Here is a 126,857-nt window from a genome sequence, read left to right on the forward strand (position 1 = left end):
CCGCAACGGCGGCGGAACTCTCGTAGACCCTGTACCGAATACGCGTAGCCTCGACAATGGGACGACCAAAGAAAACCCGGACACCCGAAGAAGAAGCCGCTCATCTTGTAGCGCGTCGTGCGGCAAAGCGAGAATTTGCGCGCTAACGCTTGAATAAGCTAGGTCCATTGCAAGCTCCGCAGTTTGAGCCAGCCTTGCACCACTAGTGCAAGCTGCGCTCATTTTTTTTCTTTCACGTTCAAATGAAATATATTTGTGTTTCTTGTTGTGTTTGGTTAGCAGCATTTTACCAAATGTAGTTCAAATATAATATGTCATAAAAGGTATTTTCACAGTGGAAGCATCATTTCTGTGCAACGTTTAACGTTATTTTTTTTTTCTTTATGAAAGCTATCAGCTTTGGAATAAAGCTTTGGACATCTTTGAGCATTAATTTGCCACTTGAGCTTGACCTACTGCTTGCATTGTTCGCCTTCACTGTTACTTTAGCTGAAACCAATTGCAACTAATTGGTCGGCTAAGTTTGGCTAAGAACCAGCCAAGCCAAACCAAGTTAAGCAAATGAAAGCAAAGACAAAGCTAAGAACCAGCCACGCCAAACCAAGTTAAGCAAAGTTAGAGCTAAGCAAAAAAGAGACCAAGTTAAAGCTATAGAGAAAGGCCACCAAATCCTCTGTTTGCCCAGTCTTCGCACTATTTAGTGTGAAGCTGACCCTAAATGTTTCTCATTCTAGCATTTTGCAGCGAAGCTGTTGCCCTCTAGTTGGTCGGGATTTTTCGTCGGCTCGTGCTCATCGAAAAACAGTACCGCCACCTAGCGGCCAGCGCCACTCGGACGTCAAATGACAGCTGGAAAAGGGCCTTGTCTTTCGTGTCTCCGAGTAACAGAGTTAGGTTTTCTCGTACATTCGATTTACAATCCGAAGTTGCCTTTCCCGCAGCTTGTGTACAAGTCGTACTTAAGGAATTTTCTGACGTAAATCACTTTGAAAATTTCAATTAGTTCAATAAGGCACTTGGGCTTGGCGGAGGGCCCAGAAGAATGAGAGTGTATGCTGCACTTCCGCGCACCTGCGTGCACGCGTGACGTACAGTGCTCAGCGATTGAAACGCGATACTCGGACAGCGCGGCGGCCAGCGATTTTTGCGCCACCGATGATCGCTGGGTCATCGCTGAGGGGACCGAATGCACTTACGCTGCATCAAGAAGATTCTCGCTTTAAGGTGACAAAAATGTGTCATCATAGTTGCGTCACCAACGCCCATCGGTGGCGCAAGAAAGTGCCGGCCGTCATGTTGTCCGAGTATCGCATTTCAATCGCTGAGCACTGTACATGTGCGCACAATGTATCTGTCCTTAATGCGTGAGCGCTCTGCCCGTTGCATCTGTCGCACAGCATACGCTGTGACCGTAATTGACATTATGGCGAACACTGTCCAAAAACGCCACCGCCACTTAGCAGCCGCGGCGCCACTCAGATAGACCTCAAACGGCAGTTGGAAAAGGTGGCGTATGGGCTTGCGCCACGAGACAGAGCGCCACTGCAGTTGGCGGCATGTGGATTGACGTCAATCGGCGCAACCCAATGGCAGATGGCGAGAGTTTTTTCAAGTAGCCTAGCAACGAATTTCAGTGTGGTTGCGGCAGCGCGATATGTAGGCCACGTATACGTAGGTCTGCCGAAGAGCAGCGTGAGCACGAACAGCGGGAGAGGCTAAAGGAAAAGGCAATACATCAGCAGTTTGTGATTGTGTAACGTCGCTTGTGGTGGAGGCGCTTGTCTAACGTCAGTTAGGTTGCTGGTACTTGTCTAACGTCGGCAACAGCTCCACTATACATCTACTCTCACAGGATGTAATGGAGGCGGAATTAAAAAAAATTATGGGGTTTTACGTGCCAATACCACGATCTGATTATGAGGCACGCCGTAGTGGGGACTTATATCTGCACCACCTGGGGTTCTTTTAACGTGCACCTAAATCTAAGTACACGGGTGTTTTCGCATTTCGCCCCCATCGAAATCGGCCGCCGTAGCCGGGATTCGATCCCGCGACCTCGTGCTTAGCAGATCAACACCATACCTACAAAGCAACCATGGCGGGTGGAAATTATTTTTTTTTTTCATGGCCGCGTGTTCACACAAAAATGTGGACCAATCCCGGAGACATTGCAAAAAAGCGGGAAGCGCAGAGAGGGCTCCTTGTCCAAGAGGCATCAGATGACGTCATCAGGTGATATCATCTCTTGATGATGACGTCATCGCGTGACCTCTAGTGTGGCGTCATGACGTCATCATCGTCACGTCAGCATCGTGACTATGCCGTTATCCCGTAAGGTAACCTTGACGTGATATTGTGGCCACACGACCTTTGGTGTGATGACGTCATTGCGTGACAATTGGTGTGATGACGTGTTCGCCTGACGCTTGACGTAATGACGCAATCACGTTACGTTATCATGCCAAACGTAACTTCCCCACTTGGTCACATGGGTTGTGGTACCAACGCATGTTAACGCAGGATTTTTCGCTTCATGGGCCATATAATGCATTCGCATTTATAAAGAATACCCCCCTCAGCAATTGTAGCGGCGGTTTTCCATAGCTTCGCTGGGCATCCACATGCGCAGGGCCGGCATCGTGAGTCAACTTTTTTGTACACATCTCCTTAGTCCTTTTTCTCTTCCTCAAAACTTCTCCATCTACCTTGTATACCGCTACCTATGTCTGTAACGGATCCGGTCTTATCAGTCTCTTCCCTGCTTTTTCTCTACCAATACTCTAAATGTCTCCTGTTTATCTCCACTTCTGGCCAGTTGATGCTTCCATCTACTTTAAATCCAAGCGTTTCTGGAAGGTGCACGTTACTTACGGGCCTCACTGGAGGAATCCCTTCGCATTTCATAGGATGTGCTGAATGGTCTCCGGATTTTTCTGCAGCATGCACATCCTTCATCTTGTTGCGAATATTTGCTCCGTTATGTTTTTATCCTTAGGCAACCCGCTCGAGCCTCAAAAAGCAAGGCGCTGCTCTTTCTGTTATCGTGTAGATTTTCCCTTCCAATCTTTTTCTTCTCCTTCTTGAAAATGTCCATGGTCTTTCTCGTTTCCATTCCTTGCATCCAATGCACTGTCTGTTTCTCTCACTTTCTTTTTGATGACTCGTGGTTGTCTATTTGCACTTTCAATTACCCTGTGCTTCACTGCCAACTTTATTGACCGCTTCCTCCATTCTGCGTCCATGCTTTTCAGGCACATATAGTGCTTGCTGACCTTAGCCGCCCATTTACTTTGATCAATGTTACTGAATCTTTCTTCAAAACTAATTTTCCTCTGCGCTTCTCTGATTTCATAACTATGGGTATGGGTATGACTTGCTGTTGAATTGACACCACGTAATTCATTGTCTCTTCATTAAAGTTCATAATTCCCGATTTCTCTGTGCTAAACTTAAGGCCTATAGATTTGTCGCTACATTGCCACACATATTCGCGAGCGCCTGTAAATCTCTTCCATTGTCTTGGCTTGCTGTGCGCACCCCTGGCATCCGAGCAGAGGCAGGTGCTACAGTAGAAAAGTAGCAAAGGGGAAGGCAACAGATCACGACCTAATGATAGCATTCAAATCTATGTCGCAAGTATGCAAAGCAACAGATGGCCTAGCGGGGCCCGAACTGTCTAAAAAAAGAAACTTGTTGAATTTCGCGTGCCGCCCCCTAGTATTTGCACCTAGGAAGTACTCTAGTATCGGACAACGCCGGGGCACAGCCGTATGCTTAATGCAGAGCTTTAAGGTAGTAAAGTGCCTTATAGGTGAGCACCCTACCGTTATTGCGCTCCGCAGGGCGTACTTTGAGCTAGATATCGTACGATTTGCAAGCAAACAAAAAAATGAACAAAAAAAGACGGCAACCACCACTGATCGCATGATGCACGTAACTTTCTTAATTGCCCGCGATAATAATCGCCGCCGTCTTTGTCGGCTCTCCGGTAGATGCTGAGAAACGACTGCAGATCACCTCAGGGCCACGTCATTGGCGCCCACAGTCAATCCGGAATAGTCTCTCCCACCCATGCCATCAGTGAAATATCACTTTTAGCTACTAGTCACCGAAAATATTCGTATTGACTACATCAGAAAAACTAGTAAAAAAATGTGCGGCTACGAATAAGCGCAGTTCACTTTTCTATATTACCGTCTTTTAAGCAGAAAGCTGTCTGAAAGTTCATATTTTTCCCCTGTGGTTATAACAAATCCTGTAGACTTTCTGCATTGTGCAATTATTGTTTGGTTGACGTGAACGCGTTCATGTTTCGACCGCTAGCGAAAAAAGTTCAAGACGTGCAATATCGATGAGTAAAGGAGTGAAACGACATTTCAGAAGTTTAACACTTGTATTATGACTTACCAGTTTCTTGCGGTTCAGGAATGGTTGCTTGACTGTATATAATCCCGCCCATGAATGCTAGGAAGTGGGCACTCTTGAATGCAGAGAATAGTGAATAATGGTTAACGCCAGAGTTTGTTACATGCACGCTGAAAAAAAAACTCTTGTAAACCTTGTTATCACGAGCGAAAGGTATGTTTAGTTTGGTTTTGCAAAGACTACGCACACAGTGTTTCATTAATGCTCGCTTCCGCGCTTGGTAAGCTTCTCTACAACGTGCTAATCTGGCCTCCGTTTGCTCCGGTGTTTAAGCCGCCAACTTTGCCTTTGCTTGAGATTTCGGAGCATGCCGTCTAGCTATATCTACCAGATGATTGGATTCAGCCTGTCGCTTGCGCTGAAGCGCACGCACAGACGGCCCAGCCGACGCGCCATCCCTGGCGTGACTGAACGACCAAGCACCGATGACGCAGCCGTTAAGGTCACTTTGTAGTCCGAAGCAGCGTACGCGGCAGCCAGCGTAAATTGAAGTTGGCGACGCCAGGTTCGTCACGTTACGGTGGCGCGAATACAGAGCCCTCTATAGTGCAACGTCTGCGCCCAGCCAGGCCTCCTGAACGCACGCCATTTTATACGAAACTCGCAGTTTCATGACGATACGAAACTGCGAGCTCGCTGCCCTTGCCGCCACCAGCCCATCTTGCTCGATGAGACGTAGACTCGGTGCATTCTGGGTGACGAGGCCGGCGCGAAATGCAGCATGTCGCATCTCGGCGCTGGCTGCAGCCTGGGCACGCCGACGAACGCCGGATACGTCGGCCGCGCCTCGCGGCGGACTGTAAAATGCTGCACTTTCGCTGGCGTGGCGTCGCCGTGCCCGGCGCGCTCGCACGTCAACGCTACGTCGGACTATAAAGTGGCCTTAAAAAACCCTCGCCTAACCAAGTGGTACCGCAGTGGCGAGGCTCCGAGCGAGTGCAGCTGTGACGCCTTTCCGTAGCGGATCACGTGGCTGACGTCACACCTGCCGCACTTGCGCTACGGCGGCTCAAGGTCATTGCGACGTGATGAATGACCTTGCGAGGCATGGCGTAGTAGAGCTTTCACTCTAATATTTCCAGCAGAAAACACTGACACTGTGTCGTGTGTCTTCTTTTCTGGTGTCTTCTGCTGGAAATCCTTTTGCAACGTCCCAGTGAACCACAAATATCCATTGGATGTACCACAAAAGACCAAATATCCAAGATATTTAACGACGTCCAGTTTACATCTATCGTACGTTCGACTGGTACGTGGCAGTCAAAGGTCATCCAGAGGACGTCGAATGTCCTTATGATTTGGACATCTCTTGCACATTCAAAGCTCTCGTGCATTGATCGTACATAGTGCGTTATGAGTAGATGCACGCACTATGCCGCAGAAATACAAGCAAATTGTCTCTAATGCATAACAATGGGAAGCTAGGAGAGCAAAATCATTTAATTAATTATTTTGAAATTTAGCACGACCTTTGCTCGCACTGTTGGAGGTCTAGTAACGTTGCTGCCGGACACCGCGCGCAAAAGCCAATACTTTCGTCATTTTTTCGCTATGCTTTCGGTCTCGGTTACGTCATTTTCTTTCTCATACAAAGATGCTTTATTTTCAGTTATATCTATTAGTACACTGTTGAAAATACGTAACCTTTAACTTGCTGATGAAATACGACAATTTATAAAGAAAAAAAGAAGCTTGAACCAGCTTGAACTCGCAGTAGCTCTGACTTCGCATCGCCACTGATATCAATTCAGCAACACTCTACCTCGATGCAAGTGCGCAGCAATGTTTCGGGCGTGAGCAGCGTGTGCTTTATTTGTGTCTTTTCGATTTTTGTGCGGTTGACCATGGCCCAAGTACGTGTATACTAGGCAGAACTGTACAGTTGCGTGCTGAAATTTCGAGCTGTGCTTCTGACTGCTATTTGTGGTACGTTTGTTCGCCTTGCGGAGCGCTTACGGGAATACTCGCGAGGCAATGTTTTGATGGTTAATTTTCGCACATGTTTGTATCGCTTGGTTTCCTGCGTTCCTCTTCAAGTGTCAAGGATATTTCTCCTTTGCAATGCCTATCTCTAAGTCTCTGGCAGCATTATGTTATTGGCACTTTTGTGATCTGAGAAGCTGCCTGACTAAGTTGCCTATCAAGATGAACATTCCATCTCTGGATTCTGCTTGCGTGGAATTTATTTCACCATATATTTTTCAATGCAGCTAGAAAGTACTGGCTTTCTATCTTGAATCCGGTGGCCCCAGAAGCAAGTGCTGGCAAGCATGCCATGCGCTTTTGGTCATTAATTAGTATGTTATACTACCTCTTACTAATCAGTTTCATTCTTTTTAATTATAATTGTGGCACTGTGCCTACTAGTCAGTTTGTGCCTACTCGTTACTTGTATTTTAATGAAGTTTAATTTTCAAGAATCTGTTTTTGATTACCTTTTTTTTTTCTTTTTTTTTTTTTTTTTTTTTTTTTAGATCCGCGTTTAACCTGTTTGTATACAGCGAGAACATGTAATGAATAATTCCATACATGTGCGTGGCTGGGGGCCGATCATTTTTGTAATAAAGCTTTATGAGTTGTATAAATAAAAAAGTAACATTGGTATGACATTGTGAGTTTCACTGGTGTGCTTTACCTAGTGCTTACTGAACTCACTATTTTTCATTTATCCATTGCAGGATTTGTAATGATGCATAATGATCAAAATGCGGATTTACGGTTTTGTTAGCACAGTTTTCGCATTTTGATGAGCGCTAGAACTATATATAAAAGTTGACAGTCACTTTAGCGAACACTGAAGAGGACGAAGGCAGAAGCCTGCGCACTCACGAAGCATTAATTAAATTATTTGTCATTCTCATTCGCATGCGTTGTTACTTCTATTGTTTTCTTCTACCAAAGTTGTGGGCTCGAGTGCCTTAATTAACTTCGTCATAATTAACACCAATGGTTGCGGGCTCTACTCCCACCAAAGGTCGAGGGTTTGAGTGCCTTAATTGTATATTAATTAACTTTGCCTTAATTAACACCAAAAGTCGTGGGTTTGACTTCCACCAAAGGTCGAGTGTTCGAGTGCCTTAACTCTGCCCTAATTAACTTGCCTTAAGTAACTTCGCTCTAATGAGCACCCAAGGTAGTGGGTTCGACTCTACCTTCACCATGTCAATTGGAATCCAACTTGCAGATAATTTGGAGATTTGGCCGATTCGCCCATCTCTCCAAGTGGTTTTGACTACCAACAAAGGCCGTGGGTTAGAGTGCCTCAATTAACTCTATCTTAATGAACTATGTCTTAATTTGCTGACCTAATTAACACCAAAGGTCGAAGGTTCAATCCCCAATTTTGGTGCCATTAAATTTTGGTGCTGCAGCGCTGGACATCGGATTTTTCGACCATTCAGCCATCTAAGGATTTCACCTTAATAAGTGTTGCAATTTATATTTTCACATTCACACGTTTACACGTTAACAAAACATTTCAAGCAAAGTCACCAGCTACATGCCGACAATGGGGGTAACTGTGCCATTAGTGTGCCTCAGCAGATGTACCATCGAGGACAAATTAAATGCGAACAGCGGAGTGTGTGGCCGAAGCATAACTAAAGGTATACTGTGCATGTCGTCGGCTAGTCGTTGTGCACGTGCGTGGGGATGTAGTTCTTGAGGAAGAGTGCAGCGCTGCTCGCCCTATTGCGATAAACGTCACCCGTATTTTGTCCGAAAGTTGTTTTCTCATCTCTCCTCGACAGTGCCATACCCACCTGGCAGTACAGTGTTATGGTGACTAGCACCATCGCTACATCTGTAGTGTGATATAGCTGGCATGCTACCCAGCTTGCTAACGTGCATTGCTTTGCTTTTGTTACCACCATCAAAGCTGACAGTGTCTAATCGTAATTTGAATAGCACGAAAAATGTATTGCATTGGATGCGCAACAACAGTGCTAGCCACCTTAAAAGTAATCACAGATAGGAATTGCACTGCAATAGTGGGGTGAGAATACAAGCTTCAAACAAAATACAGGTGACGTAATACGCACTAGGACAAGCAGCCCCGCACTCCGCATCGAAACCACATGCATGTACATGTGGTACATGTGGTTGTACATGTAACCACATGCGTGTAAAATGATCGCTGGCCGACGCTGCAGACTGTGCTTTTAGTTACGTTTTGGCCACACACTCTGCTGTTCCCATTTCATTTGTATTCAATAGTACATCTGCTGTGGCACTCGCAGGTATGCAGCTCAGTATAGCGTCAGCAGGAAATATCCACTAGATGTTCTATGGACCTCCTGCATCCCCAAAAAGAACATCTATTAGAGGTTACTTATGTCCAGCTGCGACATCCTTTCAACGTTAGAGCAACGTGATCTGGATGGGACTTAGATTATCCATGGTACGTATTTGTAATGTTGTTTGGATAAATATAGATATCTATAGGATGTGTGCAATGTCTCAAACATGATGTTCTATGGACATCTATGGTACATTAATGGTTCACTGGGGTAGCGCAAAGATGAGTCATAGATACAAACTGCAAGAGCCATAGCCCCTTAAATACAGAAGTTTATTCACAGTTCAAGCAAATCAGGCTAGTAAAGCGACAGGATACCGCAAGGTCGATTCACATAGGTCGCGAAGCTTCGGGCGAAAAGCGGTTCAGAACGAATGGTCACCGACATCAGCAAGAGTGGTTGTGGGAGCAGCGATTGAAGCGCGACTATGTTTGGAGGGAATAAACACTGGGAAAGAAAAGAAAGCGTTCTTTAATTAAAGCGGGACGCAGTTAGATTCATTCAACTAAAATAAAATTCCTAAAAGAGCGCTTGAATGTAGGCTCCCTAGCGGCGGTCGTTGACGCCGCTATCACTTGCAATGCAATGCAGCTCTTGGGAGTGCGTGGAAAGGCGCGCTCGCAAAGTTCCCCTGTTACACTACGCCCCCCTCACATGTTGTGTTGTTTTCCATGTCGACGTTTGTCTAAATTAGATGACGCGGGTAGTTTTATTGTTTCTTAACCTGTGCAGTCAAAAGTAGTGAGTTGCGACCGTCAGGTACTTGTTTACTTTAGTTGTTTTCGTGCGACAGCGCTGACCGACGGGCTTGGCGTCCGACGAAAGGCCGAGCACTCAACGCAATCTACGCCCAAAGCGTTCGTTTGCCTCCAAAGAATGTTGTTCTGTGTAAAGTCCCTAAATATTTTTTTTTTTTTTTGCTTTCAAAAAGAGCAGAAAATCTATGGACTTTAGTTCTGTGCAGCGATGCGATTTTGACACCCGTAAGGCTGACCTTTTCCTGCATCACTTTCCGCGCTGAAAGCTCGGAACGCCCATCAAGTCGAATGGCGGGTCATTTGATTATACAGCACTATGGCAGGCATAGAGTTTCACACTATAAAACCTAGAGGGAAATGTGGCGCTGCTGTGCCGTGGTATGCAAGGGAATGCCGGTATATTGTGGATTCGGATTGGCATCCTTCTTGGAGAGCCAGAACGCCTTGAAGACGCGCCTGGCTAGCACCGTTCCGTCTGTCACAATGATTAATTTCCTGCTAAAACAGGACGGAAAAAACTGCTTTAGCTTTATTATTACACAAAAACATGTTTTGTTTAATTTTGAGGACATACTATTGGATGAACAATTCTATGAAACGTAAAAAGTATCAGCTGGCTGCTAAAGTTGGAGGGCATACGACAAGATTCTCGCTCGCTTTGGAACAACTTGTCGTCTGTTCTTGCTTTTCTTCGCTTGATGCTGCATTGTAGGTGAGTAAACTTTATTGAGAGATGTAATATGGGTAAATGAAAGCCTTTTATGTAGATTTTATTTTAAGAACGCGTTATTTGTGTAGCCATATCTACGTTTTAGACGAAGCCTCGTACAACACCAGCCAACACAAGCCTCGCAGACACATATCCCGTCATTCCCATGAGGGCACGGCAGCCCTTTAAGAAACTCGCATAGACGGTGGCGCCAGTTTACCCTCTAGGTGTTATAGTGAGAAACTCTATGATGGCAGGCCTCCGAAAACATATTTCGCGCCTATGAAAACAAAATGACGTCACTACTGTTTTTAATGAATATGACGTCAAATTATTTTCCTTCCGCCGGAAATGTTCCCTCCTCACACAGATGGCGCTAAGCCCCATGAACCGCCTAACCGCCATGTTTTGAACGTATGGGTTTCTATGAAAGCTTCGCTACCAGGTGTATTTACCTTGGATACCGTCTGCAGTCTGCGCCTATATTGTCAGTCGAGAAATTACAAGAGAGCTGTCCTAGAAGATTAAGCATATTAACCCGATAGCGTTTAGGTCCCCGTGTCGCAGGAAATCCGGCATCGGCGTCAGCATTGCCGCCCGCGGCCGCGAAGATCATTCCCAACCACGGAGGCCCTCCAAATATATTTTACCACTTAAGTTGCTCACACTTTGTCTTGCATTCTTTACAAAGTTATTCCTCGGAATTTTGAGAGTGACAGCCCACAAACAATTGTCATGAAACGAAACACCGACAGCGCATGCCTTTTATGCTAAAAATTTAAAAATTAAAATTAAATTATGGGGTTTTACGTGCCAAAACCACGATCTGATTATGAGGCATGCCGTAGTGGGGAACTCCGGAAATTTGGACCACCTGGCGTTCTTTAACGTGCACGTCGAGCCTTTTATGCGAAATCTTCTCAGGCTGAAATATTAAAAGTGCAAACAATAAAAGAAGGCCGGCCCATGAAAGAGGCCGCGTTTCTACCAGAAAGCGCGCCTTCGTGCATAGCGTTCACCGCCAGCGTTTCTCGGTAAACATTACGGTTACATAAGTTGCAGTTGCCGGGAAGTGTGAGAAACAGTCAAGGATCTTTGCATACTATCGCGTTCCACTCTTGCAGGCGATGCTTAAGCGTCCTCCAAATGTTCTTTATCGCGGGGTCTTGTTCACTGTCTTGGTGAGCGCTGCAGTACCACGGAAGGTGTCTTTCAAATAGTAGCAACATAAGCTAGAATCAAGCTAATATATAGATGAGATAAATTAAGAAAACGTATTGCCACGCCCCAATGTGCAAAGCCAGTGAAAGTGTCAACACAGCACAATCTGCTGGTGATAGTACTGCTCTCATGTGTGTAACACAATCTGCGCGTTACAACAAAATTCCCGTTCAGTGTGCCCTTAGACGATTTACGCATGATCAAGCCTTACATGTTTAAGCAAGAAATACGCGCTAAGTATTTCTTGCTTTAAACATGCAAGTCTTGATCATAAGTCCCAGCGTCCGCGGCGCAATATAAGGCTCATCCTTGCGGCTGTTTTCATGCCAGAGAAATGCAAGCTTACCGCATAAATAATTAGAACGGAGTCCACGCGCAACATCTTGTTCGATCAACAACCGTTCTGAAGAAGATGATGATGATGGCCTCGCACTATGGCTCGTACCCACACTGAGGGATTGGCCAAAAATTGTGACTGCCTGAACGTTAATGTTTTGAAGTTTTACATATTTGATTTTTAAAAAGGGGGAGGGGGAATTGAAAAAGAAGAAACGAAAAAAAATTGGCCGCCATCCCGCCCTGAGAAAGTCAATGTCCAGCGAAGCTGTATCAAACACCACACATGGTCGAGCATTGTACTCAGGCTGGTCTTCTGGTGTCTTACTTGGTCTACCCATGGCAGCCTAGAATGAACTGAAGGAGTTGCTAGACGGGTCTCCCTTATATATATATGAAATTATAATGACGCGTCACTAAATATATATATATATATATATATATATATATATATATATTGTGAGCATTATTCATACGCTTCATATTCTCATCTGTACATTCTCATCATCACCGTTTTGGGGCCTGGTAGTGGGGCTCTCGCTCGAGAGAATAAATGAAAGTCTGACTGCCTAAACCTCGTCGCATACTATATATATATATATATATATATATATATATATATGCCTGATTGCAAGGGAAGATATGCCGTTTGCCTTCAATTGGTAACCTGGCGTTTTGCTTTTACGCCATGAAACCATCCGACCAACGAGAGGTATACAGCTTCGCAGTAAAAAATGTCGCAGTTTCACCCGAAAGGCGAAGCATCAATCCGCCTTTTGCATGTCCCGAGTGCACATGCGCTGTACCCTAGCGGCGAGCGCCGAAAACGTACGGCGTCGGTGGTTCGTGCAGCTGACGACGCACGCGTATGCAGCATAGCCGTCGAGCACGCGAACTCTTTATTGTCGGCGGTGTGCCGGTCGACGACGCGGTATTTGCGCTGTGTATCGGTGGAAACTTCAGCTGTTCACCCCGACATTCGGTTAACGTCCGGTACATCACAATATATGCCGACACGACACCGATGTCGGTCAGAAGTCGACCTCACGCCGGCGCCAACACTCGGCCGGCTGTAGTTGGCATACTGTGCCAGTGGGAGACCTATATTGTCATACAAGTATGACGAAGAAGCGACCGACGACGCGACCGACGACAGCGAGTGATCGTAGTGTGATAAGCTTTCGTGCCGACGACGCCGACAAAAGCAGTGTGCTGATCGCCGTGCGAGCGGCCGCCGAGTGAGAATATCGCACCGACGACGTGAATATCGCCGCAAATGCGCTCGTGTATGTATTTATTGAGGCTCAAATTGAGTCGAAACGTGATTCCGGCGCTGATATGCACGATTTCCAGCCCTTTGCAGCCCTCCACATCAAGTTTGAGGCGCTGTTTGAGGCAGTAGCTTCAGTAGGCATAACGCAGCCTACGAGTTCGTCCGCTACCGGCGGGCCTGAAATATAGGATAAGCAAGTACGACGATGGAAGCTGCTTATATAGTTCGGTACTGACCTTACCGTCTTGAAGTGAACCACTCTTAGCATAGTACGATGCACACACAGAGTGGGAAGCGGCGACACGGCGCAGTGTTAATACCGCGATACAGGCACTTTTCTTGAAACGAAGGCTGTCACCGGTCGCAGTCGCCGGCGCTTCCACGAACGAAGTGCAACTACGGAGAGTGCATTTTTAGGCTGCCAGATTTAGTAGTTACCGAAAACACAGTTTTCCTCTTATGCTAAACAGGCAACAAGTGATGGCCCTTTCGATACTGCATCGTAAGCAACAACACCGCTCGTTGCCACGCGAGTACAGCAGGCATCGGCCTTTTCGCGTGCCAGTGCGGCTAGTTGGTCGTTGTCGCCGTTTTCGATGTGCCCGGGACGTTCATGCCTTCTCGTCTCAGTGTGATCGCTTCTGATATGTGCATGAGAAGTGTTCATGTATGCTTTAAACATTTCCTCGTCCATTATTTCGTGTGAGCGGCGTTTCTACTGTACGTACTTGAAGCGAACAGCGAGCGGTGGCCGTACACTTGCCGATGTAAACAAATGCGCCGTTCTTGCGCTGCATAAACACTTTGGGCGCAGTGTCGCCCCTTCTAAGAGCTATGGCCACTGTGGTCAAGACTCAGCTATAAAAGCACTTTTTTATCATCCAATTAGCGTGCGTTCAGTGCAGGTCTAACATTGACAAATGCATGAACTCGGCTGCTATATACGATACGGCTAACCTCCGCTGAGCGGAATCGACCACAGCTTAAACTTGATCTGGGCGGCTGGCGAATGCTCACGTTCGTGCATTAGAACTTCTGAAGCATGTTTGGACTTATATTCATGTTTGGACTTATATTCGGTACGAATAAATATGAGTGACAGGAATACAAGCGTAGACGCTGTGTCAATCGCGTTGTGGTGCGATGTATTTGCGTTGCGGCGCGATGAGGCCCATCACACGGTGACTGGTTTTGTCGGCGTCTATAGCTGCACGAAATCCCGTCATCATATTTCGACGACTTGTGGTTGTAAGTCGCACCAGAGTCATTGCCGGCCTAGGCATCCTGTCCAACAAGCGACCACTCACACAAACAAAAATTACGACGACTGACAAATGCAGAAGCCCACTTCAGCTCGCTTCTTGCAGCGTGCCTCTGCGTCCCGCGGGACGCCGACGCCGTACATATTGTTTCTCGCGGAGCCGCTAAGGTGGAGCCACAGCGCAATGCAAAAAGCGGATTGCGATAGCAACTTAGTAGAGAACTATACGGAGTAAGGATGGTAGTTTTATCAGCTGTATAAACTTGAACATGCAGCAGCACCAGCAGCAACGCGCAGAACTGTTGTCGACGCCGTCGCCGTTTTGCCTGCGTTCGCACCGAACGCGCGCGGCGTTGGTGACTGTTGCCAGGCAGTGCAGGGTGACATGGGTTGGGCCTCTTTTGAAGTCAGAGAAGCACAGAGCAAAATTAGTTTTGAAGAAAGGCTCAGGAACATGGATGAAAATAAATGGGCGGCTAAAGTGCACAAGTATCTCTACATGAAAAGCGTAGACACAGAATGGAGGAAGAGGTCAAGGAAGTTGGCAACCAAGTACAGGATAATCGAAACTGCAAATAGACAACCAGGAGTCATCAGAAAGAAAGTGAGAGAAATAGAGACCGTGAATTGGATGCAAAGAATGGAAACAAAAGGACAATGGAGATTTACAAGAATGAGAAGAAAGAAATTAGAAGGGAAAATCTGTACGATAACACAAAGGGCAGTGCCTTGCTATTTGAGGCTCGAGCCGGTTGCCTAAGGACGAAAACATATCGGAACAAATATTCGGAACTAGATGAGACATGTGCATGCTGCAGTAAAGATTCAGAAAACACTCAGCACATCCTGATGGAATGCGACGGGACCCACCCAGCGAGAACCGTAGGTAACGTGCAACTCCCAGAAGCGCTTGGTTTCAAAGTGGAAGGAAACATAAACAGGTCAGCTGTAGAGATCAGCAAGAGACGATTGGAGTACTGGTGGAAAAAAAGCAGGGAAAAGATGGATACGACCTGATCTCTTAAAATCATAGGCAGCGGCACAAGGTAATTTTTTGAAAAAGAAAAATAATAATGAGAGGTATACAAAAATGCTAGATAAAGAACATGTATAGTATGCCTGATTAAATCAAGCAGGCTAGGTGACTATTTGTCGCCGCCCCGTTTTAAAGGGGATGACAATAAATCATCATCATCAGGCCCTCTGGGGGCGGCTCGGAGGTTTTCGAAGAGATCAGAACGGGAAACTAGTCGAGCAGCATCGGAAGTCTTTACCACCTTCTCGCCTCGCAACGTTTTTATATAAATACGCATTTGGTGCCGCAGCTAAACGTCGCCTCCCCTCCCTCCTCCCCCCCCCCCCCCCGCCCATGGCCTTTCGCGCGATGGAAGAAGTAGCGTTTGCTCTATATATATGATTATTGTAAAGGAGGAAAGAGACGCTTAATTCTGCAGCCCTTCAGTTAGCACGGCGCAGAACGCCCGTTTGTTCTCTGCCGTGCGTTCGCTCCCCCGTGAAGGCACGCGTCCCTCCTGCCCTACAGCGTCCGGCGCGCGGCGACGATTACATCGCCGTTGACGTCATACGGAACCTCACGGCGACGGCAGAAATCCGCTTTGAGTGTCCATATATATCGCAATAAAATTATGCCTGGCTCTGCTACCGCAAACACCAGTGAGCATCGGAGCTGGGGAAAGCCTAGTAAAGTAGTGGCAAACCACACACTTGGTTTCCTGGCGCTCAGAATTTCTTCGCGATGTTCCGGGTAGTATCGCTATGAATTCAACCGGCCACGTTCACAAGCCTCCGCCTCCGTGTCGTCTCGTTTCGGTTGCGATGCGTGTACGATACTTATCCCATGTGCGCTGGGAACCATTGAATTCTGCTTTGAAATTCTATCTCCCACTGGACATGGCGATTGCTCAGGACTCGGGCCGCTGTCCGTGAGATCCATCCTTTGGCGAAGTTTCTGACCGCTTGTCGTGAGTCGCAGAGAACCGTCGTGCACGTCTGATCCGCGAGGGCGAGTGCCACCGACGCTTCCTCCGCTTCTTCTGCGCGCGCGCACGCTACACTTGCCGATATGGGCGTTGTGCCTTTCGAATCAACGACCGCCACCGCGAATCGCGAGCCTTCTGCGTATTCCGCGGCGTCAACGAATCGTGTCCCCGGTTCGTCTCTGTGGGTGTGGAGGAGAGCCCTGCCACCCTTCTGCCCCGGTTGTGTTCCGGGTGGACGTATAGTGGAATCGGGTCGACTCTGAGCGTTTGTCTTATCGCGTCCGGAACGGCAACTTTCTGTCCCTGTTGTGTGTGGTAACTGATGCCGAGACTTTCCATGATCTGGCATCCCGCTCTCGTGCCCGTTAATCTTTCTAGTTGTGAAGTGCGCTGCGCCTCGGAGATTTCACTCAGCGTGTTGTGAAGCCCGAGCTGGAGCAAGCGGTGCGCGCTGGTGGACTGGGGTATAGACCCAGTGCTATCTTGTACACCCTGCGGATGAGGACGTTGATCTTGGCTTCTTCTCCCTTATATCAGTTGTGGAATGTCGCGACGTACGCAATGTGGCACACGACGAAAGAGTGGATGAGCCGTGTGAGACTCGCCTCCCTCATTCCGTTTTTTCTGCTAGTTACCCTCTTGAGGTGTCTCATGCTGCTGGTTGTCTTGTGCTTGAGTTTAGTCATCGTTTCGCCATTGACGCCGTTGGCCTCGATTATCATGCCCAGGACCCTTATTTTCTGGACTATTGGGATGGTTGCTCCGTTGCTCGTGCGTAGTCTCATCTCTTCGTATTCTCGCCTGATCGTCGCCGCATTCGCACCACCCCCGGGTGGGTTGCCCTTTACGTGGGGCTGTAGAGTACGAGTTCCGACTTTTTTTTTATTTCACAATACTGCAGGCCATGACAGGCCCAAGCAGGAGTGGGAAATCAAAACATAATTAGTATAAATCGGGATTACAAATGAATAACGTAATTAACAATCAAACAAGGTTACATCGCTACACATATAATACGTGCTTAGTAACCAGCAAAAAAAAAACTAAAACAACAATTTTTCCAATGCCGTTTGAAAATCAGGCTCCTCAAAAATGGTTTTAGGCATAGCATTCCAGTCAGAAATTGTCTGGGGAAAGAAACTGTGTTTAAATGCATTGGTTTTAGCAAATATTGGTTTCAGTGCGTGGTCATGATTGTGTCGAGTCTTTCTGGTGTCTAAGGGTTTTACATATGAAGGTATGGACATGTCAAATTTACCTTTCAACATGTTATGCAAGAACACTATCCGAGCATATTTTCGACGCACCTGTAATGTTGTAATCCCGTGTTCTTGCATAAGCTTAGTAGGGGAGTCACACCTTTTATATTTACCAAAGATAAATCTGATTGCCTTTCTTTGCAACATCTCAAGTTTATATATATCCTGCTTAGTTTCGGGATCCCAAATTACGGAAGCATATTCTAATTTCGACCTTATGTAAGTATTGTACGCTAATAACTTTAGCTTTGCTGGAGCTTTGTTTAGTTTCCTTCTTAGGAAACACAACTTCTTAAATGCTGATGCACATATATCTGAAACGTGACCTGACCAGGATAATTTAGAAGTAATTGTAACGCCTAAATACTTATAGCTTGTAACCTTTGCTATAGCTTGGTTACAAAGAGTATAGGAATAAGAACTAGGCTGTAATTTACGTGTAACTGTTAATAAGACTGTTTTTTGCACGTTAATTTCCATATCCCAAGTTCGACACCACTGTTCAATCTGGAACAATTGTTCTTGCAATACAACATGATCACTCTCACACAATATCTCCTTGTATATGGTACAGTCATCAGCAAAAAGTTTTATACACACTGTATCAGACAAAAATTCAATGAGATCATTCACATAAACTAAGAAAAGCAAGGGTCCGAGTACACTGCCCTGGGGCACACCAGAAAAAACAGGGAGCAGATCAGACGCACACTCATCCACTACAACAAATTGTTTTCTGCTATGCAAGTATGCTTCAACCCATTTCACTAAGTAGCAGGGAAGGCCGGTTAATTTCAGCTTATGTATTAGTTTCGTATGCGGCACCTTGTCAAACGCCTTGCTAAAATCTATAAATAATGCATCTATTTGCCCCGAGTGGTCCAATGTCATCATAAAGTCATGCACAGTGGTGAGTAACTGAGTCGTAGTAGATCTTCCCTTGGTAAATCCGTGTTGATAAGGCGACAAAATTTTATTATTAGACAAGAAAGACCTTATATATCCAGCTATGACGTGTTCCATAAGTTTCTAACAAGTAGATATAATCGACACGGGCCTATAATTTGTTATGTTAAGCTTGTCGCCTTTTTTTAAAAATCGGCACAACGCGTGCTATCTTCCAGTCATCAGGAAGCTCACTAGTGGTTAAAGAGAGCTCAAAAATATTTGCCAAGTAGTCTGCAATCTGCTCTGCAAAGCGTTTCAAGAACGCAGTAGGGATGCCATCCTTACACGCGCTTTTTTTCTCGTTCAATTTACGTAGCATCGATAGAACCCCCTCGCTTGTTATCACTGGTATATATGTCTTCGAAAGTTCCTTGTGTATGATGTAGTTGCCATTAGAGGAAAAAACACTGTGAAAATATACATTAAATGCGTGAGCTATATCAGCTGCCTTATCGACAAGGTGATTATTTACTGAAATTTTTCGAACACTCATTTGTCTTTCCGAGGTAACGCCAAAATTTTGATGGATCAGTTCTAAGAAATTCCGGAAGAGAAAAAGTGAATTATGCTTTGCTTGTTGCACCTTAATTGCCAATTTGTTCCTCAGTTCCATGAGGGTCTTCTTGCACATATTTTGTTTCTTTCTTAATCGTTTTAGTTTACGTTTAATGTGGATGATTTCACGACTAACCCACGGATTTTTGCGATTTTTAGTAGCACTTCTCATAGGTACAAAGTTTTTAGTACAGAATGACACTACTTGTTTAAGATGACACCATAGGTCATGAACATTCCCAAAATGAGTACCAATAACCAATGTTTTCTCTAAATAATCAATAATTGAGATATCATCACTTCGTTCAAAATATCTATGATATGTCGCACTAGGCCGACTGCATGTTGCGTCCCTGGGACACGACCAGGTGAAAAACAACAATTTATGGTCTGAAATACCCGGCTCAACAGCAATAGTACATTTAGAAAAAGATTCACTGACAAAAAAAAAGGTCGAGAAGTGCTTGCTCTCTAGTAAAATCACATACAATTTGTTCAACATTCAAAGCAAGCGTTAATTATATCAAGAATAGCATCCGCGTATTAGCGCATTCACCGTATGCCAAATGTTTCCAGTTTATAGATGGCAAATTGAAGTCTCCTGTTATTATGATATTTCGTTTGCAAAACTTAACCAATTGATCACACAGTCTAGGAAGAAAAGACACATCAGCATCAGGTGCCCTGTAAACCGCACAGAGTACAAATGACAACTCATTTGTTGTGATGTTTAGAAACAAGCTCTCATGATCTTCGATTTGTTGCATCACATGAACATCTATACCAGACTTAGCAATCACTGCAATTCCCCCACCGCGTGAACCACGATCGCGTCGATATATGCTAAAACACGGCGAACATCGTAACCCCGTACCCATGAGGTGTTCCTCTATTGTGTCAATTGCTAGTTGCAGCGCCGTTTCGATGTGACCGTCACTGTCTTTGTGCACCCGGATGGTGATGTCGTCGGCGCATATGGTGTGCCGGACGTCTTCGAGTTCCTGCAGTTTTTCCGCTAGCCCAATCATGACCAGCTTGAATAACGTGGGCGAGATGACCGAGCCCTGCGGGGTGCCAGTGCTTCCAAGCGTTTGCTCTTCTAGGTGGAGGCCGCCGGCCACTAAAACAGCTCGTCTGTTCGTCAAGAAATCGTTCACGTAGTTGTATACGTGCGTAAGCCGAGGTTGCGGCGCGATATCTGGCATAATATCGCTCAGTGCGCGATTCTATCGAACGCGCTCTCGAGGTCGAGGCCTAGAATGGCTCTGGTGCCTCTCGTCTTGCCGTCGAACACCTGGTGTTTCAGTTGTATCATTGCGTCTTGCGTGGACAGGTGTGGGCGGAATCCTATGATGGATGGTGAGTATGCCCCTTTCTGCTCTAAGTGGGCTTGCCAGCGGTTAAGTAGTGCGTGCTCCATGGTCTTGCCGACGCATGACGTTAGCGATATGGGGCGAAGGTTGTCGAGGCTCGGTGCTTTTCCGGGTTTTGGGATGAGGATCGTTGTCGCTGTTTTCCACTGTTGTGGGAGGCTGCCACGTTGCCAGCAGTCGTTTATGTATGCCGTCAACTGTTCCACAGATCGGTCATCTAGATTCTTCAGGGTGCGATTTGACACCCGGTCGGGGCCCGGCGCCGATCTGCTGTGGAGGTTGTGCAGTGGCGTCCTGATCTCTTCTGGGCTAAAGTCCTTATCCAATTCTTCGTTCGGATCCCCCTCATACGGGCCGTGTTGTACGGTCGAAGTGTGCGGCAGGTACTTTGCTCGTAACCGGGTGGTCACTGCATCTTCACTGTGCTTCTCGAGCTCCTTGTGCAACAGACGTGCGAGACAGTCCCTCCACCATGGTGGGACTTGGTCTTCGTTTCGTCCAACAGGTACCTGAGCAGGTTCCACGATTTCCCGTTGTGTAGTTGGCCGTCCACTGCATTGCATAACTCGTCCCATTGCTGGCGGTTGAGCGTGCGGCAGTGTTCCTCGATGTTGCGGTTGATCTCCGCTATTTTCTTTCTGAGTCTTACGGAGTGCTTGGGCGGTGTTTTTTTTTATGGTTTATGACAGTGTAACTCAGCTAAATGTTACTTTGATGTAGAAGAGAAATCTGATCTATAAAAAGATCTATAAAGGTAGCCTGCTTCAATATATATGAAATGTGTATGAAAAGCTTTGACATATTTTAGGAACAAGAATAAGACCAAGTTATTTCACAATGATTATTGTTAAATGTCAATGTAGGGCACTCACACGAGGCACATAAATAAACCTTTCCATGCCTTGTTTGCATTCTGGCTTTCATTACAATATAAAACTCCTGAGCATGCAACAAATTTGAATTAAATAAGCAGTCGCATGAAATTAATTCGATTTATCTTACATCCAGAGAAAAGGCTGCGAACTAGATCCGTGGAGAAAACACGAACAACTTAAGCATTTTATGGGTAAAGTGACCAGGAATTTATGGCTTTTTATTATCATTTCCCTGGAGGCTAAGGTAACCACTAAAAACTAAAAATTCGACAGCATATTCAAGTCTCTCGCAAAAGTCACACTTTGCCACATTGAAAGTCATATCACCATGTTGTCTGGATGCTTCAGGTCACAAGTACTAGCGACTATAATGCTTCCATCTAAAGGTGAACCTGTATGGCTTAAAGTGTGTTTTCTCTGCACCGAGAAACAAATGCAAACAGGCTCATAAATCATACCTGCCTCCCAGCACAGCATCACAATGCTCTATCTATTAGCCCACTCTCGCACGCATGCTTCTCTCGTGCCAAAGTCGCTCATTGAAACATCTGGCGCAAGCATCACATGCCAATTTCTTGCATTCTTCCCTCGTGACAGCTAGCGCATTGTTGTGTTGTGAACATCAATATTTACGTTATCGTTTCACAGTATGCCATTGATGCAGTTTTCCGGGTATAAAAAATGCAGCTTCCTTGCCGACATATTAGACCAGAGGGATGAAAGTCATTTCAAGTGGAAAGCTGCAAACAGTATGTGGCATAAGGCCTCACGTGGGCTGCACTTCAGTGACTTTGGGGGACAGAAGCAAATGGATAAGCATCATTAGTCAGAGGGCAAGCTGTAAATGAACATGTAGACTGAAGGCTTTCTGGTGACAGTATGCTCCTCCACATCCCAAGTTAAGCAGCCAACAAGCCAGGGACTGACGCCGCCTTCAAATGAACACATACCCGCACATATCGAGATTGCACGCAATCTTTCCGGAGGTATACACAACCAGGGTATGCCCCTGGTGCAACGACCCCACAGCCACACTGACACGCATTACTTAGCAGTGTACGGAGCGCCCAGCCCAGGTAGTATCCAGGCTAGTGAGCTCATCACAGACACTCACAACGTGGTCTTGGGAGGCATGGCTTTCCGAGCTGGCACTGGGAAGCCAACTGGGGACCCTGGACCAGGCCCGGCGAGCCGCCGCGGCCGGTGGGGCTCTACAAGAGCGCTCCACCCGAGATTAGCCACACCGAGTCTCTTCGTACAATAAATTTTATTCATCATCATCGCATCGTATGGTTCCCCGCCCACGTCAACACGGGCGACCAGGCACCCCCGAACCTCAACGAGGTAGCCCACCGCAGAGCGCGAGAGCTGACGGACCGCGCCCAGCCGGCCTCTCGGGAAGACCCTCGAACCGAACGAGACAGACTGACCACATACAATGCCATTACAGAGATGTACCAACAAGCCAGAAGAGCATTCCCACCACCACACAAAGACCTAAACAGGGCCCAAGCAGTGGCCCTACGTTAACTGCAAACAAACACCTTCCTGAACCCGTTTCACCTCAAACGGATATTCCCCACAGTACACAAAGAAGGCACATGCAAGATATGCAAACAGGAAACAGCTACACCCAAACACATCCTATGGGAATGTAACGCCCAACACAAAAATGTCACAGTTTCGCCCTAAGGGCGAAGCAATGAATGCGATAGCAACACAGCAATGTCATACGAAGTAAGGTGAGCGGCTTTGGTAGCAATATGAATTGTAGTAAACATGAGCTGATTATGTAAGCAGGTGTGCTGCGGCGTAAGTAGACCGACATGAAGAGAGACTCGATGACCACGAGAAGGCGGGTGTGAAACGGTGGTGTTGATGAGAAGCGCTTCCCGTGGGCAGCGCGTGCGAAGGGACACACCTGTAGCGCTGCACTGCCGATCCGGGCAGCATTACATGTGTAGCGTGCGTTGGAAAATGTGGCCGGACTATTACTAACTGAATGAACAAGCGTGGTGTGAGCGCGCAAAAACAAACATGAACAGATCACACTGAATGATTGCAGACAACGACTGTCAAAACGCTGGCAGCAAGCCCATACGCTGCAGCGGGCGAAGGTACGTGCGGTCTATCGCTTCAACAGAAACTGAGCGGCGAATGCACAGTGCATAAAGGTCAGAGCCGTGTGGAGATAAGAGACGGTGCGGTCAAGCGACGAGCGCGGTTGTTGGCAGAGTAGAAGTGCCCCCCCCCCCCCCGCTCCCTCCGGCGCTGGCTTCCCGCTTCCTTGCTTGCCCGTGGGAGAGATAAGAGACTGTGCGGGCGAGCGACGAGCGCGGTTGTTGGCAGAGTAATTGTGCCCCCCCCCCCCCCCCCCGCTCCCTCCGGCGCTGACTTTCCGCTTCCTTGCTTGCGCGTGGGCGATTGAGTGCGTTCGCTCTTCGTGATAGCGCGCGTCCCCGCACGCTTCCGCTCGGGCATACGGCGCGCGGCGAAGATTTTATCTATACGGAACCTCACGGCGACGGCGACGCCGACGGCAGAAATCCGGTTGAAGTGTCCATATAATTGCTATCGCAATAAAACGAATTAAACTCCGAGACCCTATCGCTGAGATGGGCCGCCGCTCTGCGCAGCTGCGACCTCGGCGACCAACTCTGGGCTGTCCAGCAGGCCGGCGAGGCGGCGATGAGACAAGATCTCGACGTCCCGTCGTGGGAGACCTGAGCCCGTGTCGTCAAAACTGCAGGAAAACTCGCTAAAGTTATTACCATCCATCTATCCGTCATCATCATCTGGTGACAGTATAGTTTGCAGCATTTGGCAAATTTATTGTGAAGCTCCTGTGGTATGAAATTTAGTCACGAACATACGAGAGACAAAAGAACTGTCAGCCCTTCCAATGGGGTGGAGATGGAAGACCAGCAAAGCTGTACTATGGTGGGAATTATGTATTTCCAATTAAGACTATTAAGATGTGATGGTGTAATTATTTAAACTATTAAAGAATGCGGAATATGTATGATCCGGTGGTTTTCATTTATTTAGTGACTACAGGGACCATGGCCTTTTGGTCGCTACGGTACACCGCCATAGGGTGTACGGCAAAGATTGGCACATTCTTCATAAACATATCACCAACGACGCGCGCGTTCGGTGCGAACGCGGGCAAAACGTCGCCGCCGTCGACAAACGTTGTGCGCGTTGTTTGTGTGACCGCAAACAACCACTGTCAAAACGCTGGCTACGTGACGGAACGGCTAAACGCCATTGTCGACACTGTTAAGGCCCGTTTATATTCCGACGTTATCGGCGCGCGGGCCGGCGTCGTTCGCAGCCGGTCACGCTGCGCCGGTTGCGCTGCGCCAGCCGAAACGCTAGGCTCCGTACAGTGAACAGAGGGCGCAACAACCGAATACGGCAAAACGCTGTGCAGCGCCAATGGTGGTAGGAATGTGAAACACTGAGACGGCCGCTCCGAGCCCCGCGGCAGCGACTGAACGTGTTTCAACGCACGCGTGACGTTCAAAATGTCACGTGTGTTGTTTTGCGGCTTTAAGGCGATAAGCTGTATTGAAAAATTACTTTCGTGCGCCTATACTCGACAAAGGAGACAAGCTGTATGTGGCGGGTCACGTTTACGACATGAAGGAGACCGACGGCGCCGACTTGAGGGCGCCGTCGGTCACTCTCAGCAAGGGAAACAAGTGTACGACGTTTCCCTGCAGGTAGGGAGAACATGCATGCATTTTTATATCAGCAAGTGGTTTTGACGCATACGCGGAAGCGCACACGCTACCACGACTTATTGGAGGAAAATCTGTGGTGCAAGTTGAACGAACACGAAGAACACACAAACAGGACGGGAGCTTGCGGCACATTGCAACTAGCTCAAACCAAGATTATGCTACCGCGACGTTTCTTGAATGAGAACAGTCCCAAATCGACATTCGGTGATTACACGTCGTTTTTGCTACGTTGCCGGTGCGCGGTCACAGAAATGTCCAACTTCAGCTCTGCTATTTACAGTATTTCGTTCATTTCGTGGCCGGCGTGCGCAGAAACGCATTTTTGCAAATCTATAAATGAAGCGTTTCTAGGTGTTGATTTTAACACGAAAGTGTTTTATGCCGGGGTCCACCAAGACTTCACTGACGTATTTCCGTCACGGAAATACGTCATAGAACATAATACAAAGAAAGAAACCAGAAGAAAATGTTCCACAAACATGCAAAATTTGGGAATCGAACCCACGACCTCTCGGTCCGCGACGATAGATCGCCGAGCGTTTAACCCATTGCGCCACAAACGCATTTGCAGAGAGCTACACAGACGCGCCTTATATATCTAACACTCCTCCGTGTACCCGCGCTCTTGTTCGGGGCGGTGCCGCCGCCTACGAGCAGAAAAGAGAAGTACTGCATTATGACACTAACGCGCACCGACAGTGAACGCTTCGGTGGTCTCACCACTACGACGCCTCGATGCCAGCATTCGAAGGGACGCTGGCATCAAGAAGCACTACCAACGCCACCTAGGTGGCGTTGGTAGTGGCGTTCACCGTACTCAGCACAGCGGAGCGGCCTCCGCAATTAGCTCTGAAAATGTTTCTGAAGTTGATCGCGGAGGCTGCAATTACGACGCGCTGTACGCGCTGATTTGACTCGGTGACGATTCAGTTACGTGCTTTGTCTTGCGCGTTGTATTAGTGTGTCAGTTACGTGCTTCGTCTTTCGCGTTGTGCTAGCGTGTGCAGCGTAGTGCAGCTTCCATATGCACGACGGTTGCTCATGGTCATCGACGTTGGTAGTCGTGATGGAGGAGACGTGCCACCAGGCGTCAGCGTGGGTGCATCAACGCCTAAGGGCGCTTTAGCCACAAAACACCAATAGACATTATATATCAATGTGCAATAAACATTACACTACTTCTGTGAAGACACGTTTCACTTTCGTGTTCTATACCGATTCCTATATAAGAGGGATCAACCACATTTTTTCCTTTATTGGCTACTCCGCCGTTCACGAATTGTTTGGAGCAGATCCTGCTCGTCTGCTTCGGCATCCACGGCGAGCCGTCATTCTCGCCGAAGAAAAGAAAATGAGCATGATTGCGAATACTACGCAGTTCATACTGACGACACAGTGCCCTATGCATGCGGCCGCAAGCAAGAGCGCACATGCAGTAACCGAATGACTTCTTCACGAGACGGTAAAAGAGGCAAACACGCCACAAAGCGCTGACGAGAGAGAGCAGCCTCACGGCGGGCGCCACTTGGTGAAGGCATTTGAAGTTTAGATGTTACACGCATCATCACTACCCCCAAAATCAACGCAAACCGAGTTTACTTTCTTCGCTGAAAGTATCTCAGAAAAACGCAATTTAACAGTTAATTACCGGACTGCAAGCATGCAAGCAAATCAACAAAGATTTGCGTGCACCCTACAAGAGCATTTGAGGCGTAAATTCGCGCGTATAAGATTTCGCGCTACGCAAGCTTGCTGTGCAAAACGTGCTCCATACACTTCCAACCGCGCTAAACACACAAATACAGTTGCAGAACCTCAAGCACCTAGACCTGGCTAGACCTTAAAGCATATAGTTACATTGACACTAGGAAAACGCTGTTTTCACAATTACTTAACTCTTCGAACAGCAACAATTCATCTTTTTCGTCATTCTTGCTCCCACGGGCGACCAGGAAATCGGTACAATTTCACGCCAGGCTGGCCTTCGTGGCTGTGGCAGTTTTTTAAGCAGCAGTACCGGCGCTTGTTCCTCTTCCTTTTCCGTACGCTTTCAGTCGATGGATTCGAATTAGTCGAGCTGAAGGATGACATTGTCTCAACGCCAGAAAAGACCGAACAGCACCATCGACGCCGCTAGAAGCAAGCGGAGCGTCGAAGTGAGCGGACGCACTCGCATCGGCTCCGTCTTTTCCGAATGTTTCCGCGGGTATTTGTTCATATTGCGGCGCAGATTTAACATCATAGGATCTGTGAAGACGAGAGGATTCGGCGGATACCTGATTTCAAGGTGGGCCACCCATTTTTTGGACTTTGTTGGAACTTTTGTGCTCACGCCACGCTGGCCGAGAGCTAGCGTCTGGTAGACCTAGCGCGGCGGGACGCGCGCGTCCGGCATGGCAGCAACGCAAGTCGAAGGGGAAACGCTCCTGGCGGAGGACTTTACTGAAGACCTGGGATGGCGGACAGTGTCCAGCCGAAAATCTAGAGCTACCACGAAGCCTGGATTGGGTGATGGTGGTGCACGAAGCGAGATGCCTGAACGAAGGGGCGCAGGTGAATGGCGCAAAGGCTTGGTAATCAAGAATCGCATTGTGAAGGCATCGCGCATGCCACGGATGCCAGAAGAGCACATCAAAATAGTCATTCGCCCACGGGGTGGATTGAATTTGGAGAAAGTTAGCATTCCAACGGCGGGCAGGGCTATGGTAGAGGCAGCAGGCCTCAGTACTGAGCAGACTAAGGAAGATGTTATCTGCCCTAACTTTATGCAAAATATCTTGGTGGCTAGTACGCCAGAAAGGAGCAACGCTGAACGATATGTGAGCCTCAGGTCAATCAGAGTGGCAGACAAGGATTTTGAAGTGAGTGCGTACGAGACGGCCCCACGCACTACGTGTAAAGGAGTCATTCGCAATGTGGACATTATGGATGGCCCTGCGGCACTTGAGCGGAACATTGTTAACGATCGCAATCCGCTGGCTATGGCGGTCAAAAGAATCAAGAATACAGGATCTGTTATCATTGTTTTCGACGGGTTAAGAGTGCCCAATTTTGTCAGATATGGTCCAACCCTGGTCCGGTGTTACCTGTATCGAAAGCAGGTGGATGTATGCTATGTGTGTGGCAAGCTTGGACATCGGGCGGATGTCTGTCCTGCGCCCGATTGTCTTCAGTGCCGAGGATGTGGGGCTCGGAACCCCGAAGAGGATCATAACTGTGTGCCTTGTTGCAAGCTTTGTGGCGGCCGACACCTGACGGCGGATAAACAATGCAGACAACGGTACCAGCTTCCCTACGTGGTGCGTGTTCGACGACAGGAAAGAGCCAGGGCGGAGCTAGCGACGGCGGCAGCCGAGTCATCGCAGCTGGCGAGCGCCCCCCAAGGAAGCCCCAGGAGGCGCTCGCGCTCTCGGAGCCGTTCAAGGTCGAAGCAGCGGCCCTCGTCTGGGACTCCAGCCACCGGGAGTCGCTCCGTGTCTAGGGAGGCGCGGGTGCGCTTTCCTGTAGCTTGTGGAGGCGGCGGCGCAGCCGGAGGACAGATCACCTGGACTGACAAGGCTAAGGGCGGCATCAGCACCGGCCGAGCGCGTAAGCAGTCTCAGGAGCATGTGTGTGGTAATAGGGATAAGGATAGGATTGCGCAATTGGACAGAGAGAATCGTAGCTTAAAAGCAGCCGTTGACGGGCTTGTAAAAGAGATAGCTGAACTTAGGAGGGGCTTACCGTCCGGTGACAGCGGTAGCTTAGGACAGGCTAGCAAACATGATGACCGGGTTGAGGTAGTAAGTGGTTCGTGGGGAAAGGGAAAGGTTGACGCTATCTTCTGCAGCCCTTGAGGGAGCACGGCTCAGCGCCACGGTTGAGGTACCGACGTCTGTGGAAGCTGCAGAAGGGAACATGGATGACGAGGAGACGCCAGCTCCGAAAAAGAGGGCCCTCTCCACGATGGTGCAGCCTCAGGGCAAGGTGCGTTTCGAGCTTAAAGAAATGATGGTGACATTGCAAGAAAGTGTAAATCAGGTCGTTAGTAGACTGGAGCGGATAGAAGAGAAGGAAAATATCACGGATCAAAGATTACGCAAAATTGAAGTATACCTAAACGAGACGGTGGTCCCTGTTATGGAGCGGGAGAGCTCTCGGACGCTGGCCCAGCAGGGTAAGTCGTCGAGTGCAATGAAGCTCAAATTAAGTGAACCGACCTTACATAGCCAAGATGGCTCTGTTAAATAGTCAATTTTGTATTTGGCAGTGGAATTGTAGGCGGTTCAATCATAAGAAGGCGTCCCTGCAGCAGTTTGTTAGAAGCCATGGTGTGAAACCTCAGGTTATCATGTTACAGGAAACTCTGACGTATAGCGTGACCTCAACGGGTTTCAAAGCAAAGGTTAAGGGGGCAGAGGACTCGTAACTCTCATTAATAGGAGGTTGGCGTATGTTAGGCATGATCTTCACATGGCGGACTGCAGGATTGAATATATTATGGTGGAGGTAATCTTAGGTCGGCAATGGGCATGTCAGAGGAGCGTTTACCTGCTTAACCTGTACAGTATCCCCGGGGACACGAAGCAGAGTTTCAAATCTCTCTTGACCAAGGCAGCCAATCTGGCTAAGGATGCGCCGTTGCTTATTGGAGGAGACTTTAATGCACCCTATCATGTGTGGAAGTATGTTTATAGCACTACTAAAGGAGAGAGACTATGGCAGCAGGCACTAGACTTGAATTTATCTCTGATTACAGACCCTGCGTATCCCACTAGATGCGGCACGTCGACATGTAGAGATTCGACGCCAGATCTCACTTTTGTTCGGGGGGTGGTGGATTCGTCCTGGTCTTATTCTAACATAGATTTTGGTAGCGATCATTACATTCTTATGATTACTTCGGCAGTGGCTAATAAAAATGAGCGCACATTCAGGGTAGTTGACTGGGATGCATTTAGGAAACGAAGAATGGAGCGAATCGAAGATAACAGGAGTGAGTTGACCTTGGAACAGTGGACTAGTCAGCTTAAAAGTGACGTTGAGGCGACCACTAAGGAGGTGAAGACCGATATTGACACAGAGCGAATGGATAGTCGCCTAGCGCATTTTTTGGAAGCGAAGCAGTCAATGTTAGTGAGATGGAAGGGTCAGAGGTTGAATAGAAGGCTCAGAAAGCGCATAGCAATGATTAATCGAGAAATTGAAGACCATTGTCGGGTACTGTGCAAGCAGCAATGGGATGAAGTATGTAATTCTATTGATGGTCGCATTAAAAGGGGAGGTGGCTGGAGTTTGCTCAGGCATTTACTAGATGAGACAAACACTAAATCTAATCAGAGGACGGTGATAGGTAAGCTGGTTCATCAGGCGTGTCGGGACTCCACGGAGGAGGAGTTGCTGAAGGTACTAGCTGACAGATACCTTCCGTTGGAGACCTGGCACGATACACCTGACGTGGTTTTGGAATATCGTGGGGATGAGAATAGCGATATGGATGAGGAATTTACTGAAAGTGATATGAGGGTGGCGCTGCAGGATCTCTATGGTCGATCGGCATCAGGGCCGGATGGCATCACGAATAAAATGTTACGCAATTTAGATGAGGGGTCCATTGAGTTGCTAACACGGGAGTTAAACAGCCGATGGAAGGAAGGCTCTTTCCCGGAAGAGTGGAAGCTTGCAACTACTGTTCTGATACCCAAACCGGGGAAAGTTATAGGGCTTGAAAATCTCAGACCCATTTCCCTGACATCGTGTTTGGGGAAAGTCGCTGAGCATGTCATTTTAAATAGGCTAACGCGCTATGTTGAGGGCAATGGGGTATTTCCGCACTCGATGATAGGATTTCGGCCCGGCATCTCGACTCAGGATGCTATGATCAGGATTAAGCATCAGCTACTTGATCGGCGGACAAGGGATACTAAGGTACTACTTGGACTTGATGTAGAAAAAGCTTTCGATAATATCCGACATTCTTTCATTCTACGGGTGCTATCGGACTTGAATCTGGGGCAGCGGCTTTTCCATTTTGTCAAGGCTTTCCTTAAGGGTAGAAGGACATGTCTTAGGTTAGGGAATATCAAGTCGGAAGTCTTTAAATTGGGTTGCCGTGGTACGCCGCAGGGATCCGTACTATCGCCTATGTTATTCAATCTTGCGATGTCAAAGTTGGCTAATATGCTGGACACTGTCCAGGGTATTGGCTATACTATCTACGCGGATGACGTTACTATATGGAGTGTCGGTGGTATTGACGGAGAGCTTGAGGCTAGGTTGCAGGAGGTGGTAACACTTACGGAAGAGTATTTAGGTCTTATGGGGCTCAAGTGCTCCACTAAAAAGTCGGAGTTGTTGATCTTAAAATCTAAGAAGCTGGGTCGTAGGCCGAAGGATTGGGTACCGGAAGTTGAGGCTATCAGGGTTCTGGGTTTGGTAGTTGAAGCGAATGGATCGAATAACAGAACCATTCAGCGTATTACCAAGAAGACGGAGGCGGCCATAAGACTCATCCGAAGGATCTCTAATAGGCATAGGGGTTTAGGCGAAGAGGGCGCGATGCGGCTAGTTCACGCGTTTATTCTGTGTCATTTCTCGTATGTGGCAGCTATGCTAAATTGGAATAGGGGGGAGAAAGATAAGTTGGAAGCTTTAATTAGAGAAGCCGTTAAAGCGGCGCTGGGTCTGCCTGTGAGTACGTCAAACGATATGTTGCGCCTGGGTTTGCATAATACTTTGGATGAAATTGCCGAGGCTCAGCGTACGGCACAGAGAGAGCGGTTGCTAGGTACACCAGCGGGTAGGCATATCTTAGAGTCAATCGGAGAATCGGTGGCTGTGTCGCGCGATGGGGCACGGCTACACGAGTTGAACGTTAACCTTCGGACCAATATCATGGTACGTCCGTTTCCACGGAATGTGCACCCTGTGCACAATGTAGGGAGGCGGATGGCAAGAGCTAGGGCTTTGTTGCGAGAAGCAAAAGATCAGGAGGAGGAGTCTACCTTCGTTGACGCGGCATGGATTAATGGGAAAGATGGTTATTCGGTGGTGGTGGTAGACGGAAAAGGGAGCGTTCGAAATGCCGCTTCCATTTATACAAAGGATCCGGGGGTTGCTGAGCAGGTGGCTATTGCTTTAGCGCTACTTGATTCAGGAAGAGTTTCGGTGTTTAGTGACTCGCGATCGGCGATTTAAGCCTTCTCGAGGGGACTTGTTGCGGAACCGGCTTACAGACTGCTGCAGGGTAGGGATATCACTCCGCATACAGTTACTTGGTTTCCGGCGCACATGGAGTCAGTGGAGAGAGCCCCGCGTAACCTCAACGAGGTGGCGCACAGGGAGGCACGTGGATTAGTGTGCCGTGCCCTCCTTGATGGGGCTGTATCTCCCGCTCCTGAGTTCAGGGACCAGATGTTAGCCTACAACGAGATCACCAAGCACTATTACTTAAAGCGCAGGGCATTCCCCCTGCCACATTCTAAATTAAATAGGCCACAGGCGGTTACATTGAGGCTTCTGCAGACACGGACCTACCCTAACCCGGTAGTCATGAATAAAATTAATCCGGACTGTGGGGTTTCAGTCTATTGCAGTAAGTGTGGGGGTTTGGTCGATTTAGAACACATGCTCTGGCGCTGCTCGGCGTTGGCCGGTGATGGTTCTCAAGGTGAACGGTGGTGGCAGCGCATGCTGCACAGTGAAGCGCTGGCGGACCAACTCGGGGCTGTCCACAGGGCCCGTTTGGCGGCAGAGGGGCTCGGCCTCACTGTCCCGACGTGGGAGCGGCCCGCATCAGTCCCAGACTGATTCCTCAGGACCAAAATAAAGTTCTTCATACCATACCATATACCATCGACGCCGCGCCTACGAATACCGAACTTCAATACCCCCGCGCGCTATGGCCGTCTCATTATTGTAGGCGGCGCTGCGACAGATGGCGCAGCAGTCGCAGCAAACTTCACTTGTTTCCATTGTGCGTATATAGTGCGCATATATATTCAAGTTTGCGCCCATTACCCTATTCTTGATACGTCGGCGATAGAGTGGACGTAAGTTTTTCTACTATATTACGAGAAAACGATCGCCAGAAGGCGCTGCTGCGCCTCCTGACAGCGCCCCCAATGTGGGAATTTCAAACAGCGCGGTCGCGCCGTGGTGCAGTCTCCGCTTTGTTTACATTGTTTCGCCCGCGCTTTCCTTCGCTGCTCGTGCTCACAGTGCTCCGTTTTCGACGGCGGCAGATCGCCTGGTTGCTGAACAGCGATGCGAAGACTGCAGTGCGGTTTCAAGACGGTTGCCGACGCCAACAGCTTTTTTTCGTGGCGGTAAACTCAAGAAAGGGGAGCGTCTGCTTCCACACGTGTGTGGTGTTGAACAAATTGTGGGCAGTGAGGTGACAGTGGAAGCCAAGTGCGTGTCGGAGGTGTCCAAGAAGATTGTATACGACACCGAGTTAGAGGTACACACCGAGTTCAGTAATTTAGTTACTTTTATTTCTCTATGATGCAGTCACAGAGCGGTCATGCATCCTTGCAGAGATGTGCAGAGACGGTGACGATTGCCCTTGGTTTCGTTGGCAGCTGGGCGCGCACGCACGGTTGCTCTCATTTTGGCTCCCAGGGAGTGGCATCAGCACTGTCAGCACAGAAAGACACATGCATTAGGCAAGAATAAGCCAATAAAATTAATTAACGATGTAAGTACTACATATGCGCATAATGCCTTATACCATGCTGTATAAATATTTAATGTATATCATGCCTTATTCAATGCAGATGTTAGAGTCATGGCAACTCATTGCATTATTGAGCGAGGTATCTTTTCACTGGTCATGAGAAATCACTCGTACAAACTGCTCCGCGAAGTGAACCCAGATCACGGTAACCAGCGATTACCTTGCGACTAGCAGCACGAGCGCAAGAATTAGCGATACATGCCTCATCAAAACAAATCTAGTTTCTCGTCGGGCAAATGCCCCGCCGCAGCTAAAGTAAGCTCACACCGATGGGCGGCTACTACACGAAACGAAGATTCTTGGCAGAAAGTGTGAAGCAGGAAGAATGTGCAAGGTGGCAATTACTTTAAAGCATGCTTGGATGTTGTGAACCTAGAAAGCTTGGCCAAGCAACAAACATAACGCGCGCGTCTCGGGCAGCTGCTTTGCGATCTGCCGCTTACCGCCGCATGCGATGACCGCAGCTTGCATTAAATACGGATTGCCACCACACAAAAGACAAGTAACGTGCGGCCCCTTTTGTTGCCAGCACAACTAGGAATTTATATTGCCGCGTTTGGGAAAAGGATATAATTATCTTGAGCTCGTCTTTGCCGATCGCGAGTGAACGAACAGTACAATCAATTAAATTCGTGGGTTTTACGTGCCAAAAGCACGATATCATTATGAGGCACGCTGTAATGGAGGGTCTCAGGAATAAATTTGACCACCGGGGATTCTTTAACGTGCACAAAAATCAAAGTACATGGTAAGAACTGTATTCTTGCATTTCGCCCCCATCGAAATGCGGCCGCCGTGGCTGGGAATCGAGCTCGCGTCGTCGAGCTTAGCGGCGTTACACGTATGCATTTACCGCTAAGCTAACACGGCGGATGTCACTGTACGATTCAACTACGCGACACGTCTAACAAACGGCCATGCGCTAAATACAGGCACATTACTATTGCGTTCTTATCGAGCGGCCGTGATATTGCTCGCTAATGCGAAAGTACGTCACTTACTTGACTCGGCGCACCGCAGTTGTCCACGCTTGTCGTCTGTCCTTCTCGTACCACCTCCCCGGAATTCTGTAGGACTTCACGGCCTAAATACAATGATTGCAGGGCCTGAAAAAAATTTGCGGGAAGTATACGGGTGTTATTGCAGGTAACTGAGCGCCAGCAAGTCCACATTTTAAGGCGAGACCCTTAGTTGGATATGCTTTAAGGTGAGCGTTTGAGGTACAGAAAGTAACGTGACCTAATGACGGCCAGATGCGAGCCAAATCATGTCCAGCCGTGTATAATAGATTATATTGATTAGCAAAGTAAATTCATGATTGATTAATGACTGGATTAAGGTGGCTTAAGGTAGATTAATGTGGATTAACGTTAAATAAGGAGGGCTAGGGTCGATTAAGGAGGATTAAGTTGGATTAGGGTGGATCAAGATGTAATAATGAGGATTAGGGTGGATTAACGTCGATTAACGTGCATGAAGGAGGTTAAAGATGGATTAAGGTCGATTAAAGTGTATTAAGGAGGATTAGGGTGCATTGAGGTGGATTAAGGTCTGTTAAGGTGTATTAAGGAGGATTAGAGTGGAATAAGGTCGAATAAGGTGTATTAAGGAGGATTAGGGTGCATTGAGGTGGATTAAGGTCTGTTAAGGTGTATTAAGGAGGATTAGAGTGGAATAAGGTCGAATAAGGTGCGTGAAGGTGGATTAGTGTGGATTGAGGTGAATTTCAGTAGATTTTACAAGACTCACATTCGCGTCTCTTAGGCGATAGCTAAGGACACCTGGTAATCTTTTTCAGTTCTTGAATTTTCTTTGAACTGGGCTGCCATGCACGCGTGAGTGGGTGACGGTTATTATTTGGTTTTCTCAGGGATACAGGCAATGTGCAGGAGGCGATCGTGCACCCTTGCTGTTGACTTCTAGGCAGAGGCCGGGAATCTTCGGTTTACTAGCGAATGCGTTACAATCACCTTTCTTCGATGTTGTTCTGTGGGTAAACCTTTTCGATCCATGTAACACGAGCCGATGTCATTGTATCAATGCGCTTTGATTACGAAGGTTCAGCAATAAATAATGATTAGGGTTATGATGTAGCAATGCAGGGAATATTATGTAGGCAATAATGTTTAGCACTGCAACGTATTAGCCACTTGTACTTGTATAAATTATGTTTTATTCATCCGACCTAAGTGATTAACTCGTCGATAAATGTTCTAGCAACATTTCACTGAAGACCAATTTGAGCCGCGCATATTACAAGAACTTGGGAGAAAAAAAGCTGAAGCCCAACGCAGTTCCAACAATTTTCTCCCACCGACCTGTCGTGAAGCCCAGGAAGCCCCCTCGACAGCAGCATGAAACTCGAACTGACAGTAGTAAGTGATTGCTGCTGCTTGCGCCGTGTCCCGCCTCTAATGATTTCAGCAATAATGATCTCGGTCGCTTAACGACGCAGCCAACCACACTATGATCCTTTATGCAGAGCTTGTCGCCACCGCATGCTTGCCCGCAATCTACAATGCGTTGGCAATAGGGCCCCCCGCTAATCAAAATCACAATTTTAACTATCGTACGACATAATTTAACGGTATGTCGGTGTGAACTATTAAAATAACTTACCCAGAGGCGCTTCTTTTGCCGAAAAATATAGAATGCCTTGTCCCATAGGTATACCAAGTATTTGTTGGGCTTCATTGACACCGACGCCTAAAGAATAATCTGTAAAATGTAAATACCTTTCCTCAGCTTCTGTTATTGTGGGCGATGAGTGGTTGCCGGCACCGCTTCATCGCACTGAAATTACGCAACCGTCCTATTCAATGCAGAAACCAGAGCGCACAAGCTACTTTGACATTGAGACAAACACATGGACGGACGATGCACTCGCAACTAATTCATTATAAGAAGGCACGCTGAACATAATACCTGCGGTGCACATGCGCGCACAGGCAAGAAAAAACTGCCAAGCACAGAGCGATTTGCCACAAGCAATACAAGTTCAGATGCACAAAGTAAAGCAGCGTATCATGTGGCAGAAAAAATAACTGGAGTATAGAACTCGCCTCAAAGCTCCTTTTACATCAGTGTGTGTCATTCATACGGCTTTAAGATGAAACCAACCTCCTCATAAACGTTGCCTTCAGCATTATCCATGCTATTATTTTTTGAAATTTTCTACGCCACTGGGGCGTGCAACTGGCCCAAAATCATGCGCCTCCATCGGCCCGTCCGCGGGAGCCCAGGCGCAATAGCGTGCCGTGCGCAGCGCGCGCAGCCGGCGGGCGAGGAGAATTGAGGAGGAAAGCGCGGCGGGGAGGAGAGTGTCGCTACTACAGTGTACTATTCTAGTACACTGTAGTCGCTACTTTCAAATTATCAAGGGGTTTTAATGGCGCGCCGCCGTGAGCGCCATCTCGTTTCTCTAAAACAAACTGCTCCGCAAAAAGGGTCAATATTCGTTCAAGGACTACGTCAACATTTCCATTTTGCCCGGTTGTATGAAACTCCCAGCTTTCATTCGTCCCAGCATTCTCATGGTGGCCAAAAACTGGCACACAACTTTTACTCTGTGCATCGCATGCAGCGTTGACAACAGACAAAAAGTCGATTCATAGAAGAGTTTTTGTTTTATTGTTACTTCTGTGCCACGACAACACAAGAGCAGAACAAAACGTCTCTCGAAGCGAAGAAAAATATTGTGGTGGAAGGAAGGAGGACAGGAGCATTGTGTAAAGACGAGGGAAGTTCCAAGCACTTGACAGAAGAAAAGTGACACAGCAGAACGCAAATCCGGAGAGCACAGAACGAGAAACAAAAACAAAAGCCTTTTAAAAGACGTCCTCACAATAACGTGAGGCTGGAAACTGTACAAGGCTTCTTTGTTTTGACTAAAAGCCCGCCTTCCTATATACACCATCCTAGAAAGAAAAAAAAATTTGTGTTGCCAAAAAAATACAAAACAAGAAGCCTATATATGTATAAAACAAGGGAAGCTACAAAGAGAACGGGGAACAACAGTCATATGTCCAACCAAAAATTTACAATATGTACACACGGCACAGAACAGGGGGAAAAAAAAAGCTTACGGTGCAATAGACAAGGAAAGGAAACAGTAAAATGCTACGTTTAGCACTTTGTTTCTTTGTCGAGGGGTTGGCAGGGCAGGGTTCGAGCAGGAGGCCTGTTTTCGACACGATCCATGCTTACACTTTCTCTGGACATCCATCGCAGCACTCTGCTCAACGATGTAGGAAACAGTGTTATCACCTTTACCCCAGTGCATAAATTGGCAAAACAGCATTTTTCACACGGGAATTTAGCACAGGAAACAAAACAATCTCCATTTACACCACACTCAGAAGCATCAAGTACTCTGTCAATTATACAGGCAGCGACATTCACCATTCTAACATTGCAAATTATTCGCAAACTTGCATCAACCGTTTCAGTACAAAAAGTGTGCTTATGTCTGAACATAGCAAAAAAATGTGTCTGCTTAAATGCGAATGAGATATGCACAGAGCAGTTATCTCATCCCCCGATGCACCAGAACAAAATCTGCTTCGGTGGTTTTGATTTTTACATACTACGAGGTCTAAAGTGGCGCAAGGACCATTATTCATGGGATGATGTTCGGTGCGTCACCAATTTGATGTGCCTCACAGCAACAGAAAAAAAGGAATGAATGGAGAATATTTTCATGAAAGCGAATGACATGGTCTGGGCATGACTAAACATTGCATTGAAGTCATTAGGACATTTACATATAAAATGCACTTGGTTCAGCGTGCAGCACAAGTAATTCTGTACAGTAGCGTAGCCCGGGGAGGTGTCCCAGTGTCAGAACATCCCCCTACCTCTCGAATTTTATCCCTATGAAAACAGCCTTTTGGAAAGAGAGAAAGCTTGCACTAGAAATAATCCCCTCACCCTAACCCCCACAGACGCCATGAAAATTCAGCATCACCGCACAGTTCGAACAATTCACACTCACTGGCACGCTGACCACACAAAGCTGCAGATTACAAGCTAATTTAACAAGGTATTTATAGAACTAAGTGCAGCGGCGTGATGCGCAAGCCAACGCCTGAATGAGTATCCACAAGTGGTTGTTCTGTAGAAACAAACAGAATTATCAGACAACATTGTCAAGGCACTCTGTGTCATACTGGCAGCAACACACCGGAGAGATTGGATAGCCCCAACTTTGTGCTAAAAGACACATAGAGGACCCCCCTCTAAAAGGTGAAAAAGTGAAGGCACCAAAGCATGTCGCTACTGTAGAGTCAAGAGAAAAGGAACACCCATACTTGTAGAGTTCACATATTCTTCACTGTTTAGTACAATACCAAATTTACAATGTCAAGAAAACATCGTGCTCAGCAACCAGATTATCAAATTGTTTTTAAGTCAAGCCAAATCAATCCTTGTCCTCCTCATGCCAATGTGCAAATATGAGAAAGAGGAGACAGCCCCACAATAGGAAACACATACATGATGGCAAAATGGCAGCAAGGTACCACCGGACACTGCTAAAGATATGTGTTTAAATAGACAGATGCACACAACTGTTCAGTGTTCCCAAACGAATCTACTGTTAACGTCAAATCGGGCAAAGAGTGATTGCAGAGTGTCATAGAATAAAAAAAAAAAAAAACTGTAGAACGATTTGCAAGTACAGTGATCACGGATGGATGTTCAGGCCTGAGTAAGGGCCTTTAATCAAGTTACAGTCACAGCAATTTATTATATTCTTACCTCCCCAATCCATCCCAATCCCTCTCCCTACAGCTATCAAAAAGGTTCTATTGTTTCGCAGATTATAGGGATCACCATCAGTTAAGAAGTGCTTTCCTTTTATCTATTGACATTTAAAAGCACTACGTCCAACAAGATATTTCTTTATCTCTTCCTTTCTTCAGCAGCATCAATGGGTTACATGTAAAAGACAAAAGACGAAAACAAGGAAAGACCTAGCAGCATGCATGAACACAATCTTCGAAGAGACAGAGAAAAAGCGTATGCATTATCCTGTTTGCCGAGTTCATGTGCACCTCTCCATTATGCTTACTTTTCTGCAATCCATGAAAGTAACTATGCCAACAGCAAATTGTATTCTGTTTTTACTTTTTTGTTTGAAACATCTAGCCCTAGAGTGATACAGCTTACAACATGAACCCTGCTTGAAAGAAATGGTCCGAACAGTTGTCTATATCCAGCCCTTGAATTATTTTTTAAACGATGCTTCGGGAAAAGCGGTTAGCAATGAGGTCTAAACTGGCTTTTTTCCTAATGAAGGCACTCAATAACTGTGCGATTGGAGCATACGGCAGACAGCGGGGTTCAGCAAAACACCGAGTCAAGTGCTGCCATTTCAAAATACTGTCATCAGATTTCCGCCCATAACATATTGTGCCCCGAAGCCGGGCCGACAGAATCTCAAGTCCATGTGTCATGCTGCACACCTCAGCTTTTGGACCAGAAAACCTTTCCAAGAAAATTTTGGAAAAATAAAAACAAATTGAAGTGGTCGTCATTCAGCTCTCACTCACCGGCACCTTATATACACCATTTCACACACAGCAGGCAACAGTGTGGAATCTATACAATGTTTTCTGGCTATGAAGGTCAAAGGTACGGAAACAAAGTACGTACATGACACTGCTGCTGAAAATAGTCCCTCAACTTTGCCAACATTTTCTATCGGGATAAACAGAAAACAGTTAAATTAAACTAAATTATGGGGTTTTACGGTGCCAAAACCATTATCTGATTATGAGGCACGCCATAGTGGGGGACTCCGGAAATTTGGACCACCTGGGGATTTTTAACGTGCACCTAAATCCAAGTACACGGGTGTTTTCGCATTTCGCCCCCATCGAAATGCGGCCGCCGTGGTTACAGCTTTACATACAGCATAATTTGAAAAGACATAATAGTCAGTACGAACATTTCCATTTTTCGTCTGTATGCTTGCTTCACCGAGTTTTTACATAAGTATAGAAAAGCAAAAGCAAAACGGTCACAGTTCGTCATGTGCCGACTTGCCACTCAGCTTGCCTCCAGAGACTTGACGAACTTCAAGATGCGTCCTTTAACAAACTTTTAAATGCGTCTGCCACGGCTGATAATCAACCTGTGACCTCAGGCTCGGCAACAGACCGCCATGGCCACTGCGGCAACTCGTCTGCCTTTTGCCTGCACTATGTCCCTTTGTTTACAAACATGCAGGTCATCTACGGGTGCATATTCCTTCACCCATTCTTCCACAAGTCATAGAGTGCAATGACTGATGACAGGCTACCACTCAATCCCTGTTTGGCACGTATGCACACTCACAGTAACGCACACAGGCCTGAAAGCACATGCAGTCGCTTTCATGAGTCGTGATCAGCCTCCGCTCTCCTATCAGTATGTCCACCTGCTTAACGCAGCTTTGCATACTGATGGAGTTGAAAATGCTGTGCAAGTTTTATCAGTACAAAGATAGCAGCAATAGGTTGGCAGCCTACAAACGGTTGCATAAAGATAAATGCTGATGGAATTTATCAAATTAGGCAGTGTTCCATTGCAGCCGCAATGAAATGTGGCCAACGTGACTGTGAATCGAATGCATGACCCAATGCTGAGCAAGCAGACCGCCATAGCCACGAAGCCATCGCACCGCGCAAATTACATCTGTCATGTTATGACTGGCATTGTAGGAGCTGCAGTTTGAGCACAAATAGAAGGACGGAAATTTGGCAGTCTCTCTTCCTATCAAACAAATGGGAAAAAAGGGCTCCGAAATACTCTACCAGTTCAAAGCTATTTGCTGTTCCACTTATTGCCCACTAAGTTTAAAGCTATGCTTGTCGTCACATAAATCAAGGAAGGTCACATAAATCAAGGAAGTCACATAAATCAAGGAAGGTGAGAGGCAAATGATTACGTTGTACTCTTTTTCTTCAAACACTGCACAAAGTTGGATTCAACAAGTCCTAGCAAGGCTTAGGACTTGCAGCAGCTTGCTTTACGACTTTGCGTGCTTTATTCTGCACGTTTGTTTTGCTCGTAAAAGTCTCAACGGCGTCAGCTAACAATGCAGCAAATGGTGGTGCAACGAAAAGACATGTTGCATAGAAGCTCATCCGAGGTGTTTGCAGTCGAGTTGAAATTGCACGACAAAAAAGAGCCTCTCGCTCCAGTGGCAACAGATCAACAGTGGAAACTACAGTGGATTATGCATCTCTGTTAAATGACAATTACTTTAACACAGCCTGTATAGATTGCCTTGAAACAGCAGAAAACCTGCACACAGACTTTTTCTCCCTTCATTTAAAACTTTTGCCAATGCTCAGCCTTCTTCAGTTTTCATATTGAACCTCGTCTGATGTCAACTATACTTTGTTTCTGACATTCTCCGCCTGCAAGAGCCAAAAATCATAGTTTCAGTCAAGCGAATTCATGCAATTACAGTAGGACCTCATTATAGTCAATCTGCATGCATGAACATACGAATAAAGTGAAGAACGGAATATAGCAAAGAAAAGCACTTTTCTACTATTCTGCAAGCACGTGACTGACTGTACTAATGAAAAAAAAAAAAACTGTGAATGAAAAAGGTGGTAGGGGCCCTATTATTCATTTCAGGGGCCATTCTGGACAATTTCCATTCTTTTTGTCCTGCGTCATTGGATGGCATCATGGCATCTCTTTGCCGCCGCCACGATTGGGAAATGAACCCACGACCCAGTGATTTGAGCAAGCACGGCAACATAGCCACTAAGTCATTGCACAGGGTAACTTTAATCTGCCATGTTGACGAGTGTCGCCTGCTTAATGCAAGTCAGATGTAGCAAGTGGCCAGTACTGGCCATTCACTACGACGGACGATACGAAATGAATAGAATCAAAGGAAAGGAATCCTTGCACAATATGACTCCAGGCATGGCAAAGGCAAGACTTTTGAGGAACTGGCATAATGAGACAGTGCAGCTGCAACTGGGATGCTGTCAGATGATGACAGAAGTGGCAAAACCGTTACCGCTGTGACCGAAGATGAACTTGGTCAACGACATGCCTGTAGCCACAAATAAAGCCCAGGTCACCTCAGTTCGTGATGTGATTAGAGAAACACTAAATGCATGGGAAACTGGGACAAATCATTGCATGCTGCGTGCCTGCCGCCAAGTGGTTCTGGCAAGACATGAACAAAAATACAAAATTAACTTCAGTGCTCACGATCGTAATTTAGAAGTTAAGCAACAGCAACCTTGCACTTCTCGGAATAGGAATTCATTGACGGCGTTTAGACGGATTTAACTGAACCCCAATTGGGTGAAATGCTGAACTACTCCTAAATAGAAGATACTGACACAGTGTTGATTTCTTCGGGTCCCAACGAGTTCTCAACAAAAAGGTTGTACTGTACGGACACAGAGATTACAGCAGGCTAAATATATCAATTGAAGAAGCTGCCATTCATCGATTTTTCACACAGCAAAATAAACCACGCCTAGCAACTGTCATACCGGCACCGACGCATGCCCTTACTACATTGTGCATATCAGCTCAACATTTCATAAAAACCCCCAACCAATACACAAGCACAGCTGCCCCACAAAAATTTATCGCCACTAGCAAGATAATGTTCGGCACTCTGTGTGCATCTGTGACGAGTTCCACAAGCTGCCTCTAATGCTGGCCTCATTTTGTCAAGTGATAATGGCAAATGAATAGACCAATTTCACCATGTTCAGAGGGCATATGCAGCGACATTGTCAGCGCCACGATGACAGCAGTTCTCGCCACTTTCCCGCTGTACTTGGATTTAAAGCAACATTGAAGAGAATGCCAAGGACAACGCCACTGCAGATTTTTTTCAGAAAATTTTAAGCAGAAGGCCTTCTCCTACCGAATCCTTTCATTCTCATGTCTTCGCTTCTTGATCTCAAATTCTAAGCGGCTTATCGTTGTACCAACACAACATGTTTCGTACCATAGTTGCCCTTTAAACCCACTAAGAACTACTACAACCAACATTCTTTGCAGCAGTGGTGAAGTGGAACCCATAGTGGAATCAATCTATTTAGTCAACCTGTAAGACTAGGACTCCCACAAATGCTAGAACGCTGAACTGACCACAGTGCTCGAAGCCTTGCTATGATAACGAGTGAGCGCGCAGGCCATGCACTGTAATTATGTATCTCCCATAAGGCACACGATAAAGCTGGATTTTGAAAGAGAGTTTGATTCAGGCTAGAACGCCGTGTAAATAAGGCACAATAGACTATAGTGAATGCCGATTTCTGAGAAGGCACTTTGCTCGCAGAATGTGTTGCTCAAAATGCTGCTTTCTGTGTTTAACGATGGACACAGATGTACTGACGGGCGACAGAAAAAGCACAAGAAGTTGATGTCTGCCACGAAATTTTCTGTCCGGGTGGCATTCTCAAGACTGCATTTTACTGCTGCACCGCTTCCCTCCCCTTCAAAGAAACAAGGAGCTGTGGGTCGTCACACACCAAGACCAAACGCACCTTGAAAGATATTTAAAAAGGGAATAAAAGAAACAGAGAGAAGGAAAAATCGCACAGAAGACACGGGAGAGCAAACCGACAGAGAGAGATATAAAGGACAGGCACTCACAGACTTCTCCAAAAAATCCTTGCAGATCAAATAAATAACACAGAGGGCTTGGACTCCTCAAGAGGAGAGGTAGCTGGTGGAAGCTATTATACAAGAGGTAATAATTATAATAATTAATAATAATAGCGTTATAGAACAACAAGCAACAATGGCGCCTAAGGACGCCAGCTGGCGCCCTTCTGTTGTCCCCCCAACCGCCGCGACGTGCACTGGGAAAGAAAAAAACACATTGTCCAGCCACACCACACACGCAGCAGATGACAGTGTCCTTCGCGAGAACCACCTCGGTACGTATCACAGTCCAGCGCGTCTCCGTAGCGACAAGAAACAAGCCGCCCCCGTTGAAACAGGTCGGACGGGGGGCGCGACGGCGGGGAGTGTGTACACCTTTTCTTTTTTTTTTCGCGAAATTGAAACAGAGTCTATTCTTCTCCTAGTAAAGTACCGGGACTTGGCTTTGCTTTGCTCCCAAAGCAAAAAAGGAAAACCTAAAACAAAGAATACAGTAACAGCACAGCAACAGTCGCCACAACTAGAGTTCTTGAAAATTCCGGACAGATGCTTCGATGCAATGCAGCGGTGGAACTCTTGCAGTGGCGCTTTGTCAAAAGCCTTTGTTTTCATTTTGTTCGTTTTTGGCGCAGACGGGCGAGGCACCTGTCGCCGGATCCCTTTTACGAGTGCTCATATGGTCACAGCCGGTGAAAAGACGTCGCCTCATTGCAATGGTTGTGGGTGGCAGGGCCATCGGATCACTTTGAACACATCACTTGGATTTGGCAGATTCAATGAGCATATCATCTTGACAGCTGGTCTGCAGCAAGGCGATGAACTAGCCGGAGGTCCAAGCAGGTCAGCTGATAACACTGGTGTCAAGTAAGAGTTTCTTCCGGCTGGACATTCGGAGACATGTGAAGATTTTTCTTTGCGACAAGCGCCACTGGTGTCCTCCGCCGTAAGGCATCTCTGCCGCATGTTGCGATGACCAGCATCATTTTGACAGGGTTGCTCCCCATGCATGGGCCGACGTTCCTAGCACACCCCTAGAATCAGGATCCCTAGAACCTCATCCGCTGCACCTTCGCAGGGACTGTATACCGGCACCCAGATCTCGGCAGATGGAATTGCAGACACCGATCAACCAGAGATGGTTGCAAACTCAGACGCTCACAGCAGCCACAGCAATGGCAAAGCGGCTCACCACAAGCACTTGTGCAAACACCGGGCTCTAAGTTGAACAAGAGCTATCTTCGGGCATGACCTCAAACGCTGCACTGCCTTTCTGACTGCCAACATTAGCTGCACAGACAACAGCCAGGTCACTGCATTTCGATGCGCATCGTAACTTCTAAACACCGTCTGCCCCTCAAGTTTAGCATTAAGACCACGAAGGGCAGGGCCTTGGTCACACGTAAACTGGAGACCCCTGTCCGTCCAAACCGTCCTCGTTGCTTTGTGACCCCGTGACCCCCAGGGCAGCCCCCGTCCCCGCTCGGACAGGGTACGCCTGGCCGCCGTCGTCGAAGAACCGTCGGAAGGTGAACTCGAAGAAGGCATGCTCGGGATGCCGCCCATTGGGCTCTGGCGCTGAGGCTGGGGGCTTGTCGAGAACCATGTCGTCCACAGCGTCGAAGTTGGATGTGTCGGCCGGGTAGCGGATGTTGGGAATGTAGGGGGCCGGCTTGTTGCGCAGGCCTCCCTCGAAGTCTATGGAGGCGAAGAACGGGTGTGCCTTGATCTCGTCGGCTCCGTTCCGGCCGAGCCGTTGCTCTGCACCGCAGCAGAGCCGCAGGATTAGGTCTGTGCTTTCCGGGGACAGTAGGGCAACCTTGGGGATCTGCAGCGTTGTCTCCCAGTTGAGCACCTGCACGACAGCACACGATTACAGACATATTACAAAATGCCACAAAAGTTACTTCTCACTTCAACACTACAACATCTTCGCATCCTTTACTTCTTTTTTTGTGCTTTCAACAACATGCATTTTTCTGTCCATCATCATACAACACTACACTTCCTTTGGTTCTCAAACCTTTCACTTCAATAGCGGGACTTTGTGTGATGCCTGCATTCCTTTTTTGTTTGTGTTCTCCATAGTTTCCCAGGTGGCTTGTTCCCAGGTGGCTTCTTCATATAAATGTATCCTACTCATACGTTTAAAGATGAATTAAATATCCTTTTGCTTAAGAATTATTGGAGACAAATTTGGGGCTCCTATTTCAAACAAGTACAGTCAACACCCAATTTTTCAGACTCCCTAGGAGCCACGATTTGGTGATTTTGACTACCACAATTTGGACTAACCATTTTTTGGGGGCAGTCCAAAAAAAAAATGAATGCATGCCTTTTACTGGCCCCAAGTTGTACTGAGGCAAAGTTAACTTTTGGGCACCAACATCACTCAACAACGTCGTTGAATAATGCATCGTTCAACGCATCGTTGAAGAAGCCTGGTAGCGAACTAGCTGCTTCGGTGTTCGCTACCAGGCTTTTTGCTGTACAGTGCCGTTTTTTTCATTGAAAGAATTCGCCACTGTCAGCGTATGGTGCTGACTCCGCCTTTGTCATCCTCATCAATAGCTTCAAAGGTTGGAAAGCACGACACATTGAATACTGTTGGTTCCCATAAGTCAGCAGATCAGAGTGCCTGTTCGAGGTGGCGAGATAATCGAAATGGCAGCGGTGGTGGCTTCGATAACACCGTTTCGGACCCGTGGTGATGGCAAAAAGTCTGAAAAATCGGACAGCGAAGGGTTTCTGCATCCAAAATTTCCGACATTCATATACATTGATCCCATTGGCGGTGTACGCGAATTATTGGGCATGTTGAAAAAACCAGGCGTGCGGAAAACCGGTCGTTGACTGTATTTCCAAACTACAAGCTTCCTGTGTACAGCACTCAGGTTGCTGTACTAAGAGGCCACATACGTTGTGGCTTCTATGTCAGTGCGGACACTGCAGCTCCCAAGCACTGGCACTAAGCACCGCCGTTAAAGTACCACTTTCTTCGTTTCGCCACACACTACTCAAGCACTCTGGACAGAAATGTGCAACTCCATCATCATCACCATCATGCAATTCTTTACAGCAGCATTGAGGAATCGTAAAACTGACAGTCCCACAAACACAGCCCCAAGCAGTGAAAAATCGCTGCGTACCTTGTACTGCGTCTCACCAGGTGTGTTGGCTAAGAAAGGTGGCTGGCCAACCAGCATTTCGTACAGGATGACCCCAACGCTCCACCAGTCACACGACTGTCCGTAACCTGCAAGCAAAGGGGCGCGCACTATGTCAGGCACATGCAGTGGTCATCCTTCACAGAATTTTAGTCATACTTGAGAGGTTTAAACAGAAAAAAGAACATTACTGTAGGTTGCACTGGAGGTGCAATGCTAAAGAGACAGGGGAGCTGATGGGTACCTGGCTAGTCCTGGCTTTTGGGCTAGGCTAACCAAGTAATCCCAAGCATTTTTCAGAATTTATTGATTATTAATCAATTATCGATTAGCTATTGATTGGCTATCACAAGGTAGTGGCCACATATTTGGGCTAGGCTAAGCACTGCCAAGTCACCCCCAACATTTTCTGGAATTTTCCAGATTGGCTATTGATTAGCTATCGATTGGCTATCGATGACTGACTAAGCTTAAATAGTTCCAACCATGCTTAGCTAGACTTATCCAGGCTCAGCTTCTAGTTCACAGAGGTATGTGCCATTGCACTTGGACCTTTCGTGCGTTACCGCCAGGATCGGCCAACATTTTTTGTGGACGACTAACGGACTAACGGCCGGCTTAAACAGCTCCGCTATTAACAAACATACAGAGACAGCGAAGCACATACATACTGGTGTGCTCATCTTTTTCTGTGGCTTTCCTTGTTCGCCTTTCACAAGTACGACTTGAATACGCCATAATATATACCGTATTTACTCGCATAATGAACGTACCACACTTCCAATCAAAAAGTGTGGTTTTTCTTTTCCTCACATAATGATCGCATCTCGAACAGCCATGAAGTAAAAGACACGCGGTGTGATTCGGCATCCAATACGGCATCCGACGCACCGGAACGGCAGCCGGATCCAAGGCGTTTTGCCATGCCATAATGCCGGATCGGACGCCTGTGCATGCCGCTCTGGCTCTACGGCACAACAAAATGCCTCGGATCCAGTTGCCGTCCCGGCATGTCAGACGCCATATTGGACGCTGAATCGTACCCAGTGTCTCCTACTTTTTATAGCTGGCCGTGGAAACCTTGCGCAAATTTTCAGGAGTAAAAGTGCTATTATTATGCAAGTAAATATGGTACAACCCTCCTTACCGACATCCCCGAATATAAAAATTTCACCGGCACACATGCATAAAAACAGGTCAAATGTGAAGCGTAACTTGAGGCTTCACTACTGACAGACTAATGAAAGCATTTACGAAAGCAAATGTTTCTCAAACTACAGACCCAGAGGGGTCCTTGGGAGAAAGATCCAAGGGGACCTCTGGGGACCATTCTAAAGATGAGTTATTAATGAGCGCATTCACATACCGTAACAGCCCAAGTCATTGCCATCCCCACCTCTGCACCAAATGAAATTTGATCAGCTAAAGGGGGACAAGCGCCATCTCATTTGTAAAAGCAGGAAAAGCTTTTAAGAAAATGTTCAGAAGTCAAGCACAAAGAGGTAGCAAGAATCACCAATAGCTGCTTCTGTATGAAGGGTGTTGGAATGCTCATCAAGGTAGCCCCACACGTGACACACATTACTGTATGGTCTGCATTCTGCCTGTCACAGAGAGTCAGCGCAGGCTGGGGAGCCCCTCAAGCTACCCTGGGACCGAGTGTCAGTGCAAGAGAAGTAAGCTGCTCTCAAACCAAGCGAAAGAGTTGCCCGAGCAAATGAAATGCAGATCCTCTAGGACAGTCTAGGGCAGTGGCGTAGCCAAGGGGGGGGTTGGGGGGGTTCAAACCCCCCCCGAAATTTTTTCCTCAACCCCCCCCCCCCCCCTACTTACCCGCCCTTTGTTTTCGTCGCTTCGCGCTGACATAATTCATGAAACCGGTGCTACTATCACAATTTCATTCCTGGGCGCTTCCGTTTGGTTGGTAATTTATAGCGAATCATGTCTGCATATGGAAAAAACTGTCACGCTGTTTGTCAAGGCTTTGACACTCTGTGAAGTTTTGGGCGAGAATGTTGCGGCCGCATTCTGAAGCAACAAATGTGCAACAAATGAAGCAACAAATGCGGCAGCCGCATTTTAGATGATGGCGAGAACGCTCGAGGCCCGTTTACTTAGATTTAGGTGCACGTTAAAGACCCCAGGTGGTCGAAATCTCCGGTATACATTTCCGCCGCTTCCCTTCAGGTGCTGGTTAGGCCGCGCTCGCGCAGGATCTTAGGCTACGTTTACACTTGGTCTCGAAGCTGTAGGAAGCGGCAAAATCTTGCAAAAATCCGCCCGCCTAGGTGGCAAAACAGGCAGAAAAACAGGCTGCGAGCCAAATCAGTCTCGGGCCGATTTTTTCGCCATGGCGAAGCGGAAACGCGGCGGAAAGTCGTTCTGCTTCACTGCAAGCTACACTAGCATGTAAACAACTGGTCGTAAAATTGAACATGGCACCAGAAGTGTAGGCTGTAATGCTGATCGACGCGATCAAGAACCAGCCCTTGCTCTACGACAAGAGTGGCACTAAAACGTACTGTCAGCAATACTCGCGATAGTATTCAATGTCGCGCGACCGGAGGTGCGGCAACGAAGCCTTGGCGTGAGCCACTTCTCGCGCTTTTGCAAAGCCAGGCGAACCCACCACTGCCGTTTCCGAGGTGTCCGCGTCTTCCGTTTATTGATTGTCTATTTCTAGAAAACAAGTAGGTAGAAGTATAAGAGCCATTTCTTCTTCCACTTCCACGGCAGACAATATTTAGGCAGATTCCTCGTTGGCGCTCCATAATTCTCCTCGCACTAGTACGGTATGTTGCAGAAGTCGCGGGGTGCTTTTCTCGTAGCGACGATAGATTGGGAGCGTATAGGTCTCACGTAGGACGCGCAGGCTTTGGCGAGCCCCAACACAAGGGCCAGCTCGGGTTTCAGCTGTGGTGTTCCCGTTGCCCCTTTGGTGTCCTGGAGGCGCCGACAATACCAAATGATGAAATGTTATTACAACTTGTAAATAAAAGCTATTAAAGAAATATTCTCACGCCTAGGCACCAACCTGTGACTCAGCGCTACCGCGCCCGTGTGCGGAGAATTACGGAACGCCAACGAGGAATTTACCGAAGGTCACAGATGACACGCGAAGTTGCGTAAAATGATCACTTTTGATGACGGTACGTGGGTCAAAGAATGAACATACCGCTAGACATAATGCGATAATGAGCGCCACCACACCCACAAACGTACACAGACGAGATGGATCTGGACGAAAACGGCAGCGGCGGCCGCGGCGGTAGCAAAACAAATGTGAACTTGGACAGGCGCGGAAAAAATTTTCCGGCCGCTTTGGCCTTTCCGCCCGCTTGCCGCTTCCCAAGTGTGAACGTAGGCTTAGTCTGCGCGAGAAACGTCTCTTGTTTGCGATTGCGCCCCTACGGAAGGCTGGTAATTACTGTTGTGTTGTTGAATCACAAACCAGCAATTACGGAAGGCTGGTAGTTGCGGTTTAAGTTGTGGAATCCCAAACCAGCAATGTACACACGTAGGGGTTGATGACAGCAGTGAAATTCCACCGACTCGCAATAGAATGCACGAAACAGACAGCCGACAAGCCTGAATTACTGCTGTGCGCAGTACAGCGTATAAGTAAACTCTTATTGCAGGCGCTGACAGTTCTCGTCGGAGTTCACGCGTCCTGAGAAATTGATTATGTGCACTATGTACTGAACAATACCGGAGTTCATTCCTGCATCACTAGTGCACCAATCAGTCGAGATTCTGTGAGGTACAAAGCCGCTTCCTGTTTGCACCGGCGTAAGTGAAGCAGAAATGAGTTGCACGCACTACTTAAAATGCGTACACATGCCATATCTATGCTGTGCGGTGAAATATTCTGCACAATTCTGAATCTGTTGACGTAAAGGCAAATGACGGCTGCACGCTCGCACACAGCGGAAGACACAGCGGCCCATGCACTTGCCGCAGGAAATGCAACCCTCTCGTATGAGGGAGCAGGGCGACGAAAGCTTCGAAAAAAAAAAAGCCTTACGCGTTTTTGCGCGTATTTAAGTTTTCTAGCGCAAAGACGCAGCTAACAAGCTATTGCTATGGGAGTAGGTATAGCCTGGTCACACGTGCATTTTCACGCATATAGCCGTCCTTGACTTGTGAAACGCACTTCGCCCCGACGAGGACGAGGCCATCTACGCTTAACGGAAATTAACAATTAATGATGTCTTCTCCGATCGCACGGGTCGTCTCAATGATGCGTTTTCGAAGACTGGTCTATTCAGTGGCGCGATGAGAGACCGTTGCTCCAAACGCCCACTGTACCTGTCGTACTTACTGTATTTACTGAGCTTACTTTACGTTTTACTTAATTTCTTCACAAGCACACGCGAGGAGGGGGGGTCCCATGTCTTTGATATACATGTAGAGTGTGTGCTTAAACTACCGACATTTATCACGTGACGTAGAGGAAAGCAGAAGCTTGCCCCCCCCCCCCGGTCGGGCCGGTGAACCCCCCCCCGAAAAAAATTTCTGGCTACGCCCCTGGTCTAGGGTAACACGTCGAGGTGACCTGATGACAGACAGTCAGGCCTGACAGCATCGCAATTCATCGTTCCTTTCATCGCACGCACATGATTGGGTGCACTGCTCTTACAGGGCCAGCTGGTGAGAAAGTTTGCATGTCATCTTCACGGATGGCAACTACAGGGTGTTCCTTCACCTTCATAAGCGCCCTCCTGTGGTTACTACTAAATTACGCTCAACAGGCTGTAGGCCGGGGTAAACGTTACACCAGCTTCCACCTGTGCTTGGAACTGGGCTCACTTGCTGTAGAATGCAATATGTCCAAACTGTATCCTTCCACCTGCCACTGTATATTGAATTGTCCCGCCCGACAACCAAAAGACTCCCATCTTCTGCAAGCTGGCCTCCGCTACAGCGCCATGTCTAGCTAGACTCGCTGAGTGCACAGCAACAGATACCCCAAGACACTCCTTTAGTTCACACACAACACAACCCTTACAGCCCACGACACATACCAAACATTATGCCTCACGGCGTGTCTTCACTGAAATAAACGAACAAAAAGCCACAGGGTGACTCTACCCTTTAACCACACTGTACATCGACATTGCTCAATCAAGCTTCGTGAAACTCACCATGCCTCGCTAGCACCTCGGGCGCGATGTAGTTGGGTGTGCCCACCAGGGACTGTGCCAAGCACCGCTGGTGTTCTCTCCTCCGCCGCCGCTCCAATGGCTTGCTCCGGGAGCACTGGCAATCATCCGACCAGTTCTTGTCTGGCTCCATGGAGTCCTGGCGCGCATGCTCACCTGCGAAAGGAACGTCCAGTGAGCCTCGATCACCTTCACAAAAATTAACACAATGCATCGTGCATCATGGAAGAAGCTCTGCTGATACCAAACTTCAGTGCAATGACATGATGAGCTGGCAGGCATTGCTCCACAATTTTCAGCGTAGCAGGAGCAGCAACAAAAAGGAAGGAGAGGTCTCAACAATGGGACTGTGACAACATTTTAACTCGTTGCAATTCAATTATTCACTTTGGCATCACATATGTATGTGGCAGTCGAGGAAATGTATACAACCGTAACTACTCACAGTAGGTAGATTCAATATCTTGTTAGAAAATATATGTAATATGGCACTCTATAATACCAGATGCCTTCCACACCTTAGAAAAGGCTGCTCCTTTAAAGATATGCTCAACAGAAACTGACAGTTAATCTAGATTACTGCACTGAAATAATGCAGATGTAAACTAGACGACACAAAATTGAAGGACAGCTGGTGACGCCACCCTAAAAAAAAAGTTTCAAGCTATTCTAGCACAAAAAGAAAGAGCAATCTAGAGAAATATGCTTCGACATCAGTGCCGTCACACTGACAACCCAGCACAGTGATTCAGGCATGAAATTCAAGAATGGGAAATATCTCGCTTCTGTTTCCTCCACTATATTCTACACTAAATGAAAAATACAATTTTGAAACCGTGCTTTACCAGCCTAAACTGTTCTAGCCTTCTTCATCAACAAGTGTGCACTCAGGTTCTGTTCCAAATGCACTGCCGTCCCTTGCCTCCATGCCGACCCGATTCCAGCAAGCCCCATACTGCTCACCGTTCTTCTGGTAGTACTTGGAGTTGTGCGTCCACCGGAAGCCCGTACAGAGGCCGAAGTCAGTGAGCTTGATGTGTCCGTCGCGGTCGATGAGCACATTGTCCGGCTTGATGTCGCGGTGGATGAATCCCAGCTTGTGGACACTCTCCAGGGCCAGCACCAACTCGGCAATGTAGAAGCGTGCCAGGTGCTCCTCAAAGACGCCCAGCCGGATGAGCAGGGACATGAGGTCCCCGCCCGGGATGTAGTCCATCACAAAGTAGAGGTTGCGCTCGTCCTGGAACGAGTAGTAGAGCTTGACGACCCACTCGTTGTCCGCCTCGGCCAGGATGTCCCGCTCGGCCTTGACGTGCGCCACCTGGTTGCGCTTGAGCACGTCCTCCTTGCTCAGGGTCTTCATGGCGTACAGCTGGTTCGTGTCCTGTAGCAGAGCATGATTTGCTGCACAACTGCTTTCTTTTTGTGACATTATGGCAAGGTGAGAGTGATCACACGGATTGATATATGCAAAAAGATTAGTAAGGACTGCCGTGCAAACAACTTAATTCTTCGCTGAATCATGAAGTTGCTTCACCACTAAAGCACAGCCAATGATGATGGTATGCAAAGCATTATCTCACTGTGCATCTACTGTGGTTCTACAGAGGAGCATCACATGCGCACTAGACCTAACACATCATGTACCACAGTAACATATTGCATATCAGGCAATGCTAAAATGCTGCAATAGTGACATGTGAGCATATAGCAAACAGTGCCATTAACCCTCTCAGTGGATAACCTCCGGTGCTAGTCTTTACGATAAATCCATCATCCTAAAGGCACAAGTGGCAGCTTTCGTACATGACGGCAGTCCCACGCTTGCTAGCACCATCTGCTTGTATTAGTAGCATCTGCATGCAGATGTCAGTGCACTTGGTTTCACTTCAGTATAACCTTGTGCCTAAGTGTTACACATTATTCAATGCATTAAAGCGGTGAATGCCCAGGCAAAATTACAGATAGACAGATGCAACATGCATGACCCACCCCCCTGTCTCTCTCTCCTTACGTGTTTGCGGACGAGGGCCACCTCGCCAAAGGCCCCGACTCCAATGCGCTTGATGTGCTTGAACATGGACTTGTCCATCTTGGCACGACTGCGGCGGATGTAGTTGGACTCCTTTTGATAGAGCATGTGCCGGATCTGGCGCTGGGCCTCTTCTGACAGCCCGACCTTGGCCATCTCGGCCTCCAGCTGCTGCCGCCTGTGCTGCCTCTGCTCATGGCTCTTCATGATGTTCTCCATGTGCTGTTCCATGAAGAACTTGTACGCCTCCGGAGAGTAGTTCCGTACCTACATGGGGGGCGGCCGCAAAAGGAGCATGAGCAGGTGTTGCCAGGGTGGTCTCACTGCAGCAGCTTTAAAGGGCCCTACAACACCTCTTATAGAAGGTGTGGTATGTGTCTGGTATTAAAGGGCACAAATTGTTTTTCTAAAAAAAAAAAAAGGCTGCATTCACCTAGTTAACGCAGTGTCTCCATTGCATACATCACAACCCTCAGAGTAACACAAGGCAACCCCAGAGCAATGGAAACTAATCTCACATTCTTTTGTGTACTGCAGGTGCCTGAAAATTCTGCATCATGGGCACCAAGCGTTGGGCAATAATATGCTAGATGCAGTGTTACTGTTATAATCAAATATACTAACGACCACAACCAATCCCTTCCCAACAGGTCTTGAGTCTGTCCAATGTGCCATCCAACAAACTAGTGTTTTGACACATGCCGGCCTCAGCTTGAAGGGACACTAAAGGCAGATACTAAGTCCAATGTGGAATTTTTAAATACCATTCCAGAAACTTCACTACGCTTATTTCGTGCCACGAAAAGACTTAGTTTATGAGAAAATTGCATCTGAAGGGTCCAAATACCTTTATTGCAATTCAAGTTTCCCACCACTCAACCGGGGAGTGGTGACATTGCATATGCCATAACTGCCCTTTGCTGCCGTTGGTAAGTAAAACAGCAGCCCACAGATGGCAGCACGGTTTTTTGCAGACAATACAAATGCGTGGCCATGAAAACACCGAGCCAAGAGAGAGCAAAGGATTTGCCGCTGCAGCTGCTTTTAGTCAAAAGCCTGGACCATTCTGGCATCCCGTGATATCACATGGAAGAGGTATTTTCCGCTGCTCGCAGTTTGTGCAAGTTTCACGAGCCAGCAAAACCAGCGCAGCACTACGTGATAACGAAACTACTGAAATGCAAAAGCGCAGGCAGCACAGAGCTGTGAGAAAGCGAAACCTTTCGTGCGCCCGCGTCGTCGTCAAGGGTAATGTCAACGAGCTCTTTTTCTAAAAATTAAATAGAACTGGACAAGTAGCATTTTCTTTCCTCTTTTAATTCAATACAATGATGTTTTTCTAACGAGTTGTTGAGTATTAGTGACGGAAATTAAATAGGGAGTGCCTTTGCCATCGGGCAAGTACTTGAATGTCTGGGGGGAGCCTTTAATAGTGCCCTACATTCAGCTCAATTTCTCGATTACTAAGCCTCTGTTTACGATAACCTAAGCCTCTGTTTGCGATAATATTGATGCCTCCGAGATTCTCGAGCACTAATCTATCACTTAAGCTCGACTTATTATTTGCCTTCATTGTCCCTTTAACAGCCACACACGTACATACCTTGGAGGCACGTCTCTCCTCCTCCTTCTCGTGGGGCCAGTTCCGTCGGACAGGAATGGGCGACTGATGGGTCGTCTTGCCCCGACCCGAGTCGTGGGTCGAGTCTGACTGGGTGGATGGCGACGAGGCCGACGTCACCGACACGAACGACACGGGCGACTCGGAGCGCGACGCCGAACTCGCCGTGTCCGTCGCCACGGGCGACGCCTTGCGCGGCGCCACCCCGCTGCTGGGCGCTCCCAACGCCGCGCCCCCTTGCAGGGCCGATACCTGCGACGAGCAGATGCTGGCTACCGTGGTCACCAGGTCCGAGGACGCCGTCGTGGTGGCCACCGACGTCGTCCGCCCACCCAGCAACGCCGAGGAGTTCTTGGAGGAGCTGTACGCGGCCGCCGCGGCGGCCCTCTGCGCAGCCAACGCCACCACGGACGACGCGTAGCTCGGCGGCTCCGTGGTGGGCACGGTGGCGGGCGGGGGCGGCGGCGGGTCCTGCCGGTGCAGCGCATAGGGGGGCGGCGGCGCGCCATTGTGCGCCGCGTACGGTGGTGGCTGGGGCTGCGGCGGCTGGACGGCCGTGACGGAGGCGACGCCGCCTCCCCCGCCGGCTACCTGGCTCGGGTACGGCGGCGGTTCGTGGATCCGCGAAGAGGCGACGGACAGGGAAGGCGGCGGGGGCCCCGACGTCGACGACGAGGCGGCGTAGTTGTACGGCGTGAGCGGCGCCGTGGGCGCGATGGCCGTCTGGAGGACGGGCTTCTGGACCTGCGTGCTTTTCACCGATTGCATGATGACCGGCGACTGGGACTTGGCCTGTCGCGCCGACCACGCCTGCAGGGGTCGAGGCGGTGGCGGCGGCCCGGAGACCCCGGCACCGGGCGACGGCGCGGCCGGCGGCGGCGTGTACGCGGGCGGAGGCGGCAGGGCGCGCGACTTGGAGCTCCCGGAGGCCACCGAGTACTCGCTGCAGCTGCTGCTCACGGTCGTGTTGGCGGGGCTCTGGCGGCCCGAGCTCGACGAGGCGGCGTACGACGGCGCCGACGACAGGCTGCCGCCGCTACACGGGTAAGGGGGCGGCGGCGCGGCGCCGCTCGGGTACAGGAGGCGGCCGCCGCCGCCCATCAGGGGCACAGGGCTGGGACCCTTGAGGAGGGGCCCCGCGGAGCCCGACGAGGTGCTGCTGTAGCCGCCCACCGAGGACGGCGCCCGCGGGGGCTGCTTGAGCAGCGAGTGGTGGTGGTGGACGCCGGCCACGGGGTTGCCGGACGTCGGCCCGACGACGACCCCGCGCGGGGGAGGCGGCGGCGGTGGCGGTTCGCTGGGCGGAAAGTCCGGGGGAGGCGGCGGTGGCGGTTGTCGCTGCTGCACGCCGACCGGACTGTCCGAGCGCGTCGCCTCGAGCATGGAGCGCTCCCAGAGCGGCACGCCCGAGTCGGCCTGCAGGCTCGCCTTGCGCAGGGCCTTCATGCCGCCCACCTTGCCTGCGAGCCACACACACAGTCCGCACGCTTAGCTAGAGTCGCGGCGACCTCGGCTTCGCAGCCGGAGCAAGCAAGTCACGCAGCTCGGGCGCCCACCGTGTGCTGGATACGTCGCACACAACGACACACAGCGGGGCCACAGAAACGGCTCTTCCGCGCACGTGCACCATTCGCTTCTCGGCACACAAGCACACCCTTCGAGATGTCCAGTGCCACCACCTCCTCCTCTACGGCAACGGACAGCGGTACTCGACGACCCCGGATTCGCGAGGCGGAACGACGAGCGCTCGCGGCAACGGCTTCTATTTGGCGCACACCACACCGGGACCAGCCGCTGGGGCGCCCTGGCGCAGAGGGAGACGGAGCGGTGCCACGAGCAGTCGGCCGACCGCGACCTGATCGACGAGCGCCGCCGCGACTGACGCGAGCAGCGATTCCTTGCGCGCGACGTCCCGTGACGAGCCAGCACTGACCGCGGGCGGCCGGGAACCGCGGGCCCGCGCGCGTTATAAATAGCGCCGCGCCGGGGCCCCGAACCTTCCGCGACGGCGCTCCGCCAGACCGGGGAACGGTCTGCGTGCGTCAGGCGCCGAGGGCCCCAAACAAACGCGCAACGAGAACCCCTGGCGCGCAGCCCCGTGTCTGGCCCCACTTCCTCGCGGCGTCTCGCACCGCATGCAGGCGGATTCCTGCTGGTGCGCTCGCGGTTTTGTCTCTAGGCGTGACTCAGGCGCTGGCAGAGGCGCATTTGACTATACGGCACCTCTTGCACAGACCAGCCGCTTCGCACTTTTCATCACTAAACACGCCCGTGACGCAAACGGACGCCGCCGAGTGCCCCCACCCTGGTCCCATAGAGGGTCTCGATCTGTCGCGCCGCGTTCAGAGACGACGCCAGAGCACAACTGACGCCTGCGTGCTCGGCATTCCGTGCCAGGACTAGAACGCGGGTGGCGAAACTGCCCGAATTTCGGCGCCGCCCACATGACCCGCGGCATGCTTCTCTCGCCACGTTAGCTGACGCGTCACCACGGGCAGCCATGGTCCCGGCAGCTTTGACGCCGAAGGACGCTACTTAACGTTAAGTAGACCACGCTTTTATGCACCGAGCTTTAAAAAAACAATACGGATCATCGTACAACGCAATTACGACCAAGCGCATGTTGTTTTGGAGTCCAGTTAAGAAATCGCCAGTAATTTTTTTTTATTCCCAGACATCCGATTACTCCATTCAAAGTAATTGCGTAACATTTATTACCTAAAAGTATAAGGTGACTACGCGCACAGGATAGCGACATAGAGATGATAGCGGCGCCATCAGACAGCGCAACCTGTTCGTATCTCTTCCTGGGTCGAGCGGCGCCGATAACAGTGCGCGCGTTTTTTGACGCGCAACAGATCACGGCGATCATTGTGCAAACACTGACATCGCGGAAACACGCCTCGGATTCCCCACAGGGACAGACTGATGGCGATCCCGTGCGAGCGCGTCTAGTCACGCGACACGTTTTGTAATAGTTCGCGGGCTTTCTCTATTTGCCGGAAATATAATAAACAAGCGACGTTTATCTAGTAGGAAACATCTCACTTTTGCTTGTCTTCCGATTCTTTACAACTGCCTTCGTGACAATTAGACAATGAAAAACATTGGATGTCACGAAACGACAAACATTACTGGCGGTTTCTAAGCTGCACTCCGAACAACATGAACTTGGTCTCGTTCGCGTATCATGATCCGTCTTTTTCTGTTGATCTCGGTGCATGATAGCTGGGACAGTCTTGCGAGAACAGTGATACGGAGGACAGGCTCAAATGATCGGTAATCTCCGTTGTCTTGCGTGGCCCCGGACGCGCTACACGTCACCCTAATGCGATACCAATTACCCAACCAATCTGTTATTTTGATTATTTCCGAGTTGTTGAAATGTTGTCGAGGGCGTTTTCGAGACAGGCTCCATAGGTTTCCGCGAAGCATGCTTCTCTTACAGCGTCACCGCACGTGGGTGGATAACTTCCTTTGCCGACTGATTGGAGTGAATCAACAAACGGAAGAGGCCGAGGTGACCCTAAAAGTCCGTCACTTCAACGGAACACGCGTCTCGGAATCAAACAGTGACGACGATAGTTAGAACCCTATACTACGCCGGAGACAAGGGGCTGTTTCTTTCTTTGTTTCATATACAGTCGACCCCGCGGATATATCGAACTCGAAAGAGATCGCGAAATAGTTCGATATATATATATATATATATATATATATATATATATATGAACTAAAGATTTATACAACAAGATCAGGCTGATTTAACAGCTGTTCGTTATAGACAATAATTCGTTATATCCGGGTTCGATATATCCGACTGCAGATCCGTATCTCCTATACCTGTGGACGCGACGGGCAGCGAGTTATCCGTCATAATGCCTCGTGATCGCAATCTAGTTGTACCGGTACCCGGGGCATGTCGTCTCCGAGCAGCGGTCAGCGGCGACGCACCCGAGTCCGCGTGACGCAGTGCTGACGCTCGAGAGAGATCGCTGCGCGCACGTGGCTATCCGCGAGTGCATCGGGTGTGATACGACTACGCGCGCAGGTATATATGCCGAGAGAGGCGGCGCACGATGCCGTCTTGGCAGCGCGCCCCCGATGAGTCAGTGACGAGCAACGTCGCAGACACTGCGCCGGGCATTCCGCCACGCTCGCTTCCTCGTTCGCAGCTCTCCGCGGTATACGCGCTCGAAGCACCGGCGCCTCAATGGGCAAATTATGCCGACGGCCAGCTCTCAACGTGCGCGTTCGGAGGGGACAGACGCGAACGTCTTCAAGAAAAGTTTCCAGAAGCGGGAGACTTCGCGAACTATATACGCTTAGGAACGTGAACAAATAGAATGAAAACGATGCTCAAGAGGCAAGTTACACATTTAAGGGTGCTGCGTACACTATTGCGTACGATAAGATTAGTGCATCAACAGCCACAGCACCGATGAAAGTAATCATATTTAAAACGCGTCGCATACATCTCGAAACACTTCTGATTGGAGTTGCTCTGCGAGTTTGAATAGCGTGCACAAAATGTTTTCGTAAAACGAGCGCGAAAGTAGACGGCCGGCGCTGCTCTTGTTCAACGTGGGTATGTATGCAGCGGGTTCACTTCTTTCATTGTTTTTCACACTGAGTTGCGCCAAACATAACTTTCAAGCCCGCTGGACATAAAATGGTTGATACCCTCGCATCTGATGTTCCTGCAGCGAGTTCTCGCATGCCGTCGTCCACAATCTGTAAACTCGACAAAACTCACTAATAGAATGTAGAATTCTTAATCTGTTCTACGACTGTACGCGTTCTATAATTCAGAAGGTGCAACACATGCGGTGAAAGTAAGATTTTAATCAACAGAATTAATTGGCGCCTGTAAATCGGCGCCCACGCGGGTCTATATATATACCGCACACATGTAGTATAGCAGCACATAATGCTGGGCGCGTACCTGGCGCGCTCCTGGACAGCCCGTTGACCATGGCGGGAGGCGGAGGCGGCGGTTCCTTCTCCTGGCCGAACTCGATGCCCTTGGAGGAACTCCACTTGGAGCTGCGAGAACTCGTGTCCTGCGATACACAAAAGTAGACGGTCGCTTTAGCATATGCGCCAAAGCACTCGCGAGACGCGCATTAAATTGCTCGACATTCTCATTCGAATGCGTTGTAACTTCCTATTACTTGTTTCCTCCCAACAAGGGTCGTGCGGTCGGCGCCCACTCATGGCCGTGGGTTTTAGTGCCTTCATTAACTCGATCTTAATGAACTCGATTAACTCACAGCCTTAAGTAACGCCGAAGGTAGTGGGTTCGACTCCCACCAAAGGTCGTGGGTTCTACCATCAATGGTGGGGCACCATCCATTTTGGTGCCGTTGAATTTTTCGAACGGTCAAATTTTCGACCCACAAGCCATATAAGGCTTTCGCCTTAAAACAGGAGCACATCACCACAGTGAGTGGTAAGAGTCGCCTCGCGCGAGAGCGAAGCACGCTTCTTGCAAACAAGGGCAACTCGCGCAAAGAGCACGTGGATTAACTTGCCCAGATTAAGGTAAGTTGCCGCACTGCAAGTTGTCGAGTGATAAAAAAAACAAACTCATGAGACATTCGACTCTGTGAAGGTGGATGACCAGTAAGCTGTTTAGCACACGACACAGAGGTGACGCAGAAGTTGAGCAAAGGTACGAACACATTTATTGTCATGATCGGTGGCCATCGCGACGATAGGTACGCACACAGATTCCCGTATCACCTCTGTTATTAAATGCGTCCGTCACGTATAAGACAACGAATGGCTGATACCTCCGTACATAATTTTTTTTTTAATTTCACGCGGGCTCCCCGTTACGACGACAGAAGAGAAGTGAAATTCTATGCTGGAATGATGAGCGGCAACGGAGCCAGCTGTGGAAGACGACGACGCTCGAGCCATTGCTGATGATGATAGTTTTTGTTGACGGGCACGAAAAATGCGTGGAACCTTAGCCGTAAACAGATTCGCTGTAAAAGTTACGAAGCCTCTCAACGTGGGTTCACAACACCTAGTGCAAGCCGCCCCGTGCACTAGCCGTTTGAAAAGTCCACTCAATTTCAGCAAAAAGATCTTATCAGTAATTGTCCCGCTGTCCTATTCACGAAACAGTCAAATTGACCATTTGCAAGAACAAGAACGCTGCTGTGCATGCGCGAGAAATGTGTTTTCAAACCAAAATACTTTCAAGACGACAGAGTAATAGTGGAACAAAGTATTTTTCCTATTCGACAGCTTCGCCTTTACCGTGGCAGAACCCTGTACGACAGTCTTAAATTCTGCAAGATGATCCACCACGGTCCCCAGAATTTAATGAATTTAGGCGAGCCGCACGCAAAGCGCCCCACTGGCCTCCTCCGTCGGAGCCCGCGCGAGAAAACGTCGGCCCTGAAATAGCCGCCGCCGCCGCCGAACAGATGCGCCGGCCGACCCCGACGAACCACGGGGCCGAGCTCGGACACCGGTACAGGGCTGCTACTGCTGCGAGCGCTGGAGAGGAGCCAAGCTTGCCGGCACGCACGCTGCTTGCAACGATGCCCGCTCAGACCGCGGGCGAAACTCCCCCTCTACCACCGCCCATCGAGCAAGTGCGTCGCTGACGCTCCCCGCTTGCGTGATCCGCGCCTTCGGAGGGCGCACGGAGAATGGTCACGGCGGCACGAAGCCAACGCACAAAGTTCAACGGCGCCTGCACAGATCCTGCGAAGTGGCGCACCGCGACTGGCGCGTGCTCTGCGACGCACCAATCCACCGCGCGCACCAAGGAGATCGAGCGCCTTCTCGACGTCGTGGAGGGGCGAAGAATGCGCTGGATCAGCGGCATCGCTCGTTTCGACCACGTGTACGAAACGCGGACCTTCGCCGGCGTTGCCCCGATCACCGACATATAATACGCGCAGCCCGACTCCCTCCGATGATATACGTGGCACTCGAGTCGCTCGCGCATACAGAGTGCCCGGAATGTGTCCCAGAAAATATAAAGCGAAATTTCACTTTTCTCAAATTGGCGCCTCTAAATCGAAACGCCGGTATACGTCTCTGTGTGACGTCACCGTATCTTTTCCAAATATTTTCTCGTATTTGCGCCGTTCTGAGCCCAGTCTTCAAAACATGATATAGGTTGCGTCCTTGGTTCGGTTAGTATATGCAGCGTAATCAATCATCCCTTACCGACAAGCAATTAAACGCAAGCTTAGACGCTGCCAAAATCTGTGACGCAATGGCGACATGGCATGGGGATCTCCAGGGCGGCGGCGCCACCAGTGTTTAACATTACCATCTTTCCCGGCTTACCAACCCTGGTAACAGTGGACGGTTCGCTACTGCAGGAGCGTAATTTACAGAGAACGAGAAGTCGCGATCGGTAGTCAGCCTCTACAGAATGTCCGCCAAGGGCACGTTTATCTACAGCTGAATTATTCACAGGGGATAGAGACAATGAGGAGCCAATTTACAGAAGAATACTCGCACAAGTGGGTTGTGGCGCATACTGCATGGTATTGCCAAATCATGACCGGTAGCGTACCGCTATACTTGAAAAAGAAAAGCGTTTAATCAGGGGCAGAAACTATAGAGGTTACCAAAGAAACCGATAGAGGACCGTGCAACGAGCGACGGAACGAGATATGTTAGGCGTGACGTTAAAGAGACGCGAAGAAAAGCGCTGTGGCAATTGGAGAGTAAATGGGGGTAGGCGATATCGCACCGATAGAGGAAACAAAATTTAGTTACACAGGACATTCAGTGCGTAGGGCGGGTAAGCGGTGGTCCATTAGAGTTACATTAGGAAAGAGCAGTCGAGGACGGCAGAGAATTCGGTGGTGCGATGAAGCTGGGAAATTTGCAGGCAAGGAACGGGATCAGCTGGCGCAAGACAGGGGCAACTGGAGATCGCAGGGAGAGGCCTTAGTCCTGCATGCAGTGGTCACAAAATAGGACGACGATTTGGCGCCGCCATATCGGACTGCTACATGAACGCTCTCAGAGTGACGTCACTGTCATGAGACATCGAACGCATCCGTGCGACCATTTTCACGCACGCGAATCGTCTTGGTTACAGATCGAAAACAGCAGCGTTAACAGCCCAAGCCTGTGGCACCCAAACGCTTCCGTAATACCGTCGAACCCGGATATAACGAATTATCGTGTATAACGAACAGCGGTGAAATATTTTATATATCGAATTATTGATATATCGAACTATTTCGCAATCCCCTTCGAGGTTCGATATATTCGGGTTCGACTGTACAATAGTGTACACTCATCTTCGGTTTCGGGACTCTACTCAATCCGAGTAAGTGGCTGTCGTGCCTCCCTGCAGCGCCGATCACATCGGACGATCCCGCCCAATGCCCCCTCTGGTGTTGCCGGTGAGCGCGCATTGAGCAGACACTGAGCGGCAGGTGCCGGAACGATGCGTCTCCTTCTCTGTATTGGGCTGCCGTTTGCGCAACTTTCCCCCTTTGCGCCATCTCGCGCAGCGAAATAGAGAGAGAGAGAAACATGGCGATACTCACCGCCGCGTGCTTGCCACGATTACACGCAGCCGATCGCCCGCAGCCCGTCGTGTCGTGACGCCCCGTTTCCCAATCGCGTGAAGCTCACGCCGAACATTCCGCATACCTCCGCGATGACGTCCATCACACTCGTTATGCAATCCCCGTTCGCCAATTCAAAACTAGACGTAATGTGCATCGTGGATGGCGTTGCGCGACATGGCCGCAGAAAACCGCCGCGGCGGTTCCGTCGCCGAGCAAGGGGTCGGGAGTTTTGACTCCAGGGGTTTGAATCCTCCCACTACGGGCAGTTTACTTATATTTTTACAGCTTTGTTGGCCATGGCTGCTACTGCCTGCTGTCGTACCGAATAGTTTACATAACAAATAAAACATTTACCCGTCCGATGGTGGTGAAAATAACATGCGACGTCTGCGGTGCACAAACGTAAACCCTACGTGGGATTACGTCACATATGATGACAATAATTAAAGACTGTGTACGCATCGCATTTTATAGCATGCAATTTATCACTTCCCGTGAGCATAATTTCAGATTCGAACGTGTGCGCTGCACTTGCAATCTTTTTTTTTTTTTCGGGGTGTAGGGGGGGGGGGGGGGGGGGGTTAAAGTTGGAGCACGCTTTCATGAGAGCCACAGCGGCCCAAACGCGAGAAGCTACTATGAAATCCGCGACGTGACGCAGATGTACCTACGATGAGGTTTCCACGCGAATTTTGAAGGATATAAGTTAGTCCTTTGTTCTCCCTTGTCGTAATCAACGTTTAACCGCGAAATTAACGAAACTATCGTTCCGAGGAAATGCCTTTATCGGTCTCAACCGATTCTGTCCCCTTGACGTGGGGCGGCGCCAGTGGCATTCGGTCCTACACGCTGCTCGCGCAACGACCGGCGTCGTACACGCGAGCAATAAAGAAAGGCTCCCCCGGGCCGCTCCAGAGAAGAAGAGGCCCCATCGGCGGCGGCGGCGAAAGCGTCCCCCGAAGCCAGAGCGCGGCGGTCGGCCCGGCCGGCGCCAGGCGACCGGTTTGCGCGCTCGGGCCGAAAGCCGCCCATTACTGCCCCGCCAGCGGGCTACACACACACTACGGGAGGGGGGACGCCCGCCGTCCCCTCCTCGGTCGCCGCCGAACAACAGCCCCCTCGGACAGCTGCCGCCGCCGGGGTCCACCTCGCCGAAAATTAAATTACCGGACGACGACGACGACGACCAAAGGGGGAGGGAGAGAGACGGGTTGCGCCTCCACCAACGGCTGCGACGACGCGAGTGGAAGAAGCAGTGCGGCTCTATCGACGACGACGACGGCAAGCGACCGCGACACTCTGTCGTTCCTCCGCGTGGGACACATCGGTGCTGCTCCCCCCTCTTCGTGCCGGTGCTGCTGCGATAAGAACGCGTGCGTGCCACGGAGAGTTACGACGACTTGTCCGAGAGGCCCGCCACCGGGGTAAAGAGGAGGGGGGCGGGGGGATGCCGTCGGCCAGCACCCCCCTCCACCTAGAATGAACGGCCACTCGGTGAAGCCAAGGCGACGAAACACGTGCTATTCAGCCGCCCACTACTCGTCACCGATCCCCGTTCTCACCAATCATTCGAGACAAAGTGAAAACGAAAGAAAGACGCCGCGGTTTTTTCGCCGATGACTTCAACCGAGCCACGTTTCCGTGCGAGCCCTATACCGTATTGATGGCTATTTAAGCTGAGTAACGGCGCGACGGGGTCAACCGGGAGGAACGCACGATCGCGTATCGTCCACACCGAGGACGGAAAGGGAGCGTTGCAGGAAGCTTCCTACGAGGGAAGCTTGCCTCGTTCCGACCCGATAACGCAGAACGACAGTTCCCTGCGGGGACGGGTTAAGTTAGACCAAATTAGCACTTTTTTTTTTTTTTTTGCTTTTGGAGCCGCATACGGCGATCCCCTGCCTCGTATTACCTGCTGCGTTTTCCTGGACGTACAATATTTACCGCAACACCGCACGCTGTCTTCCCGTCCGGCAAAACGGATAAGGTAAGTACGAGGCAGGAGATTACCGTACACGGCTCCCACGGACACCTGGCATGGCAAGAGATCTGGGGGCCGAATTCACAAAACTCTTACGCTAGAATTGTTCGTAAGAACAAATTGAAGCCAATCGTACGCTGGACGTATCACTATAGCGAAGGCGGCGCCGGCGAATAGCGAACAGCACTTCCGAACAAAAAGCTTCGTGAATTCGGCCAATGACTCACAGCCTAGCCATTGCGAACGCTTCCACGTGACCCGACTGCTCATATAGCGACAGTAATGAGATCGAAACGCACTTTCTCTCGTGGCCACACGTTACAAGAGCAGTCTGGTAATCAGTCCAGTACCAAGCCGAGCGTATTCAGGGCTATCATTACACTTGAAAGCGCGGAATGTTCAGCTGCTGAGATTTCTTTTGGCACGCAGCGCTACAAGTTCTTGCAGGCTCCACGACAAGGCTGTGTTTCCCCTTAGTTAATACATGAAGCGAACAGCGGCGTGTTCGCCGCATACGGTAGTCCAGGCTGCGGAGACAAATTCGAAACGCTGCGAAAAGAGCTCAGCAATTCTTCCGAGGTCTCGCGTCCCATCAATTTCTCGCGCCGACTGCATACACGGCTTCCGTTAACTCGACCTTGGCGGTACGCGCACAAACGGGCTCGAATTGTCCCAGCACGGAAATCAAGGTCGCGTCTGCAACTTTCATCGCCGTAAGAATCTGGAAATGGCTATCTATAAGGCCAGTCGTGGTCGCAAACCGCGTTCTGTAAGCGTGATCCTGCGGAACCGACACGCTCTGCAGCGCATACGGCTATCTTTACGGCGACCGTCTCTTTTATGGCGCCCCTCTGAGGCAACCTCGTCGGCCGACAACGGTGACGCGGCACCAAGTGCCCCCAACAACAAGGCTCAGCCAATGCAACCTGTCCTTACCCACCGCGATATAGCTAAGTGGCCATATACCAGGTGTTTCAGCGAAAACTTTCAATTAAAAAAAAAAAAAAACTTTCCTGTGGCAGATTGCGCAATTCTAGTTCATGACTGGTCTACTCGAAGAGGCGGACATTACTTACACAAAAAAAATTGAAATCCATACTAGACTAATTAAAAAAAATTCACTAATTCAGTTTGTAACTAATCACCTTATGGCCCATGTTGCATTTTACAAGTTCTAGCAGTGAAGTTCGCAAGGCGGATCACACTTGGAACGAACTCTCAGGATGACACCAGTTTGGAGATATATTAATTCCCGAACTTTGCGGAGCAATGCATTGACGTTCGAGTTACTTTCTTAACTAAACGTCGTTTTATGCATTGAAGCACAAAAGTAACTGGAACGTCAATGCATTGCTCCGCGAAGTTCAGGAATTAATATATCTCCAAACTGGAGTCATCCTGAGAATTCGTTCCAAGTGTGATCCGCCTTGCGAACTGCACGGCTAGAACTTGTAAAATGCAATATGGGCCATAAGGTGATTAGTTACAAACTGAATTAGTGAATTTTTGTTAATTAGTCGAGTACGGATTTCAACTTTTTTTGTGCAAGTAATGTCCACCTCTTCGAATAGACCAGGTCATGAACTAGAATTGCGCTATCTGCCACAGGCAACCTTAAAAAATGTTCGACGTGTTCGCTGAAGCACCCGGTAGTGCCACTGCGATGCTGAGCTCGAGGATTCAATTTCGGCCGCATTTCCACGGAGGCGAAACGCAAAAACGCTCGTGAACCTCGATTTAGGTGCACGTTAGAGAACCCCCCAGGTGGTCAAAATCATTCCGGAGTCTTCCACTAAGACGTGGCTCATAATCACACGGTGGTTTCACTTGGCAGGTACAAGACCCAAGAACGTAGCTTCAACCTGTACAAATACTGCGACAGAGCATTTCTCTTCTCGCTTCTGGGCATTACGTATTGAGCCAGCAGGTTCAACTAAACCTCGGAACATACGAGGAGCACACAGCCATGAGTGGGAAATTGCGTAGCCCAGAAACCATGTACGCCCGGCCTCGGTGTCCACTAACTTATGATCCCCTGTTTCGAAAACTCCCTATTTAACATTTATATAACATCGCTGACGCGCACGATCAGCACGCCGCGCTGCAGCCATAGTGTCGCTGACACGGCAGCATAATTGCAACGACCATGTCCCACTGAGCCCTTGGTGTGAAGAAGGCGGCAGCAGATGCATTATTAATAAACAGCGGCCCTTCATTTACAATTTTGGAATAGGCTATAGTTGCTTCATCACGAACGCGCTGATCCTAATTCCACGTGTTTTCCGTCTGTCTTCGTCTTGAGCGCTGAAAACATTTTCTTCCAGTATTTACGCACCATTTTTCTTTCAATGAGAACACAATCGCACTAGTCTCTATCAGCGCTGCGTAACTGGAATATAATAGCGTTAAAATATGTGGCTACCAGCCCCGCCTGCTGCCTCAACGCCGTAAGTCTTCCGGTATTCCGTAAACGCCAACATATGCTATGCGCCATCTCAAGTCGCGTGCAGCAGCGCGGAAGCTGCGAGACTCCTCCTCGTCTTTTCCTCGAGCCGTGTTCATCCGCGTGGCGTCTTCTGCTCGGTGGCTGCTGAATTCGCGGTATACAACGTGCATGCGCTAAGGTCCCAACGTGTCACGTGTCGCTGTAACGTATCAAAAACTCTCTAATCCCGCCATTAATCAGACAGCAAGGCCCGCAACTGTATTCCGTGGCGGAAGGACATTGCCTGTGTACGGCTCGTACCTTCGCCAGTGCTAGCAAAACGACTTGCGATTATAGAGTGCACTAGATGTAGAACGCTCTAAACGGTATACCAACGGGCTACCACTGACGCGTGGTGCCTCCTGTGGCACGCGCCGCTCGCGCAGGAGGCAAGGGAAGAAGACGCCGCCGACGCGGGCCGCACAGCGAAGAAGGCCGCGGTCATGCGCTTGTCCCTTGTGAATTTGTCTTTTGTACCGCCACCTTAAGTTACAAGACTTCCAGAATCATCTTCCCGATCTCAAAAAGGGGCGGCAGCCGTCACGTGGTCAGTAGTCATTATCCGAACCAACCCTCACCGCAAATTCGACGTGGATTTACGAACGGCCCTACACAGAGTCAACAGAGAGCCCTGCACGAAAGGAAAAAAAGAAAGACACCGCAGCTCTGGTGGACGGAAGGCAGGAGATGAAGATGCACGAACAAATGGGGTGTCGGAGAAAACGAAGTGCTGCACTTCGACGCGCGAGTGGCATCGGCGCAGACTCGTCCGATAAAAAAAAAAGAATAAAAAAGACGAAAAGAACATCGAGGAAGAGATGCGGCCGTGTAGCTTATCGCATTTACCCGCCACTATACGCCTATACGAGGACCAGGGAATTCCAAGTTGCAAAGGCTGAACCGCGGCTTCCGCAGTTGCCACTCCAGAGATGGAACCATTTCGGCATCCCTCCGCTTTCCTGACCAAGCACGAACGGGTGTGCAGAGGGGGCGATGCTGATGACACTACTATGGCGAGAATTACCCGACCTAAAAACGCGCCACGCGAAATTCTTTCCCCACACGGCTCCTTCAAACGTACCAAAAGAGAGGTACAGTGTGGCAGGCAAGAGGGGGTGCCTAAAGAGAAAAAAAAAAAAAGAAGAAGAACGAGCAGGCGCGTGCCTCCTGTGGCACGCGCCGCTCGCGCAGGAGGCAAGGGAAGAAGACGCCGCCGACGCGGGCCGCAGAGTGAAGAAGGCCGCTCGAAGGACGCGCCGGCAGAGAAGCCGAGCCAAAGGGAAGACGAGAAGCCACGGCTCGCACAAATGCCGGAGGAACCGCAGAGGGGATACCGGGCAGGTCTGCACTGTGACCCGGGAGGGGCAGATTCGGGGGGCACAAAACAACAAACCAGGAGCAAACGGGACGCGCTCAGTTCTTTTTTGCAACCCCCGGGATGCCTCCGCTAAATATCCACCTCCGCGCCCTCTAAAATGAGCCCCCCCCCCCCCCCCTCGAGCAGTAAGGCAGAGGGAGGGGGGTTGCAGTAGCCTTTGCCCCCTCTTCGTCCGAAGAAACGCGCGGGGACGCACAGACCTTTCTCCGTCCGGCTGCGGTCGCCGGCTGTCGGAGGAGGAGGAGAGCGGCCACGAAGGCACGCTCGGAATGCGCCCAGCGCCGCCGCTGCTTCCCCCCCCCCCCCCCCCCTCCACACCCGGCGTAACAGCGCGTCCTTTTGTTGCCGCGGTCTGCCGTGGGCGTGGTGGCCTCCCTTCTTCCTCGGCTGCGCAGAAACCAAGGGGGCCTTCTCGAGGCGCGCGCGCGACCTTGAGGATGGAGCGATGAAGAAAGGGAGAAGACGACGACAGCGGCAGCATCTCGGCGGCGGCAGGAGGCGACCGCAGCCGAAACGTCCCTCGCGGCGCCAGCGCTGCCCCAGCGGATCAGGAGGAGAGAGGAGCAAGCCCCCTCTCGAATCTTTTCACAGCTCGCCGCCGGCTGTTGCTCGCGTCCGCACCCTTCCGCCCATGACTCGCATGGCAGCTGCTGACATCGTTCCCCGAACGGGCCCACACAAAGGGAATGTGCCGCCAGCGCTGTCGCGACGCTTCGGCCACAATTCGAGACGGGGACAAATTTTCATACAAAGCCGCCGACACCCTCCCCCCTGCGCCACGAGCGGCGCGCCATGGAAGCCGTCGACGCCAAGCGACTCGTGGTCGAACGCGACTGCGTACGTCGAACAGCATACCGGCATAGCGAAAGCGGCCAGCGCCCGAACATTTGCCAAGCATGACGTCACGCGGGCAGGCTGCGGGAACTACTGGCAACGCATTTCCTCTCGGGGACCATGCCAGGAAGTCTTGTCGAGGCAGTGTGTAACGCTCGGGTGGCGTCTGGCACTAACGTCTGAACCAGAGCAACCCCCCCGGAACCGCAAGAAACGCTAAAGTCACAGTTTCGACAGAAAAAGCGAAGCAGCGACTGCGATAGCAAATTAGTATATACAGCTATACGAAATAAGGACAGTAGTTTTATCGGCCGTGTAAACTTGTAAACATTCGCTTACTTAACGGAATTTACAAGCATGGTGTCAGCGCGCACTAACAAACATGAAGAGCTACGAATTGGGTAAGTTGGTGTTGGCTCCCCTGTGTCACTTCGTGTCCGCTTCATATCCAGTGTTCGTTTCATCCCTGTCGCGTCCTACAGTACTTAGCGCAAGAAAAAATGAAGCACACATGAACACATCACACTCCATGACCGCGGACACTGTCAAAATGCTGGCGTGAGCAAGTGCGCAGCAGCAGCGAGCGAAGTGGCCTTCGTGCTGTCTATCGCTTCAACGCAAACTGAGCGGCGAGAACACTGCACGCAAAAAGGTATGAGCCGTCTGCGGATTGCTTTCAAGATGGGGCGACCGCGCAAATTACGTAGTTGCTGGCGGAGCAGAAAGCCACCCTCCGCTCCCTCCCGCACTGCCTTCACACTTTTCTCCCTGCCTCCCCGCATTCCTCCCTTGCACGCAGTCGTGAAATACGCAATTGCTGCAGCAGAACAACGCCCCCTCCCACGGCCTTTCGCGCGGCGACGGTGTTATCGCCCTTGGAACATCACGGCGACGCCGACGGCAAAAAGGTGCCTGGAGTGTCCATATAAATGCTATCGAAATAAAACAGGACTGTTACGGAGTTTTAAGTTTTTGCGCACCGGAAGTTCGGGGGCGAACGCCGCCAGGCGTACAAAAGAAGGGAAGCAGGGCCGGTATAAAGTAAAACTATTCCAAGCTGTTTTTATTCCAAATCGGCCATTAGCCCTCGCAATAGGTCAAAACGGCTCCAGGTCTGCCCATATGGGCGTGACGGCCGCCTATATGGGCACAGCTGCTCTGTGGGGCTTTGGGTGCGCAGACACTTGGGCGCGCTATTCCTAAAGCTCCGTACTAAATTATGATGCATTGATAAATTACGTTCGCGCAGTAGCAAAGCGGCAACTCCTTATCGTCAGAGGCGACTCGCTAAGCCACAAGAGACGTAACCGCAAAATACAAACGCCGACATCGCACTAAGCTGCCGCAAGTTCTAGCCATGATGTCATGAATTTCGACAGCGTCTGCTCTGTTATAGTTCACGGTTGGTCGGCAGACGATTACAGAGCACGCGCTCAAGCTAGCAAGTTTGGAGGATTATTTTAGTCGCCAGAACGGCCCAAGAACGAGAAAACAATGCATAGTCCTTGAAGCGACACTGGTGTTTTGACGCAGAGCGGCACTAAATAAAAAGGTAACACCAACAAAAAAAAAAAGTTTGACCTTCATTTTCTGCGATAATTACTAGTTTCCCACCAAATATATGAAATTGTATAGTCTCCAAGGAATACGCTACCAATGTGGATTGATTCACTGCTTGTCATTTGTGCAACTGAGTACACCGAGCATGAAGAATAAAAAAACCGGGGGGGGGGGGGGGGGGGGCAATTCTTGTCTTTCTTTTTCGTTACCACCACATCAAGCCAACAGACAATCGGGTAAAGAAAAATTAATTGATCTTCGTGTTTAAATATAGACAACAATAAGGCACGAAACGAACCAGCAACCGAGAAGGGGGGGGGGGGGGGGGGGCTACATAATTAGGAATGAACTTACAGGCAACGCGCTGTCTTCGCATCTAATCTTTTGGGTATTTGTGTAGGCCTACAAGAGCTGCCCCAGGGAGTCATGGACTAAAGAAATGAGATAGGAGGGAACATTACGTCACGCAGCCCGCCTTCGCAAGCTAGCTGTACGCGAAGCCATTCCTTTCTTTTTTTTTTCCTCGCACTGTCGGCCCCACAGGCAACCTCTGACAATCAGCGTATTTATTGGCCGAGAACGTTTAGATCCTCAAAGTTTCTCTGCGTTAACAATTATGGACACCTTAGGCGAATTTCCCCCGTCGTTGTGATGTTCCGTATGAAGTCCCAGTGCGATAAGATCCTATCGCGTGAGAGGGTAAGGCGCGATGGAAAGCGTGAGAGGATAAGTCGAGAAGTATGCGCGCGGTCTACACGCTCGCCCAGTGTTGTGCGCGAATGGCGGTAAAAAAAAAAAAAAAAAAAAAAAAAGAAGAAGAAGAGGAGCGGGCGGGGAGGGTGGGGGAGGGTCAAAAGCAACGTTTGGCAGGAGCGCGCGTCGCCAATTCTAGCCCAGCCGTGCTTTACGTGGCGCAGGCGAGCGCGGCCGCGCGCACCCTATCTTGGAGGTAATCTGCGGCGAGTGCAACGCAACGCGAGCCACGATGTCTTGTGAGCGTGTTCTCGCGCGCTGGAGGTAGCGTAACATCAAGTTTCGGAAAGGCGTTGAAGCGAAGCACCACGACGGGGCATTCGCTCGCCGCTGCTGACACTCACTGCGCCAGCATTCTGACAGCGAGTGTCCGCGGTCGTCGAGTGAGATCTCCATGTTTAAATGCGCGGGCATGACTCCAGTGCTTGTCAATTTAGCTGGTAAATGAATGCTTACTGCAATTTATTGACCCTTTTCGCGGCGATCCCGTGGCGCTGCCAATGTTTGATCACGTGGTGACGCGTCCATTGCTTGCCTCAACTGCCTCCGTTGCCTCCTTGTTTACAATGGAAGTGGATGACGCCGGCGCGACCTTGAAAACCTCTGTTTTCGGGGATATCGTAGACGGTGACTAGGTGGACGACACGAAGCTTTGATCACAGCTTCAGAGTACATGCAAAAGCGCTTTCGGAGCTGATTAAGCTATGTACAAACGGCGCAAGCAGTGTATATGGTGCTTGTTCTAAAAGCGGGTCTAAATATGTATTCTAAGCTATCCAAGTTTTCCGATTATGCGTTCAGTCAGGATTAGTGTGTTTTGCTCTTTGTTCTTTATTCGGCAAATATTTTGAAGCAGTGGCTTGTCAGTTTCTGACTCAGTGAAGTTCCTCGGTGCGCGGCCACTATCTGATTATTTTCTGCCTAATCGCTCGCGGGTGTGCTCAGTTCCGATAGATTTGTTCTTGCTGCGCACAAGGCTTGAAACGTAGCTGTTTTGTACATTGTCATACCTTGTAGCAAATATATATTACAGCTAGTAACGCGCTTACTCTTGTTGACCGTCACGAAACATTCAGCTTCGACCATTCGTGCGCCATAGGTGTAGTCCGTCATTTATTGTGCGTATACAGTGCACACATATTCAAGTGTGCGCCCATTCACTTATTCTTGATACGTCGGCGATAGAGTGGGCGTAAGTTTTCCTGCCATTTGGGACAGATGTGTATAGATAACGTGCGTGAAACTTACTATGACAGGAAGCAGCGCTACTCCCTTTGTCATTGTTTAACGAGTGGTACTCACTCTTGCCGACGTTCTGGGGATGAAGCCCTTACTTTGAAGGTTAGCGATACAAGGCTGGCGGATGAGCAAATTTCTGTATCCTCGAGGAAAGCCGTACATCTCGAAGTGCCGGTAACACGTTCGGACAGTTGCAGCAGCCGTCCACGAACTTGCTCACACAGATTCATTCCATTCCTTAACATGCCAGTCACTATTTTTGCAGACAACTACTGCACACGTCTTCAATCCACATGATTCAATCTAGCATGATTGGAGCACAGTGTGTTAGCGAAAACTCAGTTGCATTTCCGACAGCTGATCGCACAGAAGCAAGGTAGAAGCGGTACTGGTTTCGTATTCGTGTGCGGTCGCTGAGGAGAGGTATGGCGCGCCGCCGTGTGCGCCATCTCGTTTCTATAAAACAAACTGCTCCGCGAAAAGGGTCAATACGGCCGATAATGTTATACTAACCTTACTCTGTATAGCTGTCTAATAATTAGCTGTCACAATCGATGTTTCCTCTTTCGGGCGAAACTGCGAGTCCTTTTAGAGCGCAGATCTTAGGCGCCCGATCCTGCGTTTCGCGTCGTCCTTCGGCGTAACCGAGCGAACGAGCACAGCGAAGGATGAAAGAGCGAACGCGGAGCGCAGCGGGGTATGAAAGACAGCAATAGCGAAGAGAGCGCGAGGAGGAAAGCGGAGGAGGAGGGTATTGGCGAAAGCGTGAGAAGAAATGCGTAGTGCCAGGCAAGACGGGCTCTGCGGCGATTATGGCTACGAGATGGCGCCAGAGAAGCGCGCGTCGTCTGTTAACCGATGACGCCAACGATAAGGCATGGGCGAGCGCGTCCACCGATACCATATATGGAAAAAAAAGCGCTGCATGAGAGGGGGGGGGGGGGGTCTGTCTGCGGCGGCTGCCATGAATCGCGCCTACACGTCACACATGCGCTGCCTCTCGCGATCTCCCGATTAGCAAAGCAATCGCACTACACTTCGCTCCGTTTGCAACGTGCCGCACGAGGCTGATTGTCGGCGCCAGCCAATATATCGCAAAATGAAAACGCGTATAGAGCTGAGCTCAAATTTCGCATTAAGGAGTATCGTAATCGTCGTTTAATTGTTTTTATCGATGCGCAATTGTTCGGCTGCCCTGCCGTGGCTGTCTGCAGAACGGGAGCACTAAAACCTATCGCGCGCGTTGACGTGACGATCACGTGTTGCGTCGACTATTTTGAGCTCAATCACGTTGTGCAATGCTGCGTCTTAGTTCTTTCCTTCCTCCATGCTGGTGGCTTAAGCCAGCGTCACTCACGGCCATGGCGGCGGATGTGGGAGATCGTTTCTGCCACAGGCGTCCTGTAGAACATGAACTCAGGCCTAAGCAATACCGACCAATAAAAAACGGTCTCCACTGAAGACGCCGTCATGGGTGTCGCGATGAAACCGCATTTAGCGCCCTCCCAGCTCCCTCGATGACGCCTCATTCGCGTCTTATGCGCTATGAGCTCAGTCATGTTTTGAAGCGAATAGCTTTCTTTGCCGCTTCCGCCCATTTTGGTGGTTGGTTGATGGACGGTGGCCGATGGTCAGTGGTCTGTCTCGGCAAGGAAAACGTTCGTTCGGGCTATTCGCTTACATTCATCGTCGAAGATTTCTGCCCGTGTTCTTTTTCTTCTTCAATGTCGTTCTCAAGTGGAGTATAGCAAGACTGATTAAAAACGCTGCGTAAGATTATTCGACTGTACGGCAGGCCCAGGTCTGGGTCTCACGTGTATTGAAAAAAAAATTGCCGTGATTGAACGCAGTTAAACCAAGTTTGTCGGACGACAGCACGGTTTTGCTTGCTTTGGCAAAGGTCACAGACGCTGCTCGGCGAGGTAGCAGCAGCGAGCGAACTGACCTTCATGTTGCGTCTCACTTCGACACGAACTAAGCGTCGAAAGCACAGCGCATACGAAGCTACCAGCACTAGGCGCACTTTGTACACATCGCAGATCACTTTGAAAGTGAGGCCCGCGCGAACGCGCACTTTGTCCACATCGCAGACACAGTGCGCAGCAGGAGAGGAGGACTCACCTCCGAGGAGGCGACGGATGGCGCGTACGAGCCGGACTCGCTGGCCGTGGAGGAGGCGCTCGACCGTCGGTCCCTTCCCTGGTGGGCGAAGGGCATGAGGCTGTTGCGAATCTGCTGGAGCGCCTTCTGGCGGTACTCCTTGTGTGCCGGCGCCCCCCCGGGCCCACCGCCGGGGGGCTCGCCGCAGGGCCGCATCATGCCCCCTCAGCCCTTCTCAGGGAGGTCCCCCCCCGCTAGGCCCATCGGGTCGGGGACCCCCTCCTCCTCCTCCCCCCAAGGGCGACACCCTGAGAGGCCTGCGGAGAGAGAGGGAAAAAAACACGGGTTATAGGTTAGGTGGACACTATGCGCTAACGAGACCAGCTAGCTGGCCGACACTCGCGGCAACACAGCGCGCATAGATCTGTCGGTCCATTGCTTAATATAGTATGCGGCTTGTGTATACCGTTGCGTGAGCGTACGAGAATTGTGAACAATGATACACGTAAAAATAAATAAATCACAAGTGCGTCATCAACTAGACTGCAAGGTAGCTTTTCTTTTTACCTCTACTTGAACCAATCTGTAATATCGAGGCTATCCTTCCTGTAGCTTTTTCTGCGCCTTTATATATATATATATATATAGTTCATCACTTCGATTTCCCTGATAAATTGCCGGTTTGACCTTCCTGACATCAGGTCACGCGACGAATAGCAAGCAGACGACCGAGCGAGTGCCAAAACGCCACCACGTTCAGCACCCACGTGACCATGGCATCTGCATCACGACGTCCCACGCATACAACACTCGGGAAACGACCGACACCGAAAATGGTGCAAAATTCACGAAACTTTTCGTTCTTAAGTGCCAATGGGTCGGCCTTCGCTAATGACATGTCTGGCGTCAGCCTTGGCTAGGATTTGCTCTTACGAATTGTAGCGTATAACGACCGCTCGTGAATACGAAAATGCTGGTATAGTAAGTTAGACATACCAGTACTTTGTCGAAGTGTAGGAACCTTCACTTAACGCAAAAAGGAAGGAGTCGAAAACGTCACGTGAATACTCCTTTACGGTGCGTAGAAAACAGGACAAAGATCGACAGGATTCTGCTATTCCTTCCATCAGTTTGCGTGAGCGTGCGTGCGTTTCAATCACGATGCACGGCTGAAAAAACAGCTGGCCGGACGCCATACTCGGTCGTCGGTGCATTCGCATTTATCCGCAGAATATTGCGGCAGCCCCCAGAACGATTCCCGGGAAACTCGCAGCACCGCGGCTCGAGCTACACTCGCAGCTTTTTCATGAACCACGAGGAGAGTGAAGACAGGGAAGGGGGGTCACCTGTAACGTTGCACACCGATTACGCGATGATGTAGGACGTGTGCCTGGCACGCAGCAGCAAGCCACACACGTGCTGCGGTGTGACACACACACACACGCACGCACGCACACGCACGCACACAACCGCGGAACAAAAAACATGGAAGGCGCTTCGGACGCCACTACCGCAATGTTCCGCAGCTCCTGTTTTGCAAAACACAGGAGCTGCGAAAATCAACGAACAGGCAAACAAATTATGCGGCATACATGCACAACTTGGGAGAATTTATGAAAGCGTAGCACAGCGAAGCAAACAGCAATAACGGCCGGTTGAAGAGGGGAGAAAATGTATCTGACAGGAATCGAAGAGGCCGCCAAAAAATTCGACAAGTCCGGCATCCGAAAGCGTCCAGCATCCGTCGTCTTCTCTGCATCGGCGTTGGTTTGCACTATAACAGCAATATCACAGATTGTTCACCACATTCCCAAGGTGAAATAGTTGCATAAGAGAGGTGAGCATAAGTGAAATAACGGAGTACCGGACACGCTAAAGCTAATATCCACCTACAGGGATCGGCCGACCGTAAGCGGTGGATGATAGGAAAGGAACAGAATCGAGAGAAACGAATAATTGCATTACACCGGCTCAGTTCGTCCAACGAGACACCCTGACAGTGCGACAAAGGTTGCGCTGTTTCAACGAGCACGACGCTGGTTCGAGGACCTGGCGGCTGACGCTGTCCCTCTGCATTCCCGTCCTGTTGTTCTTACGATCCATCTATAGGGAGAAGCTGTACAATCAGTCACTTCGACGGAACTGCATGCTGTAGTGAAATGCTTAGAACCCTGGCTCACAAACGATTATAAACTGAATCCGTGCAGTTGCATTCAGCCGGCTATACAGAGGTGAATTATTTCATCAAGCGCGATGACAAACCTGAATCGCCCAACACCGCTCAACGTCACCTTCACTCGGCTCCCGGCCTACCACTAAAAATAGTTTACAACGAAAATTACCAGGCAGAACTACGGCGCTGCGATCGTTTAGCTATACCACGGAAATGACGGTTAGCACATCGATTTGTCCGATCTTCGTGCTTGTAGTTTCTAAGATGCGTTCTTGTGACGGGTCACGTGTTTCGCTTTACCTTTCTACATTTCAGAACACTCTTCAGTTTCCTAACAGAGCGAGACAACCTCTGCACACATGTGCAATCACTGCGAATATATTATGTTCACAACATGGCCCTCATTACGTATTTCGGGATCAGCGATTGTTTCCGGCTTGTGCAGTCGGCAAAAGCATAGCCTTCGAGATTGATTTCTGTTACTCGACGGGAGCCATCGCTGTGTCGCTTCGCAACGTAACAAAGCCGTTTGAAGCCAGAAGCACAAGGTTTATGCAAATAGATATACTGCCCACTATGGGCAGTACTATAGGAAACTCCGTTTGTAGGAAACTCCGTAATTGAGAATATTCGTCCGAACAGCGCGCTCTAAGACAAACGCATACGATGTAACGCAAACGTCGAGGGGAAGCCACACTACGCCGAAGCTTCAAATTGGCCAGCTTCCCGACAAATGCGCGGCGGTGCCCCGGCAACTAACTGTGGCAATAAAGGGAAAGCTACAAAGGCGTACCTTCCGCACATACTGCGCGAAGTAGTCCGGCAAAGCTTGACAGCGCTTTCTGTTTCAGGTAGCGTATAGCTTGCTACTTGCGACAGCTTCACACTAGCCGAAACGAGGAAGAGCCAAGCGAGGGGGGAAAAAAAATAAATAATCAGCGGCGATTCAGCGGTAAATGCGGCGTTAGCGTTACGTCGCACCTCTTCGGGGTCCCGGATCCATGATTGCAACCGCGTTCACCCCATCGGAAAGTGTTGTTCATATATATATATATATATATATATATATATATATATATATATATATATATATATATATACACACGCTCCTCTAAGTTGGCCCATCCATGGCACTCTCTACCTCTGCCACGTGACCGGCTTCCCATACTTCCCCACGCATGCACTCGTTTCCCACTTTTACGCTCTTAATGCAAGAACACATTAAAAAGTGCACTTCAAGTTCAAGCCTGAATGTTTTGCATTATTTTAATGTAAGCGCCGTAGTACCTAAGGTGTTTACGTTCTCTGTCGGCACAGCTTAAACTGCACACTCGAATGAGACTGTGGGAAAAAGCGCCGTCAACGCGTGTGCTTCGGCTCCGTAAGCTTTCTTTTCGTCGCTATACAGAAAAACTGTTCGCGAGTGCAGCACCAGTTGCGCAAAGCAGCTTCATGGAATAGGCTGACGTGGCTTCGCTTGTGTCCCATCGTGACTGCCGCCAAGCGCGCCAAGAGATTCCCGCGAGGCACGGCGACCCGAAGCTCACAGTTGCACAATCCACGACGGTATCCCCGTTGAGGTGACTTCTCCGCACAACACGAGTGCGCCGCAGTGAAAGCAGCTTCGGTTGCTGGGAGAGAACGAACGGATACCCTCCCAGAAAGTAAAGACGCGCAATTCGGAGGGAAGAGCGAACAGCCTGCAGTGTTCGTTGATTCGACTACAAGGAAACATGCGAACTCTGGCCGCATGCTGGGGCACTTGAAACAGAGGATTACGCTTTTAGCGCGTCAGGTGCTCCGAACGAACTTGCTCGGAAGAAGGGGCATAACACGACGAGTGGCGCGATATCCGCGCTCTGCGGCTAAAAAGGCGGCTTCTCTGCACTTCTCCTCGCTGAGCCGACGGGAAAGGAGCACCGGCTGTGCCATTTAAAGATCCCTCGAAGGACGCGCCAGTCGCGGTGTCCAAACAAGCCAGTCGTACAATACGAACAATGGCCCCGACGTCAGTGTCAAGAACGGGAACTCGGCGAGTGGACAATAACGGTGAGTGGAGCGAACGCGAAAAAATACAAAAAACAAAACAAAAAAAAACGAATAACAGTATACTCTAGTACCTTCGGCATGGGCACACGCCGAGAACGAGCGTCAGCTGTTCGCGCCGCAGCTCCATCGGAAAAAGACGACGGTCGGCCGGTAGAGGCAGCAGTCTCTACGGGTTTGCAACGCCAGCTTGTTGGAACGATGCCGTCTTGGAGTACTAGCGTAGCCCCAACGACATGTGAACAAGAGATAGAGACGCACGCGGCGCTACATTTGTGCAGCCATCGTGGGACTTGAACCCGAACAACAAAGACACACGTCTAGCCTTTGACAAGGCAGGCCGTATAGAGGGCAGATATAGCACACGAACTAGCGCGTTCAGTGCACCGCCCTGCAGCAGCATCTGCAGACGCAAGAAAAGCCCAACAGCGTGGCACTTGGAAATACAGTATCGCTGCTGAAAGTTTGCGCGGTGTCTGTGTGTTCCCGTGCTATTCTTGTTTCGCGCGCTGCCCTAGTTAGTAGGGTAGCCACGGCTACCACTGGCCGTGCTTTACCAGACTCCGGCGTTCCTTCCAGTGACAGGGGAGAGAGAGAGAGACAAAGAAGACATGAGCCCGTGTTTCCCCTACCTTTCCGGCGTCAACGCAACACTTCGCCCTCGGTCCGTTCACAACGATGACGCTTCGCGTGACACCGGACTGCACGCCTCCGGTGTGCAATCTCATCACGACGCGCTTCGAGCAAGCGCGAACAGCCCAACTTTAAAAACTAAGCGCGCGCGCGCGTGTACGCACGTACAACAGCGGCGGCGGCCGCACGCACTGTGGCTGCACGCGGCGGCGTCGCGTCACGTGCCAGCGTCTAATGACGGCGACGTGCTGCGTCACTGGAGACGCGTCGTCGTTCGCCGGGAGGGGGAAAAAATGCGCCCAGGTTCGCCAGCTGCGACGCGGTGACGTCGAGACCGGGGCCTGCTATGTATAGCCGGCCGCGGTTGTAGTAACGGCGTGTGCACGCAGCGGACAGCTGTGAAACTAAGGCAATATACCGCGTGGGTCAAAATAATAATATTAAAAGATAATAATCGAGCAGGACATGCCCCGCGCTATGAAATTTCGCCACCAGTTTCCATCGATGAGCACGTGCTTTCAGAGAATAATGCGAGCAGCGTGCCCCTTTTGAAAAAAGAAAAAGAGTTCTGCTCTCAATGACGAAATCATTAGACGAGTACAGTCGAATCCGAATATATCGAACCTGAAGGGGATCACAAAAAAGTTCGATGTATACGTAATTCGATATATAAAATAAAAATTTTATACAGAAATTTCCAAGCGGATTTGACAGCTGTTTAATATGAAATCTGCAAGTTGAAAGTGGAATCCGGTATCGCAAGACAGGTAATTTGAGGTCGCAGGGAGAGGCCTTCGTCCTGCCGTGGTCATAAAAATACGCTGATGATGATATACACAATAATTCGTTATATGTGGGTTCGATATACCCGGATTCGACTGCATAAATTGGGCTACGAAATTTTCAGCGGTGCGATTTTTGTTTACGCTTCGAACGTAACGTAATCCGCTCCGCCCAACCCGAAGAAAGACTTCGGAGCACGTCACCGAGGCGGCCAACACTGACCCGGTCTCTGTATGTCTCTCTGTCTGTCTGTCTGTCTGTCTGTGTCTGTCTGTGTCTGTCTGTGTGTGTGTGTGTGTGTGTGTGTGTGTGTGTGTGTGTGTGTGTGTGTGTGTGTGTGTGTGTGTGTGTGTGTGTGTGTGTGTGTGTGTGTGTGTGTGTGTGTTGCGCATGACGTTCCAACACGCATTTCTCGAGCTTCAACCCCCCCCCAAAAAAAAAGAAAAAAAAAAAAACACCACCTAGTAGAGCATGTGCACTCCGATCCGTGACGTCACGCTACCTGACCCGACTGCCGTCGAATCTAATGGGGATGCTCCCGAGTAAGGCGCGGTGATTTTGACGTCACCGCTTTCGTCACGCCATGCTTGGCGATGCAAATTTCGGGCACAATAGCGTGACGTCCTAAATCAGAGTGCACAGACCTTGCGCCGTCTCAGGTGGCGTTGGCTTGACGCTGCCGACGGGTCACTGGCCTCGTACTGTTTTTCTCAAATCAAACGAATGACGAAGAAGCGAGACAAGTGTGTTTGTCCGCTCGTACACGGGCTACAACGTGCGTCATCGGGCCCCGCTGTTTACAAACACGCCGCCTTTGCACATACAACGGCGTCGTGTTTGGCTACACCGACGTCACCGTGAGAGCGCTCTCTTTTTCATCCAGAAGGTGCGAGAGGCAGTGACGGCTGCGGTGGTTGTTCCGGCAAGTGGTTTCAACCGGGTCAACGACAGGCACGAGCGCATAGAGAGATGTGCCTCCCCTTTCGGAAGTACCTGTCCCCATTTCCACCTCGCACGCCGAGCCACCGAGTCCTTGCTTCCCGATTGCGGCCCTCTCCGCCTTCTTGCACGCGGGGTCGGTGTCGTTCCGCGCAGCTGACGTTTCATTACCCTCTCAAAAGCTGGGCCGGCGAGAGAGTAAAACGAAGCAGGCGGGGTTCCTACCACGACACCAGACTATCCGATTGGCCGTATACAGTCCCAACGGAACAAGATTAGCGCCAGTTACTGGCGGCCGGAGCGGCAAAATCACGACACGCTTTCCGACGCCTACCCGTTGCTTTGGAAAATGGAATGTGCCGCTCCGGCCACTTGTGTTAATCTTGTTCCGCAGGGACTGTACATCCCATCCCCGAGTTCCCGGTTACATCTCATAGGGAGCTCCTCCCCACCGTCGGCGTAAACAACGTGTACGGAGGGGCTTCAAATGGAGACATCTTGCGTGGGTTGTGACTCCGTTAATTGTATGCACGCAGAATTAACTCTGCTTTTCGTTTCTCGTCCCGACATCTGATTCCTCGTCGGTGAGCCACTCTCGACGCCTGACGGCGTACAACAACCATTTTTGTGACCGTAGTGACATTCAGCAAAAATAAATTACATCATCCGCATGTCGTCAAAGTAGACGCTGCTTGAAATTATAATAATATAGAAAAACCCCGACTGGCATCCCAGGTGTCCTGGAACAGCGTTCGTGCCGTCATCCCGTCAAGTTCTCTGCTCAAGTACTCATTTAAAATCAAGAATGCGCATCCGCGCTAAGAAAGAAAGTCGCAAACGTGAGCAAGATATCAAGACGCGGCGCCGCTTGACCGACAGGCCAGGAGCGCATTTTCACTTATTCATCTCATTCGTTTGTTTTACGATCACCGCCGGGCCGGCTTAGGCCAACGATGATTATTATTATTTCCTTCGAAAATGGCCCATCCTTGAGATTCAAGTTCGTGTTATTAAGAGCTGTTTTTATCATCATCGGATATTTCAGTGTACCGCTGACTCTCACCGCGAAGCGCAAATGATATTTTATTCTTAAATATCGACAATCGCAGAAGCGACGTCCCCCCCGCTGTGTACGGTACGTGTCGGGGTGGGCCTACTGATCAACAAATTAATGACGTCAGCTGTGTTACTGCCACTGCTCCAGAGAAATACAGAATATATTTATCTATGGAGAATATATGGCTCTTCCGCACAGACATGGGCGCACGATGTACTCGCCCTTTAATTATTACATTCCAATCATCTTCCACAAAGGACGGGGAGCGCATTCCGTGCGCACTGACGGGGGACACGATCTTTCTCCGGGGCCACTGCCTCGCGATGCTAAGTTCGGCGCCCTCGCGTATAAGGCCACATTGGAAACCATAATCAGCGGCAGCTTCCGCTGTACGCATAAGTTTAATGAAGGTGCACTGCCGCAATTTCGATGCTTAAAATCAGGAATGCGTTTGCGTCAAAGGAACCATCTTTTTTCTTTTTTGCATTTCAAGTTCACATTCCAGTCGAGAATGCGGATCCACACAATGGAGGGAAGTTTCGAAACGTACGTCAGATAGATCACCAAGAAGCAGCGGCGCAGAAGAAGCGTGGCGAAAGAGCAAGTGAGCGCCAGCTGCCATGCATGGTCCCCAATTCGCGCATCGCGCGGCATTTCACGATCGAGACAGGTTATATTATCGGCAGCGAGCGAATTCGTGCAAAACACTTGTCCTCTTCGAACACGATACCGCTTAAAATACGACTCTGAATAGATGTTAAAACTCGAGTTTGAGGAATACAAGTAGCACCCGAAAGAGGAGAACATCGGGCATACTTGCGGTGCCAACCAACTTAGGGGTCGCCAATATTGCGTCGCGCGGTGTCACCTCCGAAACCACGGCCGAATGTAGCGCGCAAGTAGCAGTGTATATAGTGTGCGTTTCGGTGGCTTACAATAGGCCAGTTTCAGCTTCACGCTTACTGGTCCGTTCTGCTCAAACTGCAGTGCACGCACCATGGTTTGGCACGCGCTCGCAGCTGGTGAGCAGGGATGCGCACAATAACGCTGAATGCCACCAGAGGGAGGCCTGTCCGACACAGATCAGCTCGAGCGGAGAGCGTGGTGGCGCGTCCGCTTGGCTTCGTCGCTTTTGAAGCCAAACCTCTAAGCAACCCCCGCTCGCGAGCGAGCGACGGATGCGCCGTCGACACCGTGACAGCACGGCGACGGCGGCGCCTCGAAAGACCACCTATAGTTGTCATCGCAATGAAATGCGACAAACGAAGTTGCCTGTATAGTTTCCGAGTGCGCGAAATGAGAGCGGAGAGGACCGATTTCGATCGCAGCGCAGCAGCGTCGAAAGCCGGGTCCAGTTAAAAACCCGCTGCGTGCCCGCATGCATGATAGCAGTTCTTACGACAGAGAGGAATCGTCGCTCGCATAATTATCCACGATTTGAGCACGTCTGAGTACGGTAGTGTTCCTGTATGCGCAAATACACTAAAAACGAACAGCAGAGTTACTCCATACACAGTGGCTCTAGAGAAGTAGCCGGCGCCACCTACAGGCTAGGCCAACGTTTACTTAAATACAACTAATAAAGAATACAGTGCAAGAGGGTGGTAATATCATACTAGGTATCTTGCGTAATAGTAATGCGGAGACCGTGGCTTTCAGACCAGACGACACTGACAGCTTTCAACAGTAACGAACCCCCAGTCATCGCACGTTATCGGCCGTCCGCGCAAAAGAAGCCAAGCACATGTAGGGGCCTTCTGCGCAGTGCACACTACTTGTTGGACACGCTACGCTGCTTGCGCGCACTGAAAATGAAAAGCTTTACCATTGAAATGAACGCCTATGCAATCGCGCCGAAGGTCATTCAAAGACAGATATGCTGAATCCCGATTGCACAGTGCCAGCGGGACGCAATTGGCTGCAGGTCACGCTTAGGCGTCTTAAGACGATGTGACCCAGGGTGGCTCTGTGGCGCGTAAATGCGCTAATGCGATTAGCATTCTCAGCCTATTTCGCTAACTACAGATTGCAAATAAAAGTGCCTTCGGCAATACGGTGTCGCATTAACGCCGACCAGTCATCATGAAACGAAGCACCCTTTATAGACCAAATACATCAAATCCTTACATTTTTACTAATTTATACATCACACCATTGGCAATTGGACAAATGAAGCTTTCTATTCAGTGAGCTTTTCTGGCATGGTGATTGCCGCGACACGTGACACCAATTCTGCCTGAAGTATAGAGCTATTGCCGTCAAATTCTCGCGTCCGATATTTCGGTGCGCACCAGGTGATCAGAATTATTACGAAGTTTTCTGCTACGCCTCTTCTCATTTCATCTGTAGTTTGAGGACGCTGTTCTGTACAGTAAAAATTTTTATATATAGTCTTCTGGGTAACGGCGTTAGCCATAGCACAAACCAGCACCCTTAAAAGAAAGCCTCGGATGGCTCGATCACACATCAGAGTTCTTAAAAAATGAAATACTTAAAGTCGATCAGCTATACAACCTCAAGCTAGCTACATACATAAAAGCTGAAATACAGATAAATGAGTCTGCATTTGTAGATACATATTTATCTAATAGCAAGCCATACAAACTAAGATATAGTCACTTTCAAGTTCCACTCTGTAGAACCAAATATGGAACTAAACAACTGAAGTACATAATACCAACTTTTTTAAATACAAATCCGCAAGTTCTCATTAATGCGAAGGAATGTATGTCAACGTCTCGTTTTAAAAATATTGTTAAATCCTTTCTGTTGTCCTGTACACCTCCATAAAATATCTATATGACCTCAAGCGCCAGGTTATAACGATGTATAAAAAAATGTGCGTGTTTTACTAACTATCACTATTTTTTGCTGTACCAAAGCTTATTTCCCGTAAAATGTTTTCGCTATCTACTGTTTAATTTCTGGTAGAATGTTCATGCCATTGTTGAACTATGCATGGGTGGTAGGGCCATTGTCAGGCAGTCTCTTCTGCCTTTAGCCGTACCTTCCCCTGACCTGTATGTCGGAAACAATAAAATGAAATGAAATGAAATAATGGTGTAAAATTTCTAGAATGCAATCCGTCGTCATCGAATCCGAGGCGGATAATTAATGCAGGAGCCCTTCCGGTGGTTCTCTACCCTGGTTGGCTTTCGCGACCCGTAGCTTCTGATGCGCTACACGGAGCTGATGAGACCGAGTATAGATTTTATCAACAGATAAGCGAGGACTGGATTCCAATCTGAAGATGCACAAGACTCAGCCTCACAAGTTTTGAGAATATAGGCGACCGACTGCAAACGAAAATGTGCACCTCAAAATTCCTCACGGGGCTTCATCAAAAGCTGAAAGCGTTGGGATTGGTCTCTTACGCACCTCCTCCACCAGATAAATACCGTTTACCAGTCCCAACAGAGGCAGAGGGAAACAGAAAGGAAAGACATGGCGGCAAACCGGTTTGTTTTCACTCTCACATAGATCGGCAGGATAGGCCGATACTGGCTCATTCTCAATCACAAATGTTTTCACAGGCTATGTGCCCAATCCCTCTCACCGACACGCTTCCACAGTCACGTTCATTCACTCGCCGGCACTGTACGAGACAGAAATTCAAAGGAGGATGGGAAAGTGAAATGACGAGGAGAACAAAGAATGTCCCTTTAAAGCGACATTACTTGTTCGCGACTTACTCGTACACACGGCCACTCACACTGGTGCTTAACGTTCACACTCACCGTGCACGACTTTCATTCATGCATGCTCGCATTAACCGGCACTCACTGCTGTTCACATACTCACGTCCCCCATTCATATAGTAACGGACGCTTACCACCTTCTTCCTCAGTCACTGGAGCTCACGCCTAGGAAACGAATGCGCGGAGGGTATAAGTCACGTGTACTCGAGAGTCAGTACGCCGACCTACGCAAACAGACAAGCGTCACTGTGCACTGCACGCGTTCCTTTCTCAAGATTCTTCCGAAATCTCCCCGGTGCACTCACGTACATTTTGCACCAATACAGAACACTTGGTGCGGCGTTCAACTAATTATTCACGCAGGCACCCGAGTTATAAACTGCCACCTGCAACACGGTTCTCGCGACGAAGGCGAACGTGTCTCGCTTCCGCCAATAAAGGGCGTTGATCGAGCGCAAATCAGGCATAGCACTTCATGCTGGCGCACCCGTCTACAGCAGGCGGAATGAAAAAAAAAAAAAAGATTTACGGACCACGGCACCTGAGGAATCGTCGAATCGTCGTACCAACAGTTTGGACCCGCTGCCACTAAAAGCGCTCTACGCAGCGTTATTCGCATGTACAGCGTATATGGGCCGGAAATATAAATACCAGATCCAGGCTGCGTAAATATCAAGCTTTTTCTGCCATCCCGTGCGTGGTCCGTGAACTTTTCACGCCGACTGCACAGGCGCAGTGCGCACTTTCTCTGCTCCCCCCCCCCCCCCTCCTCCCACCACCTCATTTCAACAAAAAGAAAAAACCACAGGACTAATCGACCGAATGACATTACTCTGTAAACAGAAAGAAAGGAATGCGATCGACCAAAAATTAAAAAAAAAAAGATGAAAATGAAGTGGAATGCGATATATGTCGGGGGGACGAGCCGGATGCGCGGGCGAACTCACGTGACGTTCAGAATCGGCGCCCCGTGTCGACCGCGCGCACGCAGATGCCAGCCACGGGAGGTATAACACTACATCCAACGAGAGTGAACGTGGCGTCTAAAACGGAACGGCATTCTTTAGTTTCCTTTGTTCATTTATTTTCTTTAGTGAACAGTACCGTCACGGGCGGCGGGCAAATAACAAAATGAGGAACACGGGAATCGCGAAATTGTCAGTAGTGCGCGCCATTTGATTTACGCAGAGAGCGAGCCCCCTCCCACCCGACGCGAAGTCCGAGAGAGAGGGAGAGACGGCAAATGGTGCCGAGTGACGGGAATGCGTGTCGCTGAAAAAGAAGCAGGAAAGGAATGTTGGCCGCCGACTGCTGACGTATAATAGCGGCATTCGAGGGCGCTGCGCTATTCCGCGCGTACGGAGAACACTCGCTCGCTATTTACAGTCGGCGTCGAAAATTCAGTGGGCGCGAGCTCCACGGAGAAATGTTGGATCTGGGTACAAATTTCGCCTGCAGCAGTGTATGTTGTCCGCATATCCAGTTCAGTCGCTCTGTTGCATGTGGTCATATCTTCACCCTCTGTTACCCTCCCTGCCCGTACTGCAATTTAGTACTACGTTCCCGAGTTACGTTTGGATAAGATCGACGGCAATGAGCAATACAATGGCGGTAATGACGTTGCTACAGGCGGAAGTATAACAGAGTGGCAGAATTGTTCGGTGTCTCTTTGAGCGGGACGGGCACGTTCTTCCGGGACCTGTACCTTTGCTCATTTCCAAGGTAGCCAATATAGTGGCAGCTTCCGCGGCGAATGACCAACTCCCGAAAGTGACAATTGCACCGCTTCCGAGGGGATGCCCGTGCCCCATTCCCCGTCGCTTTCACGACGCGCCCTTCTCCCTACAATCGCGGGAAAGGGAGAAGGTAGCCGGCTTTCTGCAAGCAAGACAGTCCTTCTCGCGGAAGTAAAAAAAAAATGAGCGACCCGCCACCTCTCCCTGACCCGGCGACATAGGATAACCTGCCCGCCACCCGTGAGTGACCTCATCGTCCACGTGTGGCGAGAGACGGCTGCATGCTTATTACTTTCACGGAGTGCACTTCCATGCACGAGTGTTTATTGCATTGTTTCAGCCGGCGCCACTGTTTTCTTATTCGCCGAACCCGGCATACCGTGCCACGGGTTCGGGACGCGATACGGAACGAGGGAGTGCGGCTAGAGCCGGAGCTCGCGCCTGCAGTCCTAGCCGCACGCAGAGCGAACCCCATAATGAAGCATAATGAAGAGCACTTGGTATTGCAAGCGTTTTTGTACTGGAAACAAGAGGCTTCTGGCCTCCAAGAGAAGAAGAGCGTCTCCTCACCAACCTGCGCGACATACTGCACAAAGAGTCGTGCGAGACTGGTAGAGACTGAAAATGCAGGTCAGTCAGCGTAATTATTCCGCTTTTTCTCAGGAGTAGCGCACCGCAAACTGTTACGCGTAGCTCTAGGACTAGCGTCCCCAAGCGTCTTTGCGTCGCCAAAAACCAAAGCTCCTTCGTACGCTTTTTGTGCGCTTGGCCGATAGCCTCCCCCAAATGTGGGTTTCCTATTTGTAATGCTCGCTATTAAAACCGCAGGCTACCTTTATTTCCTAATCGTTTCTGAAAGAAAACTATCACGAGTTCTCCGATCCCTTAACGACGTTGCCTATCAATAGAAATATCGCGTCGGCACACTCGTGAAAGGCATAAAGAGGATCAGCCGCAGCAGCCTATAAGTACAAATGCTGTCCCCCCCAGCGATCTCCACTCGCAACTGCTGTGAGCCAGCCGACTGCGTTTGTACGGCTGCAAGTCCCCCCTCACATCAAATCGTCGCCCCGAGGTCGCGGGTCCAACATCCGGACACGGAGGACGCATTCCGACGGGGGCTGAGCGCATGTCACAACTCCCGTGGTGGTCGAATAAATGTAGAGATCAATTAAAGCTTCGGCACGCTCAAACCACACAGTCAGTCAGTCATTCAACGCGCGCGCAGCACTGCGTCTATAGAACAAAGAATGCGGCAGAATATTGCAGTGTACGCCTCAGTGTATGACAACGCCCGCGGTGCCGCCGGTGCGCTTACTGGAGCAGCTGCGTGCATGGCATGCGCGCATACGGTGTTCGGTAGGGTTGTGCGAATAGTGATTTTTTGAGGCCGAATCAAATAAGAATCGAATAGTGTTAGAACCGAATCGAATTGAATACTTTATATTAAAGTAATATTAAAGTTGGCAAGTTTCTGTCATTGCAGAGTAGGTTATGAAGCGCTGTCTATTAAAAGCACAAATGAAGCATTAGGAGCGAACAAGTAGTTTCTTCGCATGCACAGGGCTTTTCAGAGAGCGCGAATGATCGCTGTGCAGCCTGTAAAGTATGGCTACCTATGGACGTAGGCTGCTCCAATACGGAAGTTCTCGTGTTTAATGTCTATGCTATGCCCGCGGCGGTGAAAGTTTACCGTACTTTTGCTCCAATTCTACGTTTATTTGGGCGCAGTTGACGTTCCTGAAATATTCGAAAACTGTTCGTATTTACGAATAGTGACTATTCGATTCGACGACCGAATCGAAAAAGACACTATTCGATTCGTTGCTCGGGAGTTTCGAATGTCGATGTGAACGAGACGTGAGGTATTCCCGCGCTGTCCCGTTTCCGGAAATCATAACGCGCATGCGCGAGCTGAAGCGGTGCTTTGAACCGCCAGAAAATGTCATAAAATGGATGTACACATATACCCAGAATTATTTGGGGTTCTGAAAACCGTCACCAAGTGAACCACAGTGTTTGTGCAAATTGAGCAGTTGTGTCTGTGAGGTCGGGAGCGTGCGTGACGTCACGACAGCACGGCGAGCACGTAAAAAGGCCATCGTGCGTCAGCAGAGGCACGATTTCCAATGCCGGCCGTTCGACGGGAGCTTGCGACACGACGATTGTTCGGTTCGACGTGGGTGCAGTGGACGAGCGTAAGCGAGAGAAACGCGGATTGTGACGTCATCAGCAACTGAGCGCTATACGATCTTAAAAACAAGAGATGGCATTCGCACTCGAGCGAAGAAATGTTAAACCGCGAATAGCTTGGCCGGAGTTGGTACAACGTCGCACAGTAGGCTGCGCAGCGCAAGCTGCTGCGAGGAAAGCACTGACTGGGAAAAGTGGGCCGGTCCCGGAGATGGTGCAGTCGAATAACACGGCGTCCAAAAGCGCGAGAAAAGAGGCGCGCGTCGCACGGCTTTTCCAGCGCATACCATTTATGGGAACGGCGTCGACGCGTTAGGAAAGCGAATCGCACTAATGCGACGAAAGAAGGTGTACATTTCAAACGCTGGCGTGTCGCATTGAGGAAGAGAGGTCAAGCGAGAGACGGCTGTCGCCATGTACTCCGCTCACCGGCGGAAACCAAACCAAAGGTTCCGGCTTGTTTGTTTGACGCGGAGGAGGATGTGCCCCCCCATGTAATCGATGTCGCGCAGCGCTAGCAAAAATGCTATGTGCTACTGCCGCATTCATGTAAACGCGGCTATTCTTTGAAGAGAGGGGGGGGGGGGAGAGAGTGTTACAACCCCCGTCCCGTCGGTGTAACCACTGTTCAATGATAGAGCAGCAAGGGCGATCATGCAGCGTTCTTTCTCCGTTACGACGAAGAAGCTCCGGCGGCGCTGGTTCCCAAGAGACGCTCGGGCTTCACAAACAACGCGCAGGCGCCTATATTATCGCGACCGACAGCGAGGGCGCCCCGTGGCGACGGTGACAAAAACACCGTGACGCCACACAAGTGGGAATGCGCCGGCGCGCTCGCATTCCTCATATATGCGCGGTTCTCCCAGCTGCCGTCAGCACGTGCAGCAAGCGATGGTATATACTAACACTTTGCTCGAAGACGAGGTGACGTCAGCGCCACCGCGGACTGACGCCCTGCGATTCTCCATCAAACACGAGAGTTCCGCAATAAAATTAAAGGTCGCGGAGCGTCGAACCGAGACGACACGTGACTCGCTCGTTTTGCGTACTAAACTGGGACGCGCGCATTTACCTGCATCACGTCCCATCGGTGACGGGTTTAGTTTAGCGTTCGCAGCAGCTGCGCACGGAAGTGAGCTCTCCGTCAGACCGCTTTTAATGTTGCGCGCTCCTTGTGCGCCGCGATGTGGATAGAACTCCAGAAATGTCTGTCACATGCCATCTCGTGTGTACCTTATCGGCTGTATTGATGGCCCCTAAAGGTTTTCTCTTTCTTTATCTCTTTCTATAGAAGCACAGTCACCGACATGCGCACGAAATCTCTTGTACACCAAGTCACACAGCCAGCAAAAAAAAAAAAAAAAAAAAAAAAACAAGAACTGCCAGTTTTCCTTCAAAAGCAGCGTGCCAGACGCACCCGCTGCCCAAACACGTGGCGCCGCGCATTCGGTGCCTGCAAATCGACGCGTGCACAACACAGGGTCGCTCTCACAGAAGAACCAGGCACACACCGCGCTGTTGTTTACCACACACGAGACGCTATATGGGAAGGCCGGGGATGAACATAAAAGGAAAGCGCGTCGACAGCATGTCAATGTGAATACCTCCGGGACGACCAAACGGAGTGGGAAACGCTGCACAGAAGCAGCGAACAGGCCAACGCGCTTTTGGAGCAGTCGACGACAGACGCGATGTAATCGTTCAACTATACGACAGTCGCGAAACAAGGCAGTGCTGCCTATTCTCCCGAGAGGCACTGCGCCTCGGAAGCGATGGGATACGAAAAGGGGATATTGCTAAACATTAAATAATAAGTTAAACTGAGGGGCTTTGGGTGTCCGAAACCACGATCTGATTACGAGGCATTCCGTAGTGGGGGACTCCCGAATAATTTCGACCACCTCGGAGCTTTCCCGCAGTTCGCGCCCATGGAAGAGTTACCGGCCGGGTTACCCGAGATGTGTACTGGAGAAACAATGCTGGTAGCGCCATCATGAAATGCAGATATTAACGAGAGATCACGCAAAACTAATACACAGGTGAATACATAATCATTAAGGTGCAGTATACTTTCTTGACTTTCCTTAAACGAGAACACCTCAAGACCGCACGAGAAGTTTTTCAACCGCATTGTAGTTGGACGAGGCGTCACAAGATACCGGCTTTGCTACAGCCGTATACGCGATTCCGGTAACCAATACAGACGAGGAAGTAAAGGTTGCATGAAAGAAGAAGAAAAAAAGCAAGTCCGCCTCCATTCCACCCTGTGAATGTGGATGTACAGCGAAGCTGGTGCGGAACGTCAGACAAGTATCACCACTCAAACTGACGTCAGACGACGTCACACAAGCGACCTACGTCACGCGCGCCCGCACGTGTGCGGAAGTGCGGCATACATCCTCGTTCTTCTAGGCCGTCCGCCCAGCGCAAGTGCCTTGTTGAACTAAATTATCGTTTAAAAGTAAATTGCGTCAGAAAATGCGTAAAGTACGACTTGCACACAACCTACAGACACGATAGCATCGGATTGTAATTCGAATATATACGAGAAGACATAATTCTGTTACGCGGAAACTCAAACCCCTTTTTCAGCTGCCTGTTTTTGGGTGAGCCCCACGCCACGAAAAACCCGACACAACTAGTCGCTGTAAAACGATAACCTCCTGAGCGACTGCCTGTGGTTGTTACAGGAAAGAACCCGGCTGGCCGCACCGTAACTGCCGATATTGCTGTCGGCTGACACATGAACGTCGGCCAGCATAACGTTGCGCAATGGGGTAAGGAAAGTGGACATAATAAGGGACTAATTGAATTATGGGGTTTTGCGTGCCGAAACCACGATCTGATTATGAGGCACGCCGTAGCGGGGGACTCCCGAATAATGTGGACCACCTGGGGTTCGTTAACGTGCACCTAAATCTAGGTACACGGGTGTTTTTGCATTTCGCACCCATCGAAATGCGGCCGCCGCCGTGGCTGGGATTCGGTCCCGCGACCTCGCGCTTAGCAGCCCGACACACCGCAGCCACTAAGCAACCGCGGCGGTTCGTAATAAGGGACAAAGAACAACACGAACAGGAAGGGGCTATTCACAATATAGTTTCCAGCGCTCCTGGGTGTTTAGGGGCGCACTCTCTGCTGCTGCTCCTGTACACAACCACCGAGAAGCAGCGGACACCCTCGCCACGACATCAGGATGACGCAATGTCCACGGGGCATACGGCGAGACCGCCGGGTGGAGAGATAAAAACCACGTCGATGGCCTCCCTGTCGGAGCTTGTATACCGCTCCCCACACCCGGACTTTGTGGCCGGCTGTCGGTGGTGGCCGAGGGGGCTTTTTTCTTGCTCCTAATCGCGGTGGGAACGGACCGACCCTATAGCAATCTGAGGGGAAAAAAAAACAAAAAAAACGAGCTTCCGTTTGCGTACAAGAGGCAAGACCCCAGTACCGATCTTCATCGGATAAACCTGGCTGCGCGCCGGACAATCGGAACAACGAGTGTGGAAAGCGTGCTGTACTGAACCGAATAAAGCGAAACGTTAAGGCAAGTTTACAATGTGCTCTTTCAGAGCTCCATTTCTGTTGATTTCCTTCCAGTAAAATAATAACTACCGAGAGGGAAAATGAAGACTGAGCTTCTTCAATTTATTGTATTTCGCACCACAACACCAGCCCCGGTTCGTCAGTGTGACAACGTCCCAGATTTTCAAATAAATGTGATTTTTCGTTCCTGAGCCGATGTGCAGCAAGAAAATGTTTAAAAAAGTTCTCGAAACTTGCTAATTTCGATCATCAGTTTTACTAGAATGCACGGTAAGATACCAATAAATGCAGGTGCACACCAGAGTAGACGCTGTCATCGTGGGTATACTGTTTAGCAATGCCACTACAGAAGCGTAATTGACCAATTCGCTTGGCCAAACGTTCCATTTTAGTGTCCCTCGAAAAGCGGAGCAGCTAGGCGAGCTCCCGAACTCGACGCCAGGTTCTGTTGGAAGCAAGACGATTCGGGTTGCACGGCATCATGACCTCTCTCTGGCATAACGGTGGCCTCTTCTGATATTCACGACTTGTTTAGGAGCTGGCGTTAAAGTCGCACCTGCGTTCACCTTAGAGCTGCGTGCTGCTCACAGAACCGGGACACTACCGGGACTCCGGACACTCATGCCGTGCCGACACTTCTATGACACGTGACTCGGTATATGCGTTGCGCCGAAACATTCGTGGAGCTGACAAATGCGAATGGGCCGGGTCAAACAGCTGTGACCCTGAGGCAGGCAACATGCACACCACTTCGCCACGCAGTCTAGTAAAATCTGATTAAATCAAGCAGACCATTTTTCGACGCCCCGCGATACCGATACATATAACCACCATCATCACGTTTAGTTATAAGCGGAGCGATGGGCAGCAGTACATGAATGGGTCTATTCTTCGGCTTCGGACGTTCTCGCAGTGTTAGTTAGGAATTGCGTTCAAAACGTGAAGTGAGTCCACGACGTGTTTCTGGCCCCTAAAATTGCTGCCGGAGCATGCAGCCATGGGTTTCTGTCACCCACAGGGAGCCGTCACCGGAGCGTGGATTGGGACACCACCCACTACGCTCTATATGTAGTCCTAAATTTCCAAGAAATCACATTTTTCTCAACGCATTAAAGGAGACAAGTTTGTGCAGACGTGCATAATCACTGCGACGCGCTCCATTTATCACGCGATGTTTTGTTGAAAACGATCCATTCGGAAAGTCATTTGAAGCCAGATGGACGAAGTTTACAAAATGTACAGAGGGTACTATTATCGACATCGTCAAAATCCGCCATTACTGTCGAATTCGCCATGTTGTCAGTTCCGATTGGCCCGCGAGGCTGCTACGGCCTCTCCGATTGGCTGAAAATGACGCCATTGCAGGCTACCGACATTATTGGCGGACTTTGACAACGTCCAGCACAGCAGTCCCGTGCTGACTGGGCCGCGACACTTGCATCTCCCGCAGGCACAAGCGCCATCGAGTAGCACGATTTCGTTTTACTGCGGTGACAATTATACGCGCACTCCAGGCGCATTTCTGCCGTCGCCGTCGCCGTAAAGTTCTGTATAAAGTCCAGGGCGATAACATCGTCGCCGCGCGCTGTATGCGCGAGTGAAAGCATGCGACGGTGAGCCGGCAATCGCGGCTCGCGCACGCAAGGGCGGGAAGCGAGAAGCAAGCGCCCAGTCCTTTTGTAAAGTTATAGAAAGCCCTGTATAGGAAACTGCAGAGAGGCCATGAGCCGAAGAACGGCCCGCATAGGCTCCGCGAACGGCGGCGACAAGGCCGGAATGCCGAGAGCGCACAGAGCAGCAGCAGCTCTGGGTGGTGGAGTGCGCGCGTCTCGCAGCGCGACCTGACCGTCATCGCACACAGCTGTTGACCCGCGTCCGGCCGACACGGAATGCGCCGCTCGCTTTCTGTCACACGCTTATTTTCTCTTTCTTTCTTTGCTCGTTCACACGGGCTCGTCTGCGTACGAAAGGTGGATACGAGGAAAGACGGCAACCGCTCGTAACTCTGCGACGATTCGTCACACGTCGCTGACGACAGCGCACGGCGGACCGATGGAAATAGGCGAAAGGAGTAGATAGGTGAACTTCTCTCTCGCGTGACGTCATCGTCGGAGGAATCGGCGCCGCTTGCGAGTAGCGCGAGCATCGGCGTACAGGATATGCAGTGTGTCGGCTAACTTGCCCCCAGCTTAGAAAAAAAAATACGCTTGTGGGCTACGAGATTGCCACCACTGTCCTCTCGAGCAACTCGAATTATTTTTATTCAACGGAAAAGTTGTAGAGCCCTCTGTGGAGTGATACTCAAAGAACTCATTTCCGCTGAGATACCCTGCTGTGGTCTTAACTTTTCCTGGCTGCAAAGAAAGCGCCCGAGATACGGAAAAAAAAAATACCACGTGACTTGGCGATTGCGCTCGGCGACGTTAGCAAACGTGCTACCAACGAATGATCGATACTGCATGCAGACGTGCCGCAATTTTCGGAGCATGCGGAAAAGCTTTTCGCAGCATATACACTTCCCTTAAGAGCTTCGTCGTGCGTCACCGAGGCTCGCCTAAAACCTTCACGCCAGGCGCCGCCCTTCAGCCACAATCGCAAGACACGGGAACAACTGGAGGCTGTATCTCGCGTCCCCGGCTTCGCGTTCTCGGCTCCAGACGCACGACGCAACAAACATCCGCCGCATCCGGGAGAATTTTCCGAAGCGAGCTGCGCGCGTTCGCGAACGGGAGTGGGGGGGAGGCAGACGCGGCCACATTGCGCGGTTAAAATCATTTCAGCACGTGCAGTTCCTTTGAAGGCTAACTATACAACGATATTTCGGACCGCGTGAGATGCCTATAGTTGCGGGTAGTGTAGGTATTAAGTATAGCCTCCGCGCAAATGTTTACCTGTGAAATACCAGTGGGTGCATTACAAAAAGCTCGCAGTTGCTTCTTCTTATTATATATATATATATATATATATATATATATATATATATATATATATACCAAAACTTTCTTGCCAGAACCGTCGAAACCGCACGGCGCCTGACCATGGCCTGCGTGATCCGGTGCCGGCGTCCGGGGCGTGTTTTAAATTTACGAGGCTACGTGCTGGAATCTGCGTCACATCCGTTGACCAGCAGGTTCGCGCATCGTCTGCTAGAGCGTTGTACGAAGGTTGTTAATAAAAGAAAAATAGACGATTACCAGGCTTGCAGCTGCGCGACGGTTACTTCGATAATACTGCATACTATTAATTTATAGCCAATTCAGCCTATAAGCGAAACCAGCAGCCGCGGTAGGCCAGTGGCTATGGCATTGCGCTAGTGTACTAGAATCCTAGTACATCTGTAGTTGCGCTGTTGAGCTAGAGTTCGATAGGGGCGAAATGCAAAGAAACGCTAGATGCGGGCGCGCGTTAAAGAACCCCGCGGGTGGCCACAACTCACCCGTAGTCCCCAACTACGGGGTGCCTCACAATCAGATGGTCGTTTGAATCACGTAAAAATCGAATTATTTTTTAGTTATATAAGCGAAGTTTCGCTGCATTTCAGCCGCAGGCAATCCGATCGAAGCACCGAAGGATCGCGAGCGCGTCGCCGTTCGCGACGTATATCGGCAGTGCAGATAGCGCAGAAATTCTAAGCGCGGCCGCCCCTACCGAAACATCCCGCGATTACAGAGACACGAGGCACAGATTATCTATCGGCTCGGCCAGCCACGACCGCGGCGCCGACGCTGTGCGCTACCGCAATCTAACCGAGCACGCGTTTTCTCTCTCAGTCGCGCGACGAGACGCACCACCCGGACCGCGCCAACTGCGGCGCGCAGTGCACGCTACAACATCGTGCGACATCCACGGGCACGCTACAATGCACACACACGCTTGACCAAAGCAAAGAAAGAGGGAAATCCTGCGCACGGCGCCGACTGACCCGCCGAGCAGCAGAGGCTCGTGGAAGCAGTCGGGCGTATCTAATCGGTCTCAACTTTCGCCGTGCAACGCACAACGCGAGCTCCCCACACGAGCACGCGCAGAGGCCTCCACGACACTGCTGCTGACCCCGAAGGGGCGATGCTGACCCGTTTCCTTCGTGGGTGCCCTTTTTCGCACCCCGACAAAGAAAGACAATCAGACGAGAAGGCACCGCGTGGGTGGTGCCAGTGCGCAGAGGACAACACACGTGGCGTTTCTACGGTGGGTCGCCCCCTTTTGTTGTTGCTCCGAAAGAGGGGCCGTCTTCGAATTCGCAGCATGCAACAACCCGTTAACCAAAGGAGAACTATTTATACGGGCCCCTTCGGGAAGTTTACTTCGTTCGTTTAGCGCAAATCTACGCACGAAAGACGGATGCCCAAAAAAAAGAAAATAAGAAAGCAGCAACGACGATTGCATTTTCAATGCTTAATGCATCAAAGTCGAAAATCAATCGCACCATTATAAAAAAAAAATTAAGGTTCAATCCTGGGATGTCACGTAGGGGTGTGCGAATAGCGATTTTTGAGGCCGAATCGAACATGAATCAAACAGTGCCACAAGCGTATTGAATCAAATCGAATACTTTACGAATAGTTTTCGAATAGTGAACAGCCGTTACCGCAACTAGTATAAAACAATGGTCACATCCCAGTATTCTTAAAATTAGCAAGATTCTGTCATTACATAGTACGTTATGAAACATTGTTTATTAAAGCCAAATGGAGCATTAGCAGCAAACAAGTAGTTTCTTCTCGTGCACAGGACTCTTGAGAGAGTGAGAATGATCACTGTACAGCCTGTAAAGTATGGTTACCTAAGTCATGTAGCTTGCTCCACTGCGCAGGTTCTCCTGTTTTATGTCTATACTATGATCGCGGGGGTGACTATTTACTGTACTTTTGCTCCAATTTTATATTTATTTGGGTGCAGTTGATGTTTCGAAATATTAGAAAAGCATTCGCATTTATGAATAGTCACTATTCAATTCGAAGACCGAATTGAACAGGACACTTTTTCATTCGTTTTTCAAAAATTTCGAATATTCGCACACCCCTAATTTCACATGCCAAAACTAAGATCTGATATGAGGCAAGCCGTAGTGGGGGAGACCTTGAATTAATTTCGACAACGTGGGGTTCTTTAATGTGCAACTAAATCTTTAATAAGTACAGAGCATTCCTGCATTTTGCACCCATTGATAGGTGGCCCCCGTTGCAGGGGTCGAACCCGTGACATAGAGTTGAGCAGCGAATCACCGTAACAAATTATTGCATTGCAAGAAAGCCAACGTCACGTGTCTAGCTGAATACTTTCGATCCACCTGGCAACAAACCTGAGCTTGAGCGAATCTCCACAATACTGAAGTCAAACTAAAACATGATTATTTCAGATCGCATCCTCCCAGCAAACCACACATCCTCATGCAGCCATCGTCCTCACAAACACGAACTCATTTTTCCACGACCATTGAAATGTCGGAGATATCTCCCTCCTTGCCTCATAAGCGAATGCCTCGAAACGCCCTTTTGGATTCCTGAACTTTTGACAGAGAGCTACTCGCATATCTTTGACAATTTGAAATTGCTTGCACTTTGCCGTGTGTGTTTACAAAACCTTCAGCATTTTGTTTTTCCACTTGATCTTGCTACTGCTGCTTATGAGACAAAAACCTTTGTATGTGCAAATCTCCTTTCTTTCATGCATGTTTGCTTTTATGACATTTGTTGTTTTTGGTGCAACCATCCCTTCCTGAAATATCACATACAGTGCCCTCAGGGCCTCTGCTAGTTAATAATGCCCCTGGGTCCTTTAGGGCATTTAAAAAGAAATTGATAGGTTTCCAACATAACAATAATGAGGGACTTTACATGTTTTATGCAGGCAAGACCCCCAGGCTCCAAATAATAAAAAAGAAAACTACATATCTCAAGACCTTACGAACAGCAATAAGTCAGCGTTTTAACATTTAATGTGGCTTTGATGGCATCCAGCGCTGCTCACTGCAAACACAGCTACACCATCATGCCAGAATACACAAGCTTGCCCCCAAGGAAGCCGGCGGTACCATTGCCAGCTTTCGGAGAACTCTTTAGCAGACCAAGATAGAATAAAATAATGAGCAGAGCAAATTAAGTTACATTTACAAAGATAGCTGTATAGCTCTAGCCCACACTCATACCACAGAGTGTCAATTGTGATGAAACAACCTCCCCAAGTTTTCACAATGACGTCCGACATTAACATAAGTGAAAAAATGTCAACTCAGGCCAACACGGTGGCAAGAAAGGACTGTAATAACTACATCAAAAAATCAAGTCCGGGACAACAGAAACCCACAACACGCTGTGCTGTTAAGCTTCTGTTAATGCTAGTAGAGTTTTCTTTTCACTGTGAACAAGCAACTAATGCGTAAGTTTAATTATTTAACATTTATTACCTTACTTGTAAGGTAATAAGTGTTAAGGCAAAGGTTGTGGAATACGTCAAGAAATCACCAACAACAGCACACATAGCAATGTAGGTCTTGTGTGGTCCTTTTTCCCGACAAAGCCTTCGAAATTAAAGAAAAATCCACGTGGCAACTTGCCCCCTTCCCAGTTTTATAAGCGGTCTCAGACGTAAAAGTCACCTAGTACATTGTATATATTACGCACCAGCAGCAGTACAAACCAGGGGTACGGTCTTGCAACGATTCGAAAAGCAAACCGTTACAATATCGCGATACTTCAACTTTGCTCATCAATTGATCAATATTTTGAGTAAGCTTGATTTTTAGGGCTTATTCGAGGTTCTGCCACAGGCCCCGTAAAGCCACCGTAAAACGGCAACCAATATTTGGGATGCCGAACGATGGTTTATTCAAATTTTACTCAATCTGTGCAAGTCGCGTCGCAAACATTATTGCCACGAACACAATTTTGGACGTTTGCATTTTCGCCTAAGTTTTAATTACAACGGCCATTTGGCCGCTAGGGTTGCAGTGATATGATTGGCCAAGGCCATTTTGGAGCAGCTTCATGGATCAACCAAAAGCGCTATGGAGCAGAAGAGCGAGCCTTTTGGGGCATCTAAATGCATATTTCCAAGTGGAAAAATTGCCTTTGAGAGAAGCAAGAGAGCTTACACAAGGAGGAAGCCCAACGTAACAGGAAACGAGCACATTTTTACCAAGAATCATTCAGCTCAACATAAAGTTGTGGTGCTAAAACATGCGAATCCCATGCATGATGACAAAGTAACGACGACGACGGTGTGATGACGATGACATTTTGGCAATGGGTTGACAACTGTATGAAGACAATGAAGTGACGAAAATTAGATAAAGCTGGGATGACGATAATACAACCACTGCAGCATCATGATGACAGTATGACCACAAACCTCTCTAATCTCTGCTTTAGCTTTCCAGTTTGCAGCAGGCTGGGCTTGCTAAAATGGCAGGAACAGCAGAAGCGCATCATTAAGACGGAAATTTGCGGAACTCGACTACGGAAGAGCTTTAGCAGTGTGCAATGCTCGCTCGCTAAGCCACACCAGCTGAAAACCACGAAATGGCAGCAGTGCAAGGAAGAGAAACAAGCTCAGTCGCGTGTGCAACAAGTTGCCCCCATTTAAGAAAATTTTCAGCCGTCATGTATCCACATGACCAAAGCACACGAAACTCACATCACCAAAAACGCTTTGCCGTGCCAGCAGAATGCTTTTCCATAAAGTCTTATTTGAAAGTTGCGTGCTCTCACCTCTCAAAGCGCCATTTCAGCAATGGCCAGAGCCCCCACATTCCAAGCGCGTGGTGGCCCAACATTTGCACCCACGTTTTACTTCCTCCATGTGCCCACACGACGTGTGATGAATGATGTCGCTTGTTAGACTAGTTTGTTTTTTTAAATCACAGAAAACACCTTTTGCAGCAGATTTGGAAAATGTAGCAGGATGTAGCAGGATTGGCTTTTTGGAGCAATCACATCACTGGGGTTGCATATTAATTTTGGCAAACATCAGCTGGTATGCATCATTTTGTTTCAGAAGCAGGTTAACATCACTTCGAAAAGTGCCATACCATTCATCATAATCATCATAAGCCTATATTTATGTCCGCTGCAGGACGAAGGCCTCTCCCTGCCAATTACCCCTGTCCTGCGCTGTTCGATTCCAACTTGCGCCTGCAAATTTCCTAACTTCATCACCCCCCCCCCCCCCCCCCCGAGTTTTCTGCCGTCCTTGACTGTGCTTCCCTTCTCTTGGTATCCATCCTGAAACTCTAATGGTCCACCGGTTATCCATCCTATGCATCACCATTACGGCTATTCCAAAAGATGACCTGCCACTTTCAATTTACGAGCTTCCGCAACTGACAACCAATCCAACAAACAGTCCGAGTAATTTATCATTTAAATATTTATGACTTTCGCGAAATCAAAGTCGCATCGCATTTCACTACTTACAAATGTTACACGAGTTAGTCATAATCTAGCTGAACTTGCGTCAAAAGGTGCCATGATGTTTTCAGGTGCAAAGTGCTAAAGGCAAGTTTGGTTGGCCTGCTATATACCCTTTGAGTGCGTTGATTTAACTGTATGTGGGCAATGCTGCCATTATTTCCAAAACGATAATGACTTTATCATTCTCTTTTAGTCTTGCCTTGGATTGTTGCTGGCTTCTGCGTCGTCTTAGCCCACTACATCTAGAGTGCTACTGCTCTGTGTACAATTGCAACACCTAATGCAACACCTAAAAAGTGGTATCACTGATGAAAAATTTAAGGTAGAACTCATCTATCGATGAACATCAATGGGAGAGCATTTCACTGAAGACTCTCCAAAAACACCATCATCATCATGGGAACCATTGCAGAAGCACCACCGTGAAATGTTTTTTTTAGACACACACAATGCGCACACATCGGACAACATTGTGGCACAACCTATTACGCCCTAGCACTGTCTAGAGACCAGAAACTCAGATCCAGCTCGGCAGGTAAGTGTAGACAAAAAATGCTCTTGCATTTAAGAATGAGGTTTTGCATATATTTTGAGGCATTCCTGATTGGGCCTGTGCCATTGAATTATTTATATAGATGTCTTAGTGATTGCTCTCAGTGGCAGTATGTGTTCATGTTGTTGGTTCACATCTCTTGTTTTTTTAACAGTAATTACTTACATCCGACAAATACCTGACGGTACTAGGTGTCCTCCAAGTATACAACACATGAAATGCACGGTTTTGTTCCTGTTTAAGACATTTCTTTTGACAGATTTCAGCTGTGCAGTCCACAAACTGCAAACTCAATAAAAGGGAAAAATAAAAATGATTAACCTGTTCTGTGTGCTTTTAATCGCATTGAAGATGTAAGCAATATGTGGAAATTAAATTTACAACAAACAAAATTAACTGGTGCCACAAGGCAATACCAAAACTATCACGCACCCAAAGCAAACATTGAATGCCGCCTGCATGCAGCACCTGCAAAGCAGCAACAACGCTATTTTTTATTTTTATACTGTAACAACTTGGTGATATTCCAAAGCTGTCTAATCACTGAGAAATCAAAACTGTTCCCCTTTCTGCAAGTTTAATTCAATGATCACTACCACTGTAATTCCCTTCCGAACTGCATGCATTTCTCCTGTTCAGAGAATGATGACAATTATCAGACAATAGTACTCAAGCCGCACAGCACAGATGTCTCAACAACGAACAGATCACGCTTCTTGTCATCAGAAGGTGCACTTGAATGTTAAATAAAACATACTAGGTGCCTAGGCAAAAAAAAAAAAAAAGACAAAAGGGCACCGTCTATGCAGCTGTTTTTCAGCAGTACATACAGCAGTGGCATGCAGTGTGAACGATTTCTAAAGCTGCATCTCGATGAGGCACAATATTTTCCTCATGTCTATAATAAACAAACATACTATAAGGACAGCTATCAGGCAATGGTATGCAAGGAACTCAAACATTTTGCTTAGAAAAAAGCTAACAAATGAAGAGACGAGCCACCTTGAGGAATGCATAACATTTCCTTTGGCAATTTCATGGCACCAGTGTTTCAGAATGTAATGTCTAGCCTGCAAGACACCATCTGCGGATAGCACATTCTCTTTCAGACTTATTGATGATTTGTGAACGGGACGAGTGTTGTCCTTGCATTTACACCGCATCGAGCCATCTGTGAAACTTCTTGCTCTTCTCTTACACAGTACGTGCAATTGAGTATGTTTTGGAGCCGTCCCCTTCTTTAAAATAAAGGCTTTATTCATTCTTGTGTAATGTGCCTCGTCCTTTCCTGCAACCACTCTGCACTGCAGGGCATTTTGAAAAAAAAAAAAGAAAATACATTCATTGATTGCTGTACAAAACAATAAGCAAGCACAAAAACGTTGAAAAAGGTGCACATGTAATCTATATCTGCACTGTTATGCATCAATCTTTAGTTATACATGTACTGTTGAAAAGAATCTGGAAACGATTGAGCATGTACTTTTAGTACATGTCCTTGGGTGTTTAGCGAGAGTCATCTGTTCCAGACTGAAATTTCTGCTGAAGCATATCGACGCATAAATAGCACAGGCGAGAGTTACTTCACAATGCAGATGTTACATATAGAGAGGCGATACCTGGTTCGAACCAGAATGTATGGAAGTATGGTTGTGTGAAATGTCCTTGCAGGAAAACATAAAGAACAAAAATCATTGCGGCAACCTTTATAAGAGCAGAGTACAGAGCAGCGCAGCTAAGCATGGAATAGGCCGAAGTTCTCAAACATGTTTACGATCAGTCTCAAAAGTTTGCGAACCACAGGATCTGAGCAGACGAATTTTCGAGCAGTTTGCGACTGCAGACAGTGATACCGTACAACACTATGTGGTTTGCATATCCGAGCGCAAGCAGACATACCAATTAACTATTCAATATACACCTGAACATCGTAACCTCAGCATACATTACACCGTAACTGTCCTTTTTCTTGCTCTGCTGGGAGCTGAACAGTAGCTTAGCAGCACTATAAACAGACAAAAGCTTAATTAATAGGCAGTAGTACCCCCCCCCCCCCCGCAAACGTCTCACTGAAAGTAATGGAAACCAATGGGACATAGAAAAGGAAAATTAAATCATGGGGTTTTACGTGCCAAAACCACGATCTGATTATGAGGCACGCCGTAGTGGGGGACTCCGGAAATTTGGACCACCTGGGGTTCTTTAACGTGCACCTAAATCTAAGTACACGGGTGTTTTCGCATTTCGACCCCATCATAGAAAAGGAAGAAAAATATCTTTGTAGTAAAAAGAAGTCAGGTAGCAAATATATAATAAGCCTTGTGTTTTTATTAAGCGCTGTTGTGCCCCATACCGCAGCAGCAAAGTAATCAGGTTTTTCAAGGCTTCTTAAGACTCCTGGGTTGCAACAATGTCGCACCCCCACTTCCGGTGTACTGCAATATCGCCGCCTCACCTCACACAAGCAGAAAATCCTTCACACAAGCTTTGACCCACAAAGAAAGCCAAGTTCATTCTGCTTAAATGAACTCGGTGCAACAAAGGCATGGGTCTAGTAAGCAGCCAACTGCAAGACACCCATTAAAATCAAAGCTGTGATAAGTGATACAAGACTGCAGATGCTAGAAGCAATGGGTAATGAAATTTCTCATGTGTTCTGGCACTGCCTAGTAAATCCAATCCACACCTTACTGACCATCCTTGGATGAGCCATCACCATTACGAAATGGTGCTCAACGTGATGCACTGAACCACTAAGCCGTCATGTTATCTGTTGAGGACTAAAATGCCTGTCGAATGAGATGGAACAAGCTTGTTTTGTTAAAAGCACTCAAGCAGTGAACTAGTGGGGCCCAACATTCCTCACTCAAGATAATCAATTTGGGGGCAGTGCATATAGAGAAGAAATCAAATGGTGTTTTCGTTGTTTATTAAGTGCAACAACATGGGAAGACTGGCTACTGAAGAGCGTGCTATCTCAAAAAAAAAAAAAAAAAAATGGCACGGTTGAGCCAAAACGATACAAAACATTTAGTAGTTTGAATTAGTCAATTAAGCTCTTTGGAGATTCATAGAATTAGCTTGAATAACCGATTTTTCTCTAACTTCCAATGCACTGAACCACTGTAAAACCTTTATTTTTTGAGCACCCTTAATTTATGTGAATTTGGCTATCGCAAAATGTCACAAAATTAAAGGGCACGCAATGTTTTTGGTGAAGAAATACGGGCACTACAATGAAAACTAAACGTTTATCTTGCCGGCTAGCTTTGCTGGCACATTCGAATGACTCGGCTGCACGAGCTTGTGCCACGCAAGAAATAAGTTTGCGCGCGAAATAAACATTTCGCATGCAGGCACGGCAGCTGATTTTGCACAAGCTAGCTGATGCATCCCTCGGACGAGAGTGACGCATGAGAAGTTAGGTATGAAAGCATGACATGTGGATGAATTGCCATGTACAAGGCTAAACAGACTCCACTGTTTCGAAAAAACGAGTCCAAGCAAGCCATACAGCACAACCCTGAAATTGCAAAGTTTATTAGCGGTGAACATGTCCCCAATTCGCAAACAATGGGGCAGCAAAATTATATGGTTTAGGAGTATGTGTTCTTTCTGCCTCATGTTGCCATATGCTGGCTTCCTGGTTACCCTGAATGGTCTAGTAGCTGCCCGGGAGAGGAAGTGTTCCCAAATACAATCTACAGATTAAGACAAATTTCTTCCCAAATGTAAAGTTTTCTTTATTTTAGCACACTCAGTATGGGTTCCTGAGTAGCATTTTGTCACAGTCACATGGATTTTCATAAGCAAGGCAGTTATTGGATGACCTTGTCCACTTAACTTTGGAGCCTCGGCTGTTGTTCAGCGTTTCTTATCGTGACTACAGCCCAGAACAAACCAGCATGACGCTTAACAGTCCTGCCTACCCTCAGAGGTGCTGGAGATCACCCAAGCTGCCACACGATAAGTGCCAGATTCTCCATCTCCTCAGACGGACGCTTTTATCAGCTCCCTCCCTTGACACATCGGGGGCAATGTGGCACAGACTCCTGTCGAGTTTGAGCCTAGCGAGCCTCAGATAGGAAGACCATGGAAGCAGTCCCATAACCACAAACACGGGCACATAGTACACATTATAAAGCAGCACTTGTGCCACAAGCATGATGGTACTAAAAGCACACTTCCACGTGACTTTTTCTCATGGATGAAGTACTGAATATACATTGAAAATTAAAGTAATGGCACCCGTTCTTGCCTTTACATTACCCAACAAAGCACAGCTGTGCAGAGGTACAGTCTAGGCATATTACAATGTTTACCTTAAAATGTGCTCTGATGCCTTCAACATTAATGGTACGCCTGAAAGTCGTGTAAATTGTACACTGTGAGCACATTTGGTGGCCTTGCCACTCTGCTGCTGAGCACTCCCTGCAACTACTGCATTCCAACGGGTGAAAAAAAAAAATATGGTATCGATTCACATTTGGCCAAGCTTCGACAGCACATTAACCGGAGGTGGTGAAAATTAATACGAAGCCTTTTACTGTAGCATCTCTCGTAACTGCTGTGCTACTCTGGGACGTCAAATACCGAACAATCAATCAGCATACCAGGACAGATAATGTAAAAGGGAATCTCTTACATGCGATTACTTGAAAGTGCAATGTGGCATCACTGCGTAGCTGGCTGCTCAACATCCGTGGCCCCAAACCTTTGCCTCCGAACCTGGAGCACAGTAATCCCACACAGTGGGGGAAACACAAAACTGACGTTAAGCTTCGACTCTCAATCGCCCGCATTCCAATACATGAAATAGCACAACACGTCCAAACGAAAATCTTCGACACCTGCTGCAGTAGCTCAGTGGCTACGGCTTCTCATTGCTCAGGAGGTTCATGTCGCATCAGGTTGCATGCGAGATTCAGTTATGAGCCGAAGCGATCGCATGTCGATGGGGGTGAAATGCAAACATGCCCGTGTGCTTAGGGCACAGTGCACACTCAAATGGTCTAAACTAATCCATAACCATCAGGTATGGCTTCGCTCATGATCCCAACGTTACTCTGGGATGTCAAACCCTATGAATCAATCAATAAAAGCTCTGATCTGATGCTGCTTCGAGCACATCATTTGTTTCTCAGAACCTTCGTATATTCAAAACTATGATGACAGCATATGATGATGAGCTTTTTTCGTGTAAGTCATGCAGATTTATCGCACCAGATTAAAGGAACATTTGGCGTCTACAACTAAGAGCCTACACAAGGTTCGTAAGATATCCGACTCAATGTCAAAAAAAAAAAAAAATTGAAGCATTCCACAAATGCTACACGCGAAATTTGAGGACGGTGAAGTAAGTTTTCTCTACATACTTGAGATTATTCATTTTCTTTACGTATAATAAAGGTTCTTTGCTGTTCGACATTGCATGCGGGGTAGTTCTTTCTCCACGCGCTGACTACCAGTACTTCTCAATTTTATCAAAATCCATTTTCATCATCCATTTCATTCAGTATCCAAGTGAAAAAAGTAAACCGCATGCACTATGGTGACTGCAATGTAGTCATACTTTCTTTAACATGTGATCAGCACGGTGCTGCATGGTTATGGTGAACATGGTCACTATGGAAAAGAAATAACAATAAAAAACAACAAATACAACAATAAATTGTCTTGACAAATATCACAAATATTTTTTTTATTCCTAGATGTCAGTAATTCATTGTTCCTTGTAACTAAATTACTATGAACCGCTCTCACACGCACTCGATATCAAGCTCCGACTTCTTGATATGTTTAGAATCATGAAAGATTTTGAGAAGAAACCCCTGGAATGCATAATAAAACTTTAATTCCTAGACAATGCTCACCCTCCTCCCACAATCTGAAAAAGCATGCGGCTTTCATGAATCAGTAGACACCTTATGCACTGTCCGCAGTGCATACAGTACAGACGTGAACAATAGAAATATGAACGAGTGAAGCCTAATTAAATGCGTTTTAGCTCTAGCCAATTCAAGTAATGTTGGCACAATTACAGCCTGTGCACTTAGTGTGACAGCTATATCACCTTTGGCAACCAAATAAATAATGGTTGGAGATTGTGCCCTCAAGTACTGCTAGTGACAGGTGTTCTACTTTGTAATATCTTCGCACTTCATTTGTCCATGGCTAAACCCTTGCAATTTCTTAATAATATTGCTAGAGCGTTGATCGCACGGCATGTCAGCACCTTATAATGGCGAGAAGTGGAAATATCGGTGACAATATGTGCGAGCACGCAAAGCAATTCTCAGCTCAAATACCGGGTGCTACGCTGTGCACCTCGGGAGTGCACATGGTCAGCCTTTGTTATCCACAAGGGCCCATCGCACACTGACACAACTGGCCGGGAAACGCAGCTGCAGGTGTTTGCAATAATCGCTTCAATTTCTGTTTTTTTTTTTATGACCATATTTCGCACGTGCTCACAGATTTCCTTTTTTTCTTTAATATTTGTTCCCTGGTGCATGCGTAGATTCCAGGAGAACGAAGAAACAAGCATTAACTGGGTCATACATAAAAAATTTTCATCTCCACCTATTCTTACAGCGGCTTTTCACAAACACGACTGCAAAGATAACCCTGGTAAGGCATGTGTGCTCCTGATGCAAACAGTGTAACAGACGATGCTCGCACCGGAGAGCGCTTTGAAAGTTTGTGCTTACTGCCACCAATCTTGCCGCTTCTCGCCATTATAAGGTACTGACATGGCGTGCGGTCAACGCTCATGCAATATTATGAAAAAATTACGAGGGTGTATATGCAAGGTGCAACCAAATTAGCAAGTCCAACATGAGGTGGGCTTTTTATCGAGTTCCCCGTTACTTTCTGGATCACTTCTCTTTCTATTTTTTTTTTTATATCCGTCATAAACTCGCAATTACTGCAAAAAGCTCATGTGCCGCCAAGTGGAATGAATCAAGAATTCACCGCAGTGCTCATGCATCACATCTTGCTCAATGCTGTGTTAAGGTATCGTGCGTGAACCATTAGCAGCTGTCAGCACTGAATGCACATATTATATGTTTTTGACTGTGCAAAGCAGCCCTTCGTGTTAAAACATGCTTCGAAGATAGGGTATGTTTCACTTCCATTTGATTCGGACAAAGTGTGTTCCTGCATCTCTTTCCAATGCAGTTTTTCTCGTTACTGTAGTGATGGTAGCGTCGAAATGAAATCCCCGTGCAGCGCTCACATTTTCCAGAGCATGCAGTCACTGCAGTTACCTCACTGCTCACATCTGCACTGCAATACGAGCACGGTACAGCACTGGTACTGTTTATGTGTTCATGCGAGAATTGGTGCATGTTCAATTGGCTGCCGTCGCCGCTGTACTATTGCTAACCTTCGTTGCATTCTTTCTCACCCTTCGTCTTCCTCCAAAGCCCATCTTTCAAAAAAAAAAAAAAAACTCTTCACTCCTTCCCTCGCATGTGCGCACAATTTTCATGTGCACAGACAACAGCTTTAGCAGACTACATGCATTTTCAGGCAGAAGTATGCCATTGCTTTGAAAAAAGGTGTACACTTATTGCATCTGTGCATTTGTTTTTAGAGGTATGCATGATTGCTATGCATATATATGCTATTACAAATACACTCAATACAGTGGCATGCTTCAAGTATTCCTGATGATGTCATGTGGGAAGCCAATCAGATCACTTGCCTGAGTGACATCAATAACACATTCTATGTACAGCCATATGAAGCCAAGAAAAGGCACAGGGGAAACCCTTTACTGTCTTTAATTGAAATATAGAAGTGATAAGGTAGAGGGAAACGAAAATGGCTGAAACGCAACATGCTGCTGGTTTACTTCCAGCTCAGTCTTGTACCTTCGACTGCTGTCAGCGTTCAAGTTTCATTATTGCACAAAATGCGCTCGCATCAAGTCATTGTTATGTTTACATGCGGTAGCACCATTCAGAAACACGCCTTATCAGACTGCATGCAATAAGTGCAGTAACTTCCAACGTTATCACAATCACCGCTGGTTGACTTCAATGCTCAACGATACGAAGTAGGGCACGATTATAAGACTAATCATTTAATGTAACAAATAACAGTTAAGCTGTCACCTCCATCGGAATGCGGCCACCATTCCAACGGGTGCGGAAAGCAAAAAAGCTAATGTACTATCCTTTGAGTGACTGTCAAAGTGCCCTGCATCAAGCTCGTCAAAAAAAAAAAAAGCCTTTATATGCCCCAAAATATGTAAAACATTGTTGAGAGAGCATTACATCGCAAGAATTGTTCAAACGCACTTGGTATTAGTGACATAGAAGCAATTGCAGTGCAGCAAAAAAAATGGTAAGAGGAGGTGTCCAGTCACACAGAGCCTCCCACTGCCTCGAACAGCAAACACAAACATTCCTCCCCTTCCTTATCGCATATCTGAGCCAAGGGCCCACATGACCTTTCAGTCACAATATGCACATCTTTTCCTTTTGGCCTCTCCTATTTAGTGCTGTGTGCCGTTATGTTGGTGGTCATTTCATGCTCTGCATTTCACAGTAATTGCCCAGTTCACGTTGCTATTAGTGTGTTGCAGGCAGCGCATGTGATGGGAAGGCAACAGCCTGTAAAATCAACACCACTGGCAGTATGTAAAGGGGCCCTTTGAAAAGCACACATGGACTATAATAACCACAATCATATCTGCAGGTTGTAATGACGATTATGTCTGCATATTGCAACGAACTTAATGCCACTGCTGACATTGTGTTGTCATGTCTCTTTTGTTGAAAAGCTACTTCATAAGCAGCAAGGATTCCGGTCTCCAGCAATTTTATATCGGAAGGCTGCAAAGTACACCGAAGGACAGTGAAGACAGCCTGTATGCCAGAATCTTCCAAAAAACACACAAACAACCCCTGCCCCTGCACACAGCTCCTAACATAAATAAAAACTGAACGCTGACCATACAAACCTCATTTTATCGAGACACGAAAGCTTTCTTTTCCCTCCCATACTGTTAGCACATTCGATTGCATCAACTAGACTCAACATCAATGCTTCTTATCAATCAACCATTTTCAACATCAATCAATTTCATTTCAATTGTTCTCAGCTGCACTAGCAAGATCCACTATTACTAACCCTAACCTCTTCAGGGTAGACATAAAGCAAAAGCTCCTTTTGCTTGGTTCAGCTTTCTTATCAACCACTGCTCACAACCGGCCTATCCTGGTGATAACACGGGCAGAGTGTTGCTCGAACCACTGACAAAGCGTAAAAAGGAAAAGAACTGTAATGGAATGGCCACACTAAGCCAGCCCAGCTTTCCCAAAATTCAGCCTCTCTAGCCAAAGACAAAAATTGACCCTTTCGAATGTGAATCAATTTTGCATGCTGCAATTTAAGCTGTAACACGTTCCTTGAATTTTCAGCATACCAAACCAATGCAGCAGCGGAACCAGATTTAGAATCCTGCAAGTCTTCAGTTAACGTTTGCTGCGAACACGAGTATGAACTCAACTCATGAATGTACATTTAAACGCTTGAGCTGAGGAAACAAAATAACTCTTGCGTGCATGCTGTGCTTGGCAAAATGGTGTAAATTTGCCTAGTACAAATTATTGTAATAAAAAAAGCTAACCAACCCTTCCCCTACCGGAAAATGGGGGGTAAGCGAAGCTTGTCCTGGGTGCACCTAAACTAACCATGCTGCGACGGAGAAAACAACGTCACTACCAGTATGCCCGCAGTCCGCCGTTGTCACTTGCGTTCGATGTCCCGAGTTTGCTCAGCGGTGTGCTTAGCAGCATTCGCCCGCCATTGCTGGTTGTGATTCTTCAAAATTGCCTCAAAATTAAATCTGTCCGTCACGTAAGACAATGAATGGCTCATACCTCCTTAAGCAATGGCTCATACCTCTGTAAACGCGGCCTCCCCATTACGACGACAGAGGAGAAGTGAAATTCTACACTGGAATGATTAGCAGCAATGCAGCCAGCTATGGAAGCAGACGACGAAGAACGCAGTAGCAGTGGCACGAGCACATGCCGAGCACGAGCGCAAACTGAGGGGCACCAACAAACCAGCTGCGGAAGAAGACGACGACGCTCGAGCCAAATGATAGTTTTTTACGTACGCCACCGAAATCTGCGCCTTATAACAAGCTGCTTTGCTTGAAAAACAATGAACTAAGAGAACCTGCTACATGAAAACATACTAGCGTTCACTGCAAATATGCACCAGACATCATCTATCTTGTAACTATTTTCCGTAACGCGATTGGCACATTAAATTTTCGGTCCCAGGGCCAATCACAGGTGACATGACATATGCAACGCATTTCAAACGTAATTATTTTCATTTGCACTTCTCATCCCGAAGCATTTTCTTGGTGTGTACGATAGCAGAGCACCCATCAAATGTTTACAGAATGATGGATAAGAGGAAACATTGAATTTCCAAGCAGTCTGTGACCACAGCCAGTAAATACATACAGCTCTACGTTGTTCCAATTGGCAGGCTGTGGAAAACATCCAGCCTCTTCCTAAGGTACGTAAATGTTTGATACCAACTGTACTATCGCGTCCAATACGAGGCACAACACAGGTGCCCATGGCCCAAGGAGCTCCAAAATTGCACAGTGGTGCCGACATATGAAAAATTAGAGACCGAAATTCCGTTCCAATTACTGGTATTTCAGTTCACCAATTATTTGTATGCTGCGTGCCACTACGCTGTCTTGGAGCCCCTTAGGCCATGGGCCCCCATGATGTAGCTCGTAGTGAGAGGGATAGTACAGTCAGCACCTGAAGAAAGCGTACTGGTCGATTACAGTACCACAAAACGTCCACAACTTTCACCAACAGTTGAGGCAATTTGACAAGCTTTTCAAAGTGCTCGCGTGATCATGGGAAATTCATAAAAGTATCTTATTCAGTCTTCTTAGGCATGCGTCTCTGGCCTAATGGCTAACCATTGGAAATGGAACTTCTTGACATATAGTGAAGGTCACGTAAATGGCCAGACAGAAACCTATGTACACACAAACTTCAAAGTTGGGGGAAGAGCCAAAGAAAGCTCTCGCTTCAAAAATAATCTGATCAGACCGTCCATTACACGTAATTACATGTGGGTGCGGCTTGCCATCACTCTGCAGCCAGTTTCTAAGCATGGCTTTGTCTCAAATGCAGCAGGCCCTGAAAATTCGAAGAAGCACCCTAGTCATTTTTTACTCCTTTTCATTCGAATTTATGCGAATACAGTGCACCAATGTGCAACAAAACATTTCAACACTCTCCAAACAACAATTTCTGCAAACATGCAAGCTACAAGCTCATTCACTGCCATTTGCTATATGGCAACTTTGATCTTCATGAATCCTTGTTGTGGAACTTTTTAGTTTCAGCTCAGGAAGAAAGGAAACCACTGGTATTAAACTCGCCAGGCCTCCAATGCCTTTAAAATGTTCGGCAATCTTAGTCTCTATAAATAGTCATTTAGACGCTGCCAAAATCCATGTCACAAAGAGCTGGCGCAGAAACTTGACAATTATCAGACAATCGTCAATGCATAGTGCTGCGAGTCAATTGACGAGGAACTCGTCAATTTCCAGACAATCGCAACAGTGATGGAGAAATCCATGGAAAAAGCATTAGAAAATATGGAGGTAGTACAGCCAGCTGATTTTGATTCTTGCTTCTTTCTCTTTCGTTCAAAGCCTCGGCCCTCAATAAGACCAACTTTTTTAATGCATTACAGGTGGGCCTTACAGAGTTTGTAGGTATCCATCTGAAGAAAAACACGGACTGCTCCCAAAGTCAGTACAGTCTAACACATCGTCTCAAAGCAATAGCTGTCACTAGGGAAGAATGCGAGAAACTGCAATTTGATGCGCAAGCCAGTTGTTTCAAAGAGCGACTCTGGCGCGAGAGAAGCATGCATGCGATTGTGGACTTATCCTCACAGTATTTATTGGGCCGCTGTCATGGAACACAGAGGTTCAATTCCATCATCAGTCACGTATTGTACGAGGTATAGAAGTGTCACTTCCATAAATGAGCGTGTGCAAGGACACCCGTGATATACATGCGCGCAGCTGTCGAGATGGCATAAGAGTTAGCAGTGCTACGTTCTGGCCTAGTTTTATCTGGCAATTCCAGAAGTACAAGTTAGCAATCCAACTTAGCATTCCTCTTACTAGTCCCTTTATGCAAAGCAGTCATTTACATTCCCCCACATGGAATATAACAGTGAAAACTCGATCTAACGAAACACGATTTTACGAAGAAATTTGCATTCTCCGGCAGGTACCCATAGCGTTCAACGTTGTCGTCAACCCGAATTAAAGAAACTAATGGCCACTAAACCCGATTTAACGAAGTTCTTCCTGAAATAAATGAGTAAAAAAAGTGATGTCTTTCAAATTTTGAGACAGAAGGGCTTTTCTCCGAGCGTGCACTCGAACGCTGTCACGTTAAAACGTCTGTGCACCCTAGTCACAGTCTTTGCATATCGGCAGCCTGTCATAGCTTCACATGACCGTCTACCTGGCCTACATCACACAAGCAATTTGGGCCGCCCTCAAGGACTTTTCACATGCGCAGGCATGGGTTAGCGGCAAATACAATGCCGCAGTAGCTTTCGGGTGTCGCTACGTTAGAATTTTGGATTTCGAAAGACATCCAAGAAAGAAATCCCTTTCTCGATTTTACAAACTTCCTGATTTAACGAATTCGAGCGTGGTCATCCCTTCGTTAAATTGAGTTTGAACTGCAGTACTGTCTAAAAACAGAATTTATTATTTGCCTGCTGAACTGAAACATTACCACTTTAACTTGCATGGCTTCGCATCCCAAATTTATGTCGTCTACAAGGGGCACGTTGTGGAGAGCTTCAGGTCAATTCTGACCACTTCTTCTTCAATGTGTACCTAATAGGCAAGAGTTTCATACATACCTGCCTAATCAGAACATGGCTACCATCACCAGAAATCGAACCTGTGATATCGGGCTCAGCAACACAATGCCATAACCAGTGCATTGCATATAGATTTGTCAACAGCACTACTGCTCAAACCACTGATGATGCTACTAGTCATGCCTTACAGCAATAATCATGAAAAGGAAACTGTGACACATAACCAAGAGCAGCTATGAGGCTACAAGATCAACCTCCATATGGGCTTCCCCGAAAGAAAACTTCACTATTGAACAATTCGTCTTACTCCAAGGATTCAAACCGGGGCCAGTGCCACTCTACCATCTGAGCTAAACAGGAGGCCAGCATATTGCAGGGTGACAATGTTTTTATCAACTCAGAAGGCAGGGACACAATATGGCAAATCAGTTCTGGTGAAATCCACCAATGGCTGGGTGACAATTTTCTCTTTTCGAAACTTTTCCCACATTGCGGAGTTCAGAAACTGGTTTGCAAACACCAATCGCATAACCAGGGGCCGTATTCTGAAACGTTCCACTTTGCAGATAGTTCGCCTAGGCGACAATTTCGCCTTCAGGCATGCGCTGATTGGCTGGCTGAGCCCGACGTGATTCAATTTTGCTCAACCAGCCAATCAGCACGCGCCTCGAGGCGAAATTCTCGCCCAGGCAAACTATCGCCGAAGTGGAATGTTTCAGAATGTGGCCCCAGGTAATTCTGCCCACCTGCGAAGACACCCAGAGTCTTCACTGCACCATAATACCACAGGCACTCAATAAGGAAGTACAAATGAAAAATCATGCAATAAGAAGCTCTTGTGATCAGTGGCTGCGTCCTCAATGTTAAAGCTTCCAAGCTAAAGCGAAGGAGCAAAAGGCCAACAAGGATTGTATGAATGAGGTTAGCAACGCGACTTTGATGGGTCTGCATGGTTAACCCCCTTTCGTGCCACACTATTATTCTGAATTCTAACCAAACTATTTGCAAGTACCCCAGCTCCCAACAAGTTTTACCTCCTTAAAAAAAAAAAATGTTTGCTTCTGCTTGCACTGTCCCATAAATTGTGTGCTGCCATGTACCAAAAGCACAACTAAGCACCAAGACATAACTAGGCTCGTGTATTGCATTGCTAGAAAATGCAAAGTACCGTTGAGAGCTCAGCTTACGCTTGGACATTTTTACCAGATACGCGCAGACGGACCCAGCTCAACCAAGGCACAGATGGGGCTAATCATACAGCTTGCAAACACAGGAAAGACAAGCCGAGCAGACGACACGCAGCGCTATGCATGTTGTCTGCTCTGCCCATTTTCAACTAGTGCAGGAGTTGAAAAAACCGTCACAGTAATTATACAAGAACAGATAGCAGCATTTTCTCTGTACCAGTGAAGAATCAAACTATACCTGCTTTCTCAATGTACCAATGTGGGCAGGGCATACAGAATGCGCTCTATGGCGACCGCAAAGCATTACGATTCAGCAGTAACAGCCACAGATGTGTCCCAACCTGTCGAACAAACGTCAGGTGCAGTAACAAACGCAGATTAACCGAAACTCTCCCACTTTTATTACGCGTCTAGTACACCAATGCAAGCTGCCTGCGCCCCAGTTTACTAGGGGAGCTCGATCACGTCGTATGCATCGTTTACTGTTCGTTCTCTTGACAAGTGCCGGTTGCGTTCAATCACGGTTATTAAACTTCGGGCACATGTAAACCTGACGCCAGCTGAACTGTCGAGCTCAAGTGGCACTACTTACAAAGCCAAGAAGTTGTTTGCTTAATCGTGGCGCATACTAAGTGCAAGTACAGCGGCTGTATCGCCGACACTCCGTTGATGAGTCGTTGACACGCGCCTGCGCCGATAGAACACACGAAAGACGAGAACGAACGCGTAGTTCGCTGTTTTTCCCGCATTCTCAGGCCCCTGAGAGAGCCAACCGTTGATATCGGATGTCGTTCTAAGCCGACAAAAACGCACGTGTCTTGTGCGTGATTGCTTCTTTGCCCGGGGTCCTGTGACGCACCATAATTTTCCATCCGTTTGGAGCGCGCCCCTTGTAGTACAACGCTGCCGTTCAGTCGGAGTGCAAACCGCGGCGCCTGCGCGCGCAGTGCACGATAATTCTCGACGAGGTTATTGAAAGGGTGGACGACGCCCGTTTCGATTTCGACGACGCGGGAACGACAGCTGACGTAAACAACCCTCTCCTACGGGGAGACGCACTGCTGCTGGCAAGAGTAACAACTGACGATAAAACGACAAAAGAAGAAAATTACGGAAAGCGCGCACGAACAAAGCAAGGCGCGTCAACCGACCGAGCCAGCTGCGTGACTCACGGGCAGTGGAGCCTGTGCGCGTGCTCACAGGCCAGCCTGCCTGCTGTTGACAGTTCGCACACGGGGCGCGAGTTTTGCGCCAGTAACGATGATCCGGGTGCGGACGCTAAACTGCCGTTGAGCTCGTTTGATGAAACGCTAGCAACGGCACGCCGCGTGAAATAGCTTCCGCGAATGCGGCGCAACGCGGAAAAAGCCGCTCGGCGGCGGTCAAGCCAAGCGCTGTGTGTTGCGAGGACGCGATTTCTTTTTGTTTCGTCTGCGTTTTCCCTGGCGTCTGCTTCTTGCGCACACCGCGACGTGGACTCGGTTCACGGCGACCCGGGTCGTGGCACGTTCCGATTGCAACTGCGCCGAAGACGTGGCGTCAGGAACCCAACAATCGGCGGCATGCCACGAGCCCCGAAGCGGCCGAATCGAGCGCGTCTCGAGCGAAACCGAGTCGCCGTTAGGCTTAGCATGAATAAACTTTCTGCCGGTCGGCAGCGAGTGCCTCGGGGCCGCGTTCGAGCCGAAGGAAACGCGGCATGCCAACTCGAAACAACACCGCACACACAAAAATCGTGGTTTGCGCAAACGTTTAGCGCCTCGATTCACCTTCGCAGCGCGCAAAAAGCGCGCTGCAGTAATGTGATATCCCGAAGCAGACCGCGGCACGCACCACCACCGCGTCGTTCGTGCTCGCGCTTACGGGCAGAGATCGGATCACACGGCGTTGCTCGGCGCCGTGGTCATCGAGCGTGCCGACGTGAGCCGTGCATTCCGAGAGCTGTCGCCAGCATGCCGTGGCCGTACGCGCGGACGGGCAAGCAACCCCAATTTGCTGCCGCGGCAGTCGCCATGTTGGCTAGCCCTCGCCGCTCGGGACGGCACCAAGAAAGCGCGTTCGCCAGCGGTGGCAGCGCGCAGGAGCGTGAAAACGCCAACACCTACCTACGTGGTTACCGGGACACGTGTAATCCAGAGCACCGACCGTCACCACAATGTGCACTAGTCACAACGATGCGCGGCACTGCACTTCCAAACATGGTCTCCGAAGGACCACGGCGCAGATCATTTACACGTAGGACCGAGGGCTGCTGGCACGGTATCCTGCGAGAGCGTCGGTCGGCCGGCCCCGCGAGCACTTCAAGCACGGCAACACTGCACGGCCGTCGGCCGAAAACACCGCGACATGTTGTCACCGCATTCGTCGTCGTTTTCAGAAACAGTTTCCTCGGGGATCCATGAAACAGGCGCCCGGGAGCCGACGGAGTTTGAGTGGCGTACAAGCTCCTCCCACCTTCCACATTGTTGACATTCCAGTGCGGTCACGTGACGCGCTTGATTGACGCACGCTCCGCCCCCCGCGTGCCTCGCATTCCTGAGGCCGACACGTGACTCGCCGAAGAGGGGGGACACTCCGCCGGTCTGCCGCCGCCGCTGCTGCGTCGAGCGTTCGCCCGAGCGGCGGATTTGCACGATTTTCTCCCCTCGCCCGGAGATAAAAGGAGAGGTCGCTTTCTTTAGTCGGCGCACATTTTCGCTCGCTCGAGTCCGCCACCGAACGCGTGGGGCTGCGACGGCGTAAATCAAAAGCTCGCGCGCAAATGCCGACACGCGTCCGCTCCGATAGTCTCACGTCCGCCCTCGAAAGGCACTTCCTCGTTGCTGACTGCGCGCACTTTCTTCCCGCGTCGCTTTTCTCATCTGCGCCCTCCCACCGCGCAAAAAAAAGTGCTGCGCGCACACAAACGTCGTCCGATGCGTCGTCGATTACATACTGCAGCGTGGGCGAAATAAGAAACCGTCCCGTTTACTTTCTTTTCAACTGCCACACGCGAAGCGTTCCGGCGTGAAGCCCGTTGCGAGCTCGTAGTTCACAAATATAGCTTTCGCCAGAGCCGTTCCGCAAGCCGTGCTAGCTTGGCGATTCCTTTCCCGTTCCTCTTACGGTGGCAATAATGCATTGTTACCCTCGGGTTCACTGATTGTGAACGTGTTTACATCATGTACCCAACGGGTACACCAATGACGAGTATGGCTTTCGCTACCAGCGCTTTCCTCGCCCCGTGACCAGCGGTTACCATCAGCTCCTGCCAGCAATCTGAGCGGGTTGAAGGTCATAACGAAGAGGGGGGCAGCTCATCCTCCCTCCGTAAGAAATTTCTGGCTACGCCGCTGATCTCAAAGCAGAGTATGTCTCGTACATTCTGTTTGTTACGCCTCGCCATGGGTCGTCATGCCGTCATACACTTTGGGGAGCTTGCGCAGGTTGTGGAGGGGTTTTACCAAGGCTATTATTATTATTATTATTATTATTATTATTATTATTATTATTATTATTATTATTATTATTATTATTATTATTATTATTATTATTTGATTTGAAAAATATACACATGAAAGGGAAAATGAGGGGCAAGGCTGGAAACTGCCAACCAAAGCTAGAGTACTCGGGGATGATGATGATGAAATAAAATAAATAAATTTTCGAGACAGTGTTGCGGAGCGTTTAAGCTGCGGATCACTCTAGGTGGGAGGGTGCCTCATTTCAGGAATCATCTGGCCGCGATAGCATACTCGGGGAAACAGCTGCATTCGTGTTAAGCTGCAGGAAGGACCACTGAACTCTGCTGACTTTTGCTTCTGCCGCGACGTACGCGCATGCGTTGTGTTTGCTTGTTTAGGTTACAGCTGTAATGCTCTAGAAACGCCGAAGTGCCCCGTGACTTATGCCATTTGTTCGGGGAATCCCCTGGCTCGGGCTACACACCTGTTGCACACGCAAGAGCACACGCGAGAAGCCATCAGCTGTCGGCGTTCCCGCTGGTCCCTCTCCCAAGGACTCAAGCTTTTCCAATGAACCTAGAAAACTACCTGACAAGGTTTCTATAGAACCAACGTTGCTTCTATGAGCAGCCTCCCAAAACGTTGTCCATCCCTAAAAGAGAGAGTGAAAAATAAAAAATAAACATGTTTTGAATAAGAGCGCAGGGGATGTATTCTCCGACGGTCGCTTTCGGCGATATCACGTGATATACTTTCAGTATGCGCTTATTGGCTGGTTGAGCGAAACCGGATCAGGGGTTTATCCATAATTCAGATTATAGATAGGAGGGGTACGTGTTACCAGAACGCGGGGGAGGGGGTGGATACGAAGTTTTTTGTTATATCTTTTTTTTTGAGCCAAAGGCGGGGGAGGGGGGAGGGAGGAGAAGTTCAAGGGGCTAGCGCTCTTTTTACCACGTTGTTTTATTTAATTAATTTAATTAAGAAATGCTCTTTTTTTCACCAAACGGTGACGGAAAAGCTGCTTATTAGCAGAAGTGCACTAATTAGCCGTTTAAGCGAGCATATTGAACCACATGTTACGAGGGAGTTCGTCCTTGTTGGTGCATGTCGAGCTGATATAGGCGCCCAAAAAAAAAAAAAATACTACAACGAAGGTGGAGTAACCGGATGACTGCTGCGGCGCTACGTCACGCGTCGATGGCCAGGATTTCGGGACATGCACACGTCACGCCATCTTTCGGCGGCGGCCGCGCGCCCCGCCGTAGGGACAATACGAAAAAAAATTACATCTCGCGAATAAAATTAGTTATCGGAAAATGACTCGCGGTTAATTATGCGTACTAGAGACCCACTGGGGCATACTGGTGAAATTCCAGTAGCTTGCTGCGGAGCACGTACGTTCCCAGGATATTTGAATATCTCACAACACAGCCTATAGGAGTCTTCCGTAGGCTTCATTGTAAAATATTCAAATGTATCAGGAACCTACGTGCTTTGCAGCACGCTACTGGAATTTCATCAGTATGTCCCAGTGGGTCTCTAGTATGCGAGTCATTTTCGATAGCTTGTTTTGTTCGCGAGCTATATATATATATATATATATATATATATATATATATATATATATATATATATATATATATATATTAAAATGGAGGTGTTGGTCTTCAAGCAGGCCTGGACGTGGCGTTGTAGAAGGCTATTCGAAAGGCAGGTCTGGTTACTGGCGAGCGCGAGCTAGAGCGTCAACAACAACCACCACTCATCGTCGTCGTCTTTTCCCAGACATCGAAGCGCGGTCATTCGCCTTCAGTACAATTACCCCCCGCGGAATAAGGAGCCATCCTGGCGACCTAGGGGCAAGAAAACACAGGGGGATCGTAGCACTGCTTGAGTCGAGACACGTGGACAATTTCTTGACCGCGACGACGATGGTCAGATGGTCTAACGGCTCGATGAGATAGTTCACCGGAGATGTTTGTTCAAGTACACGATATGGACCCTGGTACTTGGAGACCAGCTTCGTTGAAAGGCCAGGCGTAGTGGACGGGACACGTAGCCAGACGAGCGAGCCAGGAGAATAGCACGTAGTCGTAGCGGATGCATCGTGGTGTTGCTTCTGGCGCCACTGGTGTTGGGATGTGAATGAACGTTCAAGTTGGCGGCATTCTTCAGCGTATGTAGCTGCTTGAGATAGAGTTGTGGATTCTGAGGCGTCGGGCCGGTATAAAAGAATAGTGTCCATGGTGCAAGAAGGTTCGCGTCCGTGTAGGAGAAAGAAAGGGGAGAATCCAGTTGTGCTTTGAATGGCGGTGTTATAAGCGAACGTAACAAAAGGTAGCACTCGGTCCCACTTGGAGTGATCTGACGAGACGTACATAGCGAGCATGTCGCCCAGGGTTCGGTTAAAACGTTCTGTCATCCCGTTGTCTGTGGTGATAGGCACTGGTGGTGCGGTGAACGACGCGGCATTCACGAAGCAATGCTGCGATGACGTCGGAGAGGAACACACGACCACGGTCACTCAGCAACTCTCGAGGAGCTCCATGACGAAGGACGAGATTGTGAAGAATGAAAGTGGCAACGTCTTTTGCTGTGGACGACGGAAGAGGTGAAGTTTCGGCATACCGTGTGAGGTGATCGACGGCAACGATTATCCAACGGTTACCGTCTGGTGTACTGGGAAGGGGACCGTAGATGTCGATGCCGACGCGGTCAAATGGTCGGGCGGGGCATGGCAGAGGTAATAAGGTGCCGGCGGCGTGTTGAGGAGGAGTCTTGCGTCGCTGGCACGTGGAACATGATCGAACATACTGTCGAACATAACGGTACATGCCACGCCAGTAGTACCGAAGCCTAATGCGTGAATACGTCTTCAGGAAACCTGCGTGACCACATTGTGGGTCGTCGTGGAAAGTGGAGCAGATTTCGGAGCGCAGATGGCGGGGAATGACGAGGAGCCACTTACGGCCGCCGGGGGTGTAATTCCGGCGGTACAGCACGTCTTCCCGAGTGGTGAAGTGCTCAGCCTGCCGACGCAACGTCCGAGAAGTGGGAGCAGAAGTCCGGCCAGACTGAAAGTCTAGAATGGAAGCCACCCACGGGTCCTTGCGCTGCTCAGATGGCATGTCAGAGATGGCAAGAGCGGTGGTATCACAGGTAGTATTTGTGAAGCAGACAGGGTCGGGAGGCAGGGGCGAACGGGAGAGGGCGTCTGCATCCGAATGTTTCCGGCCAGAGCGATACACGACGCGGATGTCGTATTCCTAGAGGCGCAATGCCCATCGAGCGAGGCGACCACTTGGATCTTCCAGTGACGACAACCAGCACAGGGCGTGGTGGTCGGTCACTGCGTCGAATGGGCGCCCGTACACGTAAGGACGAAATTTCTCTATGGCCCAAATTATGGCAAGACATTCTTTTTCAGTGACAGAATAGTTGCCTTCGGCTTTGTTGAGAGTTCGGCTTGCATAGGCAACGACGTACTCTTCAAACCCATCTTTCCGTTGAGCAAGAATAGCGCCTAACCCGACACCGCTGGCGTCCGTGTGGATCTCAGTGGGTGCAGAGGGGTCGAAGTGTCGCAGTATAAGAGGCGACGTAAGGAGACGGCGCAATTCGTTGAAAGCGTCGTCGCAAGCAGGAGACCAAGCCGAAAGGTTATGACTGCCAGCGAGGAGCTTGGTCAAAGGGTTGATGATCATAGCGAATTTGCGGATAAAGAATAAAGAAATAAGAACATAGGCCGATAAAGCTGCGGAGATCTTTCATGGTACGTGGTTTGGGAAACGCTGAAACGGCTGTAAGTTTGGCAGGGTCGGGGAGAATACCGTCCTTCGAAACAACATGCCCTAGAATCGCAAGCTTTCGAGCGGCGAAGTGGCATTTCTTCAAGTTCAGTTGTAGTCCTGCAGCTGAGAGTCAAGCGAGCACTTGTTCGAGGCGAGTTAGATGGGACGCAAAATCGGAGGAAAAGACCACAATGTCGTCTAAATAGCAAAGGCAAATATGCCACTTGAGGCCTCGAAGGATCGTGTCCATCACGCGCTCGAAAGTAGCAGGCGCGTTGCAGAGACCGAAGGGCATGACTGTGAACTCATAAAGGCCATCGGGCGTCACAAAAGCCGTTTTTTCGCGATCGGCCTCCGCCATCGGTACCTGCCAGTATCCCGAGAGCAGATCTAAGGACGAGAAGAATTCTGCTCCCTGTAGGCAGTCCAGGGCATCGTCGATGCGTGGTATAGGGTACACATCCTTGCGCGTTATTCGAT

At 48.9% G+C, this 126,857-nt stretch overlaps 1 protein-coding gene and 1 long non-coding RNA gene across 5 annotated transcripts; one reads left to right on the forward strand and one right to left on the reverse strand.

Annotated features, from left to right (window-relative positions):
• Nucleotides 1-6,486: 6,486 nt before the first annotated feature.
• On the forward strand, nucleotides 6,487-7,285 carry LOC125947426 (uncharacterized). The gene is made up of 2 exons (XR_007468284.1): nucleotides 6,487-6,722; nucleotides 6,900-7,285. It is a non-coding gene; the product is annotated as an uncharacterized LOC125947426 (long non-coding RNA).
• A 30,078-nt stretch (nucleotides 7,286-37,363) lies between these two features.
• Nucleotides 37,364-121,628, reverse strand: LOC119461752 (serine/threonine-protein kinase LATS1-like). Of its 4 annotated transcripts, XM_037723126.2 has the most exons (10): nucleotides 121,246-121,628; nucleotides 109,681-109,763; nucleotides 77,292-77,587; nucleotides 61,322-61,439; nucleotides 56,359-57,836; nucleotides 54,738-55,022; nucleotides 53,687-54,107; nucleotides 52,706-52,879; nucleotides 47,544-47,650; nucleotides 37,364-46,249 (listed from the first exon to the last, which is right to left on the reverse strand). In XM_037723126.2, exons 3-10 carry the CDS (start codon nucleotides 77,487-77,489, stop codon nucleotides 45,791-45,793), a joined length of 3,240 nt encoding a protein of 1,079 aa, XP_037579054.1. In that variant the 5' UTR covers nucleotides 77,490-77,587; nucleotides 109,681-109,763; nucleotides 121,246-121,628; the 3' UTR covers nucleotides 37,364-45,790. The 4 variants fall into 4 exon arrangements, with proteins under 4 accessions (XP_037579054.1, XP_037579055.1, XP_049528071.1 ...); XM_037723127.2 differs by lacking the exon at nucleotides 109,681-109,763; XM_049672114.1 differs by lacking the exon at nucleotides 77,292-77,587.
• Between the last annotated feature and the right edge of the window lie 5,229 nt (nucleotides 121,629-126,857).

The sequence above is a fragment of the Dermacentor silvarum genome, chromosome 8 (genome assembly GCF_013339745.2).
Source record: "Dermacentor silvarum isolate Dsil-2018 chromosome 8, BIME_Dsil_1.4, whole genome shotgun sequence".
Lineage (NCBI taxonomy): Eukaryota > Metazoa > Arthropoda > Arachnida > Ixodida > Ixodidae > Dermacentor > Dermacentor silvarum.

Bases quoted from the DNA above. Each gene is read 5' to 3' on its own strand.
- LOC119461752 (XM_037723127.2), bottom strand. From the start codon at position 77,489: ATGATGCGGCCCTGCGGCGAGCCCCCCGGCGGTGGGCCCGGGGGGGCG. The intron at 57,837-61,321 runs GTACGCGCCCAG...TGTGGCTCGCAG, and splicing joins GCTGTCCAGGAGCGCGCCAG to GCAAGGTGGGCGGCATGAAG. The intron at 55,023-56,358 runs GTATGTACGTGT...CCCCCCATGTAG, and splicing joins AGGAGAGACGTGCCTCCAAG to GTACGGAACTACTCTCCGGA.